This window comes from Hibiscus syriacus, unplaced genomic scaffold, assembly GCF_006381635.1.
Source record: "Hibiscus syriacus cultivar Baekdansim isolate YM2019G1 unplaced genomic scaffold, ASM638163v2 tig00110020_pilon, whole genome shotgun sequence".
In the NCBI taxonomy this organism is placed as follows: Eukaryota; Viridiplantae; Streptophyta; class Magnoliopsida; order Malvales; family Malvaceae; genus Hibiscus; species Hibiscus syriacus.
In genome coordinates this window covers 1,585,978-1,705,125 of record NW_024062568.1, presented here as the reverse complement: position 1 = coordinate 1,705,125, position 119,148 = coordinate 1,585,978, and the positions used below count along the sequence as shown (strand labels likewise).

At 34.3% G+C, this 119,148-nt stretch overlaps 4 protein-coding genes and 2 pseudogenes across 5 annotated transcripts; 3 read left to right on the top strand and 3 right to left on the bottom strand.

Annotated features, from left to right (window-relative positions):
- Positions 1 to 6,399: 6,399 nt before the first annotated feature.
- On the top strand, positions 6,400 to 8,035 carry LOC120213395 (annotated as a pseudogene).
- Positions 8,036 to 18,688: 10,653 nt separating this feature from the next.
- On the bottom strand, positions 18,689 to 24,503 carry LOC120213183 (inositol 1,3,4-trisphosphate 5/6-kinase 4-like). Its single transcript, XM_039211325.1, has 12 exons — positions 24,062 to 24,503; positions 23,932 to 23,967; positions 23,487 to 23,676; positions 23,205 to 23,299; positions 22,853 to 22,921; positions 22,448 to 22,650; positions 22,029 to 22,182; positions 21,024 to 21,137; positions 20,793 to 20,855; positions 20,080 to 20,225; positions 19,828 to 19,960; positions 18,689 to 19,037 (listed from the first exon to the last, which is right to left on the bottom strand). The coding sequence occupies exons 1-12, from the start codon at positions 24,197 to 24,199 to the stop codon at positions 18,897 to 18,899; spliced, it is 1,482 nt and encodes a 493-aa protein (XP_039067256.1). The 5' UTR covers positions 24,200 to 24,503; the 3' UTR covers positions 18,689 to 18,896.
- A 3,662-nt stretch (positions 24,504 to 28,165) lies between these two features.
- On the top strand, positions 28,166 to 32,263 carry LOC120213182 (chaperonin 60 subunit beta 2, chloroplastic). Its single transcript, XM_039211323.1, has 15 exons — positions 28,166 to 28,314; positions 28,789 to 29,042; positions 29,155 to 29,280; positions 29,417 to 29,554; positions 29,661 to 29,756; positions 29,846 to 30,088; positions 30,186 to 30,420; positions 30,553 to 30,722; positions 30,822 to 30,899; positions 30,996 to 31,067; positions 31,158 to 31,262; positions 31,363 to 31,455; positions 31,560 to 31,652; positions 31,875 to 31,998; positions 32,094 to 32,263. Exons 2-15 carry the CDS (start codon positions 28,806 to 28,808, stop codon positions 32,105 to 32,107), a joined length of 1,824 nt encoding a protein of 607 aa, XP_039067254.1. The 5' UTR covers positions 28,166 to 28,314; positions 28,789 to 28,805; the 3' UTR covers positions 32,108 to 32,263.
- Positions 32,264 to 33,439: 1,176 nt separating this feature from the next.
- On the top strand, positions 33,440 to 59,798 carry LOC120213181 (exportin-7-like). Its single transcript, XM_039211322.1, is given in 30 exon segments — positions 33,440 to 33,538; positions 33,621 to 33,873; positions 33,974 to 34,134; positions 34,846 to 34,911; positions 35,773 to 35,890; positions 36,016 to 36,125; positions 36,238 to 36,333; positions 36,688 to 36,811; positions 39,907 to 39,974; positions 40,489 to 40,575; positions 40,790 to 40,942; positions 41,027 to 41,122; positions 41,541 to 41,600; positions 41,686 to 41,779; positions 41,782 to 41,803; positions 42,296 to 42,383; positions 50,004 to 50,108; positions 50,187 to 50,291; positions 50,370 to 50,422; positions 50,536 to 50,599; positions 50,702 to 50,836; positions 51,017 to 51,129; positions 51,215 to 51,308; positions 52,508 to 52,727; positions 53,169 to 53,299; positions 54,986 to 55,132; positions 55,347 to 55,475; positions 56,484 to 56,582; positions 58,137 to 58,175; positions 59,097 to 59,798. Coding segments are annotated over 29 exon segments (3,156 nt in total). The 5' UTR covers positions 33,440 to 33,538; positions 33,621 to 33,632; the 3' UTR covers positions 59,235 to 59,798.
- Positions 59,799 to 61,122: 1,324 nt separating this feature from the next.
- On the bottom strand, positions 61,123 to 89,115 carry LOC120213180 (annotated as a pseudogene).
- Positions 89,116 to 97,161: 8,046 nt separating this feature from the next.
- On the bottom strand, positions 97,162 to 102,631 carry LOC120213179 (tyrosine--tRNA ligase, cytoplasmic). Of its 2 annotated transcripts, none has more exons than XM_039211321.1 (3): positions 102,562 to 102,615; positions 101,783 to 102,475; positions 97,162 to 97,380 (listed from the first exon to the last, which is right to left on the bottom strand). In XM_039211321.1, exons 2-3 carry the CDS (start codon positions 102,410 to 102,412, stop codon positions 97,237 to 97,239), a joined length of 774 nt encoding a protein of 257 aa, XP_039067252.1. In that variant the 5' UTR covers positions 102,413 to 102,475; positions 102,562 to 102,615; the 3' UTR covers positions 97,162 to 97,236. The 2 variants fall into 2 exon arrangements, with proteins under 2 accessions (XP_039067252.1, XP_039067251.1); XM_039211320.1 differs by having other exon boundaries at positions 97,167 to 97,380; positions 101,783 to 102,436; positions 102,538 to 102,631.
- Positions 102,632 to 119,148: the final 16,517 nt, after the last annotated feature.

The window sequence follows — 119,148 nt, the reverse complement described above, 5'->3', positions numbered from 1 at the left end:
ATCAAAATTAAATTAATATTTAATTTGATTTAATTCAATTTAAATTATAAGTCCAATCGAAATCTTAACAGTTCGCGTTTTGATAAATTCGCAATCAACTCGTTCGGTTATGGAAATAAACCTGTTAGTTTGAGCTGACATTTTTCTCAAAATCTATGATTATGTAATGATTATTTGAAATTGACGATTAAGAATTAATTTTACGGTAAACTACGCAAATGTTTATTAATGTTTGAGTAAATTTTTATTTTTACCAATGATAATTCAAAAGTCACAAACGTTATCGTTTGTTACAAATTGATCATTTGACATTAATAGTCGTTAACAGGTGTGACAGAAAATACAGCTGGTGCGTTAACTGCTTACATGGACTAGGTTGACTGGGTTGACCGCCATGTTTGAGACCCAAAAGCCTTCAACGGTCACCTATTCTCCTTTAAAAAATCTTAATTCCTAAACTTAATTTAGGGTTTTATTCCTATCTTTATTCTTCAAAAAAATCTGAAAATTGTAACAGAAGATAAATCCTGTGAAGATGGAAGACTCTATTGATATTTCGCTTTGTAACTGTAGATGTCCAACTAAGATTTTTTCTCTCTATCAAACCCAAAAGAAGCTTACCATAAAGCATAATGTTGAACCATGCTCTATAATATTTTGGTATAACAAATTAAGGCAAAATGTTTTTCGACTTGATTGAATTTGTTTAAAAATTTCAAAAATAATTCAAAGTCCATTAAACTAGAATTTGAACACAAAATAGTTTTATGGGTACGTAGTACCGTTAATGTTCTTACAGTATTGATATTACATGAATAGTATCGATATTGTTCATGTAGTATCGATACAAAGGTAAGAGTAGTATTGATACTCTGCTGGTAGTATCGATACTACCAGCTGTTTTCCAAATTGCTCAAATCCATAATGCAAAATTGGTACTGATACTCAAGGGGTACCGATACTACTTTACACAGTGGTATCGATACCATGAATCCTAGTATCGATACTGGTCTAGTCCAACGGTCTTTAACGGCTAGTTTATTTAAATATTACAAAGGTAGTACCGATAATCATTAAAGGAGTATTGATACTCCCTATTTTGGGCAGTTTTATTTTTGTAGAAAATTCATCCCCAACGGCTCCAAACGACCACAAACTCATTCCAACATATAAAAACAAGTTAAGGACACTTGAAGAAGGTTACAACATCTATCCAAGCTATAGAGATCAAGAGAAAAGCTCTTTCACTCCTTATTTTTCCTTTTCTCTTGTACATATGTGTTAGAGCATATTGCAAATTATTATTTGTTATTGTGAGCTTAATTCTTGTAAATATCTACCTTGTGAGGTTTTAATTGTTTACATCTTTTATCCTTTTGTAAAAATGGGAGTGGTTCTATCTTAGCCTTTGAAAAGACAGGGATTTGTAAATGTTACTTTTGAGCCTAGAAAAAGAAAGAACAAATTAGTGATTTTTTAGAAAAGTCTTAGTGTGGAGCTAAGATAGTGAATGTAGACTTGGTTTAGAAGTCGAATAACTATAAATCATTGTGCAAATTGTCTATCTATTTTCACTTTGTACCCAAATTTTTCAAAAGTCCAATTCACTCCCTCTTGGCACTTTTTTCGGTTGATCATTTGAGCTTCAACAATCCTAACACATAGCATTGTCCCCCATTTGCCATAACCTCCATGTAAGTACGATGATTTTTCTTTTCTCGTTACTTTGCTCATTTTTCTCTCTACTTTTTCTCTCAGAAGAATGGAAGAAGAAGAAATGAGTTTATGGGAAAATAAGAAATGGGTTAATGGAAGTAGAAAAAACAAATTTATGGAAGAAGAAGAAAATGGTTTATGGAAGAAAAGAAATGAGTTTATGGAAGAAGAAGTAATGATTGTATGGAAGAAGAAGAAAATGTTTATGAAAGAAGAAGAAACATGTTAAGAAGAAGAATGGTTCAGATTGGTAAATGAAAGCCCTTGATTCCCCATTATTAATTAATTATTAATTACATATTAGTTCAAGCACCGGTCAAAGGGATTCCAATGGTCTTCCAACTTGGCTGTCAAAAATCCATGTAAGCAGTTAACGCGTCAGCTATGTTTTCTGTCACGCCTGTTAACGGCGAATGACCAATTTGTAACAAACGATAATATTAGTGACTGATTTGCGACTTTTAAAACTTCAGTGGTGAAAATGAAAACTTACTCAAACATTAGTGACCATTTGCGTAGTTTACCCTTACTTTTAACAAAAAAATTAAAAACTATTTTAGTATAATATTAACTTTTTTAATGTTTGATTAAATAATTATTTTAATCTTTATTCTTTAAGTATTTTAGTTCCTAACGTTTAATTTTACTATAAAACCCTCCTAACATTTCATTATATAATCATTTTAGTCATCAATATTTATCTTTCCAAACATTTTGCCTCTCAACATTTCATTTTATGGTAAAAAGATGCCTTTTTGAAGCGTTTAAAATTTGTTGACTAACAATTTCTATCAACAAGTGATCATTTCACCTTGAATGAAACGTTAGAGGTTAGAATGATAAAAAAAAGACCAAATGACAATTTAATCAAATGTTTGGAACATTTTTTGTCATTATGTCAAATTTTTTTAAGGATCTCAGACGCTGTTGGCATGTATATAACTAGAGCTTACCAAAAATGGACTCCAATTTAAATTCCTTTTTAGTTTAAAACCAACTTACATCACTCGTTCTCCTATCCCAATGCATCAATTCTAAAATACAAACCTTCCCATATAAAAATCATAGAAAGATTACATTTCTCGACTCCATTAATTCTAAAAATTAAATCCTACTTTCTATTCATAAAGCATATTACTTGATCACCAATAATACTTAATCATATTATTAAGATTTCTCACTTAGTATCTAATACATTAAATAAACTTAATAATCAACTGCCTCTAAATGATAGAATCACAATTTAATATTATCAACTAAATGTAGAATCAATTTTTACACTGACATATATTTTATAATATTGAGCTTCGGTCTTAATTCGATATTCAACAACATCGATCGGTATCAAGATTTAAAGATTTCATTGAGATATACGACTAAACTAAAACCTTCAACCACCGTTAGATCAATTGAGATCTTCACCTCCATCAGAGTACAAAATTACTATAAATTACAAAGTCAATTAAAAATATAAAGATATTATTAAAATTAGAAAATAGATTAGAACATTACTAAAAATTCTAAAAAAAACATTTAAATTTTTTATCTTGACCGTCTAATTGGAGTGTGAGTTGTTTATGACCGCGTCAATTTTAGATATTTTATCAATTAATTCGTGTAATTACGGTTTTGATTATAATAATAATTTAATTTTTTTAATAATGTTTATATATATATATATATAATTTTTAATAAAATTTAACAATTTTTATACTTATTTAAGAATTTTTTTCTTTTATAATTTTTTTAAAAATTCCTTAAAAATCCTATGAATGCCACGTAGCATAACCACAATGTATCATATAGTAGTGATAACTCTAGGGAAAATAATTAAACTTAACTGTTAAAATTAGTAAAAAAAACTTAATTAATTTGATTTTTTAATCTATGAATTCAATTGTTTCGATTCGAAAACTTAATTGAATCATCCAAAAATCTTTTAATTTATTTTATTCACTCCTAACAAGATAAATCCACCCATTAACCAAAAGCACATGGAAATTCAAAATTTTGGAAAAGCCCATTAAAAGTCGTAGAATTGAAAAGAGCTCATGAACTGATGAGTGTTTAATATATATATTTATTGTTATTTATTTCTTATTTTTTGATTAAATGTTATTGGTTATCTTTATTTTGGGATTATTTTGGACATGAGTTTTATTGGATTGATTAGTCTAAAAGTAGCATATTTTGATGGTCTAATCAACATCTTCTAGAAGACGGGAAATTATTTAATTAAAATGTATTTGACATAAGGTTATCCATAAGATGAATCAGAATTCAACCAGAAGTAGAATATTTAAATATTTATTTTTATCATTTGCGATAAGCCTTTTAAATTTATGATTTTTAGTTTGATTATTTGATTATTATTTTTTTATTTAGGATTTTTAGTTTATTATTATATTTAGGAATTAGTTATTTTACTACAACTCTTGGTAGCATTTTTATTTTTGATTACGATTAGTCATTTTATTTACTTAGAACTTTCAGTTATAAATACCCCTTAGGTTCAACATTGGAATTTATATTTACTTAGCTACTTTTGAAGTTTTACTTTTTTTCATCTTTTTATTTTTCTTTAATTATTTTCTTTTCACAATGCTAAGCATGATCAAATCTATGCTTATATAAAGTCCAATTAGCCAAAAGTTAGTAACAATTCAATTCGCTTCGGTGAGAATTGAAAAGTGTTTCATACCTTCAGGTATCTTTCTTGATTATCTATAAATTAGGATTGACAATCAACATTTCCTTTAAATATTTCAACACTTTCAATTCAAAGGGTGCACCTTGGCCTAAATGTTGTTTTCATTTACCGTTGGGGAGAAGAATCAGCTTGTAGCAAATTCAACTTTCTAAGAACAAAGTGGCGGTTCGCTAAGGGAAATAAAGATCAGGTTCGACTCTCATTGAGACACAATAATCTGAGCACGGGGTTAACATCAATAGCCGTTGTTAATCCCAACAAGAATTAAATTCCAAGGATTGACTTTGGAAATTAGTTCACATGAGAGAAGAGTAACTTAGAAGGGTTGAGCCTTGTAAACTGTAACTGTCAAGAATCCCGAAGTAAAATCTATTTCAGTATCGAAACAAATTGAGGCGAAGCGAAGCTGGAGGCTGTATATCATTATAATTATTTTCAATCGTCTACTTTTCTTATTTTTATTTATTTCAATTTATTTTGCTAAACTCCTTTTATTTTATTTTTGCAGTTTTCTTCGATCAATATCAATTCAAATACTTTATTTATTTGACAATTATGACGCTTGTTATAAACATGCATGTAAAATCAAAGATATTTCTTGATGTTTTGTTTTTGATAGATGAAAATTTTAATTCAAGAAGCTAATCACACAAAATATTTTTCCTAATTTTCGACAAATGTATATATGTACTCATCAAACGCCTTATACATTAACACATTTAGTATCTAATTATCATTTTTATTTTGCTTTGATCATTCAACTATTATATTTTTGAAAACATATTAATATTATGTTTTTGTTTTATTTTGGTCATATGCCGTTAAAAAATAAGAACTACTGACGTGACATTTAAAAAAAATCAATGATGATGTGGTATTACTTTATAATAACACATCAAGACCAATGTTAATTTTTTAAGATTGATGATCAAAATAAAATTAAAATATAACATGAGTTATGATTAAATAATAAATATTTGATGATAAACACAGAACAAAATGATAACCGAGATAATATACGTGTAGTTAAAAAAAAACAAAGAATTGGCTTTGAGGCATGCCAGCAAGCATTGCCGAGCCTAAAACCCTTGTGCCCATCTTTTCTCGTTTTGTTTTCATATTTTCCTTTTCTATTCCCAATTGTTAGAGCCCATAAAAAATGCAAAAAGTAATCACAGAGGTCTAGCTAGTCATTTTCACACCCATGTCTATCTCCTAAAGGTCTTTTATCGAGAGAAAATGATATTCATATCTTCCCCACATATTTTTTCTTTTCTTATCATAACTTTGTTATAAAATAAAATAAACAGCTTGAAAGAGAGTTGGATAAGGACATAAAAGGACTCTCAAATTTCAAATAGACATTTTAAAAAAAATATCTACCATCAAAGATATTTTACTATTTTTCTCTTCTTTCTTTCTTTCTTTAATTTTTTTTATTTTTATCTCATTTGAATCATATTTTAAAATATATCTAACTTCAATTTCTCACAATGTATTTTTTTCAATTTATTCTCTCAATTTTATTTTTTTATTCTCAAAATCCATTCTTTAAAATAATTATAAATATATTATATAATTTTAAATGATATTTAATTTATTAATAATATCACAAATCTTACACATATATGTCTAAACAAAATGAACATATATATATATATATGATTTCAGAAAATCATATAAATTGAATAAGTTGATTCCATAACGTTATAAATATAATTATATTTAAATTTGAAAATAATTTAGAACAAATATATTTGATTAAAGACTCGAATTTTATAAATTTAAATCAATTCGAAAAAAATCAAATAGAATTTAAATAATAAAACGGTACTCATAAACTCAATTTCCTCAATTTTTTTAGCTACACTTAATTAAATACTTACACATATTTCTGTACACATGATACAAAGATATTTATTCGGATTTATGATAAATTGTTGTAAGTGAGTTGGATAAGAGTCCTATTCTTCTCAAGTTTCAAACAGATTGAGTCAAGAATTTAGAATGGCAATGGTATTGTTTTTGAATATCTTTCTTCTAGCTCTCTTCTTGCTCTTCTTTCTCCTAAAACATAGAATTATTAACAATGGCAAATATTGCAACCTTCCTCTTCTTCCTCCTGGCCCTGCAGGTCTTCCATTCATTGGTCACTTACATTTGCAGATGTTTGATAACTCAGATGGCCCTCATATTTTCCTTTGGAAACTCTCTCAAAAGTATGGATCTCTCATGTCATTGCGATTTGGATTTAAACCAACCCTTGTAGTTTCTTCTGCAAAAATGGCTGAAAAGGTTATGAAAACTCATGACCTCGATTTCTGCAGTAGGCCTAATCTTCGTGGTACTCGCAAATTATCTTACGAAGCCTTGGATTTGGCTTTTTCACCATACACTGACTACTGGAAGGAGATGAGAAAAATCTGTGTTGTTCATCTCTTCAGCAGGGTGCATAAGTATCGTTCCATCCGAGAAGACGAAGTTGCTCGGCTGGTTGAGAAAATAGGCCGCTTGTCTATTTGTTCTAAGCCTGTCAACTTAAGCGAGGCAATGATGTGCCTAACTAGCTCAATCATTTGCAGGGTAGGCTTCGGCAAGAGGTATGACGAAGAAGGAGCTGAAAGAAGCAGGTTTCATGGGATGCTGAAAGAAAGTGAAGCCATGTTTACAGGCTTTAGTTTCGCTGATTTTTTTCCTTTCATGGGTTGGGTTGATAGATTTACAGGGTTTCTCAATCGTCTTGAGAAAACTTTCAAAGAACATGATGCCTTTTATCAAGAACTCGTTGATGAACATCTTGATCCAATAGGCGAAAATCAGATCAAGAGGACATAGTCGATGTGTTACTAAGAATAAGGAAGGATCGTGATTTTCCATTTGATCTTACCATGGATCACATAAAAGCTATTCTTATGGTCATATCTCATATTCACTCAAAAACGTCTTATCATTAGCTTCACTATTTATGCACATATAACCTCATTTATTAATGCATGCAGGACGTATTTATTGCTGGAACAGACACTGTTGCAGTCACTGTGATTTGGGTCATGACTTTCCTAATGAAAAACCCAAATTGTTTGAAGAAAACACAACTGAAGTGAGGCATTTGATTGGGGAAAAAGGTTTTGTAAATGAAGATGATCTTAAAGGTTTAACTTACTTGAAAGCCGTGATAAAAGAAACATTTAGACTGCAGCCAACAGAGCCATTGTTGTTGCCACGAGAAACACTACGAAAGTGCAGCATAGGTGGGTACCAAATACCAGCAAAAACCTTAGTCTATGTGAATGTATGGGCAATAGGAAGAGACCCTGAAACTTGGGAAAACCCTGAAGTGTTTTGTCCTGAAAGATTCATTGGCAACTCTATTGATTACAAAGGGCGAAACTTTGAGCTCATACCCTTTGGTGCCGGTAGAAGAATTTGTCCTGGAATGCTTATGGGAGTTGCAGAAATGGAGCTTGCTCTTGCTAATCTTCTTTACAAGTTTGACTGGGAAATGCCGATTGCGATGAGCAAGGAAGACATAGACTTTGCTACATACCTGGTCTCGCTGTACACAAGAAAAATGCACTTATCCTCGTGGCTAGGAAGATTGATACTTAACCGATGCTCTTATTTGCAGATTAGTTTGTAATTTGTTAAGTTTCAACCACATCCTACAATGCTCTTATCCTTGTAATCTTCTTTACAACTTATTTGCAGCTTACTTATTATAATGACATTTTAAGTTATTTTTAGTTTAAATATTTTTCAAATAAGATTTTTGTCTTTCCAAATTTTTAAATCTAAATTGCGGAGTCGATGAAGCTTGAAAGACCATATTGGCGTTGAAGGGCATCATTGGGGTGAAATGGAGAGCAAGTGGGGCAAATAGGACTCGAACCCTTGTCATAACCCTTTAAAGGGAATTATTTCTAATTAAAATCATGGCTAAATTAATAGAATATGCAAATAATAAAGATTAAATGTGCTATTATTCTAATTATGATCAAATTGATAGAATGTATGAGGAATGAGGACCAAAGTTGCTTAGCTACCCTGTCAGGAATTTCTATTAACAGTTAACGGTTGATGACTTGTTTGAATCAAATTGAATGTTTAACTATTTAATTCACAAAATACTTTATTCAATGATCAAGATAGAATCAACCCCATAATATAGTGACCAATAGAGTAGTTTTCCATACTATCTTTTTGTATACAATCTTAGCTAGGGGTGTAAACGAGCCGAGTCGAGCTCGACTCGAAAACTCGCGATCTTAAAATTTTCAAGCTCGACTCAAACTCGAAATACTGAACTGAAGCTCGTGAGCAGCTCGAAAAGGATCGAAATGAAAAAAATTCTTAAACTTAACTAGATTGAATCCTCAAACTCAAACTCGAACATGAACCTTAAATACATGAAATCTTACTGTATTTTAAAAAAAAAATCAATACATAAATATTAATATTATTATTAATTTATTTTTTTAAATAAAATCTTAATATATTATATTATCGAGCTGCTCACGAGCTTTTCGAATCGAATATCGAGTAGCTCGTTAAGAACTCGAGCTCGAGTCGAGTCCATTCGATCCGAGTATTTATCGAGCTTTAATCGAGTCGATCTCGAATAGCTCGCGATCTGTCTCGTCTCATTTACATCCCTAATCTTAGCTCAAACCGAATCCATGAAATTCTATTGCGTATCCAACAAATTTATATATCATTTATAGCAATAATGGAAGTTGTCCCCCACCGGCATGGGGTGATTCAATTGAAGGTTCTTTTCTTGCCGGACAATTGAAGGTTTGGGCCAGCTACACTTTAGCTAAATTAGTTTTTACAATAACATAAAGGGTGAAATAGGCAATTATTTTAGTTATCAAAATAGAATTGTCGATTTTTACCAATAATTAGTTGGTTTAGTGGGACGAGACACTAAATTCTTTAAGGTCAGAATTGCAAATCTTGAAGTTTATGAATGGAGCAAATTAGGTTGAAAGGGTCGCATTTACCTCTAGAGTACCCGATCTGAGTCAATTAATGAAGTAAATACCGGTGATTATATAAAAATATATATATAGAAGTGTACCATCCCAAACTATGGGTTAGTGACTAAATGGTAAAGTTTCAGAATTTGGTGATTAAAGTAGAAGAATGGATTAGTTCAATGATTTATCTGGAAATAAATCCTAAAAGTTGTTAATAATTATCAAATGAAGTAGAGGACAAAATGGTCATTTAACTAATAAATGAATTAAAAATAAATATGATAAGGATATATGTTAGAGGGGATAAGGATGAAGAGATATTCTCTTCATCTTCTTCTTCTTCTTCTTCCTGTATGAGAGAAAGAAAGAGCCAAGCTTGCAAAGGTAAGATTCCTTGTTAGCTGATTATTTGTTAATTTTAAGAGTGGGTTTTGATCATTAGGTAATACTTAAGCTTATGGAAAGCTTAAGTTGTCTTAAAATCAAAAGATAAAGAAGTTATGAAAGATTAAAGAAATGAGTTTCTTAAGGAAATTATGGAAAAGAGTTAGTAAGTGAATTTTGAGAAGGAATTTGACTTGTCATCAATCTAATTAAGGAATATGGAGTGTTATAATTAGATTTAAAACATGTTAAAAATCTGGTATGATTCTTGAAGTTAATAAAGAGAGAGGATATTAAGGTTAAAGACGAGATAATTGATTATAAATGAGTTTAAACATGTATATGAAAGTTAGGAATATGAAAGGGGATGAAATATGAAGCATTTGAGTGAAGAGTTGATGATTTTCGGGTTCAAAAAGAGGTTCTGGGCAGAGTGCATCGATGCACATTCATAGTGCATCGATGCATCAAGGTTAAAACCCAGAAATTTGTTTGAAGGTGTATCGATGCACAGGTAGTGCATCGATGCACTCTTTTAAAATAGAAACATCGAATGCAATTAGTTCATCGATGCATAAGGCATGCATCGATGCATCTCAGTGATAATACAACATCGAATGCATTTTATACACCGATGCATCAGTAGTGCATCGATGCATACTTTCATTGAAAGATGAAATTAGCATTTTTCTTAATCTAAAGAGTGAACCATTAGAGTATATTAGTTATAATACTAATATAGATCTATATATGATTATGTAGATATAGAACGTGACCCTGTTCAGAATCAATTGAGGGATTAGAATCGAATCAAAGCAAAGCTAAGGTGAGTGCACATTATTTAGTATATGATGTTAAATGGAAAAGAAGACTTATGATAAGTCTATTTCCAATAGTAAAATGCATGAATTCATAGAGGTATGTGTTTGTTATGATTTATATGTGTGCATGAGTATATGTGTTATTGATATGATTCTATGATCATAGGATGTAAACTATGTGATAAGTGATAAGTGACTATATGAAATTATATGAGAACAAGAGATGACAATGATTTACATGTCATATGAAAACCAGAGAAGTGTTATAAGCAAAGTGACATATATGTGATAAATGAATGATATGAAAAGTGAGATAAACAAAGTATGGTTGATATAGGGTAATATAAGAATAATTCATAGGTTATATGACAAAGATGGAACCATATAGGAACATTAATTGAGTACTTGATAATAAGTCATAAGGTTATATGCATAGGTAATATAAGTTATAAGATGAGAATATATATGAATATCAAATAAGTTATGAGATAAGTTATATGACATTGATATATAGGCTAAATGAAAGTATACACATGAATACATATATAAGTTTATATGTTATTTTATATGCTATGGGATATACCCATGAACATATGTGATGTGATATATGTTATGAGAAATGACCCATGTGACTAAGTGTGAATTGATATAAGTATGCGATATAAAAGTGTATATGTGAAATAACATGATAGGTGATAAAACTGTGAGCCTATATGATTATGTGTTATATGTTACATGATATGACATGCGAGTTACATGAACAAATGAGAAATGATATAAGTCATATGAAATGATCTACGTGAATACATGCACTTGTGATACATGTGATATGATATGAGATATATGGTTACACATACATGTGGTATGTGACAGAAGAGAAATAACAAGTGATATGAAATGTTATAAATGATAATGCCCATGTTATGTGATATGAGAGCTAGGGGTATAGTTGGCATGCCAAGAGTCGAGGGTATACCTATATTCTACGAAACATATGGACAAAATTACCTATGTCTTTCGAGACATATGGACAGTATACCTATGTTATACGGAAGATATGGACAAAATTACCTATGTCTTTCGAGACATATAGACAGTATACCTATGTTCTAAGGAATATATGGACAGTTTACCTTGGTTCTTCGGAACCTATAGAAAGTTACCGAGGATCTTTATGACCTCTGAATAAGTCCTTCGGGACATTTATATGAGCTATGGTGACAGCATATGTGTGCACAACCTCAATGTACTCACATACCTTAAGTTCTCACTAGTGTACATGGGCTAATAAAGAGATTAAACAAACATACTGAATGTGATATGTATACGATGGGTTTATAAATGGTTATCAAAAGTAAGTGGTTTGAAATGTGTTACATGAACCATATGATGTTATATGTGTTTCTTAATGATAATGATAGAGATTATGATAATGATGGTATATGTTTATGTATGCTTTATGTTATATGAAATATTATATGTTTTATATACCTCACTAAGTCATCGACTTAGCGTGTGATTGTTTCACACGTAGGTTTGGAAAGCGAAAAGAGAAGTAAAGAGGAACAAGGCAGGTCAGTTCTCCTTACCGAATGTCAGATCAGAAGAGAGGTGAATAATATGTATATTTTTTTATATAAAGTTCTAGTTGGCATGCAATCAAAAGAATATATTGAATAAGCTCTGAATAGTTTTGTAAATGTTTTGAATAAGTTAAATGTTATAAAAGTTTTTAAAATTACTCACTATTTTATACGAATAAAGGTTTGAAAAGTCAATGCGACACTTCAGACTCGTATCCGGGTTGGATACGAGTTGGGGGTGTTACATTTAATGGTATCAGAGCTACGGTTTAGCCGATTCTAGGCTAAAAACGAAGTCAAAATTATTTTAAAAAGTATACATTCCGACATAAAGTAGAAAATTTTCTGATCTGATAGGGTAAGGAGTGTATTGTCTTGTTAATAGAGTTAAATTATTATGTTAAATAAGATATGTGAATACCAGAGAATGATTTATGAAATTTATATATATGTTTATATGATATGATGGATGATATGTGAACATATGCAATTGACATATGTTATACAATATGAATTGGATGAGCATATGCACACGTGATATGTGATAGAAGAAATGATATGAGCACATAAAAATATGAGAGTTTCCAAAGTGAAACACAAGGCTATAGACCTGAAGGTAATAGCATTCACCTGCCCTGGCCAGGCAGGGAGAAGAGTAAAAACCTCAGGGAATGCCTGTATAAGATTAGAGAATGATTCATGATGTTGAATGATATTTCGATGTGTTTACAATGTTATATTTTGTTAACTCATAGAATGAATGTATTGAGATAGTTAAAAGATTTAGGAGCACCTAAGTTCAAGGGTGGATTTGAGGAAGGTTCTATTGTTATAGACCTTTGGTTGAATGATATGATAGAAGGTTTTCATTTCTTCAAAGTGGAGATATTGAATTGAGTAGTTTTGTTACTACTTTGGTAAGTTAAAGTATGGTGGACAATTGTCACCATAAGAACGTTAAAAGATTAAATGATGTGATTAGAATTGTATAAGAGTTCAAGAATAAGTGCATCGATGACCAGTTTATAAGACAGATGAAACTGGAATACACGAGCTTGAAACAAGGGAATTACACCTTGTATGAGTATGATTATAAGTTTAATAAGCTAAGCAGAATTGCTGCTGAGTTAATTCCGACTGAAAATGATACATGTGATTTGTTGTTTAGGACTTACGCCTTAAATTAAAAGAGTGTTACTGGTTTTGAATTTGTTATCGTTTCAAGAAATGGTTAATTGTGTTAAAGCTTTAAAGAGAAAGAGCTCAGAATGAAAAGTTTGGAGAATAAAAATCTCATATGATTAAGAGAATTGATGTTACTGTCTACAGGACAAGTAACATTATATGAATGAAATCAGAGTTATGAATTTGAAACAAAGGATAGTATTGTGTATAAGAAAGAGTGTGGAGATGATAAGGATTTGTACTTTAGAATGAAAGAGTTAGCGTTGACTAACAAGATTTTGTGATGAAATTGTATTAGATATAGTTGTATATTTTGATTACGTAAATGTGATATAGTGAATGAAGTGAGGATTCGTATGGAAGTGTAAATGATAAGTTTGATATAGAAACATGAAAAGTGTGCAAGGTGATGTGAAAATATTGTTTGACTCCTTAAAGTATATGTTTAATCACAATTGAAGAAGATTTAAAGTTGTGTTTTGGTCAAATGATGATGAAATACAAGTTTGGTATTGTTATAAGGTAATTAGAGAGTTATGAAGAAATAGATGGATTTATGATATAGAGTGATGAGATGAATGTATAAACGAAAAAGATAGTTGGAAAACTAAAGGATTAAAAAGTAAGTTTCTGATTATGACAAGAATAATAAATCAGGGAAGCAACATAAGAACATTAGAAGATATGTTTTTATTAAGATGTGCAGTGAAAATTCGAGGACGAATTTTCTTATAAGGAGGGGAGAGTTGTAACATCCAAACTATGAGTTAGTGACTAAATGGTAAAGTTTCAGAATTTGGTGATTAAAGTAGAAGAATGGATTAGTTCAATGATTTATCTGGAAATAAATCCTAAAAGTTGTTAGTAATTATCAAATGAAGTAGAGGACAAAATGGTTATTTAACTAATAAATGAATTAAAAATAAATATGATAAGGATATATATGTTAGAGGGGATAAGGATGAAGAGATATTCTCTTCATCTTCTTCTTCTTTTCTACTTCCTGTACGAGAGAAAGAAAGAGCCAAGCTTGCAAAGGTAAGATTCCTTGTTAGCTGATTATTTGTTAATTTTAAGAGTGGGTTTTGATCATTAGGTAATACTTAAGCTTATGGAAAGCTTAAGTTGTCCTAAAATCAAAAGATAACGAAGTTATAAAAGATTAAAGAAAATGAGTTTCTTAAGGAAATTCTGGAAAAGAGTTAGTAAGTGAATTTTGAGAAGGAATTTGGCTTGTCATCAATCTAATTAAGGAATATGGAGTGTTAGAATTAGATTTAAAACATGTTAAAAATCTGGTATGATTCTTGAAGTTAATAAAGAGGAGAGGATATTAAGGTTAAAGACGAGATAATTGATTATAAATGAGTTTAAACATGTATATGAAAGTTAGGAACATGAAAGGGGATGAAATATGAAGCATTTGAGTGAAGAGTTGATGATTTTCGGGTTCAAAAAGAGGTTCTGGGCAGAGTGCATCGATGCACTATGTGCATCGATGCATCAAGGTTAAAACCCAGAAATTTGTTTGAAGGTGTATCGATGCACAGGTAGTGCATCGATGCACTCTTTTAAAATAGAAACATCGAATACAATTAGTGCATCGATGCATAAGGCATGCATCGATGCATCCCAGTGATAATACAACATCGAATGCATTTTATGCACCGATGCATCAGTAGTGCATCGATGCATACTTTCATTGAAAGATGAAATTGGCATTTTTCTTATTCTAAAGAGTGAACCATTAGAATATATTAGTTATAATACTAATATAGATCTATGTATGATTATGTAGATATAGAACGTGATCCTGTTCAGAATCAATTGAGGGATTAGAATCGAATCAAAGCAAAGCTAAGGTGAGTGCACATTATTTAGTATATGATGTTAAATGGAAAAGAAGACTTATGATAAGTCTCTTTCCAATAGTAAAATGCATGAATTCATAGAGGTATGTGTTTGTTATGATTTATATGTGTGCATGAGTATATGTGTTATTGATATGATTCTATGATCATAGGATGTAAACTATGTGATAAGTGATAAGTGACTATATGAAATTATATGAGAACAAGAGATGACAATGATTTACATGTCATATGAAAACCAGAGAAGTGTTATAAGCAAAGTGACATATATGTCATAAATGAATGATATAAAAAGTGAGATAAACAAAGTATGGTTGATATAGGGTAATATAAGAATAATTCATAGGTTATATGATAAAGATGGAACCATATAGGAACATTAATTGAGTACTTGATAATAAGTCATAAGGTTATATGCATAGGTAATATAAGTTATAAGATGATAATATATATGAATATCAAATAAGTTATGAGATAAGTTATATGACATTGATATATAGGCTAAATGAAAGTATACACATGAATACATATATAAGTTTATATGTTATTTTATATGCTATGGGATATACCCATGAACATATGTGATGTGATATATGTTATGAGAAATGACCCATGTGACTAAGTGTGAATTGATATAAGTATGCGATATAAAAGTGTATATGTGAAATAACATGATAGGTGATAAAACCGTGAGCCTATATGATTATGTGTTATATGTTACATGATATGACATGCGAGTTACATGAACAAATGAGAAATGATATAAGTCATATGAAATGATCTACGTGAATACATGCACTTGTGATACATGTGATATGATATGAGATATATGGTTACACATACATGTGGTATGTGACAGAAGAGAAATAACAAGTGATATGAAATGTTATAAATGATAATGCCCATGTTATGTGATATGAGAGCTAGGGGTATAGTTGGCATGCCAAGAGTCGAGGGTATGCCTATGTTCTACGGAACATATGGACAGAATTACCTATGTCTTTCGAGACATATGGACAGTATACATATGTTCTACGGAACATATGGACAGAATTACCTATGTCTTTCGAGACATATAGACAATATACCTATGTTCTAAGGAACATATGGACAGTTTACCTAGGTTCTTCGGAACCTATAGATAGTTACCGAGGATCTTTATGACCTCTGGATAGGTCGTTCGGACATTTATATGAGCTGTGGTGATAGCATATGTGTGCACAACCTCAATGTACTCACATACCTTAAGTTCTCACTAGTGTACATGGGCTAATAAAGAGATTAAACAAACATACTGAATGTGATATGTATACGATGGGTTTATAAATTGTTATCAAAAGTAAGTGGTTTGAAATGTGTTACATGAACCATATGATGTTATATGTGTTTCTTAATGATAATGATAGAGATTATGATAATGATGGTATATGTTTATGTATGCTTTATGTTATATGAAATATTATATGTTTTATATGCCTCACTAAGTCATCGACTTAGCGTGTGATTGTTTCACACGTAGGTTTGGAAAGCGAAAAGAGAAGTAAAGAGGAACAAGGCAGGTCAGTTCTCCTTACCGAATGTCAGATCAGAAGAGAGGTGAATAATATGTATATTTTTTTATATAAAGTTCTAGTTGGCATGTAATCAAAAGAATATATTGAATAAGCTCTGAATAGTTTTGTAAATGTTTTGAATAAGTTAAATGTTATAAAAGTTTTTAAAATTACTCACTATTTTATACGAATAAAGGTTTGAAAAGTCAATGCGACACTTCGGACTTGTATCCGGGTTGGATATAGGTTGGGGGTGTTACAAGAAGTGTCGGTTTTTAAGGTGTGCGAGTGCCTGGAATGCCGAACAAGTGTTGTTGAAATCGTTGTTGCGAAGAGGATTGAGGACAAGTTTATGGTGGGAAAGAGTTCAGGTTGAGAGTTATTTTATGCAACTGTGACTGTATGTTTGTGTTATTGGTTTCGATATGTTGACTGTTCTGATAAGCTGCCTTATTTTTGTCTTTACATTGTGGGTAAATTATAGATCTGGATTGTCGATGTACTTAGGTCTTAATCGTTCATTTAGGGGAGCTTCCACTATAAATTGATGTCTCTCCTCCACATTTATACTCATTTCTTTAATTTGAAAATCACAGAGTATTCTCTCAAACTCTCTTTTGTCTTTGTACTTGTGCTTGCAAAATTCTCTTGTTCTTTGCTTCTATTGGAAATTTAAGCATCTTTATTTGAAATTTTCAGGCTGATTTAGCCTCTATCACAAAGAGAAAGCAACTAAGATCACAAGACGTTGAAGTTTCAAGGGCATGACACAATACATAAAAGTCATTCACCACAGGCGTAGGATGACTATTTTTGGCTAGACAATTGAAGTTGGACTCGGCTACATTTATGCTTTAGTTATCACAATAACATTGATTTGAGGGTGAAAAATGGTAATAACCAAATTAGCTACATTGTTTCGTCACTATTCAATTTGTGATTCGTACTTAATTCAAGAAATATATATCTACACAAATCAAGCGAATTTAAGAGTACGAAGTTTCAATGTCAAATTTTCCTCCTTTCGACCAGTCCGTTTAAGTTTTCTATAAATTTAGGCAAAAATCCCTGGAAGTTTTTTTCTCTAAAACTCACATATTTTTAGACTTTTCTTGATTCACATGTGTCAAGTATTTTTTTTTAAATCTTGATTATAGGAAAATCGAGAAGGAAGAGAAAACTAATATATCTTAATTTTACACTGATTAAATGGTGTGGTTGCATATCAGACTTAAAAAATATCGAAGCTTTGACTTAATTTTAGTCAAGTTTAAAGGGATTTAGAGGAAAAGCAAGCTGAGAAGGAAAAAAGGGGAGAAGTGTGAATGTTCTAGTACCAATTATGTTGTAAACGATGATCATTATGAATTGAACAACAGTGCAAAAGGATTCTAATCATGGGAAAGAAGGTTAAAAATATTAGGTTTATTTGATAAATAAGAATACCCAAACTGTAGTGTTTTCTGTACTTTCATTACACAACTAACGGTTGGGTGAAAAAAAACAAATTCCAAAATTTGGATGACAAAATCTACAATTTTTTAAATTTAGATGACCAAAACAAAAACACAATAAAGTTCAATGACTAAATGGGTAGTTTACCCTACAGAAAAATAAACTGTTAAATAAAAAAAAACTTGATATATTATTTGCCTCTTGAGTCGTTGACTTGACATTTCAACAATTAATTAATATGTGATATGTAGCTCATTGATGATCATTTTAACACGACAATGTTACATGAGCAATCTGGTTGAAATACCACGTCAACACATGTATCAGTTTGAGTTCATATATATATATATATATATATATATATAACAGGTACCTAACTAAGAAAACTTTCTAAACTCACGGCTTAATTGATACGATAGAAACAGTGTATCCTCAGTTCAAAACTTTCATGTTATATTATTTCCAAAAGCTACAACATAGATTGACTCGTTAACTAAACCATGTACTTATTTTCAACAAAAGTAAAACCCGAACTCACTTTGCTTTTGTTCTGAAGGATGGGAACTAGCTTTGTTTTTGTTTCGAAAGGATCCGAACCCGCTTTGCTTTTACGTGAGACTCCACCGAAAGAGGAGCACCTCACGGCTTCACCGCTTTCGAATCCGCCCTCTTTCTAATAGCATCCCAAAATGCAGGCACAGCCACATCGTCAGGAACTTCTTTGAACGATGGCAGGTAGTTTACATCCACAATGACATGATCACCGGAACCTTCTTGAATCTGAAATCAGTAAATGAGAACAATCCTCAATTAACTTATGCCCACAATGATTACGTGGACCTCTTATGATTGTAGACACAACATGAATGCGAAGAAAAATGCAAAAACATGATCATATACGAATGTATTAAATTTATAGAAGACAAATTATCAAATCAGCAAGGTTTGCAAAATGCAAGCGCTTTACCATAGGGCATAGTAATAATGGGTTAGGACTATGGGGCAATATTCGTATTGTACCATAGGGAAAAATGTAAGTGCTTTACCATAGGGCACAGTATGAAGATTGCCTCAGAAACACGATCGAATCACCGATAGAAACCATGTTTACTAAATGTTATGTTACACCCTCTCTTGCTTCTTTTTTTACCCAGAGCTTCATTGCAAGATTTCACCGTTATGTATCTAACATGGATATCTTTAATTTTTCCAAGTCTAATACAAATATGCATTTGACATGGGTATGCTTAAGGGGTCGTATCTTCATATCCATGACTGGAAGTGCTGGACACGAGTACTTCGAGAAAAATGGGGACTTGGAGCAACATGCCAGTGACCAAGGATTTAGAAAGATCCAAATAGATATTATATGGAAGACAAACATTCATCTTTAGTTTCAATTCTAATTATCGGACAAAAGCTTATATTTCTACATATTTTCCACACGCATAGCTTCCCACAGTTGACATTGTTGCCCTAAATAAGAATTCACTGAAAAACAGATTTAATAAGAATATAATGGTTTTTTCACTTAAGAAATATGAATGAAAAGTTTATTCGAGCTACTCACAACAACATCAAAGCCAAAAATGGTGAGACCCAACATTTTTGAAAGCCACTCAGCAGCCTTGTTTACTAGCCCAAGATCAAGGCACAAATCCCGACCTTCAGAGTTTGCAGGGGAAGTAGGTAGAGATTTTAAGCTGTGGAGGATGCAACATCAGCAAATTTCTAAAGAATAAGTCAATTTACATATAACACAAACACACATATATATAAAGTTGCATTACAAGGGGAAAAACGGTGAACAGAAACAGTGTACCTGTCAAAGAGAAGAGGTTTTGATCCATCCTTCTCAGATGATTTTATCAAAATGTCAGAATTGGGAATTGACTTCTTCACGGCATGGAAAACTCTCTCACCTAGAACATAAAACTTGAACAAAGTGGATGAATGATCAACATATTCCTGCAGTCCAAGGCATTTCCCCTTTTAGAGCCAAGATTTCAAACTTCAAAAGGATTGTCACATATAATGTTCATAGAAATCGTTTTTGATGTAGCATCATAGTCTGTTAGGTCTCCCATGGATCATTGATGAAATTAGTAACTTAACTCTTTGGCTTTTTCCTATAACAGATTTAGTACCTTAAACTGTAATCGTCTCCATGGAGTAGTAAAAGGCAAGAACAAACAAATAAAAGAATATATTCTGATAAGCAGAAAACGGCAGCATTACATAAATGCAAGGAACTAAATCTTCATTTTATACTTCAAACGACATGCAGCAAGATTTAACAATATAGTCTGATAAGCAGAAAAGGGCAGCAGCACTTAAATGCAAGGAACTATATCTTCATTTTATACTTCAAGCGACATGCAGCAAGATTTAACAATATAGTCTGAATAAGAAAAGGGAAGCAGCACATAAATGTAAGGAACTAAATCTTCATTTTATACTTCAAGCGACGTGCAGCGAGATTCAACAATAAAACATGCAACCATGATTCCCTCTGAAATATTAGTGGATGCTTACCTGAATGACAGCAGGTACTGGAACGCTCAAATCCTTGAAGTCTTCAACACTAAAGACAATTGCCTGTTAATTAAAAAATAAGTCTTATTCAATTTTAATAAACTAGTTCATTAATTTCATCTAATATAGAAATAGTTAATTGTCACAAATGATATTTTCTTTTTAACAAGATAAGGTATATTCTTTGGTTTCAAGGTACCAGAAGGGATTTGCATTTCAGTAGATGTTTACCATACTATGAGCATCAGCTACACCACAAGCAACCTGAGGTTTCACTATACTTGGAAGAGACAGTTCTACATCATGAAGTCTTTGTACCAAATCAGGTTCATCAAAACTGTTAACCTGCAAATTTGAGAGGCAAACATGCAAAACAACCATTAAACTCGGGGAGAAAAATTGAAGAAGCTAAAGCATAATTGTTTAATTGTTCTTAAACTAATGACAAAAGGTACTGTGAAAGCATTTGTAGCCTCCTCTTTTCTTTTCTGTTTTTGAAGGCAAAAAGGGGGATGGGGACTTGCCCATTTAGAGTGTACACAAACCTAAATCCTAGGGGGAGAAAAGGTTATATATGAACCTCCACTGTTTTCCAGATGGAAATGTTAATTCAACCACAAAGTTGTCATCCACCAAAATAAAATCTAAAAAGGTTTCATGAGAAAATATTACCACAACATAAGATTGTTTTCACAAAGGTGGTTTCCGTAAACTGGCTGTCTGGCTTAAACATCTATTCAAACGTGTGCAACAACAACAATATTATAAATAAACAAGTAATCGTTAAGAGAAACATAAAATGTTCCGATTTATAATAGATGCCACATGATAATTGAAACCAACCCAAATATTTATGCACCTGACTTAAGGCAAGACTACGTAAAAGATGAATCACATAGATCTCATTGCATTCAAAGCTTGAACAAAGTATTGAAACAGCGCATCTTCTGGATGTCCTGGGCATTACAACTATAAAAGGCAACCAGGTTGCAATCTACCAAAATCAAAAAGAAATACCAAAAAGAAATATCCTAACTATAAAACATTTAGACAAGTTAAACTATGAACAAACTTCAGTCTAGAAGTACTGACTCCTATTATAACAAACTTCATCATGCAAGCAACTGAAAATAAGTAACAATGCCTAACACAGGCTTTATTCAGGTAGCATATACAGTCCAATCATACAAGTAACATTATCTGCAAATTACAATTAAGAAAAAGTTCGATAAAGACCTTGAGAAAGTGAGGGCCCCTGACTTTGCAGCTTCCTGCTGCATGAAGATCCTCTAGTCCAAGTAAAATTTGTTGGATCTTTAACCGATCAAGTACAGGGTAAATGCTATTAATTGGATCAACTTCGAAGCAATGATTTTGGCTTTTAATATGCCTGCACATGCATCAGCCCTATTTAGAAAGCAGTTCTATGATTGTCACATCAAACTAAAATATTCAAGGACTACAGACTAAAAAAACTGTTTTCTTAGATAAATACACAAGATTAAGAAGACAGAACGATTTTTGGCCAATATAAAGACCATGTAGTCAGACACACCTGTCCAAAGTTGAGGAAGCCCAAAAGCTTTATATTTTATGCAGTCACATGTAAGCGAGTATATGCATACAGAAGACACATACTTAGATGTTAAAGTCACCTTTGCAGTTCTTGCATTCCATTTGTGTAATCAATTCTGTAGGAAGGTTCTGAGGAGCTATTTAATTCAATGGACACGATTTCATCAGTTGCTTTGTGGAGAATCACATCAACCTCTTCTAACTGTGCTGCTATAGGAAGCTCAAAAGTTAAGGGCAAAAAGATCAACCCGTTGGGAGTTGGACACATTGGAAAGGCACCCCTCTACAGAATATATGAACATGAGCTTTGGTTGGTCAATATAAATCATAACGAGAACTAAAAGAAATCGTAACTTGTTGAGTTGGTTTCTAGCAAATTTTAAAGGAGAGTAAAAACCATAACTTATAAGTTCGTAATTATTTTTAGTAAAATTCTTTTCTTCCAAAGAAAACTGAACAATTTCAGTTGTTATCAAAGGGCTGACCTTGGCAAAATCTTCCTCACGAGAAGGCTTCATAACGTAGCCAACTGTTACAACGCCGTCGCTTATTGCCTGAGAAAAATGTTAAAGAAATCATGAAAAGTAGTTTTCCTTTGAGGAACCCAGAGTTTGTTTAAAGTAAATTGATCTTGAAAATCCTTACTGTTTTGTCATAATCAAAGGAGATACCTTTGAGAAAAATATATGTCATTTACACAACAAAAGTTTTATTAGTTCTTCATAAGTATACCTATGACCTGTGAAGTTTTTATGTGGCTGGTGAATACAATGGTCCAAGGATTTGGCAGCGTGTTAAGATTTAGCAAATGCATAGAAAAGAATGATAGGGGGTGACCTTTTTATTTAAGCGGCAAATGGTCAAAGGTAGCTCTTCCAATTTATCCATGTATATCCTGTTTGACTTCTGCAGTGCACTGGTAACTTCAGCATCTGAAAAAAGGGAAGCAACTTTGAAAAGAATGAATTCGGGTCAAGCAGGGGAGTCATCCCTCTTGAATGCAAGAAAACATCAACAAACACTAGTTGGTCACCAGAAAAGACGGTTATACATATGCAGAGCAAAAGTTGACGTAGCTTTCCCGATTATCTAGGAATGAAAAGATTAAATAGCGCTCACCAGGAGCAATTGAAAAGTATGTGCAACTTATTTTGGCAGAGCAGTCGTGGTTAGGAACGAGATACAAGATGGAGCCTGAGACATGAGCCCAAGTTTGGGCAATCTCTCGTGATGCAATGTCCGAGGAAGATGCAGTCAAAGGAAGGCATTTAAAAGAATGAAGCTCAGCCATTTTCTGCAGGAGATTAACCTAAGGGAAAAAAATTAAAAAGATATATATTCATAATTCATCATAAGAAAATGTTATTTATGGCATTGATAGTGATGATTTATGCTAGGCTGACAAGCTCAAGGTGAGTCCTAGATACCAGCATCTAATACGGAAATGTTAAACACAATCTGGCAGAATATTGGAAGAAGTAACCACTCATTAATTTATAGTATCAAATCAATTGAGCACTTCCAATTAATAAGAAAACTTAAACAACAAACCAATAAATCTTACTTTCTCATCTGAAAGAGGCAACTCGAAGGAAATGGCCTGCAATAAGAGAGGAGAGCAATGGGTGACGCGAATCAAATAAAAACAAACAAGTAAGGTCAAAGACTAAAAGCATCAATTTATTAATTTATACCGTATGGATATCGGAAAATCGGAGCTTGCGTAGTAGGGAGAGGGTTGGGTTGCTCTTGAAATTATCGGGCTGTTCGATTCCATATTCAAACAGTGCATGGTCCACTATCACTCCCCTCACAAATTTACCCATTAGCATAAAATTAAAATAAAATTTAATTGCTTTCTCGTACAGATTACCACATTGCCGCCATGGATGTTGTTTGCACAGCTGCTCTAGTTCTTCAACCAAATCTCTTTCACACCGTCGCTATTCATGCATGCCGGTGAGCAATCAGTCGCCGGAAGATCTAAGGGACAATAGAGGAAACTGGACTTAGATCAGTGAAATTCTTCTTCCTTAGCTTAAGCTTCAAGCTTTATAGCAAAGCAGATGCTCCTGTTCTGATAACTTGCTTTTTAATCATACGGAATCTGAAATTTGCGGTGGGCTTATTGTATGGTTTATAGTGGTTAAATTATAAATTCAGTCCCTCTATTGTACTTAAATTTTGGTATTAATAATATAATTGCGTAAAGTACACCAAACAATCATTAGACTATGATAAAATACTCTTTTTAGTCAGTAATCTTCTAAATATTATAAAATAAATATTACAATTTTAATTTTATTATAAAATGAAGCTCGTGTTGTTAGCTACTGTTGATTATTATTAACAGAATAATGTGACATATAAACTAATAAGTGATATTTCATGTGACTCCTCAATTATAACTGAAATTTTATTTTGATGTTATTAATATTTTTAAATAATAATTTTAAAAAATAAAAATATATCAAATTTATATTTTTTTAAATAAAAAAAATTAAGACCATAAATTTAATGTGATTATTTTTTTATCTTTTTTTTAAATGTCTAAAATTATAGTTCAGAAAAATTAAAGCAGTAAAAGAAAGCTAGGTTTGAAATATAATACAATAAATATTAGGGTAAAATACACAATTATTATACAAACTATTGTTTTTCTTCCGTTTTAGCACCCAAACTTTATTGTATTCAAAATTATATCACATTTAGTCTAGGTTTTATTTTAGGTATTTGTTCCATTTTAGTACCCAATTTTTATTTTTTTAAATCATACATAACATTTAGTTTATGTTTCATTTTGGTATCCGTCTTTAAAAATTTAACAGTGATTTTGACGTGACACCATAAGATAATATCATTTCATCATTGAAAAAAAAACTTTAAAAAACATCATGTCATCAGTTCTATTAATTTTTTAACACTGGAGTACTAAATTAAAACTTAAATTAAATTTTAGGTATAATTTTAAATCAAAATAAAGTTTAGGTACCAAAACATAATAAAAATAATAATTTAGATACTAAATATGTAGTTTATCCTAAATGTTAACTATCAATATTCAATCCCCAATTCAAGAGCTTGTTCATAGTAGATAGTTCATTCAAAATAGCCATCCAAGTTTTCTTTAATATATGCAAAGGAAACCATATAACTCTTTGTTAATGGACCTTATCACATCTTGGTCTAACCATATTTTAGAGTTGGGAAATGGAAACCTTATCACCGTTTACAGAAGGATTATTCAAAAGCCTTGCATATTCTTCTCACAAATTCAGATTTTTTTTTACTCCGACTCGCATTACTTTTTAGAGAAAATTTTGTAACATGTATCTTATTCACTGTATCATTCACGACCTCATATGATAAAATTTATCAATTTCACTTTTTATATATATTTTTTCAAGAATGAATCTTCATTTTTTGTACATGTAAAAATGGAACAACAACAACAAAACCCATTTCCCATATGCAATGGGGTAAGGGGAGGTAGGGTAGTAGGCTGCCCCCAACGCCAGGTTGAGAGTAGCTTCCGTGGAATACCTCCGGCAGTCAGAAAATTAAAAATATAGATAAAATGCAATGCATGTATAAATAAATACATAGTTAAAAAATATTCATATGCAGACATTAATATCATTAATATCATATGCGCGTTTGTATTTGGGCAGTAATCCCTGCAAATAAATCCATACGAAAAAATCTCTGCATATAGACAGAAACGTAAGACCTGACTAAATTTAAAAGTGAAAAGAATGTTACACAGAAGTCAACGAAAACAAGCCCAGCTCTAAGCCTTCATAAATACCAATAACAGAAACGTATAAAAAGTAGAAGTTACCCACACTACTCGACTACCCTAGTTTTGAGTCTCTAGACTTTCCTATCAGATGTCATGTCCTCGGTAAGGGCTAAATCCATCAAATCAGAACTCAAGCAGTCTTCCCACTTCCGCCTTGGTCGTCCTCGCCTTCTGGCACCATCGACTGTAATCGACTCTACCCTCCTGACCGCATCCGACGGTAGTCGCCTAAGGACATGCCCAAATCACCGTAATCTTCCCTCCCTCAATTTTTCGGAAACATGCACCACCCCCAAGGACATCCTAATAACAAAGTTTGTTGTCATATCCCACAGAGTCCTACCGCATGTCCATCGAAATTAATTATTGTTGGATTAGCTACGTATAAACAATAACAGAACCAGAATATCAGTTTATGGAAGATAAAGTATAACATTTTCAAAAATAGGTGATAATTCATAATTATCCTATAAACATTCAAATTATATTTATAAATTAAATATAAAAAATTGTAGGAAAGGGGCGACAATCTCACCCGTGTACCAAGTACATCTATCCTAGCATGGAGAAAAAGAATAAGATGGATGTTTTTTATTAGTTGGAATTATAGATAACGTGATGAAAAAGACTTATAAAATAATCTCTTTTTTATGGAGTTTTGTAAAAAAAATATTCTTTAGCATATATTCTTTAACCTACACAATCAATAGGGATTTATGATCTTGTAAAATGGCCATGATATGTTGGATTGTACAAACTATATTCCAACTTTTAACTCTTTCATACCCAATCCACCTTTGACCTTTAAAAGGCACATTTTTTCATTCGACTCGAGTTATACGCGCAATATAATCTTTACCTTTTTAAAAATAACGAGAACAAAACTAGTCTGCGATGGTTATTTATTAGTTTTCTCATCCCTTTGTAGGTGGAGGTTATTTTTCAAGGGCATCATTTGATAAAATCGTTATCATGTTAGATTAATCGGCTTTTGTTTATTTCACACAGTAGAAAAAGAACATAGAAATCGGGACTTGGTTTCTATTTAAAAATTTGGAGTTGATATTTTATTTTCTTTGATTTTGATTATTTTACGATTGAAGTTTCTTTGTATTATTACCTCTAAATTAGCTTCAAGGATGTAGATGCTCTGATTGCTACTTTCGTGATATCGATAGAATTTAATTTGACCTTTAAATTCATATACAAATAACTTTAAAATAAAAATTTTAATTAATATCTCAAAATTCTCAATGTCTTAATCTAAAATATTTTCGTACTTGATTTGATTATCTCACGAGTTTGATTGTATTTTATTATTAAATTAGTTAAGTTAAAATATTTTTATTTTTTTAAATATAAGATAAAATATATAAATAGTTATTAAATTATACTAGATGATTTTTTTCGATCATTGAAGTTTTAAAAATTATAAGATAATAATTATTACTACCAAGTTATTATAAAATAGTTACTATTTATTATACAATAGTGATAATTTTAATAAGCTTAAAGAAATTCTATAATAATTTGATAAATTTGATGATTATTTTATATTGGTTTTATTAAAGTTAATGATTATTTTATAATAATTTAATAAAATTAATAATTATTTTCAAAATTTTTAAATTTTTTATAACGATCAAATTTATTTTAATATAACTCGGTGACTGTTTTTAGGTTACCTAAATATGTATACTCTTTCTCTTAGGTATATTTATATATAGAGAAAGGACATGTACTTATCAAATAATTTCAGTAATTAAAAATATATTATTTTTTCTAAACTTTTAAATTAAAATAATTATATCTATAATATTTGTATATATTATTAATATATATTTTTAAATATATATTATTTTATAATCTCTCGTAAAATTAAAAAATATATATATATTGAGAGGACAAAGATGGTAAAAGTTAAATTTCGTTGCCCTTTTCTAGAACTGTGAGGAGTAATAAGATTCTAGATTGTTCCACGATAACAAGACGCAAAACAGAACAAGAGAGATGATTACAGTAGGAGAAATCCAACGGTTCAGATTAATCAAACGTTAGGTTTCTCCGGCTTTATAGAACTTATCATCCGAAATGCAGATAACATTTTCAGCAGAGCACGGCAAAACCTCCGCAAAAACCTAGAAGGTAAATTGGACTTCTTCTTCTGCATTTCACCATCAGCCGCCCCTAGCCCTTAATCGCCCGTCTCCTTGCCGGTCTTCGCAAGACCTAACTCCATCACTAATCCTCACGTTGTCTCGTCCATACCTCAGGCCATCGTCTTCCTCCTTCCCTCGCCGGTCCGCGCAAGACCTCACTCGCTCACTCATTCTCACGTTTGCTCCTCCTTACCTCCGGCCACCATCTACCGCCTCCCTTTTCACGTCGTTCTCTACTCTATACTGCGTTTACTTCTTTTTCTTTCGTTCCTTTCTTATTCCCTCCGTCGTCGTTGCTACTTCTTCCCGTCTTTACTTCTATTTATTCCCTTCACTTGCCTCTCCCTCTCTCTCACTCGATTTAATTATCTCTGTTTATTTACTATTCATTTCTGGTACCAATATATTTGTTTATTTATCCAGATATTTGCTTTCATTTTAATATTTTGAATATTTTCAGCTCAATAGAAGTGTAAGATGGCATCTTCTTTCACAACTATGTCTTCAGTTGGCTCATTAATTGCACCTAACGGTCTGGTTATGGACAAGAAGCTTCCATCTTCTTCAAACAGATTGTCATCTTTCGCTTCCATTTCTTCATCCTCTTTTGTTAGTAGGCGAAATGTTGATCTTAGAAGATCTCGCCTGCCCAAGATTTGTGCAGCAAAAGAGCTGCATTTCAACAAGGACGGGTCAGCCATAAAGAAATTGCAAGTGAGTCATTGTTTCAAATGATTATGAATGTATGGCTAGTGTTTAACCGAAGTTCAAAGTTCAGAGGCATTATATTTTTGGCTCAATTTTACTTTATGTTCTTTATTCGTAGACTGGTGTAAACAAGCTCGCTGATTTGGTTGGAGTCACTCTTGGCCCTAAAGGTAGGAATGTTGTTCTTGAAAGCAAATATGGCTCCCCCAAAATTGTCAATGATGGTGTGACAGTGGCTAAAGAGGTATACCCTTGCTCTAACTTGTTATCGGATTTGAATTTAGAAATGCTTGCTTTATTGGACAAGTATTTTCCAATGTTGAATGTCTCACTTAATGGTTTATTTACTGGTTAAATGTTGTTCCTGTATTGATTTCAAGGTTGAATTGGAGGACCCAGTTGAGAATATTGGGGCTAAGTTAGTAAGACAGGCAGCTTCTAAAACAAATGACTTGGCCGGTGATGGAACGACAACATCAGTTGTTCTTGCACAAGGTCTGATTGCCGAAGGTGTCAAGGTTTGTTTAATCTATCTTGATATCATTATGTTTGGCTATAAGATCAGTTTAATGTCACCATTTTCATGTTATTTGTGGTTAATTCCCAAGTACAATTGTTATTCAGGTGGTGGCAGCTGGTGCAAATCCTGTCTTAATCACTAGGGGCATTGAGAAGACTACAAAGGCTTTAGTATCCGAGCTTAAGGCTATATCAAAAGAGGTAATCTTAATGCTCATACAGACATACAGTGCCATGTTTTATGTAATTTATATTTGAAGGGGATATAATCAGTGTACCATGGGATTTAGGTTGAAGACAGTGAGCTTGCAGACGTGGCCGCTGTTAGTGCTGGGAACAACTATGAAGTAGGAAATATGATTGCTGAGGCCATGAGTAAAGTTGGTCGAAAGGGTGTAGTTACCCTCGAGGAGGGAAAAAGTGCTGACAACAATCTCTATGTTGTTGAAGGCATGCAATTTGATCGTGGTTATATCTCACCTTATTTTGTTACTGATAGTGAGAAGATGGCAGTAGAATATGAGAATTGCAAGGTAAATGTCGATAATCACGGGTTGAAGTATTCAGTCAGATAAACATATACCTTTCCTGAATTGAAGGTTGAAAATTGCCTGTGCATTCTGGTTGCAGTTGCTACTGGTCGATAAAAAGATAACAAATGCAAGAGATCTTATTAATATTCTGGAAGATGCTATTAGAAGTGGATTCCCAATTTTGATAATCGCTGAAGACATTGAACAGGAAGCCTTAGCAACTCTGGTTGTGAACAAACTTAGAGGCTCTTTGAAGATTGCTGCCCTCAAAGCTCCTGGTTTTGGAGAACGCAAGAGCCAGTACCTTGATGACATTGCTATTCTTACTGGAGGTTTGTGAAACTTTTTTTTTATTTGCTTGCATTTTTCCAACACTTCTCTCATGCTTACACACGAGCATGTACACAGTCAAGCACACACTGCTTGTTTTCTAATTATTGCGAAATATCTACCTTTGTGTCCAGGTACTGTTATCAGAGATGAGATTGGACTTTCCTTGGACAAAGCTGGCAAAGAGGTCTTGGGCAATGCTTCTAAAGTAGTGCTTACCAAGGATACAACCACCATTGTGGGTGATGGAAGCACCCAGGAAGCAGTGAACAAAAAAGTTACACAGATTAAAAATCTCATTGAGGTTGTCATTTAAGTTTGTGCTAATAGTTGTTATGAGTATTTCTTGCAGACTTCTTGTTCTTGCAATGTCCAAGTCTAAGGCATTATTACTTCAATGCAGGCTGCAGAACAGGACTATGAGAAGGAAAAACTTAATGAAAGGATTGCTAAATTATCTGGTGGTGTGGCAGTGATACAGGTACACCTAGTTAGTTGAAGAAACATTATGCAGTTTATCTGAATGAAATTTGATTAATATCTAATTTGTTATGTAACTTTCTTTTGAAATTTAAAGGTTGGAGCTCAAACTGAAACAGAACTTAAAGAAAAGAAATTGAGAGTAGAAGATGCTTTAAATGCAACCAAGGTAATGCATCTTGGAGCTTTTCATGTTGATTGTATTTTAATTATTGTTTTTCAATCCCATAAAAAACTGCAAGATTTTATCGATTTTCAGGCAGCAGTTGAGGAAGGTATAGTTGTCGGTGGTGGATGTACTTTGCTAAGACTTGCTTCTAAGGTGGATGCTATTAAGGATTCACTGGCTAATGATGAAGAAAAAGTAAGCCTTGTCTTGACAACTTACTGAAAGCTAAACTATTCATGGGAGATTTCTGATAGTTCCAAGTTCTGTTCGTACTAAGTTTCTTGATTTGTTTTAGGTTGGAGCAGATATCGTTAAGAGAGCATTGAGTTACCCTCTAAAATTGATAGCAAAGAATGCTGGTTTTAATGGAAGTGTTGTCAGTGAAAAGGTATGGGATATAATGTTTCGAAGTTATCATGAACAGTATACAACCATTTTTATATAGTTTGTTAATAGATGCGATCTTCCCTTCTGCTATTTAATTATTTGCAGGTGCTCTCTGATGACAACCCTAGGTATGGGTTCAATGCTGCCACTGGAACTTATGAGGATCTTATGAGTGCAGGAATTATTGATCCAACCAAGGTTAGTAAGAATCTGCCTCATAAGGGGGGGGGGGGTGAACTATTTTGAGCTAAGCCTCAAGTTTTAAAAAGGGGGGGGGGGAGTTGATGTTTCAACATTCTAAATAAGATTCATTCAGAATATGGCTTATTATATTGCTTGCATGTTAAACCAAGATTCTTTCTCAGCTTCTGTCATGGTTATAGACAAGTGAAGTTACATTTTTCTTAATTATATATATAGGTGGTCAGATGTTGCTTAGAGCATGCAGCTTCAGTGGCCAAGACATTCTTGATGTCCGATTGTGTGGTTGTTGAGATAAAAGAACCCGAGCCTGTTCCTATGGGCAACCCCATGGACAATTCAGGTTTGCACTTCACAATCTGAAGTGATTCTTGTTCTTTTATGCGTGCATTCTAATATCGAGTACTAACATGTCGTCGTTGTCATGAATTATGTCAGGATACGGCTATTAAAGGAGATGTTGAAACGAAAAGCAAATAAGGGTATCCTAACCTCATTGTAGCAGAGTAGAATGCTTATTTTCATAGTTGATTCAATCCAGGGAAATATTCGTGAGATTATGTAACAACTTTGAACACTGTTTTTCTCAATGAAAGGAAAGAGTTTGGTATTTACAGTTGCCGATTGTGGTTGGCTGAAAATTTTGCCAAATGAACTTTATAATAACAAAATTATATGATATTCCAATTATTCCAAGAATGGTTTACATGATTGTTGACTTCATATGGTTCGATAATCGGGTTAGATTGATTTAATATACGTTTTCCAATTTGAAACGCAACGGTACCGTTCTTGTCAAGCTTTCTGTTTTGAAAGAGCGCATCGCCCATCTTTTAGAAGATTACAAAGGCCAATCGGAAGCAAATTACCCAAAGCTTAAGCTAATAACAATGATGCTGTGGTGTATTGATGGAATATGGCCCGCCACAAATGTAGAATTTTACAGTAATTATAATTTTACTCTGATTTTTTTCTTTTTTTAAATTAAAAGTTCAATGATCAAACTAATATTTAAACATAATTTTATGATTTTTGTTAAATTTTATCTTAAATAAAATTTGGATCTTATAAATTTTTTGTCGAAAGTTTAGATGCAAAATGGGCCAATTAGTGAGATGGAATTCTTTTTGAAATAGTGTTCGTCAGAGCTTATTTTCTCAAATAAAGTTTTATCTATAGCACGTGAGAGAAGATTTTACATAAAAGACGTGTTATTCGAAAGGTGAAATGTTATTAGACTTTTTTTTAAAATTGCTATAAATTTCTTCTAGTTAAAAAAAAAATCATGGTAACACATTTAATTTTTTTTCTTACTTCCCTATCTGAATATTTTTGCCAAAGTTCGAATTACCTATTCTCGAAAGTTTTTAATTTTAATTGAATAGAATGTTGTTCTTTTAGATATATTTAAAAGATAAGAAAGAAAGGGTATGTGTTATTTATTTAATAATATTTTAAATTTTATTTCTGAAATTTGTAATAGAGATAATGTGTTTTCAATTGATATTTTTAACGAAAATAGAATTGATAATGAATTTTTAACATTTTAAAAATTTGGAATCAGCATTTTGTTGGTTAAAAAGCCTCCGCCGTCGATGTAGAGCGGAGTAAACGAATCAAACGGTCAAAAAAAGCAAAGGTAAGCCAATACGGAACAGTCCACAAACCCAAAAAACTAAGCACGGCAAGAAAAATGGAAAATAAAAATAAAAAGTAAAATGAAAACATCTCTCATTGCTGATTCCTCCCTCCCATCGTAGAAAAACAAAACCAAACCCTCCTTTTCCTTCTTCGTTATATCCAGAGTATTATATTTACGCTTTCTTCTTCTTCATTCAACTGAATCGCCGCTTTCTAGATCTTCCTCTTGCGATCCAAACAAGTTAAAACTCTGATCAATATCATCTTCCTATTATCGTTTTTTTTGCTTTTTTGAAACGGTCAAATCGATTTGATATGCTTCAGGTAATCGAGGTAATGGAGAACTTGGCGCAGTTAGAAGCATTATGCGAGAGGCTGTACAATTCGCAGGACTCGGCGGAGAGAGCTCACGCGGAGAACACTTTGAAATGCTTCTCGGTTAACACTGATTACATCTCGCAATGCCAGTACATTCTCGAGAATGCTTTGACTCCTTATGCTTTGATGCTCGCTAGCTCTAGTCTTTTGAAACAAGTCACTGATCATAGCCTCTCTTTGAATCTTCGCCTCGATATCTGTATGTTGAGTTTTCCTTTCACTTTCCTTGTTTACGTTTTTTTTTTCTTGATTTCTTAAACGAGATTTGATTTACTTTTTTGTCTGTTTTAATTTGGTAGGGAGTTATATTTTCAACTATTTGGCAACTAGAGGACCGAAACTGCAGCCGTTTGTCACTGCATCTTTGATTCAATTGTTATGCAGAGTGACAAAATTTGGATGGTTCGATGATGAAAGATTCCACGATGTGGTTAAGGAGTCAACTAATTTCTTGAGTCAGGTGATTTTTTTTCTTCTATTTTTAGTCTCTCATTTTAGTTCTACTTTCGAGAAGATTGCTCTAAGTTGAAAGCAAATGGCGAAAATTGAGATTATGGTAAGGGTCTAAGGGATTATGATTCAACATCATTGTCGATGAAATTGTTTTATATTGCAAGAGGAAAATCATGCATTTTGGTATAAACGTTTAAGTTATTCCAGAAGCAAAGAGTAATGGATTGAAAGTAACAATCAAGTACATTATGGCATGTGCATAAGCACATCATGGCATATTTGTTTAAGCATTAATGTTGGTTGTTTAGTTTAAAGCCGTGGATTGTACTGGCACATTCATAAACGCTATATATGATATGTCTGATTGAGAGGTCTCAGGCTTCATTGGTTTTAACCTTCTTACTTCTTGCCTCGAAAATTTGAATTCCAATATTGAACCTGCTATGTATATTCTTTGTGCATGGCTGAGATGTCTTGGTTTAATTCGCTTAATGCAATATGCTCATTGGAGTTAATGTATTTGTTTTTTTTTCTTATTTGTTTCTCGCGGACATTATTGTTTGTTCAAATTAGCATCCTGAATCATTCAACTTTATTAATAACTCCTATAAATGTTGTGCTGTAACTTTTTTTTTTCCTGCACGACTTGCTTTCCTCATTGTTAATTTGTAAAGTTTGCTAATGTTTCATTCTTACTATTGGCACCTTGCTTTACCAGGGAACTTCAGAACATTATGCCATTGGTTTGAATATACTAAATCAACTTGTCTCTGAGATGAATCAGGTAAGTTATCTTCATGGTTTTTAGTTTATCTTTCTGTTTCTGGTAGTCTCTAACTGTTGTCAAATGGTATGAAAATTGTTATCTCAATATGTTACTTCAAGGGATTCATATGAAGGTATATAACGTTGACCATCATAATTTATGTGGTAGAACATGTTGTATGCCCTTGTTCTATGTTTTTCTGAGCAGACAAATTTTTAGCTATTTAGGTTGTTGATAGCTAGAAACTATAAGCAGGGTTGCATTTGTTCGCTATTTGTCCTTTAATTTCTCCTGTCCATCCATATGAAGTTTTCCTTGAATTGGAAGTCTACTGATAATCTTTTCTCGAAGATATTTTTTCTTGGTACATTCTGAGTTTGCATTAGAAGTTCACAAGCAATTAGTAAACTTGAACAAAACATCAAACAGTGAGCAGGGATCTTTTACACGATGAATTCTTGTTTGGCAGAAAGCACTTTTAGTTGTCTGATTTTTTTTACAATGTTTCAAGAGTATGCATATAATATTTTTATTGATCACTTAGGAAAACGTTATTGATATGTACTGTTATAGTACACCATAGCCTCCAGCTCCTTGAATGGGAAATGAATTTAGAAAAACCTTTAAAATAAGCTTATCCAGTATTACCCTCCCCCTCCCAATTCAAATTATAAGTTCCTTTTTTTTGTTGAATAGTGATTAAATGATACCTAGGTTATTAAACTTCACCTATGATCCAGAACAGGGTATGCTTTTTTTCTTCTTCTTCTTTTTTTCACACAGTTGTTTTTCCTTTTCTTTTCAATTATAATAATTTATTCATGTGCTTGCATTGGTTTCTTGACGAGCTTGTGCATCTTCTGACACCTTAATTGTCAGCCTAATCCGGGGTTGCCATCCACACATCATCGAAGGGTAGCTTGTTCATTCCGGGATCAGTCACTTTTTCAAATATTCCAAATGTCTTTAACAGCATTGCGCCACCTGCAAAATGATGGTAACATTCCATATTTGCTCATGTTTTTTTTTAATTCCTTCCCTTTTCCTTGATTCCCTTTTCTTGTTCTCATATTTTTCTTGTGATTTTTTGTTTCTAATTCTTTTGTTATATAAAATATGCAGTTGCAAGTCGATTGCAAGAGCTGGCCCTTTCTCTTGCACATAAATGTTTGTCATTCGATTTTGTTGGGACATCAATTGATGAAAGTTCTGAAGAGTTTGGTACTGTTCAGGTATCGATGAAACATTTTCTCAACTCTGCATTTCTGTTAGCTATTTGTTGCTTGAAAGTCTCTCATTGGATATTATTTGTAATTAATCAAGTATATGGTGGTAACTTTACAGATTCCATCATCTTGGAGGCCATTATTGGAGGATTCTTCAACACTTCAGATATTTTTTGACTACTATTCAATTACCAAACCTCCTTTTTCAAAGGAGGTTAGTTTATACTGTTTTAATGTTTTCTCTTCTTTTTAACCATTTTTTACCTGATTGTTGGAAGCATCTCTGCCGTACTGTTTTGAACTTCTTTTAACTTGTCAGGTTGAATTTAGTATCAGAATCTCTTGTAAACTAGAAACCGGTAGTTAAACTAAAATTTAAAATTAGATTTCTGTTTAGACGTTATGCATGAAAATTCGTATGTGCGTACTATGCTTCATTTTTCCTGTAGATACGATAAAAGACGTTTTTCTATTGAAAGTTGTAAATTCGACTAATTATTCCTTCCTCATTGATTTTTCCTTGCTGATTATTCAGGGATTTCCCAAACTTATTGATAATTTTTTTCAGGCTTTGGAATGCTTGGTAAGACTAGCATCTGTAAGACGTTCTTTATTTGTAAATGATGCTTCTCGATCCAAGTTTTTGGCTCATTTAATGACAGGAACGAAAGAAATTCTGCAATCAGGACAAGGTATACATTGACTTGTATACTATTAGTTCTAGATTTTTATGACTTAGGGGTCGTTATGGTACTTACTTTTGTAGGTAATTACTGTTAAAGTTTAAGTTACTTGTTTGTATTGACTATCATATAAAGCACGTCTTTTTTGTCTTTTATTTGGATTCATTTGTATTATATTTTATGTGGTTGTTTACCGTCCTAGATAATTCAACAGTCTTCTTCTCTGTTCTTTTATTCCTGGACTAGTGGAACATATGTGTGCTTTCCTGAAGTAATGATGTTTCTATAACGTAGGAAATCATCTTCATTCATCTGTTTTCCAGGGTTCTATGTTGACTATTGAGGTCAATTTAAGCGAAAGTACTTCCTTAGGCATAGCTTTCAAAGATATGCTTGTAAAGCTGTTTGAACTGGCTTTTGCCGAAATGTCTCTTAAATGAAAGTTTATAGTTTTTGCTCCTGTTTCAATCTTGATCGATAAAATGTTTCTCCGAAGAAGGCCTAGATTATTGACCCCAACATTAGCTGTAGGGTATGACTGGGTAAAATAATTGAATGAGGCTTGATTTATCTCTATGGATCTGGGTAAAACCTCCATACTAAAATAACTTGTGTAAAAGGAGGCTGAAACTTCAGCTCGTCAGACTAAGAATAGTCGTCAGTCCGAGATAGAGGAAAAGAAGAACGTAAATCCTTTGAAAAAACCAGATGTTAAGACGAAACAGGTGGATTTATACTGTCGAAGGTGACTGAAGCGGCAAAATCAGAGAGATGGGCAGCAGACAAAGACTGTGCATAAATCAGAGGAGGCGAGGAAGAAGCTGAGTAGTACAGTGGCAGCGGAAGAATATGAGAGGATGGTGTTGGTGACAAACAAGAATAGGAATGATTCGTTGGTTGAAGCAAGGAGTGTGGAAGGGGCCATTGCGCAAATTTCTGAGGCGGAAATCCTTCCTCAGGATTCTCACGTTTTAACTACTGGAGGAAGAAAGATTATCCAAGAATCAACAATGGGTTTAGAACTGGCTGCTTTACGTTATACATTGATAATTTACCAGAGAATATCAATTGGAAGCGGTTTGGATCGTTATTTTGCCCATACGGTCAGGTTATTGACGCCTTCATTCCAACTAAAAGAAATTCAAAGGGGTATGTTTCGGTTTCATTCGCTTTGCTACAATTGGAGAAGCACGGAGAGCGATCTCAAAGATGAATGGTGCTCGCATTGATGGTAGTAAAATTGGAGTCTCTTTTTCTAAATACAACACAAGACATTCTTTTTGGAGAAAGTCTTCGCCAGTTGTCCACCTAAAGCCCGAGAGAGAAAATGTTACAAGAAATAATCTCTATACAGTAAATGGTGTTGTTGACGAAGCTAAACTTCAAGTTTTGGATAACTGCCTAATAGGGTGGTGCAAGAATTATACCAAAATCGGTGATCTTGCTAGCCAAATGCAAGACAAAGGACTCAACGGTTTCTCATTAATGAGAGCTGCTGGGAATGTAGTTCTCATGATATTCGAGGATTCTGATACGTTGAGAAGGGTTAAGAATGAACAATCAGAGACTCTTGCAGGGTGGTTTTCTAGAGTTCAAGTTTGGTCGGAGAATCTAGTGGTAGAATGCCGTCGAGTATGGGTAGTTTGCGAAGGGATTCCTTTTCACGCGTGGAATTGGGGTACTTTCAAGAACATTGCGGCTAGGTGGGGCAAATTAGTATCAATTGATGAAAGCTCTCAGTTTCCTTCATCTTTTGATTGTGCAAAACTTCAAACCTCACAGAGACTAAAGTAAGGATTGATGAGTCCTTGAGTTTGAAGGTCGGTTCTAATTCTTTTGAAATCATGGTGCATGAAGTTGAGCCTTCTTTCAAACCAAACTCTTGGATCCCTGAGGAAGTCGATGATTCTCCAGATCTGAATTGTTTTCTCGGGGCAACGTTGGAGAATTCTCTGTCAGGATCGTCAGTGTCATCCCCAGGTTTAAATTGCCCCGTCGAAGATGTTGCAATTGAAGGTCCCCACTTAGACAAGGTTTCACTCATAAAGAGTGTCATAAGCGATGAGAAACCGAGTAACAAATTGGGGTTGCACACAATGGAGGCTGTGGATCATTCAAAATTAAATATCGTGGAGCATCTAGCTAATAAATCAGTTGATCATTCTGATGGTGTTAGCCTCAGGGCCTCGGAAGATGCTCTTATGATGGGTCTCATTACTTCTCATGGTTCATCTACTGACACATTTCAATTAAAGGAAGATATCCCAGTGGTGCCCCCTATCCCTGCGAAATTAAGAACTAATCGTGTGGCGAAGAAATGCAAGACAAAGAAAGAGTTCTGAATTTATTGGCAAGGAAACATTGATTGAAGGGAAGGAAGTGTGGTTTGGTTCATTAAAGATAATTATCGAGCTGATTTTTTTGGTGATTTTGATACATGTTGGTATTTTTGTGGAGTTCCCTTCAAAGGCGGATGTTTTTGGTTTAATGGTTTTAGGTGTTGTTTTTATGTATGTTATGTCATTAATGTTGGGGTTTTTTTCCTATTGATGGAGGTTTATCTTAGGTATAGGGTGATTGCCTTTTGATTTTTGTGGTCGAGAAGGTGAGAGCTTTAGGTTTTTATGTTTTTTGTAATGGTGTTTATCCTCGTTTGAGGGTATTTCGTGTTTTCATATGTAATGAGGCGTTTTATTCAATGAAATATGAGGTACTCTTTCTTCCTTCCTATGTTCGTTAACATACTTCTTAGTATGTGGGCGAATACGAAGGGAGTTTTTAATGAGACCTCCAACTTCTATCAAAAAAACTTTTTATGCATGGAACTTTTCTGTTGTTAGTTGTTTTGGTGAAATTTGTTAGTAATCACTAATCACATGTTATGTTGCTTGCTTGTAATATCATTCATGGACAATCAAGTAATAATGGTTACTTGAGATGTTCCTTTTTGAGAAGTATGACCCTATAGTTTAACTCCTGAGCAGTCCTTTTCTCTGAAACAGAACTGGGTGCATGATTTTTACTCTGTAAAGTTCAGAAAATTTTTTCTCTTTGATTTTTTCCCTTCAATATCTGCAAATAATGTATGCACTGGATATTATCAGGTCTTGGTGATCATGATAATTACCATGAATACTGCCGACTTCTTGGACGATTTAGGGTGAATTATCAGGTAATTTTATAGGTTCTAAGTGTGACTACTGGAAGTAATCACGTTGCTTTTATGTTAGGTGAAATTTTATCATTTCATGTGGTCATCATGTAGCTGCCTGTGTTTGTCGAGCTGTATCTTTGCCTGTGGTCTCTAAAGTTCAAATTTTTTAGTTCATATAGCTTATATTCACTTTCTTCCAGCTGTGTCACTGAGTATTATCATCCTAATAAATGTCACAAATTCATATTACTTCTATGCTCTTTCTTGCCTATTTTGTGTAAGTCAATATATGTCTCCGTGTGGTACTCTTCATGCATGTTTTTCGGTGCTGAGGTACACTGTTATATGTCGTACAGTTGCAGAATTTTTGTGAGCATTCTTGATGCAATGTAATTTTCCTTGTTATTTTAGGTTGTGATATTGATATGTGCAATAGTAGTGTTCTTTTATCTGGTTTTGAACAATTGTACTTTGATCTGATTTTATCACTTTTTGAGTTACCGCTAATGCTTACAAAATTTTAAATTCACAGTTGTCAGAGTTAGTGAATATGCAAGGCTACAGTGATTGGATAAGATTGGTGGCTGAATTCACTTTGAAGTCTTTGCAATCTTGGCAGGTTGGTTGATAATTAAAATTTTATGTATTCAGGAAAATAACTTTGATCGTGCATGGCTTAATGGGGCTCCGACTGTCTGTAAACTATTTTTCTGACCTTGAGCCATTACTTGTGAACTATTTGTTGGTGAACCTGGAACCTTTTATTTTTATTCTTAATACCTACTTCAACTTGACCTTTTAATTAAGTGTATGACTTTATGCTTTTGTACCAGTGGGCAAGTAGTAGTGTATACTACCTATTGGGGCTATGGTCCAGATTGGTTTCGTCTGTTCCCTATTTGAGGGGTGATGCACCAAGTTTGTTGGATGAATTTGTTCCTAAGATCACCGAGAGTTTTCTCACTTCGAGATTCAACTCTGTGCAGGTATCATGTAACTTGGTTTCCCTTTGGGATTATTGATTAATTTAACTTGAAGGTATGATTTCTCATTTTCTTTTTGTTCTGTAGGCTGGATTTCCGGATGATCTTTCTGAAAATCCACTAGATAATGTTGAACTGCTTCAGGATCAGCTGGATTGCTTTCCTTACCTCTGCAGATTCCAGGTATTTTTTTCTCTATTTCTTCATGTCACTTTCATTTTTAAAGTTGTTTCAAGATTTTTTAAGCCTTTCTTTGACTCCATTATCTCTGTTTTGCATGTCTTACCTTCTTCAGATTTGTTCTAATGAATATCATATTTTAGAATTTATACCTTCTCCTTTCTCTTTCAACTTTCTTTTTAACCATATAAATACCATTAAGCTTCTGATGTTGGGAAAAATTTCCGGAATTTCCAAATAAGGAAAATAAATCAAGTCAAAGGGTATTATTATATCATAGAAAACTCATGATGGTCAACTGTGATATGTAAAAGATCAGAGGACTGATACTTTCAGGGCCTGATCTTTTGAAACGAGCTTTTATATGCCACAATTATGAATTTTTAGTTGCTTCCTGATTCCTTTATTTTCTTTAATGCAGTATGAAAGCAGTGGCTTGTATATAATAAACATGATGGAGCCTATTCTGCAGACATACACGGTGTGGTCATTTATGTTTTTTTTTTTGGAATTTTGATATTGGTAGATATTTTCATATGATAATGCTTCTAATTGATTTTTTGCAGGAAAAAGCCCAATTGCGGACTTGTGATAAACATGAACTCTCTGTTATTGAAGCTAAACTTACATGGATTGTTCATATTATTGCTGCCATTCTCAAGATAAACAATGTAATGGTTGCAGGTTAGAAACTATTTCTCTTTTACTTTTTGTTTTGTTTACTTCGATATTGCATTATTCCTTAATTGAATCAATAACTAGAACGTTTTAAATTATTTTTAGTAGTCAAGTGACTATACTTTCAAGAGATAATGATCACTTCTTTTAGAATGGGCATTATGTTGTTGCACATGTTATAATGAATGCCAGATCCTATTTTATGTGGCATTCTAATGTGAAAATAATATTTTCTGCTGGATGAAAATTAAATAAAATTTGACCAAACATGAAAATGTTTGGTAATAATAATTGAAATGTTGTCTACTTTTCAGTAATGAAACTAAATAGCAATTGTGTTTAGTTCACTGAAAGACACTCGCAAAAACATCTTTTCTCTCTCGCATTACTTTGAAAAGGAAATGAAAATGGAAAGTAATATAAAAAAATATGACAACAACTTTCCTTGGCTTGCTTTCTTCACAGATGTCAATATATTTTTACATTTCTTTCATGCAGCATGGAATCACAAGAAGTACTCGATGCAGAACTTTCAGCTCATGTTTTGCAGTTAATAAATGTCACTGATAGTGGATTACACAGTCAGGTATACGCTAGCTTGGTTTTGATGATATTTATTTTTGATATATAAAGTAGTTTTATGATTTTGATGCTGAAATCTAATTGTCCTCGCTTTATAATTGTATAACTGTTTCGTGGACTTGTCAAAAGTTTATTACCTTTTTCAACAAAGGATTTAGGATCTATGTTTGAGATATTGAAAACCCAAGACTTGTCTTCATGGCATGCCAACAACTTTGTCAACAAGAGATAGGATCTCTGGATTGTTGGTGCCATAGTGTATATGGATAGAAAATTTTTGAGCAATCCAATGAAAGAAGAAAACAAAAAGAAAAACTAAAACAGGGGAGATGGGTGAAGTGGGATGGTGTCATCTTGTATCGCCCTGCTGTTACAAAGATGAAGACCAATGAGTAGGAGCTGGAGAGCTTGAGTGTTCTAATGAGGGGGGGAGAAGAAATTAAATTTAACATGGTACCTTCAGAGATTTCATCATGAATAATTCTTCTGGGACTGATTGGTTATGTGTTTCTTTTTAACTTTTTTTTTACTTTATGTGTTGATTTAGTGTTTGAGGGCTTTCTATCAGACTCTTTGTTTTGTGGACCTCCTACGATGAACTGGACTAGTTGACATAGCAACATTTGTTTTAACAATTTCATCACTAAGCTAACTTTGTGATGCATAAGCAGTTAGAATTTCCTGGGTAGGCATTAATGATGCTCATATTTCTTGAGCAGACTTGATAATGTGGTCATGACAATGAACTTCATGCTAAGCATACTCCTTATGCCTTTCCTACAGATGGCAATCCAGAAACAAAATTTGTTTGTTGTTTCCTTTTTGACAGTTTTATAAATATTTTCTGTGAGGAGTAATTTGAATATGTAATTAGTGGATATAGAGTTTGTTATCTTATGGTTAGCAAGCTCCTGTAGAATGACCAGATTGTTATCTTGAGGTCGACAAACTTCTAACATCCAATTGATTTGGTTCTGGAGCTGCATTACCGTACCTGCTGTTTGTCTGATGCCAATTGCGTGAGATCAGATAAAATCTTGATTGAAGCAAATCTTTGCGCTTGTCTAATCTTGCTCCTGTGAGGGATAGTTGATGAAGGATGTGGTTACATCATATTGGTTTCCATGTTTAAGAAACAATTCAGTAGTTTCCTATTATATATGTTCTCTGAATCTGATATAAGAAGTAATTACCAACCATGATTGGTTTCCATGTTTAAGAAACAAATTCAGTTATTTCCAATTATATATGTTCTCTGAATCTGATATAAGAAGTAATTACCAACCATGCTAAGGAGTGGAAGATGGTCTTTATGAATAGTTAGGGAAACATTTGATCTGTAATCCAAAACGTATTTCTACCCAGAATTTGAGATGAAAGTTGTGTTTGGTTGGTGTAAGACACATATTAACGTTTGTCAAGAGTAAATGTGTAAGCGGTGTTATCACTAGTGTTCGTTGTGGCCTTGGATTCAACTTGTGCCTCTAAACCTCTGTTGATTGGTTTTAGATTCATGCTTTATCATGGAAACCGAAGTTCTCCATTTATTATGTCGGATTTCTATTTGTGTCACCATTTTTTATGTTATGCTTGTGGTGTCCCAGATGACCCAATCCTATGGAAAAGGAGAGGTTACTTTAATTTGGCCTATTTTGTTCAGAATAATGAAGGAAATGGGCTTTGGTTCTAGATGGATAGGTTGGATTTCGAGATGTCACTTCAGCGACTGTTTCAGTTTGGTGAACGGAGTTCCAACTGAGGAAATTCCTATGGCGAGGGGTCTTCGGCAGGCTGTTCCTTGTCTCCATGTGTTCAACATAGTTGGGGAGCTATTGAATCTATTAATAGCGAAGGCTGTTTCACGAGGGCTTTTTTCGGACTGGTCATTAGAAAAGAGGAGAGGAATTTTAATTTAACCCATTTGCAATTTGCTGACGACCTTATTATGTTCTGTGGGGCGTCGGAAAAACAGATCTTGAATGTAAAGAGGGTTCTTCGGGTGTTGAGATTATTTCTGGTCTACAGCTGAATTTAAAGAAGTGTAAATTATTTGGAGTGAACTTAAAGGAAGAGGAAATTAAGGGTTGGCATCTATGATTGGATGTTCAGTGGGCTCTTTTCCCTCAGAATATTTGGGACTCCCACTAGGTCCACATAGGAACTCCAACATTCTATGGGATCCAGTGGTTTCAAAGCTTTAATAAGAGACTGGCGGGCTGGAAAGGCTCCTCTTGTCACTGGCAGGCAGGCTAGTTCTAATTAAATCAGTTCTATGCTCACTCCCTATTTACTTTTTGTCATTGTTCAAGGTTCCAGCATCAGTTTACAAGACTCTCAATTCTATCATGTCAAATTTTTTGTGGGGAGGTGGTGATGGGAGAAAGAGGATACATTGGGTAAGCTGGTCCGATGTTTGTAAACCTAAAATTGAAGGAGGATTGGGGGTTCCTAATTTAAAGGTGGTGAATAGGGCACTTTTGGAAAAATGGGCTTGGAGGTTGCTATTGAGAGGGATGCGGTTTGGGGGAAATGCTCTGCAACAAATATAAATTGGATCCTTCCTTGATGCAGTTGACAGTAAAGTCTCTCCTAAACTATCCTGGATGTGGAGAGATATGGGTGAGAAACCATTATAATGCTGATTCGTTGGGTGTAGTATCAGAGGTAAATATAGCTTTAAAATTGGCAATGGGAGGAGCATTCGGTTTTGGCAAGACAATTGGACAATGGATCATCCGTTGATGGTATTGTTCCCTAGAATATTTTCTATTGCAGTCAATAAAGAAGGAAGATTAACTCAGTTTGGGGAGTTCAGTTCAAGGGGTTGGATTTGGGACGTTCAATTGAGGAGAGAGTTGAATGACTGGGAATTTGAGCAATGGGCAAATTGATGGTTGTTATCTCTGATTTCTCTATTTCTGATGCCACTGATGGATTGTTTTGGAAGGGGAATGGGGAAGGGGTTACACAGTGAATCATGTGTCAACCTATCTTATTCGGTTCTCCCGATTCAGAGGAAGCTAAATTTTGGAAGTCTAATGTTTGGAGGGGTCTGTTGCCTCCAAGAGTTGAGACTTTTCTTTGGCAAGTTATATTAAAGAAGTTGGCGGTCAAGACAGCTTTGGTTAAGAGAGGTGTTAAGGGCATTAATGATACTTTGTGTTCTTTCTGTAATCTTGAAGAAGAGTCTTCATCGCATTTATTTTTTCATGTTCGTTTGTTTGGCCAATTTGGATGAAATTCTTGGGATATTGGAATTTTCAATCGGTTTTTCATACAGAAGCTAAAAGATTCCTATTGGCTTGGAATGACTTGAAGTCCAACTCTCTTATCTGGCCATTCATTCCTGGAGCTGTGCTATGGACAATTTGGAAGACCAGGAATTTTATTGTGTTTGAAGGAGGGAAGCTTGATCGAGCAGAGATTTTCTTTCTTGCTAGGTGCAGGCTTGCTTCATGGTTTCTAGCTAAGGAAACTCATGTTTCTATTTCCAAGGATGATATTATTGCTGACCGTCCATAGTGGATTCCTACTCATCCCATTCTTATCGGGTTTCAACCGTGTTTCCTTGGTCCCCACCTCCAAAGGTTTTGTTAAACTTAATGTGGATGCGGCTACCTCGAGTGATTGGAAGAGGAGTGGCTTAGGTGGTATTTTGAAAGACATGTCTAGTTCGATTCTTGGTTCCTTCAAAGAGCCGGCTGGTCCGGGGCCCCCAACGTTAATGGAATTGAAGGCTATCCTAAAGGGTTTAGATTTTTTGAATCTATTCGTCATAGGGTTAAAGATAGATTGATTATTGAGAGTGATAGTCAGGTGGCAGTTGGCTGGATTAAGGATGTGGTCTCTTGTCCTGTTGTTTATGTTCAAACAGTTAAAGAAATTATTCAAAAGCTTAGTGTTTTTGAAGGTTTTATTAGGTGGGTTAGTAGGACAGCCAATATAGAGGCGGATGTCCTAGCTAAGGCGGGTATTGGGTGAATTATGCTCTGTTAAGGGCTGTTTGTTTTGGTTTTATCTCTCTGAGGGAGATGGGTTGTATACTTTGTTTATTTGAATTTATTGAATCCTATGGCACTCCTTTCCTCCTTATGTGGATTAAGGAACTATTTTTAAGTTCCGTTAACCACCAAGGGGGTTTTTGAGGCCTTTTATTCCTATCAAAAAAAGCAGAAGTTGAGAGACAGATTAAGGAGATGTTAGCCTCTTCTATTATACAAACAAGTAAGAGTCCTTTTGCCTCTCCTTGCTTGTTGGTTAAGAAGAAAGATGGTTCATGGAGGCTTTGTGTTGATTATAGACAATTGAATTCTAAGACTGTTAAAAACAAATTTCCTATACCAGTGGTAGAAGATCTTTTGGATGAATTGGCTGGATCTCAGTATTTTTCTAAAATTGATCTTAGATCAGGGTATTGGCAGATTCGAATAAGACCTGATGACATTGAGAAGACTGCTTTTAGAACTCACCATGGCCATTTTGAGTTCAAAGTCACGCCATTTGGTTTAACAAATGCACCAGCAACTTTTCAAGCACTGATGAATGAAGTTTTTGGACCTTATTTGAGGAAATTTGTCCTTGTATTTTCGATGACATTCTTATATATAGTAAGTCTATGGCAGAACACAAGACACATTTACAAACTGTTTTGGAGACTTTGAGGAAGCACCAGTTGTTTGCTAAACGCAGTAAGTGTTTTTTTGGACAAACTCAGGTGGAATATTTGGGTTATGTAATTTCAGCTCAAGGTGTGGCTACTGATTTTTCCAAGATAGATGCTATGAGGACTTGGCAGATGCCTAAAAATTTGAAGTCTCTTAGAGGATTTTTGGGTCTTACAGGCTATTACAGGAAATTTATACGCAATTATGGAATGATTAGTAGGCCTTTGACTGATATGCTCAAAAAGAATAATTTCATATGAACTCCTGAATCTAGGACAGCTTTTGAGACACTTAAAGTGGCCATGTCTCAGGCTCCTGTTCTTGCTTTGCCTGATTTTACTAAACCATTCTGTTTGGAAACATATACGAGTTCAACTGGTATTGGAGCTGTTTTATCTCAAGATGGACGTCCTATAGCTTATTTAAGTAAGGCCTTAAGTCCTAAACATGCTGATTTATTTGTCTATGAAAGGGAATATTTAGCTATTCTTATGGCAGTAACTAAGTGGCGACATTACTTTGAAGGAATTCCTTTTGTCATCAAAACAGATCATGAAGCACTTAAACATCTTTTGGAACAACGACTCACTACTTCTATCCAAAAGAAAGGACTTACAAAGCTTTTGGGGTTAGATTATACAATTCTTTACAGAAAAGGCAGAAGTAATTTGGCTGCAGATGCTTTATCTAGAAAAAATGAAGCTGAATTACAGCAGTTGATTGTAACAGCTATTATTCCACAGTGGGTTCAGGACCTTGAAAGAAGCTATACAGAAGATGACTTTGCAAAGGCTAAAATTGCAGAATTGAGTATTTGCTCAGATGCTACCAGTCAATAGACTTTTACTCAAGGAGTTCTGAGATTTAACAAGAAGGTTTATGTGGGTGAAACTGGAGAATTGAGGCAACAAATTTTGACACTTTTACATGCATCTCCTTTGGGAGGACATTCAGGTATTCAGGCTACTTTCTATAGAGTTCAGCTTTATTTTTATTGGCCAAAATTAAAAAAACAGATTAAAGACTTTATTGCTCAGTGTGAGGTCTGCCAGATGACTAAAGCTGACCATTCTCACAAGGCTGGTCTATTACAACCACTACCAATTCCACAACAGGCTTGGGATATGATTTCTATGGATTTCATTGAAGGGTTGCCATCTTCAAAGAAATTTACTTTCATTTGGGTAATTTTTGACAGGTTTACTAAATATGGCCATTTCATTCCTTTAAAACATCCCTACACAGCAGCTGATTTGGCAAAACTCTATTTGGCTCAGATTTATAAACTGCATGGCCATCCTAAGTCTATTGTGTCAGATAGAGACAAATTATTTACAAGTGTTTTTTGGAAGGAATTTATGAAACAGGTTGGCACAGAAACTCACTTCAGCACTGCCTATCATCCTGAAACGGATGGCCAAACTGAAAGAGTAAATCAGTGTGTTGAGCAGTACTTGAGGAGTATTTGTTTTCTTAAACCATCCATATGGGTTGTTGGTTACCACAGGCAGAATGGTGGTATAACACCAACTATCACACTGCCTTAGGTGTGACTCCATTTGAAGCTATGTATGGTTACAAACCTCAGGTTTTATCTTGGGGTGGTCAATCAATGGTGCAGGCGGTACAAGAGTTATTAGAACAGAGAGATGTCATGAACAAATTTTGCAAGAACAGTTACAGAAGGCTCAGTCAAGAATGAAAGCATATGCAGACAAGAAGCGTACAGATAAGGAATTTCAGGTGGGGGATAGTGTTTACCTTAAACTCCAGCCGTATCAGCAAACATCCTTAGCACTTCGCAAAAACCTCAAATTGGCTGCTCGATTTTTTGGTCCCTACACAGTAATTGAACGAGTGGGGTCAGTAGCATATAAATTACAATTACCTGATCATTCGAAAGTCCACCCTGTGTTCCATATTAGTCTCTTAAAGAAAAAGGTTGGTGAACAAAAGATTACCTCGTTTGATCCTCCGGAGATTGATGCTGAAGGCCAGTTAAAAGTATATCCGGCTGCTGTTTTGGCTAAAAGAATTGTGAAGCGCAATAATCAGGATGTTACCCAATTTCTGATTCAGTGGACGAACTTGGGGAAGGAGGATGCTACATGGGAAGATTACACGGTTTTGCGAACCCAGTTTCCAGGGTTTGATCCTTGGAGTCAAGGATCGTCTGCAGAGGGGGGTATTGTCATGGTGGCAGGTGAAATGGAGAAGAGATTTGGGGGAGAAATGGAATTAGGGTTCAGAGAATTGGGAACTCAGAGGCTAGGGATTTGGGAGAAAGAGGGATCGATTGATTTACCTGATGGGAATGTAATTCTGGAGCAGGCTAAAGGAGATAACAAAGCTAATGGGATCGTGGAATTGGAGTGGGCCAAAGGAGAGACCAAAGCAATTGAAGACTCTTGAGTGATGGCAGCCCAACCGTGAGCCCAATAAGTAATCTGTTGAAGGAATCTAGCAGCAAGAAAACAGTTAGACTACATGACAAAAGCACTGACAGATGTAAACAAATAATTGGCTGTTGTTATTAAATATATGCAACAGAATTGTAATTGAGAAATTATGTTGAGATTTCAATGCAATTCTTCTTCTTTATACTTTCTTCATTTTCTGAAATCCCTAATTCTATCATTTTCTATTGAGAATTGTGACACACCGACATAGGATAGGATGATACCAACTGCCATATTTTATCTATCTTTTCTATTTTTTTCTTGCAAAAAATGCACTCTCATCTCTTCCATGCTATACTGTTATGCATTTGCTTATTCTCTTGATAGTCCATTAATCGTGTTCATAATCACCCATCTCTGACTGTAAGATTTTTGATATATATTGAAGTTGTTTTGGCCTTCATTTTTATGCATTGAAACATTCTTTTTGATCCACAGACAATGTTTCATGAATTTTACAAATTTATTTGTAATTGATTATTTCAAATTTGCATTTGGCAGAGGTATGGCGAGGTAAGTAAACAAAGACTTGATCGAGCAATTCTCACTTTCTTCCAGCATTTTCGCAAGTCCTATGTTGGTGATCAAGCAATGCATTCATCTAAGGTAAAACCAATTTCTTTTATGTTCTTGTCAAAATTTAATGGTCTGTAATTAAGTTGTCTCTTTCACTCTCTGTTACAGCAGTTATATGCCCGTTTATCCGAGCTGCTTGGACTCAATGATCACCTGTTACTATTAAATGTGATTGTTGGGAAGATAGCTACAAACCTGAAGTGCTACACAGAGGTGACTGTTTCATTCTGGCTTTATAATGGATATGTAATGTGCTGGTACATATTTTTGCTTAATTGGTGTTTATTTCAGAGTGGGGAAGTCATTGATCACACTCTAAGTTTGTTATTGGAATTAGCATCTGGGTAAGCTTTCTCGTTGTTTGTCCAATATAATTAAAGCTGTTTGTTTCCTGTAAATAAAAGTTGTACACTTCCCATAAAGAATTTGGTTGTTTGACCAATGCATCATTTGGAAGATACACGACTGGAATGTTGCTTCTGAAGCTGGACACTGTTAAATTTATAAGTGCAAATCATACTGTAATTCTACTCACAACTATTTCTTTTTGTCTAATCACTTTTGTTTGTTTCTCTGAATTCATGCTTTTGGATAATGACATTATTTCTTGAACTTTATTTCAGAGAGAGCATTTTCCTTTCTTAGAAGAATATAGATGCTCTCGTAGCAGGACAACTTTCTATTACACCATTGCGTGGTTGATATTTATGGAGGATAGCCCTATCAAATTCAAGTCTTCAATGGAACCACTTTTGCAAGTACTCTCTCTCTCTCTCTCTCTCTCTCTCACACACACACACAGTCGCATGTAGTAAAGTGATATCATAACCATCTCATACAGCAGGAATTCTCTTCCATGTTTTTTCCGCTGGCATTTTTCTGTGGTTAGTTCATTTATTTTTTCAATTTGACTTCATTAGTGTTTTGCGGTGCTTTAGGTCTTTCTCAGCCTGGAGTCGACACCTGATGCAGTATTTCGTACTGATGCTGTCAAGTATGCTTTAATCGGATTAATGAGGGATCTTAGAGGAATTGCAAGGGCCACAAACAGGTTTGTATATATTTTTTCTTTGGAATTCTTTTAAATGTAGACAATTCTTCAATAACGCATTTTTCATTTCTTGAACCCCTTACAGTCGTATAACATATGGTTTTCTATTTGATTGGCTATACCCTGCACACATGCCACTTATCTTGAAAGGAATTACTCACTGGACTGACACACCAGAGGTACATCCATAATTCTGAGGTTTTTAGTTGCTGTTGTCCTAGATTTCTTATTTGTTATTGTTTCATCTTATTCATCTATGTAGTACTATTGTCTTGCTTTTCTCTTTTTCTCAAATAATTCAAAATTTTAAAGCCGATTTTACCTGTGGCCATCTAAAATATTTTTGTCTTTTATGTGCGTCACTTAAGATTGAAAGCATGGTTATACGTTAGGCAGACCCGTTTCTGAGATTTTAGTAGCCTAAGGGCGAACATAGAATTTTTTTATTTTATTTATTAGTTTGGGGTGATTACAAGGTAATATTGTTCTAAACACTTTTAACCATTTGACCATGAACACTGAAACACCCCTACAGACGTCGTGCTCAAACCTGAGACCTCTAGGGATAAGAATCATCCCTTAACCACTGAGGTCGCTTGGTTCATGCTAGAACTTGAATCTCTAATTACAAGTATTAAAAAAATTGAATTGTAAGAGTAAGAGAAAATAAATTAGTTTGCTTGTAAATTGTATTTTTATTGCATTTAACAAACTATCTAATTAATACTTCCAATTTTTAATAGAAAACATTGAGATTTTTTATTAAACACTCAACTATTCACACAAAACATGCATGGTCCTCTTTTAAGAGGGTCAGGGTTCGATTTCAACCATCTAGATCTTGTAAAAAATAATAAAAGAATAACTAAGTAGAAATTTAAAAAATAATTTAAAAAATGTTACATTAGCATCGCCGTTAAATTCTTAACGGTGGGTGGCCAAAACAGAAACGAAGTGTATCATTTGGTATGCTTTTAAAAAATAATTTGATGACCAAAACAAAAATAAAGTAATAGGTGGGTGACTAAATAGGTAATGTACCCTTTTTAAATTATATGTGGACTTCATAATTTTGGGCCTTGGGCAGGTGCCCCTCTTGTACAGGCTCAGCTACAGCCCTGACGTTAGGCGTACAAGGTTTTTCTGTAATATGCAGGAAATCTTTATTTTGCTTCATTCTTGTTAACTTAGTTTTTAGAATTGCTGCTATCATCTCGTTTACTGGTAGATTTTGTGACAGGCTACTTGTAATTTTTGGCTTGTCTTAAAGTCAATTTTTGTTGTATCCATTTAAATATCATATGCAGTGCATTTATTGCATTAATTTCAGCCAATAAACTCTAATCCTGGATATGTAATTTTTGATTTGACAATGCAGGTTACCACTCCTTTGTTAAAATTCATGGCTGAATTTGTCTTAAACAAAGCACAACGCTTGACTTTCGACTCATCTTCTCCTAATGGGATTCTTCTTTTCCGTGAAGTCAGTAAATTAATTGTAGCATATGGGACAAGGATTTTATCTCTGCCAAGTCCTGCTGATATATATGCCTTCAAGTACAAAGGAATATGGATTTCTTTAACTATTCTGTCACGAGGTCAGAATATGAGCCAACAATTTTATATTTTTATGTTTGTTAATCAATAAATTGAACCAATGGTGCTAAACCATGTACAGAGCTAAACTCTTAGGTTTACAAGATCAATAAAGTCTAAAGCACGATTATTTTTTTGTTTTAGTTGAGTAGTGAGTACTGCTTTTCTATATTTACCGTGAACATGCTTCATTAGATTGATATTTATTCTTTGGTAGAGATCTTCATCAGTGCATACTGTATGCATTTAATCTTATGATGAACTAGCTCTTTTAGAAGTTTTTTAGTGTCAGCCATGTAGTGATGTCCTTATAGGAAGCATTGTAGTAATTAAATATTCCTAAGCAGCGGTCCATGGGCAGAGCAATTTCTACCTGTAAGAAAATTGTATTTGTTGCAAGATTTCCTTAAATTTCAAATTAACTTCCGATCAACAAATGGCAGGTCTTGCTGGAAACTATGTTAACTTTGGTGTTTTTGAACTCTATGGTGATAGGGCACTCTCTGATGCGCTTGACATTGCTTTAAAGATGATATTGTCAATTCCTTTGGCTGATATATTGGCATTTCGAAAGGTATGCATGAGCTAGGTTACAATTATTTTACCTTATAGAATATTTTAAAAAATCTAGTGTTGGAAGTGCCTGTCTAATCAGTTCCGAATTTGCGAAATTTCCATCAACTTGAGTATTCTGCACTTGTTACTTGATAAGTCTCATTCATTAAGGATCTCTATGAATAAAATCGTGTAACACAGGGTAATTTTGATTGTTGACATATATATTTCTATGGACGGCACTAAATTTTTCATCTGCATTTAACCAAAGCTATGCTTCTAAGCTTCCCAACAATTAGATGTTGGGTCTGGTTGACTCTTGTTCTGGTCTTTCAATTTTGGCAGTTGGTTTTTCAAGTTCAGGTCATCGAGTTTGAGTAAATCCAGGACTGTATTGTGGGTTTTAAAGCCATATCAATTTAATTTCTGGACATTTTGGGTTGGTCTTTCCAAGTCATTTGGGTTTGGATTATTTTGGATATGGATTGTTCCGAATTTGGGTTGGGGTTGACTTTTCTTGGTGAATCCGGGTTGGGTTTGTGCAGGGTTTTGGGTTCAGACAAGCTTTGCCAACTCTACCAACAACTTATGATCTACCATCCCTATCAGATTCAACCACATGCTTCATTTCAAAGCCTTGGGCCTACTTAATGATGTTGTCACCGTTCAACTTTTGCTGTCTATTTTTTCAATACTTGTTTAATTTTTTATATCTTCTGCTTTGTCTATCTGAATCTTCTCTACTATCCATCTTAAAAACAATTTAGATCTGATGTTTTCAATATTAGATTTGATCTTCTTAATGAGGTTGATTAATAGGTAGTGTGTTTGGGTTGTTGTGTTGTTCTGAGTTGTTTGTATTAGTGCAGGGTGTTTTGTTTTCAGTTTTATGTTGTAACAGAAGGTTGTTAGGAACAGGCTTTGTATTATTGTTCTGTTAATAAAATTCATAGGCACTCTTTTCCTCCTTCCAATGTCCTTCATGTTAGTGCTGTAACATGGAGGTTATGAAGGGGTTTTTTAATGAGGCCTACTTATATTTCTATCAAAAAAAAAATCAACATTGCTATTTGTTCCTTTTATTCTATCTTCTCTTCTAAGTGACTCTATCATAGATTTTGATGTCAGTATTAGATTTAGTTCGTTTTCCATTTTCTTTTGGTTTTTGCAATTGTCTTCTCACTTGAAGAAAATGATGAATCAAGTACTGGTTATTTCTTTTTGCATTCTTTTTCATTTGTGGGCTCTTTTTAAAATTTCCAATTGCAGTTAAAATTGAGCTTTGAAGTGATTTGTTTGTTTTAACTGCAAGTTTTAGCCTCTGATTTGTTGCGAGTTGTGAGAATGTTAATTGGGATGAAGAATAGTCTTCTTATTGTATAATATAAATTGTACAATGTGAAAAAAGTTGATAACCAGGAGTTAGAATAAGGGGGGGAAATGTTAAGAACAAACGTTGCTGTTGTAAGCAGATCACCCAAAATAAGAGATCTGAAGTCAAACACTTAAGACCTTAACGTGGGTCTGTTACCCTTACCCAACCAAAAATAAAAAGGAAGAGTTCCGAGTCACTATTGGCTCTTCTATCCTTCTTGGAAATGTACCAATATGCAAGTGTGATGTCAACTTTGTTGTCATGGTATGTGAATATTTTGTGTTATTACTAGAATGAATAGCAATGTCATATTTACTTTTTCTTTTGCAGTTAACGAGGGCGTATTTCTCTTTCTTAGAGGTTCTATTCAACAGCCACATCAATTTTATATTGAATTTAGATGCGGCAACCTTTATGCATATTGTTAGTTCCCTTGAATCGGGTCTTAAAGACCTGGATGTAAATATCTCATCACAGGTTTGTATCATGCTTTAAAAATTGTGGTTTCTGTTCTTTTGTTGCTAAAACTGTTTATTTTAATTTTTCAAGCTGTTCCTTGATCACATAAGTAGAAATTATCTGAGTTCTTCGGAAATTTTCATGTCTGATATCCCTTCCGACTTCTTTTCCCAGGCCCAAAATACTATTTTCTTTTAGAACTTATTCTCACATGATAAACATTTCATTTCAGTGTACAGCAGCTGTTGATAATTTGGCTGCTTTCTACTTCAACAACATCACTATGGGGGAGGCACCCACTTCTCCCGCTGCTGTCAAACTTGCGCAGCATATTGCAGACTGTCCTAGTTTGTTTCCACAAGTGAGTGATGGACTTCCTGACATATTATGCTTCTTTCGCTGTTATTTGCATTTGTGTTAAGTAGTCATCCATTCTACACTTTTATGCCCTCGTAAGCTAACGCATCTTATTACTTAGGTGCATAACATCATATAAATTTCAAAATTTAGTGTACCTTTATGTCTGTGTCATGAAATATGGTGTATTGTTTTACATCACATGAAATGTTTCTCTATCTAACATAACATACTTGCATCATAGAAGATTTAGCATTTTAGTTCGAAAAACCACTCTTAAAAGAACACTCGTCACTCACAAGCATACAAGTTCTTGTCCAATTAATAATACAATGGAAGTACATCCGAAGGGAAGTATTACAAGGATCGAATCCCAAAGGGCAATATCGATTCTAAACTTACCTACTAGGGAATCAATCAACACACAAATACCAATTTGGTTAATCATATCTTTATTAGCATCAACAAACTCAATTGAAACAATCAACTACATTGCATTAAAAGTAAATTGGCATGAATTAAAGATTCTAATTCCAAAAGCAATTGAAAAGGCAACTAGACTTGAGTTAAAATGATAAATGCGGTGTAGGCTTATTATAATGTGAAGAACTCAAGCCTGTTATCAATGATGTGTTATGAATTATTGAAATTATATTGTATTTATTTAATTTAAATTATTAGTTATCAATTTATTAAGTAAATGAAATAGAAATGTTACATGCCGCATAAGTATGATGAATCTACTTATCTTCTGGATTACTATCTGCTGTATGAAGTTAAAAATAATATAAATTTTGTTTTTAAAAAACTACGAACAATATGTCTTTCGAATGAGATAAAATGGCACATATTATCCTGAATTAATATTTGAAAGTTGAACTCTAAAGGCTATTAACTTCCTCGGATGATAAAGGTATCTATCCTGCTTTACGATTAGAACCCTTAATGTGATGGTTTCTCTTCCAATCTTTCTTTTTGGACAGTCCAATTATTTTCTGTTCCTTTATTACAGATATTGAAGACCCTATTCGAGATAGTTTTGTTTGAGGATTGTGGCAACCAATGGAGTCTTAGCAGGCCTATGTTGAGCTTAATTCTTATCAGTGAGCTGGTAATAATTTGCAAATTTGTTACTTTCATTTCTCTGCTATCCATTTTCAATTTTGCTCCTCCAGATGGTTATTTTTTCTTTGTATACTTTGAACGTTATCACTGAACTGTACCGTGAGATCAGTTACAAAACATGAAAATTTGAACACGATTCATGTTAGTATTCTCATTCCATGTGGACTTATATCCTTGATCTTTTCTAAACTATTAGCAATACCAATGTGAACAAAAGGATAAAAGAAAATTGCAATGGACAATGTTTTCGTTAGCTGATAAGAAAACCTGTTTGATCGGTTTCCTGAGCAGCTCAATGCCTGGACTCGTCATTTCTTTTAAGAAAAATAATGTCCAACGTCCAACATATATTGGGGGATGACAGTGAGTATTAAAAAGATGGATATCCAATATTATTAGATCCATACTTTATATTGGTTTCTAAAATTCTTAGTTTCAGTTGATCTCTTCTCTCAAGTGGGAGCTCTTTTGAGCACATTGTACCCTGTCCTTTTGTGGCATCTTTTGCATTTGACTCTACCATGACTAAAGGGGAAATGTTAAATCCAACATAGAAGAATAAGTCTTTGAAGAGAGAGATTCGGGTCCCCAAATAAAGGCTAGATACTGCTGAACCAAGAAACAGAAGAAGGTTCAATGTGAGGGTGTTTTGTCTGTTCTTGGAGCCAGAATATGTTTCCGTTTTTTCCAGCTTTGGAGAAAGAGTCTACAGCTGGGTTTTCTGTCCTCTTCGTGTGGAAGCTCCTGGATGTTGTGTTTTATTTTAGCTTTTTTGGTTCGAGTCAGCTGTACTTTTTGGTCTTTATTTTAGGAGTTTTGTTTTCTGGTGCCCTTCGAGCCAAGAGTTAGGCTTTCAGTCGGGTCAGTCCTTTAGAGGCTGTTGCGGTTGATATGTTGGATTAGGTTGAGTTTTGTTGCTGCTGTGGGGGGTGTTTTCGGTTGTTTTATGGTGTTATGTTTTATGTAGGGGGTCAATCTCTGGATGTATATTGGTTTTTTTATGTTTAATGAAATCCTAAGGCACTCTTTTCCTCCTTCCGCTGATTAAGGAGCTTATCTATAAGTCCCTCTAATCAAGAAGGAGGTTTTTAATGAGGCCTTCAATTCCTATCAAAAAAAAAAAAAAGAATAAGTCTTTGAAATTCCTTCCGTATCCCTTCCCCTTCAGTTGCTATTTTCTAGGTTATGTTAGCTAGTTTGAAAGACAGGATCGAAGGTCAAGAAGTTCTGTCCAGTTCCACATTAGAATCCCGTTGTTTTCTGTTCATGGGTCTTTTCTAAGTTTTTTTTTTCTCTGATCTTTTTTATGATGAGTTCAAATTAGTTTTTGTTTTTTCCTAATCTCTATGCTTGTTAGATAGTGTGTGATGCTTTAATGCAACTACAATATCAAGTTTTTGCTATGTGCTTGCTGACGCTAGGAAACCAGTGAGAGTCCCAACTGAATTTTTCGTTGAGCATTTCTTGATGCACCTTTAGAATCTTAAAATCATGCACGCCTTCTGCTATTTAGTTGACAGAACTGCGCTTCTAATGCCAGATATTTGCTGATCTCAAGGCTCAAATTTTGGCTTCACAAGTAAGTTTTGGGTGTACGATTTTTTAATTTGTTTTTATATTTCTGAAAAGCTTGGCGTTTAAATTTCTCCTCATCATATTTGTGTAGTTGGAACAATTTCCTATCTGTAATGAAGATCAATATTAACATCAAAGCAATACGGTTTCATTAATATAACGCATGGACCATCTCTCACAGATCTTTATATAAAATGATGAAAGGATTTTGTGTTAGGTAGTGTCGATGTTTTTAGGGATTGTGAACGAACAGGACCAGTTTAGCAAAATCAGTTCTATTGTAGAAATATAAAATTATGGTCATAATTTTTTTTTTTACAAACCAATGAAATTAATGGAGAGAACCTAGAGGTTTTATAACCCGACGTTTTCTGTAGTTCCCTATTCTTTTGTAATCGTTTGTTCAGCTCTAATTCTATTGATTTACTGATGTTTCCCACCAAAACCACACCAACTGTTGGTTTCATGTTGTGAATGGCCATAAATTTAGTTCTGATGATGGTTTTAGCATTGGACTAAAACTTAGCATCTCTCTCTCATTCTCTCCCATTACTTTCTTTTTAGGATAAACTACACGTTTAATACTAGAACTATTATTTCTATTCCGTTTTAGTATCTAAACTTTAATTTTTTTCAAAATCATACCTAACATTTAGTTTAGGTTTCATTTTGGTACCCCACCGTTAAAAACTTATCGGTGATGTTGATGTGTTACCATAATGTAATGCCACATCATCATTGGAAAAAAAATGTTACATCGGCAGTTTTGTTAATCTTTTAACGGTGGGTACCAAATTGAAACCTAAACTAAACATTAGGTATGGTTTTGAAAAAAAATTAAAGTTTGGGTACCAACGGAACGAAAGTAATAGTTTAGTTATAGTTTACCCTTCTTTTTACTCGTGATACATTGATCATTTTGCAGCCCATGGATCAACATCAGAGGCGCTCCGTTTGTTTTGACAAGCTAATGCAAGATGTTACTCGAAGCCTAGATTCAAAGAACAGAGACAAGTTCACCCAGAATGTAAACGTATTCAGACATGAATTCCGTCTCAAATAGCGAAAACTTTGTGCGCTCAAGTAACCCTTTTTCTGCAAAAGATGTTCAATGTGGGAAGCCAAGCATCTTTTTGCTGCATCGTGTGGGTTTTTCTTGGCTGAAGTAAAAACAGAAGGCACTTTGAAGTTGGTGGAAAAGTTGTTTGAAAACAGTTATGGTGGTATTTGTATAGTTTGATACACGGGAAGCATTGTGGAATGTTACAAAGGGTCTTGCCAAAGCGCATAAGCATCTACGATATGCGATATGCGACATCGATTCGGTAGGGCGCTGCGTGATTTCGCATCTGGGACCATCATTCTTTCGCAACATATAATGTAATATCATTTCGGGGTTTTTATGTTTCGTAGACAGTTCATGTCAAGGCAGGAAAAGTAAAACAACCCTAGTTTTGAAGTTGTTGATGCTTTTGTACATTAACATCCACATATTCTTTGTACTTGTTGATAGCATAAAGAAAAAGGAAATTCCTCAAAGTGCCCAGGTTTATTTTTTTCCTCGTATTCTAGTGGAGCGAAAACCATTTTGCCTCATACCTCTGGTTTCTTATCACCTTAATTCTATATTGTACGTATATATGTTTCTTATCACCTTAATTCTAAATTGTATATATATATTTATGGAAAGTTGTTTGCGTCGTGTATCACTAGAACTAGACCAGTTACCTACAAATTGTATCTATTATGTATATTTTGTTTATTTAAGTTGTGTTGAAAATTTTCTCTTTCCGTGTATACATTAGCTTTTATTTTGAAAGAGCTGATTCATATTTTAGTAGTAGCCATGGTTAAAATAAATCAACTTTTTTTTTGGGTTTTTGGCCGAAAAAGTTTGATATTACTCGATTGGATTAATCTTAAATTTGATACATTTGTTTGGCATTTTTTTAATAGTCTAGGGTATTTACAAGATAGTATATATTCAATTTTTTATTGAATTATTGATAAAGTGCACACCCTGTAAATGCAATTGTTCAAATCCAAAACCTTTAAAAAGAACAACATTCTCTTTAACCATTGAGATTATTTAATGAATTCGAAATTAGAATTATTTAAATTCAATGCTTTTGATAATTTAAACTGTTTTAAGAGTATGTTTTGACACCATACAATAATTAGAAGATTAAAGTAGTAATTATACCTCATCATCATTATAAGGAATTATGATCCCTCATGTCTGTTTGATTGATTAAGTGCAGTTATGTGAAATTTATTAATTAAATTTTGAACAAATAAAGTTTACGTTAATTACACATTGTAATTCTAATATATTCTTCTATTTTTATGAATTGAAGAGTATAATTAAAATTTCTAATACAAATTTATTTATTATAATGGTTATACAAAACATGTACATGGATATTTATTTATAGAATATTAAAGTACACGCTTGAAATAATTTTGGAAACGTTTTTTATTTGGGAACTTTAATTCTAGTCATTGGACACGTGTCACATAAAATGGTTTTAATTAATTATATAAAAATATTATACCATTTTTTTACCATTTGAATATCTTTTACCACAAAATCAATGAAGTAAAAAACTATAATTGAAATTATTTATTGATATCAGCAATGAAACATACGTGAACTGTCATGTTAATCCTTCGAGAGAGAAAAATGAAGGGTTTAATCATGAAGGCAATTGGCGTGGAACAAGTATTTGGCATAAAAAATCCTCAACAAAGATATGATAATATTTGACTTCTTTTCTTTTATGATAAATCTTATAACTCTATTCTGTCTCTTCAGAAGACAAAACTGTTTACTACGATAATATTAGAAGCCTCCGAATTACCGGATCCAATCCGACCATGCAACGATCAAAATCTCGAATACGGTAAAGTAGAGCAATACTATCGGCTTTTTCCATCAGAGTAAATTTTCTGGAATTAATTCAGTCTCTACTTACCAAGTCGTAAGGCCGATCATTTGTTAAAGAGCCATGTTTCTCGTGTTGAACTGATTACAACTCTTCGTGCAGATCTGATTCGACCTTAGCTTCTTTGTCCTTTGAGCTATCTGAGTTTTCAGTTTGGGAGGTATCCTTCTCTGGAGTAGAATCGGGAGTTCTCGACTTCTCTGAACCAGTCTTGGTTTTGTTATTTACGGGCTTCTCATCTTTAGGCTTTGGCTTGGGGATTTTCTTAATGCTATCAGCCTAATCAAATAGCAATATGCATTTCAGGAAACTAGTTGCTAAAAGTATACTCATTTCCAGTATTGATCAAGCTAGAATTGGCGGCCATACCTTTTCTTTCATAACGATTATCTTCTCGTATACTTCTTTAGATGTGAAAACAGGTCTGCTGAATCCGGATGTCCTGGAGAGAGAGAGAGCATGAAAACCATTTAGTAAACGTATAAAAGAACAAGGTCATAAAATATATAAAAATTATGGCCTTGATAATATAACACACACACACTATATATATATATATATATATATATATATATATATACTTTTTTATTTACATTTTTAGTTCTCTTTTGTCATAAAATAGGTCTTTCATATTTTATCTTTTGCATGTGCAAATGATAGACAAACTTGTATGATTATGTTTTAAAAAACAAACAATGATGTGCTATGCAAATGACTTTTAACATCATACTATTGCAGCAACTTACTTCAGCTGCTCGGCCTCCTTTTCATCCAACCAAGTCTTGAACTTGTCCATATTAGTCGACAGCTGAAAAATAAATCGTTTGTAAGTTTCTGCCACGAGCATAGGCAGACATCTAATCCAGAAAATATCACAAAGAGAAATTTAAATGAGAATTTATACCTCCTCTATTTTGTCTTTTGGAAGCCAAGGTTTGCCCTCCCACCCACGAATAGTCTAGATGGAAACCCACAAAAATAAATATCCATGTAGGGGAGTCTATATTATAAATCCAACTAGCGACTAATCCATGTGGCACTGTGAATTCATTAAAAAATGAAAAAGAAGATAATATCCATCTAAATTTGTAACATCCGCAATACCGGGTTAGTGACCAAATTGTAAAGTTTCAGAATTTGGTGACTAAAGTATAAGAATGAAATAATTTAATGATTATTGGAAATACATGATGAAGGTTATTTAGTAATTATTAAAGGAAATTAAGGGTTAAATGGTCATTTGACCAGAAAGATTTTTATATTTCTTTTTAAGGTAATATAAACGTGGGAAATTTGAGAAACATCCAGAGTTCTCTTCTCCTTTCTTCTTCTTCATACGTGGGAGAGCAAGGCAAAGGTGAGAGTTTTATTAGTTGATTATTATTTGAATTTTAAGTTTGGTTTTGATTCTTTGGGTATTAAATAGGCTTAAGGAAAGCTTATATGTGATTTAAACAATAAGATAAAGGAATTATGAAGGAATTTGCGATATGAGTTTTAAGATGAAATTTTGATATGGTATGATTGTTGAAGTTTTATGGATGAATTTGACTTGTCATCAACCTAATTAAGAAGTATGAAGTGTTAGAATTGGAATTAGAACACATTGAAAATTTGGTATGATTCTTGAATCTCATATGGAAGATAGGATGTTGAGGTTTAAGATGAAATAAATGAATATAGATTGGTTTAAGTATGTGTACTAGAGTTAAGAATGAAAAGGGGATGAGATATGAAGTGTTTGAGAGGAAATGAAGTAATTTTCGAGTTAAAAATATGATTTCTGGGCAAGGGGAATCGGTACCCATTAAAGGGGAACCGATACCCCTTCAAACGACAGAATTCCAGAATGTCATGAGGGTATCGATACCCCCAGTAGGGAATCGATACCCCCCTAAAGGAAATTGTGAATATGGGTTTAATAAGTTCGTTTAAGTTGCTAGTATCTAATTACAAGGTGTAGGTATCTAATGATTGCCTCAAAATGTACATTTATGTAGATTCTGCACGTAAAGCAATTCCGGAACATTTGGCAAGTAAGATCGATCAAGGGAAAGATAAGAGATTTAAATTGACTAGTGAGGCCAGGTGAGTGCATACTAGTGATATGTAGTGTTTAATGGAAATAAGACTTGCGATGAGTCTATTTCCTAGAGTAATATGCATGAAGTCATGGACATGATTATGTGTGGTTATAATTATATGTGATTATCTGTGTTACATTGATTGTATGTATGCATGACTAAAGATAATGATATGCTTTGTATATGCTATATGATGTATGTAAGACTTTAATATGTAATAATGGAAGAACATGGAATAAGTTATATGATAGAGTCATAAGAAATGAAATGAACATGAGAGAATAAGATAATCAAGTATAAGTTATATGATATGGTATAAGTGATTAAACGAGAAATGTTAGGAGACTCTAAGAGAATAGTATGAATTCGAGGGCATAATAAGGATACATAAGCAATATAGGGAAGATTGATAAATTAAAGGAAACTATGGTTTATGTATTATAGTGAAGAGCTACAAAGTTTTATTAAAGAGTATTGTGGAAGTCATGAGAAATTGAACTAAATAAATAAATGGTTTATGTAAGTGGAAAAGGAAAATGATATAAAATAAATGGAAATTATTTATAAGATAGCATGAGACTAATTGAACATGTAATATAAACTTTATAAAGGAGTACTTGGGTAAAATCATTATATGATACAATTATAGAGTATTACTATACAAAGTATATTAAAATATGATATATGAGAATATGAGTAAGTTTATAGGATATTGATAGGACATATAAGAATATTTAAATGTATGTTGATATGAAAAAGGGAATACAAAGAAATGGAGCATAAGGTAGATAATATGATATCAGTTATTATATATCTATATGAGATATGTCATCAGGTAATATGAAAGGACTCTGAAAATTGATATAAGCTACGTGAAAGTGTTCTAGGTGTTTCTATATGTTATATGAAGTATATGATCTTATGTGAACAAGATATGATAAGTATGTTTACATGAATAAATGTGATTGGGTGAGAAATGATAGAAATTATATGAAAACATGATATATGTGACATGTGAATTATATGGAAATGATCTACGTGTAAGTGAACTATGTGACTGTGATAATATGAAAAGAAGCTATGTGATACGTGATATGTGATACGTGAATTACAAGTTTATGTGAATATTTGAAATGAAATAAATGATAACGCCCATGTTATGTGTCATGAGAGCTAGGGGTATAGTTGGCATGCCAAGAGTCGAGGGTCTACGCGGTCCTTCGGGACATATGTATATTCTTTGGAACATGTGTGAAGTCTTGAAAGACACATACTTGATCCCTAGTATATGTATATGATTCTTAAGGAATAATATGTGGTCCTTATGGACATTATTATATGGCACTACGATGCAATTCTACGCGGTCCTTCGGGATATATATATATTATGTGGAACATGTGTGAAGTCTTGAAAGACACATACTTGATCCCTAGTATATGTATATGATTCTTAAGGAATAATATATGGTCCTTATGGATATTATTATATGGCACTACGGTGCAATTCTACGCGGTACTTCGGTGCAATTATACGAGCTGTGGTATGATAAATGTTATAGAAATGATATGATGTTGTGTGTGTATAGTGTTTGATTGAAAAGGTTAACCATAAAAGTATGTGATTACATGATAAACTGTTAATGATGAATTATGTGTATGTATGTATTTACTGTAATTAATCTGATATGATTTTATATGATACGAAGAATGCATGGAATTTGTATAACATGATAGAACAGAACACGCATGTATTGATATATGTTATAAAGTGCATTATAAGTTGTTATGCCTCACTAAGTCTTCGACTTAGCGTGTAATTGTTTCACACGTAGGTTTCGAGAAGAGTAAAGAGTAATGCGGAGCAAGACAGGTCAGTTTTCCTTACCAAATGTCAGATCAGAAAATATAGGTATTGTATATAGAGTGTAGTTGGCATGTAGTTTAAAGATATAAATTGTATGAACTCTGATATATTTTGTAAACGTTTTGAATAAGTTAAATGTTATCAAAGTTTTAAATTACTCACTATTTTATACGAATAAATGTTTGAAAAGTCAATGTGACACTTCGGACTCGTATCCGGGTCGGATACGGGTTGGGGGTGTTACAAAATTGATGCTAGAATGTTTTCTAAGGGCAGTTTCCTTTAGGGTACAGGGAGCACTATGGCTCAGATATAGGATGCGTACATGTACCCACCACACCCTTATCATTTATGGATCTAAGTTTGGTTTCTTGGGAATTTGAGGGCAATGATTCTTCCAAGTGATATCACAAAGAGTGAACTAAGAAAGGTAAAGATGTAAGACCACCTTAAAGAATTCTTAAGCATTTATGGCAATATTTGGTTGCAATTAAGTTAGTGTTTGTAGGTTGCAAGCTAAAACACTTTTGAGTTGATATCTCTTAGCAGCTTCGGATCATAAATTCTTCAAATATTAAGTTATTGAACCAATTTGCCTCCTCTCTTTGACTCTTCCATTTTCAGCCTATTTCTCTCTCTGTTTCTATGTCTTCTTGTGTCTCACCAGTTTTCCGTCCAAAGACCGATGATAAATCAAAATAACCTTTGGTATTCATACTTGGTACTTTCATAGTAGTTTTAGGACGATTAAGTTGCTACATGACCTTTAAAAAAGCATGTTACAAACAAACAATTTGAAGTACCTGTTGCAATTCAGAAAGGTATTGTAGAGCAAAATTTACTGCTTCTGGCCATGCGGTCAACTCTTTAAATCTAAAATTTAGTCACGGCAATTGTTTTAGTTCAACAAATTTCAATTCCTTATAATCAGGGTTTCAAATCGAGGTCGCAGTCACGTTTTCGGTCATTTCGTGTTTACCGCGATTGCGGCCATCGCGGGCGCTATTGGGCACTATTGCGGGTGTAACTGGTAATTTGGACCGCAATTTGAAACCCTGCTTATAATGAATGATTGTTCAGAATGCAATTACCACAGATAAGAAATATCAGTCCCAAGAAATAGACAATACCGGAAAAATATTGGGTCAGCGGAAGCTTTTAACAAATTTAGGCGTTCTTGAAACTCCGTAGCAGTTGCATCTTCACCATCGGTATACAGCCATTCTTGAACCTAAATGATAAGAGTGTCCTATGTTAAATTTTAAAGTAAATAAACTGGCTAAAATGTCTCTGAAAACATGAGACTAACCTCATCAAGCTTCTTTTTTTTTATAAGAATTTCAGGCCTCGTTAAAAACCCCCTTCTTGATTAATAGAGTTTATATGAACTCCTTAATCAGTGGAAGGAGGAAAAGAGCGCCTTAGAATTTTATTGAACCATAAAATTACATAAGATACAACCATCATACACCCCACCAACCAAATAAACTTTAAACAACCATAAAACACCCGAAATATAAGACTAGAATAGAATCAGCCAATTCCTTCTTTAGCTAAGGCATCAGCCTCTAGATTGGCTGACCTATTAACCCATCTTACAACACCTTCTAAAACATTAAGCCTATGAACAATATCTTTGATCAAAAACGCATAAACATCAGGAACTAGATCCTCTTTCTTAATCCAGTCTACCTCAACTTTGCTGTCGCTTTCAATAATCAGACGACCCTTCCTGTCTCGTAAATTCGCATAGAACATTAGACCCTTTTGAATAGCTTTTAATTCCATAAAAGTTGGAGGTCCCGGACCAGCAGATTCCTTGAAAGAACTTAAAGTCAAACCCGAGGAGTCCTTTAGAACACCTCCTATCCCACTCTTCTTCCAATCTCTTGTAGTAGTCGCATCAACATTTAACTTTACAAAACCTTGAGGAGGAGGAGACCAAGGAAATATAGATACAAGACGATTAGGATAAAGTGTAACATCCTCAATACCGGGTTAGTGATCAAATTGTAAAGTTTCATAATTTGATGACTAAATAGAAGAATGAAATAGCTCTATGATTATTAGATGCATATGATGAAGGTTATTTTGTAATTGTTAAAGGAAATAAAGGGTAAAATGGTCATTTGATCATTTAAGGAATTATATACACGTGGGAAGAGAGCTATCTGGAAGCTTTCTTCTTCTTGCCTTCTCTTCTTCACGTGGGGCTAGCTTCAAAAGGTAAGTTCTTTGTTTGTAAATGAATTGTTGATTTTAAGGTTGGGTTTTGATTATTAGATGATAACTAAGCTTAAGGAAAGCTTAAATCATCTTAAAAACAAATGATGGAGAGGTTAAGAGAGATTAAAGATTTGGAGTTTTTATATGAAATTTTGGAAAGGAATTGATGAGTAGAATTTGAAGTTAAATTTGACTTGTCAATGGTTAAATTAAGAGATTTGGAGTGTTAGAATTGGAATTAGAACACATTGAAAATTTGGTATGATTTTTGAATCTCATATGGAAGATAGGATTTTGAGGTTTAAGATGAAATAAATGAATATAGATTGGTTTAAGTATGTATACTAGAGTTAAGAATGAAAAGGGGATGATATATGAAGGGTTTGAGTGGAAATGAAGTAATTTTCGGGTTGAAAATATGATTTCTGGGCAAGGGGAATCGGTACCCATTCAAGGGGAACCGATACCCCTTCAAACGACAGAATTCCAGAATGTCTTGAGGGAATCGATACCCCCATGGTAGGGAACCGATTCCCCCTAAAGAAAAATGTTAATATGGTTTAATAAGTTCGTTTAAGTTGCTGGTATTCAATTACAAGGTGTAGGTATCTAATGATTACCTCGAAATGTACATTTATGTAGATTCTACGCATAAAGAATTCCGGAACGTTTGGCAAGTAAGATCGATCAAGGGGAAAGATAAGAGATTGGAATTGACTAGTGAGGCCAGGTGAGTGCATATTAATTAGTTTATGGTGCTAAATGGAAACAGACTTGCAACAAGTCTATTTCCTCTGTTAGAATGCATGAATATATGATTATACGTATATGAATGACATGAATTGTATGTATGCATGATTATATGTGTTAACATGCTTTTGAATGTAATGTTATGAGAAGTATGTGCTATGTAATGTATATATATATGAACATATGTGAAACTGAACTATGTGAACATGAGAAAACAAAGTATAAGACATGAACTATGTGATCCTATGAGAATATGAAAAGAAGCTATGTGACTACAAGTATATGTTATGAGATAAGATCTATGTGATTGCATGCAACATATGATATTAGATATATGTGGTATGTGACAGAAAAGAAGGAACATGTGGTTATGAGATCAATGATTACACGTACATGTGATACGTGACTGAAAAGAAAAGATATGTGGTTATAAGAGAAAGAATATGAATAAGTAATGTGAACTGTTATAAATGATAATGCCCATGTTATGTGATATGAGAGCTAGGGGTATAGTTGGCATGCCAAGGGTCGAGGGTTTACCTATGTTCTTCGGGACATATGGACTGTTTACCTATGTTCTTCGGGACATATGGACTGTTTACCTATGTTCTTCGGGACATATGGACTGTTTACCTATGTTCTTCGGGACATATGGACTGTTTACCTATGTTCTTCGGGACATATGGACTGTTTACCTATGTTCTTCGGGACATATGGACTGTTTACCTATGTTCTTCGGGACATATGGACTGATTACCTAGGTTCTTCGGAATCTATGGACTGGTCCTTCGGGACATTGATCGAGCTGTGGTGACAGCATATGTGTGCACAACCTCAATGTACTCACATACCTTAAGTTCTCACTAGTGTACATGGGCTAATAAAGTGATTAAACAAGCATACTGAATGTGATATGTATACGATGGGGTTATAAGTGGTTTGAAATGTGTTACGTGAACCATATGATGTTGTGTGTGTATAGTGTTTAATTGAAAAGGTTAACAATAAAAGTATGTGATTACATGATAAACTGTTAATGATGAATTATGTGTCTGTATGTATTTACTGTAATTAATCTGATATGATTTTATATGATACGAAGAATGCATGGAATTGGTATAACATGATAGAACAGAACATGCATGTATTGATATATGTTATGAAGTGCATTGTAAGTCGTTATGCCTCACTAAGTCTTCGACTTAGCGTGTGATTGTTTCACACGTAGGTTTCGAGAAGAGGAAAGAGTAATGCGGAGCAAGACAGGTCAGTTTTCCTTACCAAATGTCAGATCAGAAAATGTATGTACTGTTTACAGAGTGTAGTTGGCATGTAGTCTAAAGATATAAATGGTATGAACTCTGATATCTGTTGTAAAAGTTTTGAAATAATTTAAATGTTATCAAAGTTTTTAAATTACCCACTATTTTATACGAATGAATGTTTAAAAAGTCAATGTGACACTTCGGACTCGTATCCGGGTCAGATACGGGTTGGGGGTGTTACATTTAATGGTATCAGAGCTAAGGTTTAGCCGATTCTCGGCATAAACCGAAGTCCAAAGTGTCATAAAAGGTGTACATGCCAACATAGATTGAAAAATTTCTGATCTGATTGTGTAAGGAGTATGTTGTCTTGCTAATAGAATAAGAATAGTTTAATACAGTAGAAATCCGATCGTAATAATTTCAAAGTAAGTGAAAGGTGATATTCCTGATTGTGATAGCTATTCACTTGCCCTGGCCAGGCAGGATGAAGAGCGTACACCTCAGGAAATGCCTAGTAAGATCAAAAGTTGATTTCAGAAAGCTGAAATCATATCTGAATAATGATAGAAAGTTTTCATCGTTTGAAATCGGAAAAACGATATAGAGTTATTATGTGGATAAGATAGAATATGGTGAACGGGTGTCACCATAAGAATGTTAAAAAGATCTAAGGACGTGATGAGTACGTATAGAAGAACTTAAGGATAAGTGCATCAGTGACAAGTGTATAAGATGTATAAGTCAGAGCTTATAAGTTCAAAATGAAGGAATAACATTGTGTATAAGCAAGAGCGTTTATATGATAAGGGTTTGCAGTTAAGACGGAAAAGTTAGCGTTAGCTAACGAGAATATGCGATGGGAATGTACTGGAATTATAAGATTATAAGATATTGTCAGGATATGAGAACCAAATCCGTAATGGATCTGGATACAGTTGCATATTTGGATCATAGTAATGTGGTATAGTAAAGGAAAAGGAAGTAAGAATTTGTATATTTAAGTAAAGCTGAGGATTGATAAGAAGAGTTTGAGAATATGTATATCGATGATCAGATTATAGGACACAGGAAGTCAGAATGTTGAGTTTGAGTAAAAGAAATTTCAGGATGTATGAGAATAGAGGTGAAATTGATAAGTTGAGTAAGCGAATGTTAAGATAATTTAGATTGGAAAGAATGTATATGATTGGTATAAGAGGGCTTGTGCCCTAGACTGAACCAAAGTTATTATCTAGCTGTCAGAGTAAAGGTGCTAGAGTTATAAGATTGGAGGAAAGATATAGTGGAGTTAATTGATTATGATATGAATTTGAATATAATTGTATATTCTGAGCAGATAGCTATGATGTAGAAACAGAGATAAGTATTTGCATGGAACCTTCAGGAAGGAAAATACAAGTAGAAGAAATGAAAGGGATTGATTTAAAAGAATCAGATACGATAAATATGGAAGTACAGAGGACAGTTTTGATATAGAGTGATGAGATGAATGTTATTGTCAACGTGATGAGTGACATTATATGGAATTTTAGAAAGATCAAAGGAAAAATGCATAATCGAATGAGAGAAAAGACAACAATGGATTGGTATTACTGGTTATTGCTTATATGATAAACAACAGAAGATGAAGGTATAAACGAAAAAGATAGTCGAAAAACTAAGGGATTGAAAAGTAAGTTTCTGATGATGACAAGAAAGAATAAGTCAGGGAAGCAACATAAGAACATTAGAAGATATGTTCCTATTAAGATGTGCAGTGAAAATTCGAGGACGAATTTTCTTATAAGGAGGGGAGATTTGTAACATCCTCAATACCGGGTTAGTGATCAAATTGTAAAGTTTCATAATTTGATGACTAAATAGAAGAATGAAATAGCTCTATGATTATTAGATGCATATGATGAAGGTTATTTTGTAATTGTTAAAGGAAATAAAGGGTAAAATGGTCATTTGATCATTTAAGGAATTATATACACGTGGGAAGAGAGCTATCTGGAAGCTTTCTTCTTCTTGCCTTCTCTTCTTCACGTGGGGCTAGCTTCAAAAGGTAAGTTCTTTGTTTGTAAATGAATTGTTGATTTTAAGGTTGGGTTTTGATTATTAGATGATAACTAAGCTTAAGGAAAGCTTAAATCATCTTAAAAACAAATGATGGAGAGGTTAAGAGAGATTAAAGATTTGGAGTTTTATATGAAATTTTGGAAAGGAATTGATAAGTAGAATTTGAAGTTAAATTTGACTTGTCAATGGTTAAATTAAGAGATTTGGAGTGTTAGAATTGGAATTAGAACACATTGAAAATTTGGTATGATTTTTGAATCTCATATGGAAGATAGGATTTTGAGGTTTAAGATGAAATAAATGAATATAGATTGGTTTAAGTATGTATACTAGAGTTAAGAATGAAAAGGGGATGATATATGAAGGGTTTGAGTGGAAATGAAGTAATTTTCGGGTTGAAAATATGATTTCTGGGCAAGGGGAATCGGTACCATTCAAGGGGAACCGATACCCCTTCAAACGACAGAATTCCAGAATGTCTTGAGGGAATCGATACCCCATGGTAGGGAACCGATTCCCCTAAAGAAAATGTTAATATTGGTTTAATAAGTTCGTTTAAGTTGCTGGTATTCAATTACAAGGTGTAGGTATCTAATGATTACCTCGAAATGTACATTTATGTAGATTCTACGCATAAAGAATTCCGGAACGTTTGGCAAGTAAGATCGATCAAGGGGAAAGATAAGAGATTGGAATTGACTAGTGAGGCCAGGTGAGTGCATATTAATTAGTTTATGGTGCTAAATGGAAACAAGACTTGCAACAAGTCTATTTCCTCTGTTAGAATGCATGAATATATGATTATACGTATATGAATGACATGAATTGTATGTATGCATGATTATATGTGTTAACATGCTTTTGAATGTAATGTTATGAGAAGTATGTGCTATGTAATGTATATATATGAACATATGTGAAACTGAACTATGTGAACATGAGAAAACAAAGTATAAGACATGAACTATGTGATCCTATGAGAATATGAAAAGAAGCTATGTGACTACAAGTATATGTTATGAGATAAGATCTATGTGATTGCATGCAACATATGATATAATATATGTGGTATGTGACAGAAAAGAAGGAACATGTGGTTATGAGATCAATGATTACACGTACATGTGATACGTGACTGAAAAGAAAAGATATGTGGTTATAAGAGAAAGAATATGAATAAGTAATGTGAACTGTTATAAATGATAATGCCCATGTTATGTGATATGAGAGCTAGGGGTATAGTTGGCATGCCAAGGGTCGAGGGTTTACCTATGTTCTTCGGGACATATGGACTGTTTACCTATGTTCTTCGGGACATATGGACTGTTTACCTATGTTCTTCGGGACATATGGACTGTTTACCTATGTTCTTCGGGACATATGGACTGTTTACCTATGTTCTTCGGGACATATGGACTGTTTACCTATGTTCTTCGGGACATATGGACTGTTTACCTATGTTCTTCGGGACATATGGACTGATTACCTAGGTTCTTCGGAATCTATGGACTGGTCCTTCGGGACATTGATCGAGCTGTGGTGACAGCATATGTGTGCACAACCTCAATGTACTCACATACCTTAAGTTCTCACTAGTGTACATGGGCTAATAAAGTGATTAAACAAGCATACTGAATGTGATATGTATACGATGGGGTTATAAGTGGTTTGAAATGTGTTACGTGAACCATATGATGTTGTGTGTGTATAGTGTTTAATTGAAAAGGTTAACAATAAAAGTATGTGATTACATGATAAACTGTTAATGATGAATTATGTGTCTGTATGTATTTACTGTAATTAATCTGATATGATTTTATATGATACGAAGAATGCATGGAATTGGTATAACATGATAGAACAGAACATGCATGTATTGATATATGTTATGAAGTGCATTGTAAGTCGTTATGCCTCACTAAGTCTTCGACTTAGCGTGTGATTGTTTCACACGTAGGTTTCGAGAAGAGGAAAGAGTAATGCGGAGCAAGACAGGTCAGTTTTCCTTACCAAATGTCAGATCAGAAAATGTATGTACTGTTTACAGAGTGTAGTTGGCATGTAGTCTAAAGATATAAATGGTATGAACTCTGATATCTGTTGTAAAAGTTTTGAAATAATTTAAATGTTATCAAAGTTTTTAAATTACCCACTATTTTATACGAATGAATGTTTAAAAAGTCAATGTGACACTTCGGACTCGTATCCGGGTCGGATACGGGTTGGGGGTGTTACATAAAGAGAGCACAAATCCCCTAATGAAGGGTCTGAAATAAGAGAATCCTTAGGAATAGACACCTCTTTGTACTTAGCAAGGAACCAAGAAGCTAGTCTAAACCTTGCTACGAAAAAATATTCAGCCAAATCCAGCTTTCCCCCTTCAAACACAATGAGATTCCTTACTTTCCAAGTAGTCCAAATAACTGCCCCAGGAATAAAAGACCAAATTGTAGAAGAAGACTTCAACTCAGCCCAAGCAAGTAGGAATTTTTTCGCATTAACATGCAAAACAGACTTAATCTTCCAGAAATTCAGAAATTTGTTCCAAATCATCCACACCACCGAACACGTGAAAAACAAGTGCGATGGAGACTCCACCTCTCTCTTACAAAGAGGGAATCTAATGTCTACAATTCCTTGTATTCTCCTTTTAACAAGTTCTGACCTAACAGCCAGCTTCCCTAACACCACCTGCCACATAAAGGACTCCACTCTAGGTGGAATCTGGCCCCTCCAAATAATATTCTTTCAGAAATATACCTCTTCCGAATCCGAAATAATGGTTGAAAAAATCTTAGTGCCAGATTTAACAGTATATACCCCATCTCCAGTACCTTTCCAAATCACCCCATCACATAACTCCTTAGATAGAGAAACAGAGGAGATAGCATTCATCAAGTTAACCCACTCTTCTACTTCTCAGTCGTTTAAATTTCTTCTAAACTGCACATTCCAACTCCAACCATATGAGCTGTAATTCCCAAATTCAACCAGTTTACCCATTTTGTTTGTGGAAATGGAGAACAATCGAGGGAAAATAATTAGAAGAGGAAAGTCCAACGCCCAATTATTCTGCCAGAACCTAATTAATTTGCCATCCCCAACTCGGAAAGAATACAAACTTCTAAACTTAGAGCCAATATTGTCTTCTTTAAAGTGATTCAAAACCACCGATCTCCAAATCCAAGATACTCTTTGTGGGACTTTGTTGTCAAACATTAACCAAGATGGATCCATTTTGTATTTAGAACAAATGAATTCCCTCCAAACAGACCCCCTTTCATTAGCATACCTCCAATACCATTTTGCTAGAAGAGCTCTATTCATGAAACCAAGGTTTCTAACACCTAAACCCCCCTCGAATTTTGACTTGCACACATTCGGCCAGCTAACCCAATGTATCTTATTTTTACCTACTCCCCCACCCCATAAGAAATTCGCCATAATGAAGTTGAGAGATTTAAGAACCGCAGATAAAGATAAATAATACGTCGGGAGCGAACATAGAACCGACTTTATTAAAACCAACCTTCCTGCTAATGACAGGGAAACAACCTTCCACCCCGCTAATTTATTCATAAAATTATTCACCAGCGGATTCCAAAGTGCTGTAGAGTTCCTAGTAGCACCCAAAGGCAGTCCTAAATATTCAGAGGGAAAACTACCCACAGAACATCCGATAGAATTAACCCACTACTGAACTTCTTCCTCATTCATATTCACACCAAACAGTTTACTTTTCTTCAAGTTGAGTTGTAAACCAGAAATCACTTGAAACACACTAAGCACCCTCTTCACATTTAAAATCTGCGTCTTGGATGCACCACAAAACATAATGAGATCATCCACGAACTGTAGATGAGATAGTTTTAAAGCATCAACACCCCTTCCTAAAACCAGTCCAGAAAACAGACCATGTTCCACAACCTTCACAATTAGCAGATTGAGAAGTTCTCCAATAAAATTAAACAACAGAGGTGATAGAGAGCACCCCCTGTCTAAGACCTTTAGCCATTGCAAATTCCTCAGTAGGAACTCCATTCACTAAAACAGAAACTGAAGCTGTGGTTACACACTTTCTGATCCAACCTCTCCACCTGGAACCAAATCCCATTTTCTTCATTACTAGAAACAAAATGTCCCACTCCACCGAATCATACGCTTTCTTGAAATAAGAGCATTCAACGCATTTCTTTTCCTCCTAACTGAAGCACATGTATGGAAGAATCTGGTATTTCTGTCCCCATCTTCTACCCATTTGGATCTAGAATTCTGGAACCGAATCTGTTCCTCTTTCTTATGCAACTTCCATAATTCTGACCTTAACTCCTTTAACTCAGCAGCTTTCTCATCATAAGTACCATCTTGCTGCTGTTGAACCTCCACTTCTAATTTTTGAATCTTCAATTCTATTTCTGAAATTAAAGCTCCAGGAAACTTTCCTCTCTTCCCTGCCCAATTTTTAATGGCAGTTTTGGTTTTTTTTCAGAATTTCAAAAATTCCAGCATTCATCTGTATCTCTTTGCATTCTTGAATTGAAGAACTGATCACATCATCAAGTCCTGCTTCATCCATCATATAGTTAAACAGTTTAAACGGCTTTTTCCCCCAATTAACACCTCCATTCTCAATAATTACTGCATTATGATCTGACAATGATCTTGGCAGCAAAGACTGTGTTAAATCTGGAAAAGCTGCCAAGAATTGGCTATCAACCAAAAATCTATCCAGCCTTACATAGGTCGGTGAATCTTGGTTATTACACCAAGTAAACCTACATCCACTCAATGGCAAATCGATTAGACCTGTAGTAAGAAGAAGAAAACGACTGATCTACCAATCTTCTCATCTTCCTGTAGATACACATTAAGGTCCCCTCCAACACAAATAGGCTCAGAATATCCTCCAATGAACGTGCTTAATTCTTCAAAAAAACTCTCTTTTTCCTCCTCAACGGAAGGACCATACACATTAATGAATCTGCAACTGAAATTATTTGCCCGAAATCTCCCCGATATAGCAATAAATCTTCTAGATGTACACTGATTTTGCAACTCAAATACGTTATCATCCCAGAACATCAGCAAACCCCCTGACGAACCAACCGATGGTGACTCAATAACCCCTTTCAAATTATTTAACCCACTCCTCAAAAAGACCTTTGAATTTTCTCCAATTTCGTTTCCTACAACCAAAGAAATTGAGGACAATATTTGGAAACTAGCCTTTGAACAACCCTTTTTTTCTCTAATCTACCCAATCCTCTAACATTCCATGTTATTATAGATATCTTTAACATCATCATAAAGGAATCAACCAACTAGTCCCCCCGCAAAATCCCCCTGCTTGTCCATCCTCAAGCATTTTTCCAGACTAATAATCTTATTCAAAAAGGCTTGTTGTCCTTGTTTAAAGGAAATACCCAACAACTTACTTATCTCCCAAGTAACTAAAGCTCCATCCAATAAATCTGAAAAACCAGAAGAGGAAGCTGTTGAAATGCTCACTCTTTCTAAAGCTTCCCTTAACAAATGTCTTCTAGCTCTTCTGATAAAAAAACTCGATTCAAAACTGTGATTATCACCCATTAACTGCAATCCTTCAACCACCCTTTCCACACTCATATCCCCCGAATTCGATCCATCATTCACATCCTCACAACCCTGAAACTCTGCATCCACTAATAAGCTATCCAGTTGATTTCCTCTGGAATTTATATTTCTCCAGTCCCTGACGATTAAGGCACTATCTTTCTTAGGCTTAAAATTCAAGATACTTCCCATCCAGTATTTTCTGCCCCTACACCTTTTGTAAACCCTTTTGTAACTTCTTCTTTTCCTTTTCTCTAACGGAACACTTTTTGTGCTCAACGAACTGTCAGACTTATAACACAGTCTCCCTTAACTTTGCTTCCTGAATTATCAATGGTAGGCTCTATCACCTTAACTCAGAATCCTTGGCTCGAAAACCATCCTGCTCAATTATCTCTGGATCTGACCTCCTCCCACACTCTCTGCTAAACAACTTGACTTAGCCAAATCCTTATCTTGAACCATTTTCTCAAATTTATCAATTTTAATTTTGGCCCAGCAGGAATAATCCTCATTACGTTAGGCCCAGCAAACTCATCTTTTTTTGAATGGACTTCAGACCAACAGCCGTCATTTGAATCTCTCAATCCCAAACCTGCAAACTCACCCACTTTCACTCCCTCCATACTGCACAACTGACTTTCCATTAATGTTTGATCTATTTTTGAAATTCTTGGAAACCGATTATCTCCACCAACCCATCAAGCCTGATAGCTGCGCCCTGTTCCATCCAACTGTCCACTCTCTGACAGTTTTCTTCTTGATCTAGCAGAATCTTCCTCATTTCTGACCATATCATGTCTCCTTCGTTCTCAGTCATGAACGCTCCCAACTGTCCCTCATCGGAATTGACCACCGGAGGATTTGTGGAAAAGAAAATAGACTCATCATTCGCCGATCCAATCTTCATTGTTACTTTAAAAGATCTTCCATATGATCCAATAGTAATCTGATCTGGAACATCAAAAGGATAGCCACCCTAATTAGCAATCTTGCCCTTTTTTTATAGGAATAGAAGGCCTCATTAAAAACCTCCCTCATAGTTGTCTCTTTAAAGGAGACAAGTAGCGGAAGGAGGAAAAGTGCCTTAGTAGATAATAACCAACATTACATAAGATACCCAAATTACAAAAGATTGCCTAAACAAAGAAACATAACCAAAATAAAATGCCAAAAGCACATCTCCTAAAAACAAACTCCACACTCACTAACCAATTCCTGACTTAGCTAGACCATCAGCTTCCTCATTAATACATCTGCTGATATGCCTAATAAAACATTATAAAGCCCAATGACTTCTGAATTTCTGTAATAAAATCAACAAGGTGAACCGGGCAGAGATCCGGGATGTGATCCATTTCACTGCCAGAACGAGTCACTTTCTAAAATTTCTTTTGTCCCTCCAAACTGATCAAAAAACATATCTAACCCCACTTGATCGCAAAATCTCAGCTAGAATAGGAGAACAAGGTCCTAAACTGTAGAGAATGAAACCAGCTTGTTATACCAGCATCTTAAGAACTCCACCAATACCACTCCTTTTCCAGTCAAAATTGACTGCCCCATCAACATTCATCTTAAAGTATCCGGAAGGAGGAGGGCACCATTTTAATCTAGACAGTCGAAATTAGAAAGGGATTTATGCTTATCCGCCAAAGTAAGATCTCCCACAAGGCTGTCCAAATAAATAGACAAATCCTTATTTTTGCTAAAAACCATGATGCCACCCTATACTCACCAAAAAGAACAAATTATCTTTGTCCATCTTGTCATTCTCAAACAATCTGATTCCGGCACAGCCAAACAGACCACTAAACTGCTCCTGGAATAAATCTCCAAATATCCGAGTAGGGTCTAAGATGCAACCATGAAGCAAAAAGCCTTTCGGATTATTAGGAAGACTGAAATAACTTCCACAACCGGAGTATTTTATCCAAATTTGCCAAACCTGGACACAAAAAGAATAAATGACTGACAGATTTTGGTTCTGTCCACATAACTCACAAAGAGGTTTTCGATCTTTAACCCCTCTTCTCAATAAAACAGTTTTGGCAGCCATCTTCTGATGAATACTTGCCACAGGAAATCTCTACCTTTGGTGGGACTAAGCCCTTCCACACAATCTCCAACCAAGAATTGTCAGATTCTGCTAAACTTGAAAATAACTTGAGCAAGAATTAACCGAGAACTCACCATCCCCACTACCTTTCCACCAACACGGTCTCCCCCTTCAACAGCGGCGAAAATTATCCCAACACCATCAGTTCCTCCAATGCTCAAACCACTATCCATTAAATTCCTCCTAAGTTGTAAATCCCACACCCCTCCCCATTCGACAAACACCCAAAATCAGCCACAACACCTTCCTTATTACACAAAGCAAAGCCTAGGAAACAAAGTCTTCAAGGAAACATTAGAAATCCAAGAATCAAGCCAAATCTGATAGATTCTCCTTTTCCCACCTGGAGCACGAGATTATTTCGAAAGCATAATCCAAATGAGTCGTTAGCCAATAGTTATTTAAAACACCTTCCAATCCAAGACCATTAGAGGGCACTTATCATCTACCACAATAGAGCTCGAACCCACATTGTACTTAGAACAAATCAAGTCTTCCACCAAGATCATCTCTACCAAACTTCCAAACCCACTTGCCCATAAAGATCTTCCCTGTTTTAGTGTCATCAAGAATATCATAACCCTTCCCCATCTCCTGCTAACCTTTCAAGGAAGATTCATTCCGCAAAAAGAGTAACCTAAAAACTCCACCAAACAAAAGTCAAAGGAACACCATCTTCGTTCAGTAATGGCTCTAAACCCCCCATCTAACAATCTAGACGTCATAGCCTTCATTAACCAAAGCATTATGAACTAACTCTAACTCAAATAAATTCTTGATAATCCCCTTCAATGATCTTTTAACCCAGCTCGAGCTCTCAGATGAATGTGCAACTGCATGATGTTTTTCCAGACTTTTCCCTGTTTTCAGCATCGACAGCCAAATCTTTAACCTCCAGAACACTCCTCGACCCTCCTATTCAACATCAATGCATCTTTACGATCTGTCATCCCTCAAACTTCTAAGAACATCATCTGGCTCTTTTGGATTCGAAATATCAGCAGTGATCGACAAGCATCCTTCTTTAAATCTTTATTATTACGCTCTACCCTGCTCGGGATTCATTGTATCTTGCGACTCCAACCGTGATCCTTATCCCATCATGATCGCTCCATTTAGATTTTCTATAGCCCTTCTCAAACCATCCTCATTCCCAAACTGCACAAAAGCAAAAGTGGAAAATCTGTATTTTGGGTTTCTAGTTTCCTTAGGGATATAGACTCTCTGAACTAGACCATGAACTAAAAACATTTCCCTTAATGCACGTCTTGACACTCTCCGACTAAGATTATCCACAACCCTTCCAAATCTCCTCGGAAAAAAAAATACTTTTCGCCCTGTCTCACAACTTCTCTCTCCCTCTCTCTCATCTCGAGTTTTTCAGTTAATTCATTTTAGTTTCATTAACCTCATCAAGCTTCTTGATAACAGATTGGCGTTCATCATTGAAGATTCTTTTGAAATCTTCAGATGTTTCAAGCTGGTATAAGCAATAAGGCAAGAGAAATAAAATGTAATATAAAAAAAAAGCTAAAATTACTAATGTTCTCTAGATGGAAGACCGAATGCCATGGAATGCTGACCACTCTTACAATCAACCAAACATAATGAAAACCAAATAAAGTGCACAGTTTCATTTAAAATTAAAAATACATATATATATGAGACATAAAATAACACCACGAGGGAATGAAAATATAATACTAAATAAATTTTAACAAAAATGAATAAACAAACAAAAGATCTGCACCTTCTCTTTTGTAGAATATATATATCCTCAAGGTTATTTTTCAATTCTGCTGTTCTCCTTCGCTCTGCATCCTTCTTGTCCAACGCTTCCAATTTACTTTTAGCATTCAACAAAGATTCTTTTGAAAGAGTTTCCAGGTCCCATTGTTTTTTGCACTATCTACAATGAAAAGAGAATGCGAAAAAAGAGTAAGAAAATTAGCTAATACAGAAATAATCTAAAACTGCCAGGCAAGTAATGGCATGAAAGTAATAGAAGAAAAGTTTAAAAAGCCTGCTTGTTTGCACCTTGACTGGAATTCTGAAGGTCAGCTTCTTCAGTTTCTTTTCTGTACCATGATCCGCTGTATTGTTTCTTTAAAGGTACTGTTAGTTGAATTACTGAACCCACCATCTGACCCAAGTTATTGTTACTTTGTTCTCCAAGTTATTGTTACTTTGTTAAGTGTTTTCAGTACCAAGATCAGCAAATACATCGGGAGAAGCACTGGTTGAATTCTCTACAGTCAAATTCCGTTTAGGAACTTCTACCCATTCTGTTACTTGGAAAACAGCCTCTGCTCGATCCAAAGAAAGTATTCCACTTCTACTAAGAAAGAAATGCAAATTTGTTTTTGATGGGAGAAGACAAATTCCTAGATGAGTACCTGCGTAAGGCACAGATGGAAAAAAGAATTATTTCTAGCAGAAAGAATAAAACCAAACTGTAATAAAGCATCAAATGGTGGTTGCTATTAATTAAATAATAATATTAATATTAAACATAACTGACCTCTACCAAATAAAAATCATAGAAAATTTTAGATGGGTTTGTTTCGAGCTTTCTTATATGCGAGATCATAGAAAACCATCATCATAATCGTAAACCAGCTATTAATCATTTATGAATTATGCAATTTAATAATTTTATTTGAATTATTTGAGCTTTCTAAATAAATTAATACAATCTGTTTCAATGAATTTGTACCAAAGATTAAGGAAGTCAAAATTTAGGTTGAAAATGTCAAGTTACATTTGAGCCCAACAAAAGATATGAACCATAAATCCAAAGGAAACTACAAACCAAAAAGGTTTCCAGGCCTGAATTCATTTAAATTCGTTAAAAATATGTCATACAAAAGTCTTATTCGGTTTAAAAATCCCCTATGAAAGAAACTAAAAAATTAACAACCCCCAACCATAGAAAGGGGGCAAAGATTAGCAAGATCCTTATTTCTCGGATGCATCTCTTAAACCAGAACTGAATACTGAGCAAATACAGGCGAGGAAAGCCCTGGAGGTAAAAGATCTTCATGATCATAAGCAAGACACTTCAAAATCTTTGCTATGATTAAGGACTTGAAAATCTGTAAATGGAAAGTTTGACATGACCATTAATGAAACTACAAAGAGATGAGTAGTCTTTATATGGGCTCGAACAACATATTATTTTACCTTGCTAGGAAGCTTTTTCATCCTTGCACAAGTAAATCCTAGTAGCCCCATTTTTGAAAGATCGGCCCCATCTAATTCCATGAAAAACTATAGGAGGAACCATCAACCATCCCCAGCTTACGGTTCAATTTAATTCCATCACTTAAATTTGCAGCATGTAGAGCTGCACCATGAACAATAGCTTCATCTGCATCCAGATGTTTGTCCAGATCTTTCCTTCCAAAATATTCTTGAGAATAACCTATTATGGAAAAGGGAGTTTGCGTTCAGTTTTTCTTTCATCAAGTAAACATGATCAATCTATGAAATTACGAAAGCCTTTTGGCAATGATCATCTTTCTGTTAACCACAGGCTCACACTGCACCAAAGTACAACTTGTTGTGATGAAGGGTCTCCAATATATACCAAATGCATATTGCTTTGGTTGATTTTTTTTTGGTGTACTGTTCAGTGCACAGCACAATGGTGAAATGTCTATAAGGCAGATATTTAAAGATCTTAAATGTCCATGGGAAAGAAGAATGTATCTAAGAAAAGGTATCTAGTTATACCTCAGAAAAATTAGTAGCTCTGTAGTAGGTTGCAATATTCAAATATTTCCATTTCATATTGGAAACACAACCAACATGGAGTTATGTATTTTCCATCATATTATTAATATATTAATGGAAACAGAAGATTTCTGTGGTTCTATTCATGTCAAGTCTTTATTGCTATTGATATTAGGATCAGCCTAACATTTCCTTCTTTCTTTCAATTCTTACAATTTGTTCCACCATGCAGCATAAGGAAAAATGTAGTACAAACCTGCAACTTTGGAACTCTAGTAGCACCTCCAATCAACTCCACATATATATCACCCGCTAGCAAACCTGAATGCTTAAGCACTTCTTTCACAGGCATAAGAGATTTATCCCAAGGTCCCCACAAAGTTTCTTCAAACTTCTCCCCTAATTATGGTGCTGCCTGAAGAGAAAAGAATAACAAAATAAGTTTCACACAAGAACATGTATTAATCCAAATACTACCACAATTTCAAATTTTCAAGCTTATGATCGTGATTTTGTGATTTAGTCAACCTTAGAAACACACCCTAAGGTTCATTTCTATCTTAGAATTTCTTTCAATTTGCTCATTTTATTCAGCATCAAATCTGAAAGCTGCCATAACAAATAGATACATAGCTGTCCTCCATCACTTATTTGACAAGAAATTTGAAACAATCATAACATCCAAGGATTGGATCAAAATGAAGGGCAAGTAATTAGGGAGAACTGAACAAGGAAAATAATGAATACATGGTCATTAGCGTCCTAAACAGTGAATAGATTATGATATATATAAAAAACAGGACTATATTCCTTTTTCCCTGCCTAATTGTAAAGAGAATTAATAGAAAATTTTCCCCATTATGTAAGCAACTCTAAAGAAACTGTAATACTTTTTGAAGGAATGATCAGTGCCTCTATAAAAAAGCAATGCCCATCTCAAATTGTCCAGGGACTGTTAGATGATACCCTGGTATTAACAAGATTAAATACATTAAAAAACTGTCAAAAGAGAATATTGAAAGCAAGAAGCAGCAAATGAGGTCCCAGATAAGTTAGTATTGCAGCAGCTAACCTTCATCCAGCTACGGCCAATCAACAGTTATAAAAATATATTTACCTCAAGGCCCAGGTTCAATCATAATTTACTTTTAAAGAAGAATGTAACAATATGGATCTTGCATAATATTCATTAAAATGTTTCAACCATATCGAGTAGCTCATTGGTTCATAGGAAAAAGTCCTAAACTTCCTCAAAGCAAAAAGACTAGCAATCAAAACAATGAGCCTTCACAGATAAACTTTCCCGAATACATTACAGGATCATACTTCACCACAAGATTCTTACACTGAAAAGAATATACAAAACTATACAATAACAAGGGCACAAAGCGAGAAGCATGTATTAAAATTAGAATAGATAACTTTAATTATTTTGTCTTTTAAATCATATGCATTGTACTAAAAAGTAAGTGAGAGAAGCTCCAGCTTCTCTAACCTAGGAGATTTTCAAATTTCAAAATTCCAGGGGCAGAGGGAGAGAGAGAATATGGGTGATGTTTAACAGCCTTCTCCATCGTCGTCCGTCGCTTGCCGTCCGCCGTCATCCGTACTCCGACCACCGTCCGCCGCCGCCGCACATCGACCTCTTTTTGACGCCTTTTTTTAAGGATCATCGTCTATCCATAGAGTTCCTTTTTCCTGGTTTATTTCGATTGATTCCCCTTCAATCGAAGCAAATCTAAACGCCTTTCTTCGCCGATTTTTCCATCAGCAGTCTTCAAAGTTCGTTCTAGCTGTGCACGCCGGAAGCTCGTGACAAAATCCCAAGTATTAAACTGTGAACACCCACTGCCGTTCACCGGATTTTACCGTCACTGTTCAGGAGCTCTATTCAGAACGCTGCTGCTGGTTCTGGGTTTTCACGCACGTTGTCATAAACCTTTTCATCTATGGTTTTCTTGGTTCAAAATTAAATAGTTTGGAAGCCTTTGCATTCAAAATGACGTTCAAGAATCGCGACGAAGCAAGAGAGAAACGGCTGAAACCTCAGCTCGTCAACTAAGATAGTCGTCAGTCCGAGATAGAGTAAAGGAGAACGAAATCCTTTGAAAAAACCAGATGTTAAGAAACGGGTGTTTATACTGTCGAAGGTGACTGAAGCGGAGCATCAAAATCAGAGAGATGGGCAGCAGACAAAGACTATGCATAAATCAGAGGAGGCGAGAAAGTTGAGTAGTACAGTGGCAGCGAAGAATATGAGAGGATGGTGTTGGTGACAAACAGAATAGGAATGATTCGTTGGTTGAAGCAAGAAGTGTGGAAGGGGCCATTGCGCAGATTTCTGAGGCGGAAATCCTTCCTCAGGATTCTCACGTTTTAACTACTGGAGGAAGAAGATTATCCAAGAATCACAATGGGTTTAGAACTGGCTGCTTTACGTTATACATTGATAATTTACCAGAGAATATCCATTGGAAGCAGTTTGGATCGTTATTTTGCCCATACGGTCTGGTTATTGATGCCTTCATTCCAACTAAAAGAAATTCAAAGGGGTACGTTTCGGTTTCATTCGCTTTGCTACAATTGGAGAAGCACGAGAGCAATCTCAAGATGAATGGCTCGCATTGATGGTAGTAAAATTGGAGTCTCTTTTTCTAAATACAACACAAGACATTCTTTTTGGAGAAAGTCTTCGCCATTGTCCACCTAAAGCCCGAGATAAATGTTACAAGAAATATCTCTATACAGTAAATGGTGTTGTTGACGAAGCTAAACTTCAAGTTTTGGATAACTGCCTAATAGGGTGGTGCAAGAATTATACCAAATCGGTGATCTTGCTAGCCAAATGCAAGACAAAGGCTCAACGGTTTCTCGTTATGAGCCGCTGGGAATGTAGTTCTCATGATATTCGAGGATTCTGATACGTTGAGAAGGGTTAAGAACGAACAATCAGAGACTCTGCAGGGTGGTTTTCTAGAGTTCAAGTTTGGTCGGAGAATCTAGTGGTAGAATGCCGTCGAGTATGGGTAGTTGCGATTCCTTTTTCACGCGTGGAATTAGGGTACTTTCAAGAACATTGCGGCTAGGTGGGCAAATTAGTATCAATTGATGAAAGCTCTCAGTTTCCTTCATCTTTGATCGTGCAAAACTTCAAATCCTCACAGAGACTAAGTAAGGATTGATGAGTCCTTGAGTTTGAAGGTCGGTTCTAATTCTTTTGAAATCATGGTGCATGAGTTGAGCCTTCTTTCAAACCAAACTCTTGGATCCCTGAGGAAGTCGATGATTCTCCAAATCTGAATTGTTTTCTCGGGGCAAACGTTGGAGATTCTCTGTCAGGATCGTCAGTGTCATCCCCAGGTTTAAATTGCCCCGTCGAAGATGTTGCAATTGAAGGTCCCCACTTAGAAAAGGTTTCACTCATAAAGATGTCATAAGCAATGAGAAACCGAGTAACAAATTGGGGTTGCACACAATGGAGGCTGTGGATCATTCAAATTAAATATCGTGGAGCATCTAGCTAATAAATCATTGATCATTCTGATGGTTTAGCCTCAGGGCCTCGGAAGATGCTCTTATGATGGGTCTTATTACTTCTCATGGTTCATCTACTGACACATTTCAATTAAAGGAAGATATCCCAGTGGTGCCCCTTATCCCTGCGAAATTAAGAACTAATCGTGTGGCGAAGAAATGCAAGACAAAGAAAAGAGTCTGAATTTATTGGCAAAAACATTGATTGAAGGGAAGGAAGTGTGTTTTGGTTCATTAAAGATAATTATCGAGCTGATTTTTTTGGTGATTTTGATACATGTTTGGTATTTTTGTGGAGTTCCCTTCAAAGGCGGATGTTTTTGGTTTAATGGTTTTAGGTGTTGTTTATGTATGTTATGTCATTAAATGTTGGTTGTTTTCCTATTGATGGAGGTTTATCTTAGGTATAGGGTGATTGTCTTTTGATTTTTGTGGTCGAGAAGGTGAGAGCTTTAGGTGATTATGTTTTTTGTAATGGTGTTTATCCTCGTTTGAGGGTATTTCGTGTTTTCATATGTAATGAGGTGTTTTATTCAATGAAATATGAGGTACTCTTTTCTTCCTTCCTATGTTCGTTAACATACTTCTTAGTATGTGGACGAATACGAGGGAGTTTTTAATGAGATTTCCAACTTCTATCAAAAAAAAAAAATTAAATAGATAATATAAAGGCTACATACCTGAAGTCCATATCATCATAAAGATTCAACAGATATCGGAGCCGCTGTATTTGCACTCAAAATTTCTTTCGTACGCTTAACCTGTTTCTTCAACTTAGCCATTGCCTTGGGATACTTCCTCACATCAACTCCATTTCCAGCTTGTTATTGAACTCATCTGCAAAGTACTCAACTACCTTAATTCCATATTCTGCCCTCCAAGTTCAGGGTCCCATCTAACATCCTTCACCTGAAAAAAATGCTAAATATTAATGGGAATGGAAACAATTGCCAAATGTGGTATACCCATGAGACACATTCTGAACAATAAGCAAAGCCAGTTTGTTGGAATTATCTAAAAGTAATACAGCCAACTAATTATTATCCTGAGCGTAATGAAGATGCAGAAGCAATCTCTCATTAGGAACAGCTGTCAATTGAAAAGCATATCCAAAAAAGTGATGGGTTGTGAAGAAGGTTGCTATAAGTAGAAACATTAGCCAGTAACAAGAATGGATAAATCATAATAATAATATTGCAGCCATTTGTTATCTTATATAAAAACATTTACTAGTTAAAACTCAACCAGACCAAAGTTCTCACAGCATAGAGGGTGTTGATGTGGTTAAAGTCTACTCAAAATCTTATTAAAACAAGAGATACGCTTGATAGAAATACTAGACAAATTATTATTTGTTTAATTGCAATAACTAGTTTTCATATTTAGAAGAGGATAACTATACTTTTTCAACGTTCATTATGCAAGGTTATAAAGGAATGGACTACATAAACCTCCTTAAATGCTGAAGCTTAAAGCATCCAAGTTTCTAGCTACTTGGTATTTCTACTTATAGAATCACTGGTTGACGGACTAAAGAACCAAGCAACTAGTTCACAGGCTTAATCACAGATTGTCCCTCCTGCTGCCAACAAATGCATCCATTCAAATCCCAATAACATATTAACGTCAATACTGCCAATTGATTCAGATGCTTAACAGAATAAAGAATATTGCAAAAATAAATTACAAAAAGCTTCAATAACTGTTAAAAAAAGATGCGAGGATCTCCTACTACTAACAAACGCATCCAATTGAGTCCCTAAAACATATTATTAGCAGAACCGCTGATTGATTTTTATTCAGGTTCTTAACAGAACAAAGAAACTACAAAGTTAATACAAGCAGTTTATAAATTGTAAAGAAAAAATCCAAGGATTTCCTATTACTGACAAATGCATCCATTTCAATCCGTGGTATATGAACATCATACTGCCAGATAGACAAAGAAACTGCAAAAGTAATTGTCAACGGTTTCTAAAATTGAACGATTTCAAGGAGTTGTTTTTTTACCTGAAATGGTTTATAGAAATAGTTTTCCCAAACTCTTGGCATTATATGCAGAAATAAACAAGCTGCATAAGTCTACTCGAACCCATATCATAAAAAAGCGCATGCCTTGAACCATTCGAGAAATCCTTGTCGATCCAATACTGCAATGCTGCTCCCGAATGCTCATTTATCACGAAAATCACGTTTATTCCCGCCAACTGAGCCGCCGTCATCAGCCTTTCCTCTCCGCTTGTCCAAAATACGGCGGCACCGATCACAGCATCTTTAACCACCGCTTTCGAATGAAACTCCGCCAAATTCGCAGCATACTTCAAGATCATCCCCAACACTCCTCACCGAGTAACTATCGTCCGACTCGAATCACAACATTACCTCTAGAATCTTCCACAATATCAAACGAAAGAACATTGAATCCGAAATCGCTTGACGTCTTTACATGGCTTCCCAACCATGTCTCGAAGATTTTAAAATACTTTGTCGGGATAGCGAGCGACGATTCCGGCAGCTTCTTCGGCGAGTAAGCGAGATTCCGATTGGAAGGCTACTAAGGCGGGGGATTTTCGCTTGGACGTCTCGTTGATGGCAATGCTGATCGGACTTTGCCCCGGTTTTAGATTCACTACGGCGACCTTCAGCCATTCTGATCCTAGATCTTGCTTGAAACGGCTGATTCGAACTTAATCAGAAATACGAGGGATACATTATCCCTAATCTGAATAACATATTCCACATAAGAATTACGTAAATTTTGCTTAAGAGAATTTGGGTATGTTTGTTTCTCGTAATTGAAATTACGGAATTAGTTTTCTCCGAATTTTCGTGTTTGTTTCACGTAATTGGTTTTCCGAAAAATGTTTTCCCGTGTTTGTTTCACGTAATTCGTTTTCTGTAAAACGTTTTCCCGTGTTTGTTTCACGTAGGGTCTGTTTGTTTAGCTGTAATTGGTTTTCCAGAAAATGAATTACTGGAATTTAATTACTGAAATTTGAATTACTGGAAATGAATTACTGGAATTTGAATTCTGGAAAATGAATTACATTTCTGTAAAATGAATTACATTTCTGGAAAATGAATTACATTTCTGGAAAACATCTGGAAAACGTTTTGATGTTTGGAATGTTATTTAAACATTTTTTCGGTATATTTTAGTGAAATAATTTTATAAATTATATTAATTATTTATTAAAGTAATAGTACTATATTATATTTTAAAAATATTAATTAGTATATTTTAATATCTTTACTAAAATATTATTGAAATATATAAATAATATTATTCATTATTAAATATATAAAAAAAATTATTATTATATTAAAATAAAATATAATCTTATATTATTATATATATTTATTATTATTAAATATTATATTATTATTATAAATATTAATAAATATTTTAATATTTTAATAATTAATATTTGATGAAAATGATATTAAAATATTTTATTTATTAAATTCATAAAATAAAAATTTTGAGTATTTTTGGTTTGAAGTGAAGAGTTCGGAAAATGACTTACGGAAAATGAATCCGTAAGTCATTTTAACAGAAAACACAAAGGAATTCTGTTACTAGGAAAATGAATTACATTCCGGAAAACGAATTACGTGAAACAAACACGGGAAAACGTTTTCCGGAAAACGAATTACGTGAAACAAACACGGGAAAACATTTTCCGGAAAACGAATTACGTGAAACAAACACGGGAATTCGGAGAAAACCAATTCCGTAATTCCAATTACGGAAAACAAACAGACCCGTAATTCGTTTTCCGAAATGTAATTCATTTTCCTAGTAACAGAATTTGAGATCAAAAGTGAGAAAGCTGAAACATTTCAGTTGAGATTCATGGGGTTTTGGATAATTTCTGGTGAAACAACCACCATATTCAGACTCAGGGAGTCGAGATGAATCGAACCATAAAATTTGAGATCGAACGTCCACCATCTACGATAGTCGATGGTGATCGTGGTATTCAACCACCTTTTGTTTCAATTTTATATTTTTTAATTATTTTATATTAAATAATAATAATAAAAGGCCACATCATACATAAATATAATAATAATTCAGAGTAATAAAATAGACCAATTCGAAAGTTCATGAATAAATATAAAAAATAAAAGTACTATAAGGAGAGAGAGTATAGTTAAGTGGGAAGTGGTGTATTTTACCCTTATATTTAATATTGGCGGTTGTTGTAACTATATTACAAGGACAAGTATTTTGATATTAACTTTTTGACATGTGTGATCCACATGATGATTTTATTTTAATTATTATTTAATATTGTGGTTGTTGTAACTATATTGCAAAATTAAATATTTTTATTTAATATTTGGCTGTTGTAACAAACTTTCTCTTTTTTACAATATAGAAGTATGTGTAAGTATTTTAATATTAGATTTGTATTATGTGATTAATGGAATTTAGTTCAGTTATTATTATTATTAGTTTATTATATATTGATAAAATAGTGTCTGAATATTACTTAAAACTTGTTAATTAAAATGTGAGGTGAAAGTTTAGTTTAGTAAAGAGTAATTCTTTAGCCAATTTCTTATTAAATTATGAGTATTGATATTTGTCGCAACCGTCTTTCGGTTGGGCCCCGGAATCGGGCTTCGACTTGAATAAATGAATTGGAGTCGCCACCGACCACTTTAAAACGATTTTAGGTGGGTCGGACATCATCTTACCTAATCTGCGTTGTACCAGAAACGTGTCGGGTTCGGGAGTCGGTTACGATCAAGGAAGGATTAGCACCCTTGAACCGCCCTTTCGGTACCAATTAATTTTTCGGTTGTCTTTAATTGCAAAAATTAAAAATTAAAATTAAAATTAAAATTATTCGATTTGAAAAGCTTAACTTTGATTGACTGAAGTTTCTAAAAAACAATCAAAATGTTAGACAAAAGATAATAAATAAATGTTAAATAATACAAAAGAAAAGGGAAAAGAAAAATTAAAAAAATGTTAAATAAATGAAAAACGTTAACCCAAAAAATAGAAAAGAAGGAATTGTTAGTGACTGAAATAAAATACGCCTGAAATTTGAAGTCAGAATTAAAAATAATAAAAACTAATATCAGTGACTACAACGTAAGCATTACAGGTTCCAGGGAGCGGATACATAGTTTACCTATGAACGAAATTGCGCAGAAAGTCCCTGAGCAAAACGACGCCGTTTTACGCGCATTATATAAGGGGTATTTTAGGCCGAAATCGGCCACTCACCCCATTTGCAAACTTTGCTCCATCTCTCTAAAAGAGAGAACTCTCATTCTCTCTGGCTTCTCTCTAGGGCGATTTCCGGCAGCCACTCCGGTGGCCTCGTTGCTCCGACCGCCGCCTCGGCCGCCGCCGAAACCTAAACCCTCAAGAAATCCACCCACCGGCGTAGATCTACGCTTAAAGCTTCGACTTTTGCCTTTCTCGTCGGTGGCTTTTCGACTTCCAGTGTCCGTCGGGGCTCTGGGTAACTTACTGTTGTTCTTTTCTTTATTTTTGTATGTATTTCCTTGAGGTTTGCTTTGATGTTTGGCTGCTTTGGTTCGTGTTGGTTTACTGTTTTTGGTATTTTGCGGTTCTGTTGGTTCTCGATAATTTTCTGGTTTCGATCCTTTGGTTTCTGGCCGTTTGGTTGTGGCTTGATTCTGTTGTGTGTTGTCTGTGGGTACTGTGGTTGATGTATTACTGTGATGGCTCCGATGGTTCTGCCTAGCCTCCGATCATCCTTTCATCTGCATGCCTCACCCGGGCTTTATAGCCCCGGTGTTTGTTGGTCTGGTCCCGAAATAGGGGCGTTCGTGGCCGCTGTGACCGGTCACCCCGGGATGGGTCAGTCCCGGGATCTCGGCCGGTCGTTGGCACTGTTGACCGTCTGTTTCACGTGGCTCTTGGTTTCCCGGGTTGTGCGGCGCCTTGACCGAAACTGGATGTGAAACCCTAATATTTCTGCTGGGCTGGTTCAGGCCCGATTGTTGGACTTGGACCCGTTCTTTAAACCTGAAATGAGATAAACGAAATAAATAAATATCAAATAAAAAAAGAAAAAGAAATATATATATATATATAAATATATTTTTTAAAATTATATTTTATATGATTTTAAAAATGGTTTTCAAAACCATATAATATAATATATTTGAAAAAATATTTTAAATTTATATATTTTCAAACATGTTTTTGAAAAACTATATAATATAATTGTTTTCATAAATATTTTTTCCAAAATAATATATTATATAAGTTTTCAAAATGATTTAAAAAACTATATATTATATATATTTTAAAAAAAATTCAAAAATTATATAATATATAATTTTCCAAAAATGTTTTAAAAACTATATATTATATAATTTTCGAAAATGTTTTAAAAACTATATAATATATATAGTTTCAAAAAAATGTTTTAAAAACTATATATCATATACGTATTTTCAAAAATCATTTGTAAACTATATATATATATATGTATATATAAAAAATGTGGACGAAAATTAGTGTCTACAATATTGCCTTCAGAAATTGCTCATATTTTTAGTATAATTTAACACGATATCGATATCTCATTAATTATACTGCCACTAAAACTCAAAAATGCAGTCTTCACCCAAGAAATCATTCAAAAATGGCTCTAAATATTATGTTTTAGACCCTAAATGGTTCCTAAACTTCTTGGCACTAATAACACATAAGTTTTTATTTATTCAGCGAATGTAATTATAAGGTAATATTTGTTCTAAACACTCTCAACCATTTGACAATTAATGTCCAATCACCTTGCAGTCGCTTGTGCTCGAACCCATTGCTTTTAGGAACAACAACAATTCTTTTAACTACTCAAATTATTATGTCATGCTTATCAATAAATAAATAAAAGAAAGAAATTCAAACTACGTACATTTAACCTATAAACATCAAATTTGTGATCTTAGAAGATCTTACAAAAAAAATCAAAGGAAACTCGTTGCTCATCTCTTTAAATTTTATCGTTCTCTTTTTCTCCCGAGGTTAAACAAGCATAAAACGAGTTCATATAACAAACAGAGGGAATAAAAGGTAAAATTATGAATTTACAACATAAAAACAAATTAAAAGTAATTGAAAAAGCTTTCAAAGTCTAAACACTTGTTAAATTTCAAGTTAAATTTTAATTACTCCTTACAAAGATGATGGACTTTGCTTGAAACTCTAGAGATGGAGATAATTTTATCATTCTTAATTCCAGGAGATCGATTAAACTTAAAAAGTCTTGTCATTCGTTATTGATAGAAAAGAGAGCAGAAAAAAAGGGAGAAATAGGCGAATATGAATGGTCCATAGATGAAACTCTAAGCCAACACAAATCTTTTATTAGTAGTGCATGCAAAGTGGCACTTTCCTTATTTTAAACCATCTCTCTCTTTATAGCTGCATTGAGTCTTGCCCTCAAAAGTGGCGTAGCGCTGCTCGGATCAATCGTAGCCACCGTCGTGTTCCGGTATTTATATTCACCGCGTCAGGCTTGGGGTTTGATGTGTCCAGAAGCGATTGGTAAAAATTCCAATCTATTTATCGTCGTTTGAATAATGTCAATATAAACCTACAATCAACAATGATTCCAATCATGTACTTCTATTTGTTATTACGATAAAAATAAAGTTCAAGGGTACATAAACTCATCTACTTTTAGAAAAGCCATTAAATTTTTTTTTATATTTAATTAAATATTAATTTTGAAAAATTAATTAATATGATATTTTAACCAATGAAAATCATTATTAATCATTACAATGTTAATGTGGTAGTTTATGGTGCTTATATGTCGGGCCATGTATAAATGATAATATAAATATGTTTAATTGATTTTTTAAAATGTATGAGGGCTAATTAATTTACTATAAAGTTCAAGGATTTTTTATCTTTAAATTTAAAAAATAAAAATAAAAATAATTTAAAATATTAAAATATTAAAAAATACTAAAAATTAAAAAATTATTAAAAAATTAAAATCTATAAAATATTAAAATATTAAAAAAATAGAATACCTTCATTGAAAAAAAAAAATACTCGACTGTCCTTTTTTAGCAAAGAAATCTTGGTTTATTAATAAAAGCAAACAACTTACTATAGATCAAATAATCTTCGGTTTGTCTCTCTTCAACATGAGTTTATTATCATTATTATTATAATGTAAGGTTGGTTTCATTGAAAATATATTAAGGAATAACAATAGATTCATGTTAACGAGTGATAGTCAAATATTTGTATGATAAAAATGTTTAATTTATTAATATTTTATAAATAAATTTAAATTTTGATTTTTTTTATAATTTTAAATTTATCATTTTATAGATTTTGTTTTTTTAAAATTTTTAATTTTATATTTATTATTTAATTTTTATATATTTAATAGTGTTCTAATTTTTGTAATTTTATATTTTAAATTTTAAATTTTAAATAATTTCTTAATTTTATTTTATTTTCTTAAATATTAAATAAATACTCAAACTTTACAAAAAATCAATTAAACCCTCAAATCTTTTTAAAGAATAATTGATTTCAGCCATCATATTATCCTTTACATATATATATGGACCATCTTATTAGTAGTGTAGACCATTATATCAATAATGTAATGGTCAAGGGTGATTTATGTAGGTCAAAAGATCACAATAATTAAATTTTGGGTTCAAAAGTTTAATTAAGTAAAACATATTAAAAATTAATTGATTTTCTTCAAAAGAATATAAAACTTTTCCTAAAACTAATATAAAAAAGGGTAAAGTACATAAATGGTCCTTTGACTATGTAATACTACTTTGTTGAGTCCCTCGACTATTAGAAGTTATAAAATGGTCCTTCGACTATAGGGCGATGCTTTGTTGAGTCCCTTGACTATTAAAAATTATAAAATGGTCACTCGACTATTAATATTTTCCAAACTCGTCCTTTTTCGTTAAAAATTTGGTGGGCGTCTGAGCTAGAAGTTAACCTGTTAACTGAGATATAATAAAATCTTATTTTAAAACCATTTGAATTGTATAGTTGTTTCCGGAATAAGATTTTATCATATCACATTCAATAGGTTAACATACAGTTCAGACGACATCGATTTTTTAACAGAAAAAGACGAGCTTGAAACATATGAATAGTCGGGTGTCCATTTTGTAACTTATAGTTGGAAGACTTAATAAAACAACAACTTATAGTTGGAAGATCATTTTTGTAACTTATAATAGTAGAGTGACTCAACAAAGCAATACCTTATAATCGAGGTACCGTTTAAGCACATTACCAAAAAAAAACAGATAGGATCCATTGGAAAATTAATCGTGGGTTTAGTGTGATAGATATTAAAAAAAACTGGAATAACATTAAATTGATACATACCTTATTATGTGTGTATTTCATATTGCTCCAAGCAACAACCCACCTAATATTTCAGCAGATAGTATATGCAACACCACCTTTAGAATCTCCAGTTTGGGAATCGGATTGGTGCTTAATTTTCTCTGACATTTGTGCTGGAATAACCAATGGACGATTTGCAAATCCATACCAATCAATCTCGTCATACAAGGTGAGATCTTCATTGCTCCAGTTCTCAAGACTCACATCTGTATATATTGCAGGCCCCGGTTTATCCCCCATCACATGTGCATGTATCACATCTATACGTCGATTTATCTCGTTTAATCTTTGATCAACATATTCTCTCATGCTATGGAACTCCTCTTTGGTAACGTTCTCTTGATCTTCTCCTCCTGTTTGAGAATCTGCAGTTCCTTGGGTGTTTCCCATGGTGAAAAACCCTAGCTCGGATGTGAAACTGATACGAGATGGGGAGATGGGAAGAAGAGTTGTTTCACGAATGGCTTAATGAGAAAGGTTGCTCATAGCAAAGCTTGAAAATAATATCAGCGAAAGCTAGGATTATTTACTATGACTACGGGAGGAACTTGTTGATTAAATATTTTTTTCAATAACATAATAAGTTCTTTACTAAGCTAGGTGTAGGGGCAAATACAAGATTTTATTTTAAGGGTGTGAATTTTTAAAAATATATATATTAAAATTTCATGGAGTTTGAAATTACAAAATTTTAAGAAGTACGAAATTTTCAACGCGATAGTCCTAACACCCCAATCCATTTCCGATTAGGTGTTGTATTATCTCACTTATTATATGATCACAATCTTTTTTAACTATTAACAACATAAATCTCAAATCTCAGTTGCTCAAACCCAATGCCTTAAAGAATAACTCCTTTAACGACGGAGGTCACTTGATGAATTGACTCACTCATTTTTAATATTGTGGTTGTTATAACTATATTGCAAGACTAAATATTTCGATATTCACATGCATGATGCACATGCTGATTTTTGTTTAATTACGAGACATGTGGCCGTTACAACTGTTTTCCCCCTTTTTTTACTGTATAAAAGACTGTAAATATTTTAATATTAGCTTTGTATCATGTTTGATCAGCTTATTTTTCATGAATTATTTAACTACCATTAACATCTTCCGCAATTATTTATTTTCACATAGTTTAATGACCAATTGTGAACTTTACCCTTTATATGATATCACCTGCTAAATGATTAATTATTCGTGTCTAGAATTTGTATCGATACATGGGTACGAAATGTGAAATATAACCTCCAAGACCCTATGAATGAATGAAAAAAAAAATACACAAATCTAACCATGTCTTGAATTAATACTCATATCCGATATTCACACCCAAATCCGAATAGAATCACCCAAATAAAGGGATTTCGCTATCGAAAAAGCTTTCAACGCAGCCTAATATCCTTTTCGAATACGTTTTTATAGACGGAGAAGTATGTTTTAAAACAAAATAAATTGATTGGCATTAGATGTAATCAGGATATATTTGCATTCTTCAGAGATTTGCAGACTACTACACCTGCAGATGTCTGCATCAAGTGCTCCCCAAGCATTGCAGTACAAGAAGCATCTGTTTTAAGCTGAGGCTGCACCGATTCCCAAATCTTTTTCTTTTGAACCTGCACAAATTTGAATATGTAGTAATTGGAAAACTTTGTATGGATGCCGGAGCTGGTGTTACTCCTGTATCCTATTTCTCTGTGTCAGATACAAATGTCCAACATTATTACTTCATAATAAAAACGGAAGTCGGGGCAACATAGGTTGATGCAGAATGAATGGCATAGTCCAATGAACCCAATACTCTCATTGGAAGCTTCAAACCTTTAGCTTTCTCCTGTTTTTAGGTTGAGGCTAAGTTATGCAAAAAGGGTCCAATAGGATTAGCAATATGCCTATAACTATTTCAACCATGACTTTCTCCAATGCTATTAATACTAGGGATGAAACTGAGTGGAGTTGAGCACAAGAAGTTCAAAGCTAAGCTTGATCAATTTCCACCTTTAAAGTTCAAGCTCAATTCAAGATCAAAATCAAACCGCTCTAGCTCGATGGATTAAGCACGTTTACTTTTTTACTTGGTGAACTAAAAAATAAGTAAGATTCTCATGCTCAACTTCAAACACGGTTGTTTATGCTTGATCCCAAATTCAAATTTTAGTTTTAAAAAACTAATTAAATACATATTAAAACTTTAATTAAAAAACTCAATTAGGCTTAGAAACTACTCAAGTCAAGCATTACCGTCCTCAAGTAGCTTGTGAGACCGAAGTCCAATGTATAACCCTAATTAAATACCAAGCGGTCCAAGCCGAACAAGTTCAATATCAGGGATGCATGAATGGATGCTACTGCCAACTTGACCCACGTTTGATCCCTCAGTTACTAATAGGAGTTAATGTAGGAGATTGTGGTTCTTCAAGAGTTGAGAATGAATGTATATTCTAAATCAAAAGGGAGTTTAGTTTTCAACCTCAGATCCTTCAAAAAGGAACAGCATGTTTAACATTGTAAATTAATTTCCAATTCTTCCACAATATTTCTAGCAGTGAAATGAGAATAGATTCTTGCAGTCATATTTTTTTTTCTCCAACTATGCAAGTTCTTCCATAAAATAATACAAGTCTAGATGTCCATTAATTTCCAATTCTTCCTCAATATTTCTAACAGAGAAGTTAGAATAGATTCTTGCAGTCATATTTTTTTCCTCCAACTATGCAAATTCTTCCATAAAATAATTCAAGTCTAGATGTCCAAATGACGGCCATCATCATCATTCATTAATTTCTCATTAAGTTCACCTAGAAATACCAAATTTTGTCTTAACTCTCAAGCATACATCTTTATCATCAGATTCAGCCATTGCTAAAAAAAGGATCAGGCCAGACTGTTCGAAACTGTTGAATTAGGATCTAGTGGTTTGTCCAGTTCGGTATATAGCATTAAACTAGGAGTTCCGAAATCAGCTAATAATCAGTTGAATCAGAAATCATTGTCCATTCTGTTCAGTATATACATTAAACTGGGAAACCAGACCAGATTGGGTGAACCAGTTGAACTGGGAACTAGATGTGTTTCTACAGCTTCAATTTCTGTTTTATTCAATGGGGTTCCATCCGAGGAGTTTCCAATGGCCAAGGGTCTTAGACAGGGATGTTCACTCTCACCTTTATTGTTTAATCTAGTTGGGGAATTACTGAATCTATTAATTCGAAGGGCTGTTTCTGAGGGATTATTTTTTGGTATGACAGTTGGCAAGGAAGAAGGGTCCTTTAATCTTACGCAATTGCAGTTTGCGGATGACTTAATTATTTTTTGTGGAGCTTCGAAGACTCAAATTATGAATGTGAAGAGGGTTCTTAGAGTATTTGAAGTTATGTCAGGGCTGCAACTGAACCTTAAGAAAAGCATATTGTTCGGGATTAATATTCCCCAACAGGAGGTTAAGACTTGGGCAGATTCTATTGGTTGTACAGTGGGAAACTTCCCCTCTAATTATCTAGGCCTCCCTCTAGGTGCTACTAAGAATTCCTCTGTTATTTGGGAACCAGTGGTACAGAATTTTCACTCTAAATTAGCAGGTTGGAAGGCTGCTACTCTATCTTTAGCAGGGAGATTGGTTTTGATCAAATCGGTTCTTTCCTCACTGCCTACGTATTTTTTATCTTTGTTCAAGATTCCAGCTTCTATCCTTAAGTCTCTAAATTCAATTCTGTCTAATTTTTTATGGGGAGGGGGAAATGGTAATAAGAAGATACACTGGGTTAAATGGGATGATGTTTGCAGATCAAAGAATGAGGGAGGTTTGGGAGTTCGGAATCTGATTTGTATGAACAGGGCACTGCTAGAGAAATGGTCTTGGAGGTTTGCAAATTAGAGAAGTTCTATTTGGAGGAATTTTATTTGTAGCAAATACAACATTGATTCTTCTAGATTACTGTTTGATAGCAAGATTTCTACTCAATCTTCCTGGTTATGGAGATCAGTGGTTAATAACCATTACAAACAAGACTCCTTTGGTTCTAAGTTTCGTAGTTTGTGCAATTTTCACGTTGGAAATGGTAAGCATGTTCGATTTTGGCAAGACAGCTGGGCTGCTGATTTTCCGTTTCAGATTATGTTTCCTAGACTATTTTCGCTTTCTACTAATAAATACGGTAAACTTTGTGAGTTTGGGGAATTTCTTTCTTCGGGTTGGATTTGGGATGTTCAAGTTCGAAGAAATTTAAATGATTGGGAGCTTGAACAATGGTGTAATTTGGTGAGCATCATTTCTTCTTTTTCTCTATCTCTTGATTCTAGAATTGGTTTGATTTGGAAAGGTAGTGGGGACGGTGTTTATACAGTCGGTTCTTGTGTTGAGAAGTGTGGATCAGGTTCAGAAGATGTTCATTTCTGGAATAAAATTGTTTGGAGAGGATTGGTTCCCCCTAGAGTTGAAACATTAGTGTGGCAAATTGTGCTTCACAAAATTGCTGTTAAAACCGAATTGGTTAAAAGAGGTGTTCAAGGTATTGAGGATGAGTTATGCCCTCTTTGTAGAATGGTTGAAGAAACTTCATCGCATCTATTCTTTTCTTGTTCGGTTGCGTGGTCTTTGTGGAACAAATTTCTAAATTTTTGGAGGTTTAGTTCTGTGTTTCCTGCAGAAGCAAAAAGTTTTCTTCTAGCTTGGGATGAGTTGAAATCCAATTCTGCAATATGAACTTTCATTCCTGGGGCTGTTATTTGGTCAATCTGGAAAATCAAAAATTTTATTGTTTTTGAAGGGGGAAAGCTTGATCAGTCTGAATTATTTTTTTTAACAAGAGTTAGGCTGGCCTCTTGGTTTCTAGCAAAGAATAAGGATGTTTCTATTACTAAGGACTCTTTAATTTCTGATCCTTCTATAGGAGATTCCTATTCGTCCTACAATTTCTTGAAGTCTTCTATAATCCCTTGGTTACCTCCCCCTATGGGTTTCGTCAAGGTAAATGTGGATGCAACCACTAGCAGTGATTGGAAGGAATCAGGTCTTGGAGGTCTTATGAGGGATCAATCTGGTGCAATCCTAGGTTCTTTTCAGGAGCCTGCTGGTTCAGGACCTCCAACATTGAATGAACTTAAAACTATTCAAAGGGGTATTTCTTTCTTTGCCTCTTTTCAATGGAGGGTTAAAGATAGGCTGATCGTTGAGAGTGATTGCAGGGTTGCAGTAGACTGGATAAATAATGTTGACTCATGTCCAATTGTATATGGTTTTATTGTTAGAGATATTGTTGATAGTCTTAGAACTTTCGGGGGGGGTTGTTAGATGGGTTGCAAGGACAACGAATATGGATGCTGATGGTTTAGCAAAGGCTGGTATAGGTTGATTTTTATGTTGTTGGCTTCTTTAGTTTGGTTTTCTGGCTCCTGTATTGTTTGTAAGGGTTTTTTGGAATAGTTGTTCCAATGTTGTAATTCTATTTTCTATATTGAAATTATAAGGCACTCTTTTCCTCCTTCAGATGATTAAGAAGCTTTTATACAAGCTCCATTAATCAAGAAGGAGGTTTTTAATGAGGCCTTCAAATCTTATAAAAATATATATATATATAACATCAAACTGGGAGATTTTGAACGGAACAAAATGGTCCATTAGGTTTGACCTCTGGTCTAGCTTAGTAAACATTTAGATTCAGCAATCAACAAAGGCGTATTTACTATGTAACAAGCTAAACAACAACTTAGGGGTTGTTTGTTTGCCTCTAAATGGAGACATTCAACGCATTTGTTTCGCACCTCTGAATGATTCAGTGTTGATTGATTCTACAAAACAGTGCTGAATGATTCAGCACAGATGACAGAAGTACATTCTGAATGATTTATAGTCATTATCAAACAACATGTCACATTCAGAACTAATTCATACAGACCGTTTGAATCATTCAAAGCTTAATCATTCTGAAGTAAACAAACAGCCCCTTAGTTCCACACACACAAACATAAGGCACCAAATGTCAAAAGTTCAGATAAGAATAGAAGTGAAGCCTATGATACCTGGTTAGCAGTAGCAGGTTCAGGTTGGCCATCTTTATCATCTTCTGTCCCAAACCATATTCTCTCACCGGGAACTGCACCGTCGGGGGGCATAAGAAGCTCAACATTCTCATGCGCCGCATCGGAAGCCGCCATTAGCATTCCATTAGACTTAACACCGCGCATGTTCCTCGGCTTCAAATTAGCAAGCACCACAACTTTGGCATCCTGAAGGAGTTCCAAAGGAATGTACTTAACAAGCCCACTGCAGATTATTCTGGGTTCAGGCTCGCCTACGTCGACCTCTTCCACGTAAAGCGAATCGGCTTCCTCGTGCCTCCATGCTTTGAGTATTCGGCCAACCCTTATGTCGAGCAGGTTGGCTGCATTCCTTATATCGTCCGTAGACTGAGCATTAACAACCTCCGTAGACGGCGGTGCTGTGGGGGTGGCCTCCACGTTGACGTCCGGAGACGCACAGAACGAGCGGAGACCTCCGAGAACAGTGGGATTACAAGGCGAAATCAGGGGTTTTAAGCTTCGATTCGTCGGATACGAGTGAGTGAGTGGATTAATCTTGCAATTGCGGAGGAGGGGAAGTGATAGGGTACTTACAGATAATCCCCGCAGACCAATTGTCATCGCCGCCATTGCAATTTATAGCAGCGAATCAACCTGGAATGATGGGAAATAATACTTAATCGATATCAATCCCTGCGAAAAATAAAGAATCTCGTAAATAAAAACAGACCCAACAAATGAAAAGGATAATTTACCAAGACGATGAGGGTGAAAGAGACAATCTGTTAGAAGTCTGCCGTTGAAGTGAAACGTTGGAGAACTTATTAGTTTAACTCAGTCGAGTGGACCTCAAGCTGCAACTTATATTTGTTGATAAAATAAGGGAAGCATACACTAATTTATATAAATTAAATTATTATCATTATAATATAAATATATTATAATATAAATTTTTATTTTTTTTATTTATTTAAAAATAATAGCGATAAATTTATTATTAAGACATATTTTTAAAGGAATTTGAAGGGTTTTAGACTATGTTTATGAAATTTGTGACATTTTTATGAAAATTATATTGGACTCTCATTCATAAAGTAAAAAATGAGTTAATTAAAAATTTTAAGGTTTAACATTAATAGAAGACATCAGTAGATGGTGACTAACAACGATAATGAGTAGCGATCGACGATGAGAACTTTGACTGGATTTAAGGGTCAAATTGATATTTTATTTAAAATTTATGAGTTCAATTAGTACTTTATATAGAATTTAAGGTAAATTAGCATTATGTATAAATTTTAGAGATTGAGTTAAAATTAATTATTTTTACAAACATATAATGGGATTAAAACTTAGTGATAAAAATAAGACAAATCAAAATAAAAATGATTATAACATGATTTTTTAAAAATTGATGACCAAAATAAGATAAATTGAAAACAAAAGGCACTACCAATATAATTTACCCGAAATTCATATATAGTTTATATATTAATCCTAATATGTCTTATAAATGCAATTTGAATTCCATTTGAGCTATAATTTTGCATGATGTATGTATGCATGTTGAATTAATGTATGATAATTTAAGTTTTAAATTTTAGGATTTTTTTTCGTGTGTTATATGTGAAAAGTTAAAAATACTTTTAAGTATGTTTATCTGATTTAGTGAGACCTTTGTATTTTTTAAGTTTGTTCTCGATTAATAATGGTAATTAATCTTATGTGATCTTATAAAAATCTAATTTTTAATTTTTAATTATGTAAAGTGAATATATATCGAGCCTTTTTTATGATTAATGTAACATTTGGTATCTGGATCGTATCATTTTGACTAAATATCAGATGTTACAAAATATGTACAACATGTATTTAAGACACATGTGAGTACGAGCACGAGTCATATGATGGAGACAATAAACATGTTTGGACATTGTCTTCAATTATTTAATAATTACATATTTAAAATACTCATTTGTTTAGATATTAATAATCAAAATATAACATCTATCACGTATTAGTTTTTACAAGTGTTTAAGAGTAATATTTTAAATATATATTCATTGAACGATTCAAAACAAGACCTACTCACGTATACAATACAATTACTATAGTCTGATCCATGCAGAATCGGTCCTAATATTTTAAGGACCCTATGCCAGGAGGTGATGACAAGAAGATAAGTGAGGCCCCACACTTAGTTTCAATCATCAAAATGAGATCCATTGGATTATCATGTTTTTAAATTTTTTAAATAAAAAATTATATTTAAAAATATTTTTTAATTATTGAAATCCACTAAATTAGAGTGTTTGAAATAAAAAATATATATTTAAAAATATTTTTTAATTATTAAATTTAAAAATGAGTTCCTCCAAACTTGGTAACATGTGTCTTAAGTATGTATCACACATATTTTTTCTTTATAAATAAAATGTATACATTTTTTTTTACATTTTGACACATCATTATTTTCTTTTATTTTTGGTTTATCTTTTATAAACTTTGACAACCGTGCAACCTTGTAGGTAAAAGGGCGATAGGGCACGTTTTCAAAAGGCGTGGCTAACACAGCACGTCTTTGTCTTGTGTTTCAAAAAAAATTATGTTATATCTATAAATAATTTTTAGTATATATGAATCAATTAATTTTAGTGATAAAATAATTATTGTTATTTGTTGAGATATCGATTTCGAGTACCATAAATGTTAAAGTCTAATGGTTGAGCGTTATTATTAAACATACACTACCTTATATTTTTTTTAAATTAATAAAAAATTGATATCATTTTAAAAAATAATTTAAAAAAATATTATTTAGGTAAAAATACTCACTATACCAACTAAAATAAGATTCAATCATTAAATTGATTCAACTTATAAAATGGACCAAATTAACTTGATTAATTTTAAAAATCAAAATAAACTTAACGGAATGTTGATAGGCTTCATCGGTGTTAATTATTCTAAAATATTTAAAATTTAACACTTCAATCAATATTTACATTTTTTAAAATAATTTCTAAATAAGAGAAGTGAGAATGATAAATTTTAGTCTTAATGGATAATGAACCTATAACTTAAGAGATGAAATGTATTAACTTAGGGTGCGTTTGGTTCACAAAATGTAAAATTACCAGGGAATAAAATTATTGGTAATATTGTATATTGTGTTTGGTTGGTTTAGCAGGAATGTAAGATTATTGTATTTGGTTAAAGGAATTAAAGATTATTGGAATGTATATTTGATCAAATTGTCCTTATTATATATTTGTTTTTTTAACAAATTGCAAAATATTTATATATTTTCTTTTAAAAAAATTAAATTCATAAAATTTATATAATTTTTTTACAGAATTGAAAATATAAAAAGGTTTAATAAGGGTAAAATTTTATTTTAACCCTTGAACTTCATATAAAATTTTAATTATAGATTTTTTGTAAATCTAAAATAGTTTAAGGATAAATTTGTAATTTAACCTTCGTAGAAATTTTATTATTCAATGACAAAATAATGATAATTTTGGAAGAAAAAAATTAAGGGCATTTTAGTTCAAAAATTCGGCAATGTAACAACCCGAATTTTTTACAAAAATAATATTTAATTGAAATTGAAGGTTAATTGTAAAAATTGGCGAAAATTGGAGACTAAATTGAAAGATTTTAAAATTTGGAGCTTGTGTTAGAGTTAAAGAAAATTCAGGGACTAAGCCCTGAATTTACCCAATAAAATAAGGTGAATTTTGGTTATATATGTTATATGCGTGGGTGGTTTTCTGATTCAAAACAGAAAACCACCACCCCAAATTTCCTTTCCCCTACGTTCGTTTCCGACCCAGATCCAGACGTCGTCCGAATTCCGATCGTCGTTTTGAAACCACCGTTGTGTTAATCATCGAGCGAGGAACAAACTTTTCAATTTAATTGAAGCGAAACGCGGCCAAACGTCGGGAATTTCCAGTCAAAGTATCGACGTTTTTTTAGCTTTATCGCCGGGAAAATCTTAAATTCACCACCGATCGTTGCTCCGTTTACAACACCTCCTGTACCATCGTGTTCCTTGTGCTGTTTTGAATTCATCGGTGTCAACCTTGTTCGCCGTAGAAGGCGGCGCGTGAGGAGGTGGAGCAGTCAAAGTTTCAGCCGAGTTAAAATCGAGCTCTCCGCCGTTCAAAAATTTGAACCGATTGTTGTAAGTATCTCGAAATCGCTCAAAATAATTTTTAGGAATTTTTTCGGGAATTTTCCGACACCGTATCACTGTTCACGCGCCGCACGCACCGCCGCAGGGAGAGTGAGCTGCTGGAAAAACCGGTTTGACCAGTTTTGAACCGGTTTGACCGGTCTGAACCGGGTTGACCGGTCTGAACCGGGTTGACCCGACCCGACCGTTGACCCGACCCGACCGTTTACCGTTGACCGTTTACTTTCTTTGACCAAAACTTAAAATGGCTTTGACCGACCCTTAAACAACCGTAAATCTTTTCCGAGTATACCTATCCTGATAGTTTTCGACGTGCCGAATCCATTTCCGCAGTCCGTTTTGCCAAATTCGAACTCGAAGGTCTCCAAATTGACGGTCAAAGTGGTTGACTTTGACTTTGACCAAGAATTTGAATTTTCGAAAAGTCATACTTTATGTTTTTCGACGTCCTGATTCCGATTCCATAATCTGTTTGGCCAAATTCAGACTCTAAATCCTCCAAATTGATAGTCAAACCCGGAAAATGCTTATATACTTAAGAATTTTAGCTTTGAACAATTAAGTAAGATTTGGGGCTGATAAATTATTATTATTTGAAGGTACACGAGACTCTCCGGATCGTTCGACAGCTCGACCCAGCTCTTCTAGATCAGTTAAACCACGTATGCCAGTATTCACCCGTAAGACCCGTAAATTTTATGATTTTAGAGATTTATTTATGTTACCCATAAGTAATATAGTGTTACTACAAAATAGGTTCGAAAACTATAGCAGAGCGTGGTGAAACCAACAATCAGTAGATCTACTATTTGAAACTATTATCGAGGTGTGTTCCCTATTTATTACTGAACTGATTTATTTGTTTTAATATGTGGTACACTGAATTCTTTGGTTACCGTATTGTTGATGCACCGATTTAATGTGATGATTTATGGATTATGACTGTTATCTGATATTTGTTTTGAAATGGTATATGTAACACCCCCAAGCCGTATCCGACCCGGATACGAGTCCGAAGTGTCACATTGACTTTTCAAACCTTGACTCTTAAGAAAAATCCCGGGAAATTTAAAACTTTATTTAAATCAAAATAAAGACTTTATTAGAGTGCTCGTACTTAATGACTTATTACATGCCAACACTTTATACATAACCAAATACATACTTTGTCAAATATTTCTGATCTGATCTTTTGGTAAGGAAAACTGACCTGTCTTGCTCCGCATCACTCCTTACTCTTCTCGAAACCTACGTGTGAAACAATCACACGCTAAGTCGAAGACTTAGTGAGGCATAACAACTTATAATGCACTTTAAAACATATATTGATACATGCATGTTCTGTTCTATCATGTTATAGAAATTCCATGCATTTTTCATATCGTATAAAATCATATCAGATTAATTGCAGTAAATACATACATACATACACATAATTCATCATTAACAGTTTATCATATAATCACATACTTTTTCAATCAAACACTATACACACAACATCATATCATTTCTATAGCATTTATCATACCACTAACTTATATTTGTTCATATCTCTGGATTAGCCCATGTACATATGTGAGAACTATCGATATGTGAGTCTATAGAGGTTGTGCACTATGCTGTCACCACAGCTCGTATAAATGCACCGAAGTGCCCCGTAGAATTGCACCGTAGTGCCATATAATGATGTCCATAAGGACCACATAGAATTCTTTAAGAATCATATACATATGCTAGGGATCAAGTATGTGTCTTTCCAGACTTCACACATGTTCCAAAGAATATACATATGTCCCGAAGAACCGCGTAGAATTGCACCGTAGTGCCATATAATAATGTCCATAAGGACCACATAGAATTCTTTAAGAATCATATACATATGCTAGGGATCAAGTATGTGTCTTTCCAGACTTCACACATGTTCCAAAGAATATACATATGTCCCGAAGAACCGCGTAGACCCTCGACTCTTGGCATGCCAACTATACCCCTAGCTCTCATGACACATAACATGGGCATTATCATTTATTTCATTTCAAATATTCACATAAACTTGTAATTCACTTTCACATGTCACTTATCACATAGCTTCTTTTCATATGATCACATAGTCACGTAGTTCACTTACACGTAGATCATTTCCATATAATTCACATGTCACATATGTCATGTTTTCATATAATTTCTATCATTTCTTACCCAATCACCTTTATTCATGTACACATACATCATATCTTGTTCACATATGATCATATACTTCATATAACAGATAGGAACACTTTCACGTAGCTTATAATCATAGGTTTTGTCTCATAACATATACTTGTTTTCACATATATATTTCATATCAATTCTTATACCATCACATAATTCCTTTAACATACATAACATATCATGTAACATTATAATAGAAATACTTATAAGTCATATCACTTAGAGCACATATACTTATAGTCACATTGCTTATATCTTAATCTTATGCCTTCTCTTAGACATATATATATTCACATGTTCAGGTAATCCACCATTTCATCACATAATTGTGTATTCATATAACTCATTTCATTTCATTTCATATCTATCTATATATATATATATCCTCAAGATTATCCTAATATAAATCATATAGCACTCTTATACTTCGTATTCATATTCATCTAGGGCAGACTTATAAACATATCTCACTTCTATTATTTCTATATATAATCTAATCTGTTTACTTAATTCAATTTCATATAACTCCTATAATCTTCTCATATAACTTCATAATTTTCTATCATACAACCCATGTGTTATAGTTTTATTTAAACATATGAATCTTTCCCATCTAGCTTATCTTATATGTTCATCTTATCATTTATGTTCAAATCTCCTAGTTAGTGTACTATTCTCACTTCATCCTATAGATCAATATTATCCAGCTTATTTCACTTATCATATAATAATAATTATATTTTACTATGATCACATAGTTTATATCTCATATAATTCATAACCTTTCTTATGGAATTACTTATACTTTATCATCCAACACATAAAAGAACAGATCAATCCATATAATCAAGCATACATACATGCATATTCCACTCATGCCTTTAATCATGAATTCATGTGTAACACTTTAGGAAATAGACTCATCACAAGTCTTATTCCCATCGCACATCGTATACTATTGAATATGCACTCACCTGGCCTCACTAGTCAATTCCAATCTCTTATCTTTCCCCTTGATCGATATTACTTGTCAATGGTTTCGGAACTCGTTTAAGCTCTGAATCTACATAATTATACATTTTAAGGCAATTATTAGATATCTACACCTTGTAATTTGATACTAGCAACTTAAACGAACTTATTAAACCCATATTCCCAATTTTCCTTTAGGGGGAATCGGTTCCCTACTGAGGGGGTATCGATTCCCTCATGACATTCTGGAAATTTTGTCGTTTGAAGGGGTATCGGTTACCCTTGAATGGGTACCGATTCCCCTTGCCCAGAAATCATATTTTCAACCCGAAAATTACTTCATTTCCTCTCAAACACTTAATATATCATCCCCTTTTCATTCTTAACTCTAATACACATACTTAAACCAATCTATATTCATTTATTTCATCTTAAACCTCAAAATCCTATATTCCATACGAGATTCAAAAATCATACCAAATTTTCAATGTGTTCTAAATCCAATTCTAACACTTTATACTTCTTAATTAGATTGATGACAAGTCAAATTCATCCTTATAATTTCAAAAACCTTTCTATATCAAAATTTCATTTCTAATCTTTTAATAGAAATTCCTTTCTAATTCTCCCTTCTTGATGTTTTAAGTTTATACAAGATTTCCTTAAGCTTATATAACCCCCAAAGATTCAAAACCAACTTATAAATTCCAGAAATTAATAGTTAAAAATCAAACTTACCTTTAAGCTGGAGCTACGAAAAGAAGAAGAAGAGAGCAAGAAGAAGGCTTCCAGAACTCTCCCAAAACCCACGTATATCACCTGTATTTAAAGGAAATACAAAATATCCTTTAAGCTGAAAAGACTAAATTGCCCCTTTAATTATCCATCTATGCTATTCAATCCATCATCAAAATTCTTTACTTAAATCCCAACACTTTTAACTTATTTCAAAATTGAGCACACAGTTTCCAAAATTTACATTTTAGTCACTGATCTGGCTTTTGGGGATGTTACAGTATATAATTACCATGTTTATGGATTTATGGAATTTATAACACGGTGCAATTGAATTTTTGGAATACGAATTTATAAAGTACAGCTCTGATCAAGCTGGAAAATTTTACGGACCTAATGTGACTCTTAGGTAGGCTTTGCGGCCCTGAGATCATTCTCGGGTAGGCCCTGCGGCCCTAAGATGTGTTCTTAGGTAGGCCCCACGGCCCCGAAATCTATCTTGGGTAGGCTCTCAGGCCCTAAGATGTTCCCTTAGGGTAACGCTTTTTAAAGAGATTTACTGCAGTATAATTTTATGGGACTTAATGGACTATGATTTGTTTAGTGTACCTATTGTAATTTTATGGTAATGTTGGGACACACTGAGCCTAGCTCACTTTTCGAAAATATTTTCCCCCTTTCATATATTGTTGGTTAGATACCCTGGATTGAGCACTTGGAGGATCAACATATCTCTTGAAGTATATCTGATTGTAATGTTTTTACCTTACAAGTTGACTTTATTTTGTTAACATGGACCTTATTTTAAAGTATGGGATTTTAATATGATGACACTTTTGCTATTACTATTCGGTTTATCGTGATTTGATTTTTAAGATATGTTTTAAATTAATTTATTACGTATTGGTATTATATTTACAAGTTGAGTTTTGATAGTATGATTTATTATAATTTCATGTCATTTATAATGTGATTTTACATTGATTGAATAACGGTTTCGGAAAAATGTCTTAAAAAATCATAATGTGATCCACTAGACTTAGTCGAAACGCATAGGCCGGGTCTAGGGGGTTACATTAATTGGTATCAGAGCTTTTGGTTTTTAAACCTCGGACTGTGTATGAGTCCACATTGAAAATACGATTTTGAAATATTTACAAAACAAGTTACTAAGGCAATGTCACAAAGTTATTAAGATTTTAATTGTGTTTAGAGACTCCAAGTGCTTGTCTAACCATAAGTTTTATCTTCTGTAGTAAACTTGAGATCCACCAAAAATGAGTGCTAGACGTGGTCGTCGAACTAGCCGTGGACGAGGTCGAGTGGCTAGATTTGTAGATCCGATCGATGAGATACGAGTAGATCCCCCACCTCCGATAGGTGATCCTGCTCCTTCGACCCCAACGAATCTGCCTCCTACCGATGGTATTGGCATGACTACACCGATCATAGGAGCGACCGATATTGAGTCAGAATCTACCGGAGTTGCTTTGGATGAGACTTTTGGTAGACAGTTTCTGCAGTTGATACAGGGAGCAGTCAGAGCTGCTAGTGTTGTATCTGAGGTTCCTATTTCGCAGACTCTAATTGCTAATGGGGTCAGGACTTTTGGATGACAGCTTGGAGGAATTCCTACTAAAGCAGAAGATTGGCTACAGGATACAGAAAGACGCATGGATCAGTTGGGTTTGGACTCAACTAAGAGATATTTGGGGGCAATAACGATGTTAGATGGCAATGCCCACACATGGTGGGAGTCAGTGACCGGTAGTGTTCCTACCGATCGTTTGACATGTGATTTCTTCAAGGAGCGCTTTCGGAGCCGATTCTTGGGTGAGCGCTACTTAGTCCAGAGACGACAGCAGTTTCAGGACTTGGTTCAGGGTGACATGACTGTTTCATGGTATGAGATAGAGTTCTTGAAATTGTTAAAGTATGGAATCAGTCTGGTGCCTACAGAGAGAGATCGATGCCGTAAATTTGCCCTCGGACTCAGATACGAGCTATGTAGGCAGGTGGTAGCCCTTCAAGATGAGATTTTTGATGTGCTGGTAAGCAGAGCCAAGGATGCTGAGGAGATGGAGGCGTTAGCTTCTGGTAGAGAGCGTGTTGATCAGGAGCGATCTAGGAAATATTTTGGCCCTACTGAATCATCCGCACAGTCCGGTAAGAGGACTCGTACTTTAGCCCCTTGGAGGAGCAATACACGCTTCAGGCCTACAGCATCATCACCTTCAGCTGTTAGTAGAGGTGGTTCTTCGGTTCTGGTTCTAGTGCCTCAGTGTGACTTTTGTGGGAAACAGCACAGAGGAGAGTGTTATAGGAAGACCGGAGCATGTTTTCATTGTGGATTTAGTGGACATTTTCGGAGGGATTGTCCTCAGCTAGCTTCGTCTGAGCGGACCGCTACCCAGACTCCTGTGCGTTCTCAGACTACAGTACAGACTCCAAATAGAGATCGTAGCCAAGTAAAGGCTCGTGGTTCAGCGTCCAGGACAGACAGTAGAGCCCGACCTCAGCAAAATAGAGGGCCAACAGTTTCTGAGGCTAGACAGCCAGCCTTGGTTTATGCCACTAGACGTCGTGATGACAGAGATGAGCATGAGGTTATTGCAGGTACATTTACTATTTATTCCATTCCATACTTTGCACTATTGGACAATGGCTCCACCCACTCCTATGTATCGAGCTCAGTATCTCGAAACCTTCAGATTCCGATCGAGAACACTGAAAATACTGTTACAGTTACAAGTCCAGTAGGACAAGCGGTATTAGTGAATAAAGTATTCCGGCGTTGTCCTTTGGAGGTTCAGGGAGAAATTTTTCTCGCTGATCTTATGGAGCTTCCTTTAGAGGAGTTCGATCTAATTCTTGGAATGGATTGGTTGAATAAACACAAGGTAAATCTGGATTGCGAGTACAAGCGGGCTACTCTGAAGACTTCAGATGGTCGGACTGTTGTGTTAATTGGTGAACGGCGTGGTTATCTCTCCAATATAGTTTTAGCGATGGAAATTGATCGTATGATCCGGAAGGGATATGAGACCTTCATTGCTTGTATTTTAAACACCAAAGGTGTATTGTCCACGATCGAGGAGATTCGTACAGTTAGCGAGTTTCCTGATGTTTTTCCGTAGGAGTTGCATGGGTTACCTCCTGATAGAGAGGTAGAGTTCGAGATTGAGACTTATCCGGGATCTTCACCTATTTCTATAGCACCTTATCGTATGGCTCCAAAGGAACTTAAGGAGTTGAAAGTCCAATTTCAAGAATTATTCGATCGAGGATTTATCCGACATAGTACTTCACCATGGGGAGCTCCAGTTCTGTTCGTGAAAAAGAAGGATGGGTCGCTAAGATTATGTATTGACTATCGGAAATTGAACAAGATGACGGTCAAGAATAAATACCCACTACCCAGGATTGATGACTTATTTGATCAATTGCTAGGAGCTACTGTATTCTCTAAGATTGATCTTCGTTTGGGGTATTATCAATTGAAAGTTAAAGGATCTGATGTTGCAAAAACGACCATTCACACTAGATATGGTCATTATGAATTTTTAGTGATGCCTTTTGGTTTGACGAAAGCTCCTGCAGCTTTCATGGATTTGATGAATCAGGTGTTCCGACCATATTTGGATCAATTTGTGGTGGTCTTCATTGACGATATTCTGATCTATTCTCGTACTGAGGCAGAGCATGACGAGCATTTGAAGATCGTTCTGCGGACTTTGAGAGAGCATCGTCTATATGCCAAACTAAGCAAGTGTGAGTTTTGGCTTTAAGAAGTGTCATTTCTGGGGCATATTATTTCTGCGCGAGGTGTTCAGGTCGATCCCAGCAAGATAGAGGCTATTATGAATTGGAAACGACCTAAGAATGTATCTGAGATCCGTAGTTTCTTGGGCTTGGCTGGTTATTATCGACGTTTTATTGAGGGCTTCTCGATCATTGCTTCTCCTTTGACAAAGTTGTTAAGGAAGAATGTGCCGTTTGACTGGGGCGAGGCACAACAGGAGAGCTTTGAGAAATTAAAGGAGGTTTTAACTCAAGCACCGGTGTTGATTCAACCAGAGTCCGGGAAGGATTTTACAGTGTATAGTGATGCTTCACATTCAGGACTTGGTTGTGTTTTAATGCAGGAAAGTAAGGTGGTGGCTTATGCATCCCGTCAGCTGCGGCCGCATGAGAGTAACTATCCTACTCACGATTTAGAGTTGGCAGCAGTAACTTTTGCCTTGAAGATTTGGAGACACTATCTTTATGGAGAGAAGTGTTACATTTTCACGGATCATAAGATTTTAAAGTATCTTTTGACCCAGAATGAGCTTAATTTGAGACAGCGTCGCTGGCTAGAGCTTCTAAAGGATTATGATTGCGTGATTGATTATCACCCTGGTAAAGCTAACATTGTAGCGGATGCTTTGAGTCGAAAGGCGGTATCGGAGTTGAGATCTTTAATGGCCAGGATGAATTTATATGACGATGGCACTTTGTTAGCAGAACTGCAAGTTAAGCCGACCTTGGTTGAAGAGATCAAGGCTAAGCAGCCCCTTGATAGCTTCTTGCTTTCCATCTTTGAGCAAGTAGAGCATGGGACAAACTCAGATTACGCAATTGATCAGGATGAAGTTTTATGCTTTAAAGGTAGATATTGTATGCCTGATGATGCTGAGTTGAGGCAGATTATCCTTACTGAGGCTCATAGTAGTCCATATGCTATGCACCCCGAAGGAGATAAAATGTACCGGAATTTGAGAGAGAGGTATCATTGGATTGGGATGAAGAAAGACATATCTGATTTTGTGGCTACTTGTTTGACTTGTCAACAAGTTAAGGCATAACATCAAAATCCATCAGGTTTGTTACAGCCTATCAAGATTCCTAAATGGAAATGGGAGCGTATTACTATGGATTTTGTTACTGGCTTACCTATGACTCCTTCGAAAAAAGATTCAGTTTGAGTGATTGTTGACAGACTTACAAAGGCAGCTCACTTCATTCCTGTGCGAGTAAATTATACTTTGGACAAGCTGGCAAGATTGTATATTTAAGAGATTGTCAGATTGCATGGTGTTCCATTGTCTATTATTTCTGATCGAGATCCGAGATTTACTTCGAGATTTTGGAAGGCGTTACATACGACTTTGGGAACAAGATTGGATTATAGTACATCCTTTCATCCATAAACTGATGGTCAATCTGAGAGAGTAATTCAGATTCTGGAGGATATGTTGCGGGGTTGTGTAATCGATTTTCATGGTAGTTGGGAGAACTTTTTGCCGTTAGCTGAATTTGCTTACAATAACAGTTATCAGACCAGCATTCGTATGGCACCCTATGAAGCACTCTATGGGCGTAAATGTCGCACTCCGATCTGTTGGACTGAGTTGCATTATAGGAAAACGTTGGGACCTGAGTTAGTGCGTGAGACGGAGGACACAGTCAGATTAATCTGTGACCGTATGAAAGAGGCATTTGATAGGCATAAATCTTATGCAGATCAAAGGATGAAGGATATACAGTTTGAGGTTGGAGATCAGGTCTTTTTAAAAGTTTCACCTTGGAAGAAAGTATTGAGATTTGGACGTAAGGGTAAACTGAGTCCGCGATTTATTGGGCCGTATCGTATTTTAAAGAAAGTTTGACCTGTTGCTTATCAGCTCGAGTTGCCTTCCCATCTTAGTCGTATTCATGATGTTTTTCATGTGTCTATGTTAAGGCGATACCGTCCAGATCCAAGTCACATCATTCAGGTTGAGGAAGTAGAGCTGAGACCTGATTTTTCATATGAGGAAGAGCACATTCATATCTTAGAAAGAGATGAGAGAGTTCTTCGGAATAGGTACATTCCAATGGTCAAAGCTCAATGGAGTAATCGAGGCCCCTCAGAAGCTACTTGGGAGACATTGGAGTCAATGGAGGCTCAGTTTCCTCAACTATTCTCATAAGGTAAATTTCGAGGACAAAATTTCTTGTAGAGGGGGAGAATTGTAATAACCCGAAATTTTTACAAAAAGAATATTTAATTGAAATTGAAGGTTAATTGTAAAAATTGGCGAAAATTGGGGACTAAATTGAAAGATTTTAAAATTTGGAGCTTGTGTTAGAGTTAAAGAAAATTCAGGGATTGAGCCCTGAATTTACCCAATAAAATTAGGTGAATTTTGGTTATATATGTTATATGTGTGGGTGGTTTTCTGATTCAAAACAGAAAACCACCACCCCAAATTTCCTTTCCCCTACGTTCGTTTCCGACCCAGATCCAGACGTCGTCCGAAGTCCGATCTTCGTTTTGAAACCACCGTTGTGTTCATCATCGAGCGAGGAACAAACCCTTCAATTTAATTGAAGCGAAACGCTGCCAAACGTCGCGAATTTCCAGTCAAAGTATCGACGTTTTTTTAGCTCTATCGCCGGGAAAATCTTAAATTCACCACCGATCGTTGCTCCGTTTACGACACCTCCTGCACCATTGTGTTCCTTGTGCTGTTTCGAGTTCACCGGTGTCAACCTTGTTCGCCGTAGACGGTGGCGCGTGAGGAGGTGGAGCAGTCAAAGTTTCGGCCGAGTTGAAATCGAGCTCTCCGCCGTTCAAAAATTTGAACCAATTATTGTAAGTATCTCGAAATCGCTCAAAATAATTTTTAGGAATTTTCCGGGAATTTTCTGACACCGTATCACTGTTCACGCGCCGCACGCGCCGCCGCATGGAGAGTGAGCTGCTGGAAAAACCGGTTTGACCATTTTGAACCGGTTTGACCGGTTTGACCGGTCTGAACCGGGTTAACCCGACCCGACTGTTGACCCTACCCGACTGTTGACCCGACCCGACCGTTGACCCGACCCGACCGTTGAATGTGACCGTTGACTTTCTTTGACCAAAACTTAAAATGGCTTTGACCGACCCTTAAACAACCGTAAATCTTTTCCGAGTATACATATCCTGATAGTTTTCGACGTGCCGAATCCATTTCCGCAGTCCGTTTTGCCAAATTCGAACCCGAAGGTCTCCAAATTGATGGTCAAAGTGGTTGACTTTGACTTTGACCAAGAATTTGAATTTTCGAAAAGTCATACTTTATGTTTTTCGACGTCCTGATTCCGATTCCGTAATCCGTTTGGCCAAATTCATACTCTAAATCCTCCAAATTGATAGTCAAACCCGGAAAATGCTTATATACTTAAGAATTTTAGCTTTGAACAATTAAGTATGATTTGGGGCTGATAAATTATTATTATTTGAAGGTACACGAGACTCTCCGGATCGTTCGACAGCTCGACCCAGCTCTTCTAGATTAGTTAAACCACGTATTCCAGTATTCACCCGTAAGACCCGTAAATTTTATGATTTTAGAGATTTATTTATGTTACCCATAAGTAATATAGTGTTACTACAAAATAGGTTCGAAAACTATAGCAGAGCGTGGTGAAACCAACAATCAGTAGATCTACTATTTGAAACTATTATCGAGGTGTGTTCCCTATTTATTACTGAACTGATTTATTTGTTTTAATATGTGGTACACTGAATTCTTTGGTTACCGTATTGTTGATGCACCGATTTAATGTGATGATTTATGGATTATGACTGTTATCTGATATTTGTTTTGAAATGGTATATAATTACCATGTTTATGGATTTATGGAATTTATAACACGGTGCAATTGAATTTTTGGAATGCGAATTTATAAAGTACAGCTCTGATCAAGCTGGAAAATTTTACGGACCTAATGTGACTCTTAGGTAGGCTCTGCGGCCCTGAGATCATTCTCGGGTAGGCCCTGCGACCCTAAGATGTGTTCTTAGGTAGGCCCCACGGCCCCGGAATCTATCTTGAATAGGCTCTCAGGCCCTAAGATGTTCCCTTAGGGTAACGCTTTTTAAAGAGATTTACTGCAGTATAATTTTATGGGACTTAATGGACTATGATTTGTTTAGTGTACCTATTGTAATTTTATGGTAATGTTGGGACACACTGAGCCTAGCTCACTTTTCGAAAATATTTTCCCCCTTTCAGATATTGTTGGTTAGATACCCTGGATTGAGCACTTGGAGGATCAACATATCTCTTGAAGTATATCTGATTGTAATGTTTTTACCTTACAAGTTGACTTTATTTTGTTAACATGGACCTTATTTTAAAGTATGGGATTTTAATATGATGACACTTTTGCTATTACTATTCGGTTTATCGTGATTTGATTTTTAAGATATGTTTTAAATTAATTTATTACGTATTGGTATTATATTTACAAGTTGGGTTTTGATAGTTTGATTTATTATAATTTCATGTCATTTATAATGTGATTTTACATTGATTGAATAACGGTTTCGGAAAAATGTCTTAAAGAATCATAATGTGATCCAATAGACTTAGTCGAAACGCATAGGCCGAGTCTAGGGGGTTACAGGCAATCCAACAATACTTAAGAGAACGGAGGTAATGACATTCTCAGTAATATACCCCAAAAAATCCACTATTAATAATAAAATATTACAGGAAATGACATTCTCAGCCAACCAAACGGGGAATGTGGATTCCATTCCACATTCACCCAACCAAACACACCCTTAAAATTTTAACCACTTATTTTATAGAGTATTAATAATCGATATTTATATTAAACCTTGAGGACTAAATTTATCATCATGCTCCATCTTTTTTAACTATACAACTTTATTTTATTCAAATAAATTTGTATAATTTAATTAAAATTAAAATTTTATGTATATAACTAAATTAAAGTTAAAATTAAATAGAAAAGTAATCTCTTTTATTCTAGTTTTCTTTTTTTTCTTAAGTCACTATTAATCTTTTTTTTTTCTTATTCATATTTATAATTAACAACGACATTACTTTTGGTATTGACCGTCGATCACATTTTTTTATTATATCATATCATATGTTTATTTTTGTTATTTATTAATTTTTAAAAATTTTATCTTTATGACTTATTTTCCTTCGTCTCTATGATATGTTTTCGGTTGTTTGACCTTTGTTTTTATTTTTTTTCTTAGGGTTACATTTGACATCACCACAGTTGATTAAGACGACTTAGATTTGACATCATCATAATTAATCAAGATAACACTTCTTTGTTATCATGTTATCTTCTATATTTTTTACTCTCATATTAGATTTGGATATATGGTTTGCGTTTGTGGATATTTTCAAATCGCTCGACTTTGATTTATAGTTAGTCGGTGATCTTTCAATAGCTTGATTCTCTTTGT

Bases quoted from the DNA above. Each gene is read 5' to 3' on its own strand.
- LOC120213182 (XM_039211323.1), top strand. From the start codon at position 28,806: ATGGCATCTTCTTTCACAACTATGTCTTCAGTTGGCTCATTAATTGCA. The intron at 29,043-29,154 runs GTGAGTCATTGT...CTTTATTCGTAG, and splicing joins CAGCCATAAAGAAATTGCAA to ACTGGTGTAAACAAGCTCGC. The intron at 31,068-31,157 runs GTAATGCATCTT...ATCGATTTTCAG, and splicing joins ATGCTTTAAATGCAACCAAG to GCAGCAGTTGAGGAAGGTAT.
- LOC120213183 (XM_039211325.1), bottom strand. From the start codon at position 24,199: ATGCTAATGGGTAAATTTGTGAGGGGAGTGATAGTGGACCATGCACTG. The intron at 23,677-23,931 runs GTAAGATTTATT...TTTTTCCCTTAG, and splicing joins TGCCTCTTTCAGATGAGAAA to GTTAATCTCCTGCAGAAAAT. The intron at 23,300-23,486 runs GTGAGCGCTATT...CCCTTTTTTCAG, and splicing joins ATACTTTTCAATTGCTCCTG to ATGCTGAAGTTACCAGTGCA.
- LOC120213179 (XM_039211320.1), bottom strand. From the start codon at position 102,412: ATGGCGGCGATGACAATTGGTCTGCGGGGATTATCTGTAAGTACCCTA. The intron at 97,381-101,782 runs GTATCATAGGCT...AAATTTGTGCAG, and splicing joins AACCTGCTACTGCTAACCAG to GTTCAAAAGAAAAAGATTTG.